Raw genomic sequence first — 144179 nt, 5'->3', positions numbered from 1 at the left:
AACGTGCACACACGGCTACATGTAGCGCTCACTTTGACCTCAAAACAAGTACAACTATGCATGACCACTCATGCTGTAAACATAGTCCAGTTCACAATGAATGGCACAGAGCCATATATGGCAATGGTCTATTTGCATATAGGACTACTGCAGATCTGATTGGTTATACGAGCTGAGTCAGGTGTGTCAAAGCTGTAGAATCCTGAGTTCTTCCTACAACAAAATCTCTTGCATAGTTTGTTTGGTTTCGGTACGTTGCATTAAAAGTGGCTAATATTGCGTTGATTTGATCACAATTGCCACAGTAAAGGAAAACGTTGAATCTTCACTCCGTGGGCAGATACAGTATTTCTATTTCGCGGCAGTCTCAGGAAACATTGGTTATAACCTCAAATACAGTACCGCGACACAATTATAACCTAAAATACAGTACCACACTGCAATGAGATGAAGCATTACATCAAACTCACAGCACCACAATGTACTAACATACACCGAACAAAAATAAAATGCAACAGTTGGTCTCATGTTTCATGAGCTGAAATAAAAGATCCCAGAAAAGTTCCGTATGCACAAAAAATGCTTATTTCTCAAATAATCTGCACAAATGTTTACATCCCTGTTAGTGAGCATTTCTCCTTTGCCAAGATAATCCATCCACCCGACAGGTGTGGCGTATCAAGAAGCTGATTTAAACAGCATGATCATTACACAGGTGCACCTTGTGCTGGAGACGATAAAAGGCCACTCTTAAAATGTGCCGTTTTGTCACACAACACACTGCCACAGATGTCTCAAGTTTTGAGGGAGAGTGCAATTGGCATGCTGACTGCAGGAATGTCCGCCAGATCATTTTGTTAATTTCTCTACCATAAGCCGCCTCCAACGCCGTTTTAGAGAATTTGGCAGCATCTCCAACCGGCCTCACAACCGCAGACTAATTTCTGAACAAACTGTCAGAATCCGTCTCAGGGAAGCTCATCTGTATGCTCGTCGACCTCACCAGGGTCTTGACCTGACTGCAGTTCGGCATCGTAACCCGACTTCAGTGGGCAGATGGCCACTGGCACTTTGGAGAAGTGTATTCTTCACAATGAATCCCGGTTTCAGCTGTACTGGGCAGATGACAGACTGTGTGGGCGAGCGGTTTGCTGATGTCAACGTTGTGAACAGAGTGCCCCATGGTGGTGGTGGGGTTATGGTATGGGCAGGCATAAGCTACAGACAATGAACACAATTGTATTTTATCAATGGCAAATTGAATGCACCGAGATCCTGAGGCCCATTGCAGTACCATTAATTCGCCGTCACCCCTTCATGTTTCAGCATGATAATGCACGGCCCCATGTCGCAAGGAACTGTACACAATTCCTGAAAGTTGAAAATGTCCCAGTTCTTCCATGGCCTACATACTCAACAGACATGTCACCCATTGAGCATGCTTGGGATGCTCTGGACATGTACGACAGTGTGTTCCAGTTCCCTCCAATATCCACCAACTTCTCACAGCCATTGAAGAGGAGTTTGACAACATTCCACACGCCACAATCAACAGCCTGATCAACTCTATGTGAAGGAGATGTGTCACGCTGCATGAGGCAAATGGTGGTCACACCAGATACTGACTGGTTTTCTGATCCACACCCCTACCTGTTTTAAAGGTATCTGTATTCCCAGTCATGTGAAATCCATAGATTAGGCCCTCATGAATTTATTTCAATTGACTGATTTCCTGTAACTCAGTAAAATTCACACACCTGGTACACACACACACACGCGGTTCAGTCATTCACACACCTGGTACAACTTCACACAGAGCCCCCAGAGGGGTGACCTACCTGACCAGCACACTGAGGGCCCCCAGAGGGGTGACCTACCTGACCAGCACACTGAGGAGTGACCTACCTGACCAGCACACTGAGGGGTGACCTACCTGACCAGCACACTGAGGGGTGACCTACCTGACCAGCACACTGAGGGGTGACCTTCCTGACCAGCACACTGAGGGTCCCCAGAGGAGTGACCTACCTGACCAGCACACTGAGGGGTGACCTACCTGACCAGCACACTGAGGGTCCCCAGAGGAGTGACCTACCTGACCAGCACACTGAGGGGTGACCTTCCTGACCAGCACACTGAGGGGTGACCTACCTGACCAGCACACTGAGGGGTGACCTACCTGACCAGCACACTGAGGGCCCCCAGAGGGGTGACCTACCTGACCAGCACACTGAGGGGTGACCTACCTGACCAGCACACTGAGGGGTGACCTACCTGACCAGCACACTGAGGGGTGACCTACCTGACCAGCACACTGAGGGGTGACCTACCTGACCAGCACACTGAGGGGTGACCTACCTGACCAGCACACTGAGGGGTGACCTACCTGACCAGCACACTGAGGGGTGACCTACCTGACCAGCACACTGAGGGGTGACCTACCTGACCAGCACACTGAGGGGTGACCTACCTGACCAGCACACTGAGGGGTGACCTACCTGACCAGCACACTGAGGGTCCCCAGAGGAGTGACCTACCTGACCAGCACACTGAGGGGTGACCTACCTGACCAGCACACTGAGGGGTGACCTACCTGACCAGCACACTGAGGGGTGACCTACCTGACCAGCACACTGAGGGGTGACCTACCTGACCAGCACACTGAGGGGTGACCTACCTGACCAGCACACTGAGGGGTGACCTACCTGACCAACACACTGAGGGGTGACCTACCTGACCAGCACACTGAGGGGTGACCTACCTGACCAGCACACTGAGGGTCCCCAGAGGAGTGACCTACCTGACCAGCACACTGAGGGGTGACCTACCTGACCAGCACACTGAGGGGTGACCTACCTGACCAGCACACTGAGGGGTGACCTACCTGACCAGCACACTGAGGGGTGACCTACCTGACCAGCACACTGAGGGGTGACCTACCTGACCAGCACACTGAGGGGTGACCTACCTGACCAGCACACTGAGGGTCCCCAGAGGAGTGACCTACCTGACCAGCACACTGAGGGGTGACCTACCTGACCAGCACACTGAGGGGTGACCTACCTGACCAGCACACTGAGGGGTGACCTACCTGACCAGCACACTGAGGGGTGACCTACCTGACCAGCACACTGAGGGTCCCCAGAGGAGTGACCTACCTGACCAGCACACTGAGGGGTGACCTACCTGACCAGCACACTGAGGGGTGACCTACCTGACCAGCACACTGAGGGGTGACCTACCTGACCAGCACACTGAGGGGTGACCTACCTGACCAGCACACTGAGGGGTGACCTACCTGACCAGCACACTGAGGGGTGACCTACCTGACCAGCACACTGAGGGGTGACCTACCTGACCAGCACACTGAGGGGTGACCTACCTGACCAGCACACTGAGGGGTGACCTACCTGACCAGCACACTGAGGGTCCCCAGAGGAGTGACCTACCTGACCAGCACACTGAGGGGTGACCTACCTGACCAGCACACTGAGGGGTGACCTACCTGACCAGCACACTGAGGGGTGACCTACCTGACCAGCACACTGAGGGGTGACCTACCTGACCAGCACACTGAGGGGTGACCTACCTGACCAGCACACTGAGGGGTGACCTACCTGACCAGCACACTGAGGGTCCCCAGAGGAGTGACCTACCTGACCAGCACACTGAGGGGTGACCTACCTGACCAGCACACTGAGGGGTGACCTACCTGACCAGCACACTGAGGGGTGACCTACCTGACCAGCACACTGAGGGGTGACCTACCTGACCAGCACACTGAGGGGTGACCTACCTGACCAGCACACTGAGGGGTGACCTACCTGACCAGCACACTGAGGGTCCCCAGAGGAGTGACCTACCTGACCAGCACACTGAGGGGTGACCTACCTGACCAGCACACTGAGGGGTGACCTACCTGACCAGCACACTGAGGAGTGACCTACCTGACCAGCACACTGAGGGCCCCCAGAGGGGTGACGAGAGTAGCAGGAGCGAAGGCATACGCTGCAAAGTTAGCCCCTTCACCAGCCGCCACTGAAAACACACATCACAGGAACACAAGCCCACATATTATTATATTTTACCAGGTAAGTTGACTAGAGAACAGGCCGACCCGAGGAACACGGGGATATAGAAACGGAGGTGAACTGAAGCACATATTAAGGAGGAACATTTTATCCATAGTCCTCACTTACTTGATAATAAGCCAGCCCACCAGAGACATTCTTTAAGATATGCGTGTCCGCCTTGTCCTAGACAAAGACAAAAAAACAAGTTCAGTTAACTAGCAACATTTCAGATCACTAGCTTTAATTAGTTACTCAAACATTCTCATGTGTGTTCAATAAAAAATGTCCTGCAGTCACACCATATAAAACCACGGAGACAGTTCAACTCTAGGGCGCTATGGTAACCACCAGGGTGACACACTGTAGGTTTATCAATAGTACACTTTGACCCAGTATGACACTAGCTGCATGTGTCCTTTCAGCTTGTTCCTGGGCTGTATCCCAAATGACAGTGCACTACCCCTATGGGCCCTGGTCAACAGTAGAGCACTACCTCTACGGGCCCTGGTCAACAGTAGAGCACTACCCCCCCTGGTCAACAGTAGAGCACTACCCCCCCTGGTCAACAGTAGAGCACTACCTCTACGGGCCCTGGTCAACAGTAGAGCACTACCCCTACGGGCCCTGGTCAACAGTAGAGCACTACCCCTACGGGCCCTGGTCAACAGTAGAGCACTACCCCTACGGGCCCTGGTCAACAGTAGAGCACTACCCCTACGGGCCCTGGTCAACAGTAGAGCACTACCCCTACGGGCCCTGGTCAACAGTAGAGCACTACCTCTACGGGCCCTGGTCAACAGTAGAGCACTACCCCTATGGGCCCTGGTCAACAGTAGAGCACTACCTCTATGGGCCCTGGTCAACAGTAGAGCACTACCTCTATGGGCCCTGGTCAACAGTAGAGCACTACCCCTATGGGCCCTGGTCAACAGTAGTGCACTACCCCTACGGGCCCTGGTCAACAATAGAGCACTACCTCTATGGGCCCTGGTCAACAATAGAGCACTACCCCTACGGGCCCTGGTCAACAGCAGAGCACTACCCCTACGGGCCCTGGTCAACAGTAGAGCACTACCCCTACGGGCCCTGGTCAACAGTAGAGCACTACCCCTACGGGCCCTGGTCAACAGTAGAGCACTACCTCTACGGGCCCTGGTCAACAGTAGAGCACTACCCCTATGGGCCCTGGTCAACAGTAGAGCACTACCTCTATGGGCCCTGGTCAACAGTAGAGCACTACCTCTATGGGCCCTGGTCAACAGTAGAGCACTACCCCTATGGGCCCTGGTCAACAGTAGTGCACTACCCCTACGGGCCCTGGTCAACAATAGAGCACTACCTCTATGGGCCCTGGTCCACAGCAGAGCACTACCCCTACGGGCCCTGGTCAACAGTAGAGCACTACCCCTACGGGCCCTGGTCAACAGTAGAGCACTACCCCTACGGGCCCTGGTCAACAGTAGAGCACTACCCCTATGGGTCCTGGTCAACAGTAGAGCACTACCCCTATGGGCCCTGGTCAACAGTAGAGCACTACCCCTATGGGTCCTGGTCAACAGTAGAGCACTACCCCTATGGGCCCTGGTCAACAGTAGAGCACTACCCCTACGGGCCCTGGTCAACAGTAGAGCACTACCCCTACGGGCCCTGGTCAACAGTAGAGCACTACCCCTATGGGTCCTGGTCAACAGAAGAGCACTACCCCTACGGGCCCTGGTCAACAGTAGAGCACTACCCCTATGGGTCCTGGTCAACAGTAGAGCACTACCCCTATGGGTCCTGGTCAACAGTAGAGCACTACCCCTACGGGCCCTGGTCAACAGTAGAGCACTACCTCTATGGGCCCTGGTCAACAGTAGAGCACTACCCCTACGGGCCCTGGTCAACAGTAGAGCACTACCCCTATGGGCCCTGGTCAACAGTAGAGCACTACCTCTACGGGCCCTGGTCAACAGTAGAGCACTACCTCTACGGGCCCTGGTCAACAGTAGAGCACTACCTCTACGGGCCCTGGTCAACAGTAGAGCACTACCTCTACGGGCCCTGGTCAACAGTAGAGCACTACCCCTATGGGCCCTGGTCAACAGTAGAGCACTACCCCTATGGGCCCTGGTCAACAGTAGAGCACTACCTCTACGGGCCCTGGTCAACAGTAGAGCACTACCTCTACGGGCCCTGGTCAACAGTAGAGCACTACCCCTATGGACCCTGGTCAACAGTAGAGCACTACCCCTATGGGCCCTGGTCAACAGTAGAGCACTACCCCTACGGGCCCTGGTCAACAGTAGAGCACTACCCCTATGGGCCCTGGTCAACAGTAGAGCACTACCCCTACGGGCCCTAGTCAACAGTAGAGCACTGCCCCCCCTGGTCAACAGTAGAGCACTACCTACTGGACGCTAGTTAATGATTGGGTGTGTATATAGAAGGCAAGGTGGAGCAGAGAGTCTACTAGTTAATGATTGGGTGTGTATATAGAAGGCAAGGTGGAGCAGAGAGTCTACTAGTTAATGATTGGGTGTGTATATAGAAGGCAAGGTGCAGCAGAGAGCCTACTAGTTAATGATTGGGTGTGTATATAGAAGGCAAGGTGCAGCAGAGAGTCTACTAGTTAATGATTGCTGTGTGTAATAAAAGCCAAAAGGTGACAAACTAATCAAGTGTTCAACTCTGCCACACCCTTCTTAGCACCAGTCAGTTACTACCACATTCTAACCTGAACTCACAAGACAAGTTGTCAACAATTCCATTCACACCCATTTACACAGCCACACCTGGCAGATCGGTAAGATATTCATGTGTAAATTGGAAATTTGTTTTTTCTCTCGCATATCCCAACTCACCACTGAGACACCCTCTGAGAGGGCTCATGGCCAGCCATTATCCCACCCCTCTCTGAGAGGGCTCATGGCCAGCCATTATCCCACCCGTCTCTGAGAGGGCTCATGGCCAGCCATTATCCCACCCCTCTCTGAGAGGGCTCATGGCCAGCCACTATCCCACCCCTCTCTGAGAGGGCTCATGGCCAGCCATTATCCCACCCCTCTCTGAGAGGGCTCATGGCCAGCCATTATCCCACCCCGCTGAGAGGGCTCATGGCCAGCCATTATCCCACCCCTCTCTGAGAGGGCTCATGGCCAGCCATTATCCCACCCCTCTCTGAGAGGGCTCATGGCCAGCCATTATCCCACCCTTCTCTGAGAGGGCTCATGGCCAGCCATTATCCCACCCCTCTCTGAGGGGGCTCATGGCCAGCCATTATCCCACCCCTCTCTGAGGGGGCTCATGGCCAGCCATTATCCCACCCCTCTCTGAGGGGGCTCATGGCCAGCCATTATCCCACCCCTCAGAGGGCTCATGGCCAGTCATTATCCCACCCCGCTGAGGGCTTATGGCCAGCCATTATCCCACCCCTCTGAGAGGGCTCATGGCCAGCCATTATCCCACCCCTCTGAGAGGGCTCATGGCCAGCCATTATCCCACCCCTCTGAGAGGGCTCATGGCCAGCCATTATCCCACCCCTCTGAGAGGGCTCATGGCCAGCCATTATCCCACCCCTCTGAGAGGGCTCATGGCCAGCCATTATCCCACCCCTCTGAGAGGGCTCATGGCCAGCCATTATCCCACCCCTCTGAGAGGGCTCATGGCCAGCCATTATCCCACCCCTCTCTGAGAGGGCTCATGGCCAGCCATTATCCCACCCCTCTCTGAGAGGGCTCATGGCCAGCCATTATCCCACCCCTCTCTGAGAGGGCTCATGGCCAGCCATTATCCCACCCCTCTCTGAGAGGGCTCATGGCCAGCCATTATCCCACCCCTCAGAGGGCTTATGGCCAACCATTATCCCACCCCTCAGAGGGCTTATGGCCAGCCATTATCCCACCCCTCAGAGGGCTTATGGCCAGCCATTATCCCACCCCTCAGAGGGCTTATGGCCAGCCATTATCCCACCCCTCAGAGGGCTTATGGCCAGCCATTATCCCACCCGTCTCTGAGAGGGCTCATGGCCAGCCATTATCCCACCCCTCTCTGAGAGGGCTCATGGCCAGCCATTATCCCACCCCTCTCTGAGAGGGCTCATGGCCAGCCATTATCCCACCCCTCTCTGAGAGGGCTCATGGCCAGCCATTATCCCACCCCGCTGAGAGGGCTCATGGCCAGCCATTATCCCACCCCTCAGAGGGCTCATGGCCAGCCATTATCCCACCCCTCTCTGAGAGGGCTCATGGCCAGCCATTATCCCACCCTTCTCTGAGAGGGCTCATGGCCAGCCATTATCCCACCCCTCTCTGAGAGGGCTCATGGCCAGCCATTATCCCACCCCTCTCTGAGAGGGCTCATGGCCAGCCACTATCCCACCCCTCTCTGAGAGGGCTCATGGCCAGCCATTATCCCACCCCTCTCTGAGAGGGCTCATGGCCAGCCATTATCCCACCCCGCTGAGAGGGCTCATGGCCAGCCATTATCCCACCCCTCTCTGAGAGGGCTCATGGCCAGCCATTATCCCACCCTTCTCTGAGAGGGCTCATGGCCAGCCATTATCCCACCCCTCTCTGAGGGGGCTCATGGCCAGCCATTATCCCACCCCTCTCTGAGGGGGCTCATGGCCAGCCATTATCCCACCCCTCTCTGAGGGGGCTCATGGCCAGCCATTATCCCACCCCTCAGAGGGCTCATGGCCAGCCATTATCCCACCCCTCAGAGGGCTCATGGCCAGCCATTATCCCACCCCGCTGAGGGCTTATGGCCAGCCATTATCCCACCCCTCTGAGAGGGCTCATGGCCAGCCATTATCCCACCCCTCTGAGAGGGCTCATGGCCAGCCATTATCCCACCCCTCTGAGAGGGCTCATGGCCAGCCATTATCCCACCCCTCTGAGAGGGCTCATGGCCAGCCATTATCCCACCCCTCTGAGAGGGCTCATGGCCAGCCATTATCCCACCCCTCTCTGAGAGGGCTCATGGCCAGCCATTATCCCACCCCTCTCTGAGAGGGCTCATGGCCAGCCATTATCCCACCCCTCTCTGAGAGGGCTCATGGCCAGCCATTATCCCACCCCTCTCTGAGAGGGCTCATGGCCAGCCATTATCCCACCCCTCTCTGAGAGGGCTCATGGCCAGCCATTATCCCACCCCTCTCTGAGAGGGCTCATGGCCAGCCATTATCCCACCCCTCTCTGAGAGGGCTCATGGCCAGCCATTATCCCACCCCTCTCTGAGAGGGCTCATGGCCAGCCATTATCCCACCCCTCTCTGAGAGGGCTCATGGCCAGCCATTATCCCACCCCTCTCTGAGAGGGCTCATGGCCAGCCATTATCCCACCCCTCAGAGGGCTTATGGCCAACCATTATCCCACCCCTCAGAGGGCTTATGGCCAGCCATTATCCCACCCCTCAGAGGGCTTATGGCCAGCCATTATCCCACCCCTCAGAGGGCTTATGGCCAGCCATTATCCCACCCCTCAGAGGGCTTATGGCCAGCCATTATCCCACCCCTCAGAGGGCTCATGGCCAGCCATTATCAACGGCGACCCTGGAGCAATTAGGGTTAAGCGCAGATTTTTTTTCATCGGCTCAGGGATTCGAACTAGCAACCTTTCGGTTACTGTCCAAATGCTCTAACAGCTAGGCTACCTGCCACCCATCTATGCGTACAGTACATATAAACAAGAAGACCTGCTCTCTTCATCTCTTTCTCAAATGTACAAATTCAACCAAACGATACTGTGTACTCTACTTTAACATGTTAGTCATTTAGTAGACACTCTTATCCAGAGCAGCAGTTGGTGACTGAACATAAACATGACCTTACCTGCTCTGCACTGTCCCTTCCTGGCCAGGCGGAGTAGTCCTTTCTTCTTGAGGATGAAGCTTCCTCCTATGAAGATGCTGGAGCTGATGGCTAGTCCCAGGCCGATGTAGAAATCATACTTCCCTCTGTCCTGGCCCATAGTGACGCTGGATGAGTTGTTCGTACTGTTTGTTACATTGACAACAACACACAGGAGTTGCTGACCAGCTGAACACTTGTCACCAACCTGTGACACCACTCTACCTTCAGTAAGAAAGCAAAACGACACAAGACAAAACAAAATATTAAACTCATACATCAATGTACCTTGGAAATAATGTCCTTACTACGACTGTGATATGTTGCCTCACCTAGCTTTAAGACGAATGCACTAAGTTGCTCGGGATAAAAGTGTTTGCTAAATTACAAATGTAAATTGAAATCAATTTGCCTAGATGAATGTACCTAAAGTTTACAACTGTTAGTAATTCAAATTGTAGAATCTGATTCCTCCCAGTTAGGCTAACTTACCATTTCGACAAGTTACATCACAGAATGAACAACCTTGAACCAAAATAGTTGGTTCCATTATAGAAATGGCACATTGACAATCCGTATGTTAGGTAGACCAAACCCTGTCTACCACTTCCGCAACCTGTACTCTTGTGAATTCAATGAGTCAAGAATTCAGTTAGTGACTAAGACTGCAGTAATCAAATAGCCAATGTGGCGCTGCAAAACCCCATAAAGCCTCAGGCCAAGACAATGTTGCTGTCACGAAATACCGGTTTCAAACCTACACAATGAAAACAATAACATGATCTGATTTGTGAGGCGCTTCAGAAGATTTGTGTTCATACGATAACTAGCTATTGTAGCTAGCTAACGTTCACTGGCATGGTTATTGCTAACGTAACGTTAGCCAGCTAGCTAATTAGACAACTAGCTAGCTAAATTACTACCTTCAATTTCCTAGCATCGCTATCAGTTTACTAACTAGCATCGCTATCAGTTTTCTAACTAGCATCGCTATCAGTTTACTAACTAGCATCGCTATCAGTTTACTAACTAGCATAGCTATCATTTTAAGATTAAGCTCAAGCCTTCTTGTTGTCCACCTCAGAGTCAGATCAAAACTAGCTAGCTTGTTAGCATAAGGGCTAACGTGCCCTAAATCGGTTGGTAATTGTACCAGTTAGCTAGCTATGTGAAAATCTGCGGCCAAATAACTAACTAGCAAGCTGGCATGATATCGTAAACATGAATATCATATGTATGTTTCCATACGAAATACCTGGTAAAAGATCCCTGGTTTTCCCAGATAAACAGTGGTAGTTAGCTAGCTATGTGATAAATAGCAAGTTCTAGCTATGTAGCTCTATCATTTTGTTACGACCTAATTTGAAGGTAAGGTTGACGCGGTCCGCCCACACATGGTGAAAGGGCGATTCTTCACGCATGCGTACAAAATAGGTCCTGAGTAGTTCCTCGTTCTACCAGAAATTCTCTAGATTCATATTTTAGTGATCACTTTAATAAAAAAGTGCCCTATTTGATTGCCACATTCTAAATGGACTGTTACACCTTGAAATGTTTTGAACCACTTTTAACTAAGCCTTGTCCACATACAGCTTAGTGAAATGTTCTTGTCAGTCTTATTGTATCACACTGTATTGTATCATACTGTATTGTATCATACTGTATTGTATCATACTGTATTGTATCATACTGTATTGTATCATACTGTATCGTATCATACTGTATCATACTGTATCGTATCATACTGTATCATACTGTATTGTATCATACTGTATCATATCATACTGTATCATACTGTATTGTATCATACTGTATCATACTGTATCGTATCATACTGTATTGTATCATACTGTATCATATCATACTGTATTGTATCATACTGTATCATACTGTATCATACTGTATCATACTGTATTGTATCATACTGTATCGTATCATACTGTATCATACTGTATTGTATCATACTGTATCATACTGTATCGTATCATACTGTATTGTATCATACTGTATCGTATCATACTGTATCATACTGTATTGTATCATACTGTATCATACTGTATCATACTGTATCATACTGTATCATACTGTATTGTATCATACTGTATCATATCATACTGTATCATCCTGTATCGTATCATACTGTATCATACTGTATTGTATCATACTGTATCATATCATACTGTATCATATCATATCATACTGTATCATACTGTATTGTATCATACTGTATCATATCATACTGTATCATATCATACTGTATCATCCTGTATCGTATCATACTGTATCATACTGTATTGTATCATACTGTATCATATCATACTGTATCATACTGTATTGTATCATACTGTATCATACCGTATCATATCATACTGTATTGTATCATGCTGTATCATATCATATCATACTGTATCGTATCATACCGTATCATACCGCGGCAGGGTAGCCTAGTGGTTAGAGCGTTGGACTAGTAAATGAAAGGTTGCAAGTTCAAATCCCCGAGCTGACGAGGTACAAATCTGTTGTTCTGCCCCTGAACAAGGCAGTTAACCCACTGTTCCTAGGCCCTCATTGAAAATAAGAATTTGTTCTTAACTAACTTGCCTAGTTAAATAAAGGTTAAAATATCATACTCTTATCGTAACATACTGTATTTATATGTAAAACACCAAATAAAGTTGTTCTGATATTCAACAAACAGTGCTTCTTCAGAGCTGCAATAACACACATCCAAATATAATAAACTACAGTTATTAAATTAGTGAAAATAATATCTAACATTACCTGCAGAGATACAAACCAAAATGTTGTTCCACTTTTCTCGCCAGCCTTTGTGAGTCCTAAGACCCAACGTGACAAAAAAAAAGAGTCCCAGTTCCCCCGCCACACAACATGCACTGTTGTGACAGTCTAGAATGACTCTCTAAATAATTCAATGGCCCACAATGCTTGTGTGAATAGGCAAAGTTCTACGGTTTTTACAAACGAACCGAATGGTCAGTGGACAATGAAGGGACTGAAGACTTTAAAATAATAAAATGTTATTTTGGTACAGTCTCTCACAAAGAGGACGTGTGGGTAGCTGTCACATCAACCTGTTACGTGTGGGTTAGACCACATCATCTGATCCACATATTTAGAAGGTCTGCTGTAGTGAAATGACTAAGTGGTTCAACTCTTCTCCCCCCGTGAAGGGAAAGGGGATACGTAGTCAGTTGCAACACAGAATGCATTTAACCCTCTCTGAATAAGAGATGCACGGGAGATGCCTAATCGACAGCCACGTCATCGGCACAGTTGTTGGAGGTTAACTGCATTTGCAAACATGTCACAAGATAATTTTTTTTTCTTTTGCCTTTTATTGTAGTAAATTACAAAAATCATTGAGTTAATTTCACTTAATTATAAAAGATGACCCCGTACTGACAAGGTTGACCACATGTTGTAAGTTGTAATGAAATTAGACTTTTCAATCGGCACCTGAGTTAGGTTCTTTTAAGTTACAGCCAGTCCACATGGGTTGACACTGACTGACAAGTGTTACAATAGCAAACATCTAGCACATTCAACAGCAACAATGCTACTTTATGTGTTTGAACACAACAGGACATTACTTCATATGCCGATCATTGAGCCCTTGAGAATGGCAAGCAACAAAATATTGCACAACAGATATGTTGCTCGCAAATCTACAGTAAGATTCTTACACTTACATTCAAGTATTTTATTAGATGCAATTCACAATACAATTATATATGTTATTCAAGATTTAAAAAAAATGTGGCCCCAAATTAACCAATAAACACAGCATTAATCTCCCTGAGACTGACAAGCCTCTGATTAATCAATTTTATCTGGTCCTTTAGCAGCTTGCTTCCAGGTGAGTGAGGCCTCTGAGGAGAAGCGAAGCAGCAGGACCCCTACAGCCACCGTGGTCAGCCCACACAACATGCCCAGGCAGTCTACTAAACCCACCGCGGTCCACTCTCTGAACAAGATGGCCGAAGCTGTGAGGACCGTAGATGTGAAAGTCACGTAGTAAATGGCTTCAAACATGTTAGAGCTGTAGTGCTCCAGAGCCTTGTTGATGAAGGTGAACTGGACGAGGATGCTGACGGACAGGGTTCCCAGTAGACCCAGGAAGAGACCTAGGGCTCGGCTGCTGGAAGGCCCCCCGCTGAAGGCATCCTGGGCGGCCAGGCCCAGACCCTTACTGCTGGTGACTGTGAAACTCCCCAGGAGGGAGCAGATGGATACGTACACCATGATGTCGGACGTGCCGTGCGCTGGGGCCACCCACACGATCAGCACAAACAGTAGTAGGACCACCAACAAGGAATAGGTGACGAACACTGCACGGAGAGAAAACATTCAGACACACCTCAGAATTACTCTCAATTGAACTTTGATGTAAAGTCTTTATTTAGAGGACTTTGAGCAGGTCTGGGCCGGTTCCAACTAACATTCCCGTGCACAAAGCACTCTGTGAACGGTGCAACGTCAATTGAGGTCACAGCAATTGACTTTGCACCGTTCACAGAGTGCTTTGTACACGGAAATGTACAAAGTGGTTGGCCCACACAGCAAAAGAGCTGAGTCTCCCGGTTTAGGCGCTGCCTGCGAGGAGCTGAGTCTCCCGGTTTAGGCGCTGCCTGCGAGGAGCTGAGTCTCCCGGTTTAGGCGCTGCCTGCGAGGAGCTGAGTCTCCCGGTTTAGGCGCTGCCTGCGAGGAGCTGAGTCTCCCGGTTTAGGCGCTGCCTGCAAGGAGCTGAGTCTCCCGGTTTAGGCGCTGCCTGCGAGGAGCTGAGTCTCCCGGTTCAGGCTCAGACATGTCCCTTGTCCTGGCCCATCCAAAAAAAGGATTGAATATCCTCTGGCTGTGAACCTCGGAGCCCCATTTGCAATGTGAAAGGGGAGAACATCTCCCAATGATTTCTCTCAGACGGATTCGGAGCTCTCAACAATGAAAAAATATAAAATAATTTTGTAGAATTGGAACAAGACCACTTTGTCTTGGTAACAGAGTGATGCAGAATGGTGTCTGGGTGGTTTCGTTTAAACATTTAAACGTGTTAACCCTCGCAAGGTGTGTATGTGACTAATACAATTTGATTTGATTTGATTTGATGCAGAATGGTGTCTGGGCATCGCAATAGGACACAGGGCAGAACATTCTCTGTCATCGGTGAAACGGTGCCAATTCCGTGCTGTCACTTAAGAATGATCATATTTATTTTACAGTTATAAGAAAGGTGAAATCTTATAGTAAGTCATTTTTAATCGTTATTATACTTACTAAGCATTTTAATAATTTCAAGCCATATTTCCCCCACTCTTGTTGAACATGGGAAAAAATGATGTATGATTTTTAATAATATTTGGTAGTAGTCCTCAAAAAGGGAGTACACCTCAGCAATGTATAACTATTTTTAACAGAAAGGTCCCAGACTTTTCTAGAACAATGCCGCATTATTAGTTATTGTTTACGGCCATCTCATGAAAAATATTTACTTTTGGGTTTGTCTATTTAGGCGGAAATCTACAACTGCCATTGTCATTCAAGCCGATAAAGAGCCCCTCTTCAACAACATTAATAAGGATTTCTTGACGAGGACTGTTAAATGCACTGTAACACAAATACCATGGAAACTATGTGAAATGGACCTATCTGATCATTTAAGAGCAGTGAATGGATGTGTCCCAAAATAGCACCCTATCGGTCCTATGGGCTCTGGTCTAAAGTAGCGCACTATAATAGGGAGTAGGGCTCTGGTCTAAAGTAGTGTACTATATAGGGAATAGGGCTCTGGTCTAAAGTAGTGTACTATATAGGGAATAGGGCTCTGGTCTGAAGTAGTGCACTATATAGGGAATAGGGAGCCATCTGGGATGTAATACCAGGTCCCACCCACCTGGATCAGCAAGCCTGTCTTCCAGCTCCAGACTAGAGGTGACGCTCTCTGATTTAGGGGAGTGAATGATGAGCACGACAGAACCACAGCAACACAACACACAGCCCAGCTTCCCCAGGACATTCAGCTGTTCCTGGAGGATATAGGAGGCCAGAACAGCCCTGGATCACAAAGCAACCATTTTAGTGATCAAAACAGAGAGGCATGCAGTTAGCTAGCTAGGCAAAGATCACATCACTGTAAACACTCCTGTACTGTAACAAACATCACTGTAAACACTCCTGTACTGTAGCAAACATCACTGTAAACACTCCTGTACTGTAACAAACATCACTGTAAACACTCCTGTACTGTAACAAACATCACTGTAAACACTCCTGTACTGTAACAAACATCACTGTAAACACTCCTGTACTGTAACAAACATCACTGTAAACACTCCTGTACTGTAACAAACATCACTGTAAACACTCCTGTACTGTAACAAACATCACTGTAAACACTCCTGTACTGTAACAAACATCACTGTAAACACTCCTGTACTGTAACAAACATCACTGTAAACACTCCTGTACTGTAACAAACATCACTGTAAACACTCCTGTACTGTAACAAACATCACTGTAAACACTCCCACTAGAAAACAAAAGACAATAGTAGTCACACATTGAATGATAACATGCCAAACAATAACTCACCCAAACAGCACCCCCAGGGCACCTAAAGGTGTGACCACCACAGCAGGGGCTGCGTTATAGGCCAGGAAGTTCCCAATCTGTCCCACAATCACTTGTTCGGAAGAGTTCAGAGGTCAATGGAATTCATGAGATATGATCAATCGAAATAAACGCAATCGGTGAGTAGTGATAGTTAATGTAGTAGTAAAATGTCTTTATTATTAGGTTAAATACGGTGTGTGACAGAATTATCCATGAGGATGTACTACAGCTAATAAATGGCAGGTGGCACTGTTAGCTCGGCTACTTACTGGAGAGTGTACCGCTCCACCATACGCCATCTTTTAGATAGGACCCACCTAACAAAATAATGAAATACATGCAGTGTTTGTGTTATTAACAGTACAGTAGTCACCCTCTGATTTCCAATGTCCAATTCTAATTTTGCCACGAAAGCAGCATTCATTTTTTTTTGGGCAGAAAAATCGCGAAACAGTCACAAGGAACCGAATACAGTTGTTTTAAGAGATTATGTATTTACTGTGTCTGAGGATCTTACAACATTGTAGCCAACAAATGACCCTACAAACATGATTATACTTTGGGATTTCCCCCCCCCCCCCAACACTCTACCTCTTTTACGGGATCGTAATATTCCCTTTTTTTGAAGCACAAACGTCGATCCATTGATGAAACTTGATATGACAGCTATCCATACACCAGCAGCAATTGGTGGCGAAGTCTCTCTAATTTCTGAAGTCATCATTGATCACACATTTTCCCATAAGTGACACAAATGGTGGCCTTCAATTTGTGACTAGGCGAGGCAAGTCCAAAGCACACTTTACATATATATATATAGTCAGTGTTGCCAACTCATTTTCAGGATAAATTGTTAGACGCAGATTGATTTGTTGCTAAAAGTTTCTAAATGACGTTGTGATGTCATTGCGTGATAACGTAAAACTGCGTCATTACGTATAATATACAATAACGTTACTCAAATTGACTGGCAAAAAAATATGATTTGACATTTGTTCAGGTACAGACTTTCCCCTCTTTTCTGTACAATTTTAATTGTAGACATGTTGATTGGATGTTGTAAGTTCTGTTCAAGATCAAACATTCGTGACCAACTATATTCATTGGGTTTGTCTCGTCGAACCCGTTCTACTGCTGCTGCAGTCAGCCAACAATGATTTGCAATTTGCTGAAATTGCTGCTGTCACTCACAATGCACCTTTGCAGCCAGGCACGTGTGTTGTGACAGAAAAGTGTTTTTGTGTCATTTAGAGTGAAAATGCGTGCATTTTAGTGTTTGAGTCAATTTTCAAAAGTTGCTAAAAGTTCCAAATACATTTTTAAAAGTAGCTACATTTGTTGCTAGGTGCTGTTTGAAAATAAAAGTCGCCAGGGTAGTCTGAAAAGTTTCTAAATCTAGCAACACAATTGCTACGTTGTTATCACTGCATATAGCGCCCTCCATAGGTTGTCGTCGACAATGCAGGTAAAGAGTTTTATTCTGGATGATTTAAAGAATATCGGTGAAAAGACTAACCGGCAGGTACGTATCAGTCACATAATGGCACGTTGATATCTCATCAAAAGTCTATTCAACATGTAGGCCTACACATCTACAAAGACAGGGAGAGGATAGCAAATCAATATCTGTATCAATTCATTTACAATGATACCATTTCCGATATGGGATGCACCTGTTGGTTGATGGATAGGGGAAAGTTATGTGCTTACACCTATATCAGCTCAATCATTACGCTACCTGAAGGGAGGAATGCAGGAGGCTTTTAATTCGAAAACGCCCCGTGACCAGGCTAATATCTAGCTACGTCATCTGTTTTCATGCCGTGTCTGTTTAGCTGTCAATCATATGGGTCCAACGTGGACGATTTATAAAGGCAACAACGCCGGTGATAGGACTGTAGGGACGCTAATAGAAATAAAGAAAAACTTGCAGGTAAACACAACATTATTTTAGGAGGCTGTTGCTGAGTGAGAGGTGTGTGTTGAGACTGAGTGCTGCAGGAGGTAGCAGAGTGTGAGCAGTGTTGCCAACTCCTCAGTAAGGAAAGTAGCTATTGGCTGTCCTAAAAGTCGCTAAGTTGGCAACACTGAGTGTGAGTGAGAGGAGACGAGGCAGCACGAGTGTGAGTGAGAGGAGACAAGGCAACACTGAGTGTGAGTGAGAGGAGACAAGGCAGCACGAGTATGAGTGAGAGGAGACGAGGCAACACAGTGTGAGTGAGAGGAGACAAGGCAACACTGAGTGTGAGTGAGAGGAGACAAGGCAGCACGAGTATGAGTGAGAGGAGACGAGGCAACACAGTGTGAGTGAGAGGAGACAAGGCAGCACGAGTGTGAGTGAGAGGAGACGAGGCAGCACGAGTGAGAGTGAGAGGAGACGAGGCAGCACGAGTGAGAGGAGACGAGGCAGCACGAGTGTGAGTGAGAGGAGACGAGGCAGCACGAGTGAGAGGAGACGAGGCAGCACGAGTGTGAGTGAGAGGAGACGAGGCAGCACGAGTGTGAGTGAGAGGAGACAAGGCAACACTGAGTGTGAGTGAGAGGAGACAAGGCAACACTGAGTGTGAGTGAGAGGAGACAAGGCAGCACGAGTATGAGTGAGAGGAGACGAGGCAACACAGTGTGAGTGAGAGGAGACAAGGCAGCACGAGTGTGAGTGAGAGGAGACGAGGCAGCACGAGTGAGAGTGAGAGGAGACGAGGCAGCACGAGTGAGAGTGAGAGGAGACGAGGCAGCACGAGTGAGAGGAAACGAGGCAGCACGAGTGTGAGTGAGAGGAGACGAGGCAGCACGAGTGAGAGGAGACGAGGCAGCACGAGTGTGAGTGAGAGGAGACGAGGCAGCACGAGTGTGAGTGAGAGGAGACAAGGCAACACTGAGTGTGAGTGAGAGGAGACAAGGCAACACTGAGTGTGAGTGAGAGGAGACAAGGCAGCACGAGTGTGAGTGAGAGGAGACAAGGCAACACAGTGTGAGTGAGGGGAGACGAGGCAACACGAGTGTGAGTGAGAGGAGACGAGGCAACACTGAGTGTGAGTGAGAGGAGACAAGGCAGCACGAGTATGAGTGAGAGGAGACGAGGCAACACAGTGTGAGTGAGAGGAGACAAGGCAACACTGAGTGTGAGTGAGAGGAGACAAGGCAGCACGAGTATGAGTGAGAGGAGACGAGGCAACACAGTGTGAGTGAGAGGAGACAAGGCAGCACGAGTGTGAGTGAGAGGAGACGAGGCAGCACGAGTGAGAGTGAGAGGAGACGAGGCAGCACGAGTGAGAGGAGACGAGGCAGCACGAGTGTGAGTGAGAGGAGACGAGGCAGCACGAGTGAGAGGAGACGAGGCAGCACGAGTGTGAGTGAGAGGAGACGAGGCAGCACGAGTGTGAGTGAGAGGAGACAAGGCAACACTGAGTGTGAGTGAGAGGAGACAAGGCAACACTGAGTGTGAGTGAGAGGAGACAAGGCAGCACGAGTATGAGTGAGAGGAGACGAGGCAACACAGTGTGAGTGAGAGGAGACAAGGCAGCACGAGTGTGAGTGAGAGGAGACGAGGCAGCACGAGTGAGAGTGAGAGGAGACGAGGCAGCACGAGTGAGAGGAGACGAGGCAGCACGAGTGTGAGTGAGAGGAGACGAGGCAGCACGAGTGAGAGGAGACGAGGCAGCACGAGTGTGAGTGAGAGGAGACGAGGCAGCACGAGTGTGAGTGAGAGGAGACAAGGCAACACTGAGTGTGAGTGAGAGGAGACAAGGCAACACTGAGTGTGAGTGAGAGGAGACAAGGCAGCACGAGTGTGAGTGAGAGGAGACGAGGCAGCACGAGTGTGAGTGAGAGGAGACGAGGCAGCACGAGTGTGAGTGAGAGGAGACAAGGCAACACAGTGTGAGTGAGGGGAGACGAGGCAACACAGTGTGAGTGAGGGGAGACGAGGCAACACGAGTGTGAGTGAGAGGAGACGAGGCAACACTGAGTGTGAGTGAGAGGAGACAAGGCAGCACGAGTATGAGTGAGAGGAGACGAGGCAACACATGTGTGAGTGAGAGGAGACGAGTCAGCAACGAGTGTGAGTGAGAGGAGACGAGGCAGCAACGAGTGTGAGTGAGAGGAGACGAGGCAGCACGAGTGTGAGTGAGAGGAGACGAGGCAGCACGAGTGTGAGTGAGAGGAGACGAGGCAGCACGAGTGAGAGGAGACGAGGCAGCACGAGTGTGAGTGAGAGGAGACAAGGCAACACTGAGTGTGAGTGAGAGGAGACAAGGCAACACTGAGTGTGAGTGAGAGGAGACAAGGCAACACTGAGTGTGAGTGAGAGGAGACAAGGCAACACTGAGTGTGAGTGAGAGGAGACAAGGCAGCACTAGTGCACATCGTGACAACATTTGACCAGTTGTAGGTAGGCTATTTCAGCACCAATAACCCAATACCCAGTACCAATAACCCAGCACCAGTAACCCACTACCCAGCACCAGTAACCCACCACCCAGCACCAGTAACCCACCACCCTGCACCAGTAACCCACTACCAGTAACCCACCACCCAGCACCAGTAACCCACCACTCAGCACCAGTAACCCACCACCCAGCACCAGTAACCCAATAACCCAGCACCCAGCACCAGTAACCCACCACCCAGCACCAGTAACCCAACACCCAGAACACAAGGAAACAGTGTAGCGTTCCAGAACACAAAGAAACAGGGCTACGTTCCAGAACACAAAGAAACAGGGCTACGTTCCAGAACACAAAGAAACAGGGCTACGTTCCAGAACACAAAGAAACAGGGCAACGTTCCAGAACACAAAGAAAACAGGGCTACGTTCCAGAACACAAAGAAAACAGGGCTACGTTCCAGAACACAAAGAAACAGGGCTACGTTCCAGAACACAAAGAAACAGGGCTACGTTCCAGAACACAACGAAACAGGGCTACGTTCCAGAACACAACAAAACAGGGCTACGTTCCAGAACACAAAGAAACAGGGCTACGTTCCAGAACACAAAGAAAACAGGGCTACGTTCCAGAACACAAAGAAAACAGGGCTACGTTCCAGAACACAAAGAAACAGGGCTACGTTCCAGAACACAAAGAAACAGGGCTACGTTCCAGAACACAAAGAAACAGGGCTACGTTCCAGAACACAAAGAAACAGGGCTACGTTCCAGAACACAAAGAAACAGGGCTACGTTCCAGAACACAAAGAAACAGGGCTACGTTCCAGAACACAAAGAAAACAGGGCTACGTTCCAGAACACAAAGAAACAAGGCTAAGTTGCAGAACACAAAGAAACAGGGCAACGTTCCAGAACACAAAGAAACAGGGCTACGTTCCAGAACACAAAGAAACAGGGCTACATTCCAGAACACAAAGAAACAGGGCTACGTTCCAGAACACAACGAAACAGGGCTACGATCCAGAACACAGAGAAACAAGGCTACGTTCCAGAACACAAAGAAAACAGGGCTACGTTCCAGAACACAAAGAAACAGGGCTACGTTCCAGAACACAAAGAAACAGGACAACGTTCCAGAACACAAAGAAACAGGGCTACGTTCCAGAACACAAAGAAAACAAGGCTACGTTCCAGAACACAAAGAAACAGGGCTACGTTCCAGAACACAAAGAAACAGGGCTACGTTCCAGAACACAAAGAAACAGGACAACGTTCCAGAACACAAAAAAACAGGGCTACGTTCCAGAACACAAAGAAAACAGGGCTACGTTCCAGAACACAAAGAAACAGGGCTACGTTCCAGAACACAAAGAAACAGGACAACGTTCCAGAACACAAAGAAACAGGGCTACGTTCCAGAACACAAAGAAAACAAGGCTACGTTCCAGAACACAAAGAAACAGGGCTACGTTCCAGAACACAAAGAAACAGGGCTACGTTCCAGAACACAAAGAAACAGCCCACTAATACCTACACTACAGCTGTAAATTAAATGTTTAGGGTGATCTCTATAGAACCACTGTAAATTACAAGTTTCGGTTGAGCAACTCAAAACCACAGTTTTTTTTATTTGATTTTTTTTAATGTAGATGATAAATCCCTTTTGTTTTATCCAAGATCGTCCTTAATTTCCAAACGAATTATCTGACAAATACTGGTTTCTATTAGCAGAGGGAGTGGTCCTCTATAACATGGTTGACTCTCTCAGAGCTGTGGAATGACTGTGTGTGGTTGTTCCTGGAAACACACCAACATCTCCATCATTTCCAGAGTCTCTCATATAAACACATTAGTCCTCTAATCTAATGGAGTATGTATAGGGAGGGTCTCTACTCTGAGTCACTTCTCTGGCTGTCTGGCCCACACAGCAATGCTCATGCAGTCTGACAATTATCAACTAAACTCATTCAAATGAACACAAATCGACTTCCCTGTGACAATATTGGTGTAGTATATCAACTCTGTGCTAAATGTTCAGGATTTTCAAATCAGCCATTTCATGAAAGTTGAATACCCAGTGAAATGTCAAGTCTCAGTTAGAATCTGATGGATTGTTGTCTCTCTTGTCGTGATGTGTGTTTTGTCCTATATTTTTTATTTAATTTATTTATATTTTTAGTCCCAGGCCCCCGTCCCTGCAGGAGGCCTTTTGCCTTTTGGTAGGCCGTCATTGTAAATAAGAATGTGTTCCTAACTGACTTGCCTCGTTAAATAAAGGTTCAACCAAATAAATAAAATAACAATTATGACATGGTCTGGAGACATAGAAGTTTTATATCCATCACGACCTCATCAACAGTCTATTGATGGTAATTGGTTTGATCACTGAGACCATCACAGAGACCATCACGGAGACCATCACAGAGACCATCACAGAGACCATCACAGAGACCATCACAGAGACCATCACAGAGACCATCACAGAGACCATCACTGATAACATCACAGAGACCATCACAGAGACCATCGCAGAGACCATCACAGAGACCATCGCAGAGACCATCACAGAGACCTCATCTCCACGAGTATCATTATTAGCACAGTAGTATGGAGGACTGGTAATATATTGGACTATACACTGCTACATAGTAGTGTGGAGGACTGGTAACATATTGGACTATACACTGCTACATAGTAGTGTGGAGGACTGGTAACATATTGGACTATACACTGCTACATAGTAGTGTGGAGGACTGGTAATATATTGGACTATACACTGCTACATAGTAGTGTGGAGGACTGGTAACATATTGGACTATACACTGCTACATAGTAGTGTGGAGGACTGGTAATATATTGGACTATACACTGCTACATAGTAGTGTGGAGGACTGGTAACATATTGGACTATACACTGCTACATAGTAGTATGGAGGACTGGTAACATATTGGACTATACACTGCTACATAGTAGTGTGGAGGACTGGTAACATATTGGACTATACACTGCTACATAGTAGTGTGGAGGACTGGTAACATATTGGACTATACACTGCTACATAGTAGTGTGGAGGACTGGTAACATATTGGACTATACACTGCTACATAGTAGTGTGGAGGACTGGTAACATATTGGACTATACACTGCTACATAGTAGTATGGAGGACTGGTAATATATTGGACTATACACTGCTACATAGTAGTGTGGAGGACTGGTGGAGGACTGGTAATATATTGGACTATACACTGCTACATAGTAGTGTGGAGGACTGGTGGAGGACTGGTAACATATTGGACTATACACTGCTACATAGTAGTGTGGAGGACTGGTAACATATTGGACTATACACTGCTACATACTGTGATGTCTGTCTGTCTTACTGTCTCTTTGTAATGTGATGCTGCCAGACCCCCCATTAGTGCTCAGAATCAATACGATGGCTCCCTATCTCTCACAGTGTCCCCTGTCTGCACGTTGACGTCCGGGCTTTGTCCAAAATGGCACCCTATTCAGTGCACTTTTTACCACGGCCCATAGGCCTCTGGTTTAAAGTAGTGCACTATAGGGAATATGGTGCCATTTGGGACACACATTAGGATACTACCTCGTTGAATGATAGGCTACTACCTCGTTGAATGATATACTACTACCTCGTTGAATGATAGGATACTACCTCGTTGAATGATAGGATACTACCTCGTTGAATGATATACTACTACCTCGTTGAATGATAGGATACTACCTTGTTGAATGATATACTACTACCTCGTTGAATGATATACTACTACCTCGTTGAATGATAGGATACTACCTCGTTGAATGATAGGATACTACCTCGTTGAATGATATACTACTACCTCGTTGAATGATAGGATACTACCTCGTTGAATGATATACTACTACCTCGTTGAATGATAGGATACTACCTTGTTGAATGATATACTACTGCCTCGTTGAATGATAGGATACTACCTCGTTGAATGATAGGATACTACCTCATGAATGATATACTACTACCTTGTTGAATGATATACTACTACCTTGTGAATGATAGGATACTACCTCGTTGAATGATATACTACTACCTCATGAATGATATACTACTACCTCGTTGAATGATAGGCTACTACCTCGTTGAATGATAGGATACTACCTCGTTGAATGATATACTACTACCTCGTGAATGATATACTACTACCTCATTGAATGATAGGATACTACCTCGTTGAATGATAGGCTACTACCTCGTTGAATGATAGGCTACTACCTCGTCAATGATATATTACTACCTCGTTGAATGATAGGCTACTACCTCGTCAATGATATACTACTACCTCGTCAATGATATACTACTACCTCGTTGAATGATAGGATACTACCTCGTTGAATGATATACTACTACCTCGTTGAATGATATACTACCACCTCGTTGAATGATAGGATACTACCTCGTTGAATGATATACTACTACCTCATTGAATGATAGGCTACTACCTCGTTGAATGATATACTACTACCTCATTGAATGATAGGATACTACCTCGTTGAATGATATACTACTACCTCATTGAATGATAGGCTACTACCTCGTCAATGATATATTACTACCTCGTTGAATGATAGGCTACTACCTCGTCAATGATATACTACTACCTCATTGAATGATAGGATACTACCTCGTTGAATGATAGGCTACTGCCTTGTGATTGATAGGCTACTACCTCGTCAATGATATACTACTACCTCGTTGAATGATAGGTTACTACCTCGTTGAATGATATACTACTACCTCGTTGAATGATAGGCTACTACCTCGTTGAATGATATACTACTACCTCGTTGAATGATAGGCTACTACCTCGTTGAATGATATACTACTACCTCGTTGAATGATATACTACTACCTCGTGAATGATATACTACTACCTCGTTGAATGATATCTACTACCTCGTTGAATGATAGGATACTACTTCGTTGAATGATATACTACTACCTCGTTGAATGATAGGATACTTCCTGTCACAATGGACTCATCTATTACACACAGAGTCAAGGGCAAGAGAGTGTAACGGATGTGAAATGGCTAGCTAGTTAGCGGTGGTACGCGCTAGTAGCGTTTCAATCAGTTACGTCACTTGCTCTGAAACCTAGATGAGTGTTGCCCCTTGCTCTGCAAGGGCCGCGGCTTTTGTGGAGCGATGGGTAACGACTCTTCGTGGGTGTCAGTTGTTGATGTGTGCAGAGGGTCCCTGGTTCGCGCCCGTGTCGGGGCGATGGGGCAAAGTAAAGTTATACTGTTACAAGAGCAGTTCTTCACTGAGCTGACAGAGCTGATCTAGGTTAACACACACAACAGATCTGATCTAAGGTTAACACACATAACACAGAACTGATCTAGGTTAACACACACAACAGATCTGATCTAAGGTTAACACACATAACACAGAACTGATCTAGGTTAACACACACAACAGATCTGATCTAAGGTTAACACACATAACACAGAACTGATCTAGGTTAACACACACAACAGATCTGATCTAAGGTTAACACACATAACACAGAACTGATCTAGGTTAACACACACAACAGATCTGATCTAGGTTAACACACATAACACAGAACTGATCTATGTTAACACACATAACACAGAACTGATCTATGTTAACACACATAACACAGAACTGAACTATGTTAACACACACAACAGATCTGATCTAAGGTTAACACACAACACAATATAACTTGGTACAGATTTAGAAATACAGTATAATTCATAGGAGAAACGTGAGTAACACTTGCAGTCAACCTGTGTAAAAACTCTGTAAAACGGCAACACGCTGTAATGAACCATACATTTACTCCACAGCTAGCTTGAAATGTTACGGATGGAGCCACCAATTGGTACCTATTGGGTGACTCAACCCGTTGGAATGTTGTCAAGGAGGACGTGTGTTAGCAAACCGGAGGTCCCGAGTTTGAGCCGCGTACTGCGCCGCGTTCACATGCTAGTCGGAACTAGAAAACGCCGAAATTGCACACTTTTTCTATGCTTCCCGTTTTTACGTTTTGTTTGTGTATCCTATGCTTTCGGTGTCCTAATTCTGGTTATGGAAAATATATTTCAACGAAGTTTAGTGCAATGTTTCTCTACACTGTACTTGCTTGTTTTGTCACAAAACTGAAATTTGTCAAACTATTAGAATTTTAACAACCAGGAAATGAAGGAGTGATTTTGAATAGTACATCTTTAACTAGTTTGCTGGAAGACAATCAACCATAGGCTAAATATTGCCAATAAGATGCAAAACCTTACACTTAATAATTATGCAATAAGGCCCGAGGGGGGTGTGGTACATGGCCAATATACCACGGCTAAGGGCCGTTCTTAAGTACGAAGCAACACGGAGTGCCTGGATACAGCCCTTAGCCGTGGTATATTGGTCATACATCACAAACCCCAGAGGTGCCTTATTGCTATTATAAACTGGTTACCAACGTAACTAGAACAGTAAAAAAATAAATATATTGTCATACCTATGGTATATGGTCTGATATACCACGGCTTCAACCAATCAGCATTCAGGGCTTGAGCCACCCAGTTTACAAATAGTAATATACACTATGTAGCAGACAGTTTTATCCAAAGCGTCCTACAGGTGAACCTAGAGGGAATCGAACCCATAACACTTACTGTTTTACGCGCCCTACTCTACCGACTGAGCCGCATAAAATCACCACATTACCTTGTGGAATATTAAGCTAATGATGTCTGGGCATATACATTAAATGTTTTACCCAAGTAGATAATAGATATATTTCCGTTTAGTGAATTGTTGCTGGCTGGCCCCCGAGTCAATATGAATTCTGCTGTTCTACCAATCAGCAACACGCTCCAACGAGCTCGCAAACTGTAGTATCACGTAACCTGGTCCATTTAGCTCCTCTATCATACAGAGAGACAGTTTCTTCAGACTCCGGACAAGGTGGTATGAACCAGTGGTGGCGGTGAGTCTCATCTAAGGGAGAGGAAAACCTGGCGTGAGAATGGCAAACACCTGGTGACAACATGGATAATTTACGCTAGATGAGTTTTACGCACTTGGAATGAATTGGTCTCTAATTCAAAAACCCCAGAAGTGACATCCGGATTTCTACATTGCTGTGGATGTGATGGTCTATAAACCAATGCGTGCCATGGCTTGGATAATGGAGGTTTGGATGAGTTCAGACCACGACGGGTCTCGCCGCCGGTACTGGTAACGGTTTAGGCAAAATGTTTGGTGTTCACCTAATGCGCGGTGCAATAACATCTTCCGATTCCAACAGAAACTGAGAGATTTCCGACTGATGTGAAACATTTGAACTGATCAAAGATCTCGGGAGCTAACCATGTCGGGTTAATATCAGAGAGCTGCTGTTGAAATATACCCATAGATACGTGGTTTTATAACGAATTTATTTATTTTTTACGCTGGAAAAAAAACGTTAAACACCGGTTTAGAGTCTAGACGCGTGATCCCATGTCGGAGAGATCACAAGAAATGTGTGGGTTCCAGAGAAGAGGGGTATTTGACATTCTATCTGTGCCGCTCATAGTGGCGTTGATGAGCTGTGCGCAGAGGTGAGTGTTGGAGAAGAGACTGGTCGTAAAGAAGGGATGGGTCCCGTCGTATTGGAAAAAGTTAGTTTAAATATCTCTTTCTTGTATTTCAGCGCCAACGAACCCGGGAATATGTCTTTCGTAAAGGAGACGGTGGACAGACTGTTAAAGGGCTATGATATCCGCCTTCGACCAGACTTTGGAGGTACATCTAAAAAAAATAATTGCGCGTTGATGATGGTGCAAATTATTGCCCTATAATATTACTATAATGAATGTAATAATATACGTTATTTGTCATGTTAATGGTCATTTGATTATTGGTCCCATTTCTCAGGCGCACCGGTTTCTGTTGGCATGAGTTTAGATGTGGCAAACATCGCCATGGTGTCTGAGGTCAACATGGTAAGTAGTATAAGTCCATATACTTACATTTGACCATTGATTGACTGTGGATGTTGCATAATGTTAACATATTTCAGACATTCGTATGGCTTCCCTTTTCCTCGTTGACAATGTTGTCTTCATGTTGTTTGAATGGGTTGAGCAGTTAGCGCCGTAATGCTTTATGTTGACCGACAGCATTTCAGACATCACTACGTATTACCTTTCCACTGTCTTTACTTGTCAGAAGTGAAAACCTTTGGTTGAGAAGTTCGCAGCAGATTGTTCTATTTTGTGGCTTGGTGAGCAGGATAAGGATGATCCTTATTAATCAGCGTTTCTTCTAGAAATACATGTTTCACATTGCAATACGTGGTCATATAAAGTCATTGCTTTTCACAGTGCAACGCTCACATTACTTTTGATGTGATTCTCTTCTCATTTGTTAAAATACATTTTCCCGTTACGGCTCTTCATTGATAATCATTAAACCATTTGGTAAACATATAGATTTTTTTTTGCTGGCTACTACAGATTTACATAAATGTAAGTTTGTAAAGTATAAACATTTAAAGTATGATACAGTATATACTGTAATGTATTATTATGGTTATGGATTATTATGATTCAAAGTAAGTAAAAAGGAAAATCGGATATTGACAAGATCAGAGATGTACTGAATGTACGTTTATTGGTCACATACACAGATTAGCAGATGTTACAACAGGTGTGACGGAATAGTTGTGTTTCTAGCTCCTACAGTACAGCAGAATGCTTGTGTTTCTAGCTCCTACAGTACAGCAGAATGCTTGTGTTTCTAGCTCCTACAGTACAGCAGAATGCTTGTGTTTCTAGCTCCTACAGTACAGTAGAATGCTTGTGTTTCTAGCTCCTACAGTACAGCAGAATGCTTGTGTTTCTAGCTCCTACAGCAGAATGCTTGTGTTTCTAGCTCCTACAGCAGAATGCTTGTGTTTCTAGCTCCTACAGTACAGTAGAATGCTTGTGTTTCTAGCTCCTACAGTACAGTAGAATGCTTGTGTTTCTAGCTCCTACAGTACAGCAGAATGCTTGTGTTTCTAGCTCCTACAGTACAGCAGAATGCTTGTGTTTCTAGCTCCTACAGCAGAATGCTTGTGTTTCTAGCTCCTACAGTACAGCAGAATGCTTGTGTTTCTAGCTCCTACAGTACAGTAGAATGCTTGTGTTTCTAGCTCCTACAGCAGAATGCTTGTGTTTCTAGCTCCTACAGCAGAATGCTTGTGTTTCTAGCTCCTACAGTACAGTAAAATGCTTGTGTTTCTAGCTCCTACAGTACAGCAGAATGCTTGTGTTTCTAGCTCCTACAGCAGAATGCTTGTGTTTCTAGCTCCTACAGCAGAATGCTTGTGTTTCTAGCTCCTACAGTACAGTAGAATGCTTGTGTTTCTAGCTCCTAGAGTACAGTAGAATGCTTGTGTTTCTAGCTCCTACAGTACAGCAGAATGCTTGTGTTTCTAGCTCCTACAGTACAGCAGAATGCTTGTGTTTCTAGCTCCTACAGCAGAATGCTTGTGTTTCTAGCTCCTACAGTACAGCAGAATGCTTGTGTTTCTAGCTCCTACAGCAGAATGCTTGTGTTTCTAGCTCCTACAGCAGAATGCTTGTGTTTCTAGCTCCTACAGCAGAATGCTTGTGTTTCTAGCTCCTACAGTGCAGTGGAATGCTTGTGTTTCTAGCTCCTACAGTACAGCGGAATGCTTGTGTTTCTAGCTCCTACAGTACAGCGGAATGCTTGTGTTTCTAGCTCCTACAGTACAGCAGAATGCTTGTGTTTCTAGCTCCTACAGCAGAATGCTTGTGTTTCTAGCTCCTACAGCAGAATGCTTGTGTTTCTAGCTCCTACAGCAGAATGCTTGTGTTTCTAGCTCCTACAGTACAGTAGAATGCTTGTGTTTCTAGCTCCTAGAGTACAGTAGAATGCTTGTGTTTCTAGCTCCTACAGTACAGCAGAATGCTTGTGTTTCTAGCTCCTACAGTACAGCAGAATGCTTGTGTTTCTAGCTCCTACAGCAGAATGCTTGTGTTTCTAGCTCCTACAGTACAGCAGAATGCTTGTGTTTCTAGCTCCTACAGCAGAATGCTTGTGTTTCTAGCTCCTACAGCAGAATGCTTGTGTTTCTAGCTCCTACAGCAGAATGCTTGTGTTTCTAGCTCCTACAGTGCAGTGGAATGCTTGTGTTTCTAGCTCCTACAGTACAGCGGAATGCTTGTGTTTCTAGCTCCTACAGTACAGCGGAATGCTTGTGTTTCTAGCTCCTACAGTACAGCAGAATGCTTGTGTTTCTAGCTCCTACAGCAGAATGCTTGTGTTTCTAGCTCCTACAGCAGAATGCTTGTGTTTCTAGCTCCTACAGTACAGTAGAATGCTTGTGTTTCTAGCTCCTACAGTACAGTAGAATGCTTGTGTTTCTAGCTCCTACAGTACAGCAGAATGCTTGTGTTTCTAGCTCCTACAGTACAGCAGAATGCTTGTGTTTCTAGCTCCTACAGCAGAATGCTTGTGTTTCTAGCTCCTACAGTACAGCAGAATGCTTGTGTTTCTAGCTCCTACAGTACAGTAGAATGCTTGTGTTTCTAGCTCCTACAGCAGAATGCTTGTGTTTCTAGCTCCTACAGCAGAATGCTTGTGTTTCTAGCTCCTACAGTACAGTAGAATGCTTGTGTTTCTAGCTCCTACAGTACAGCAGAATGCTTGTGTTTCTAGCTCCTACAGCAGAATGCTTGTGTTTCTAGCTCCTACAGCAGAATGCTTGTGTTTCTAGCTCCTACAGTACAGTAGAATGCTTGTGTTTCTAGCTCCTAGAGTACAGTAGAATGCTTGTGTTTCTAGCTCCTACAGTACAGCAGAATGCTTGTGTTTCTAGCTCCTACAGTACAGCAGAATGCTTGTGTTTCTAGCTCCTACAGCAGAATGCTTGTATTTCTAGCTCCTACAGTACAGTAGAATGCTTGTGTTTCTAGCTCCTACAGCAGAATGCTTGTGTTTCTAGCTCCTACAGCAGAATGCTTGTGTTTCTAGCTCCTACAGCAGAATGCTTGTGTTTCTAGCTCCTACAGTACAGCAGAATGCTTGTGTTTCTAGCTCCTACAGTACAGTAGAATGCTTGTGTTTCTAGCTCCTACAGCAGAATGCTTGTGTTTCTAGCTCCTACAGCAGAATGCTTGTGTTTCTAGCTCCTACAGCAGAATGCTTGTGTTTCTAGCTCCTACAGCGGAATGCTTGTGTTTCTAGCTCCTACAGCGGAATGCTTGTGTTTCTAGCTCCTACAGCGGAATGCTTGTGTTTCTAGCTCCTACAGCAGAATGCTTGTGTTTCTAGCTCCTACAGCAGAATGCTTGTGTTTCTAGCTCCTACAGCAGAATGCTTGTGTTTCTAGCTCCTACAGCAGAATGCTTGTGTTTCTAGCTCCTACAGCAGAATGCTTGTGTTTCTAGCTCCTACAGCAGAATGCTTGTGTTTCTAGCTCCTACAGCAGAATGCTTGTGTTTCTAGCTCCTACAGCAGAATGCTTGTGTTTCTAGCTCCTACAGCAGAATGCTTGTGTTTCTAGCTCCTACAGCAGAATGCTTGTGTTTCTAGCTCCTACAGCAGAATGCTTGTGTTTCTAGCTCCTACAGCAGAATGCTTGTGTTTCTAGCTCCTACAGCAGAATGCTTGTGTTTCTAGCTCCTACAGCAGAATGCTTGTGTTTCTAGCTCCTACAGCAGAATGCTTGTGTTTCTAGCTCCTACAGCAGAATGCTTGTGTTTCTAGCTCCTACAGCAGAATGCTTGTGTTTCTAGCTCCTACAGCAGAATGCTTGTGTTTCTAGCTCCTACACTACAGCAGATTGCTTGTGTTTCTAGCTCCTACACTACAGCAGATTGCTTGTGTTTCTAGCTCCTACACTACAGCAGAATGCTTGTGTTTCTAGCTCCTACACTACAGCAGAATGCTTGTGTTTCTAGCTCCTAGAGTGGAATGCTTGTGTTTCTAGCTCCTACAGCAGAATGCTTGTGTTTCTAGCTCCTACACTACAGCAGAATGCTTGTGTTTCTAGCTCCTACACTACAGCAGAATGCTTGTGTTTCTAGCTCCTACAGCAGAATGCTTGTGTTTCTAGCTCCTACAGTACAGCAGAATGCTTGTGTTTCTAGCTCCTACAGTACAGCAGAATGCTTGTGTTTCTAGCTCCTACAGCAGAATGCTTGTGTTTCTAGCCCCTACAGTACAGCAGAATGCTTGTGTTTCTAGCTCCTACAGTACAGCAGAATGCTTGTGTTTCTAGCTCCTACAGTACAGCAGAATGCTTGTGTTTCTAGCTCCTACAGTACAGTAGAATGCTTGTGTTTCTAGCTCCTACAGTACAGCAGAATGCTTGTGTTTCTAGCTCCTACAGCAGAATGCTTGTGTTTCTAGCTCCTACAGCAGAATGCTTGTGTTTCTAGCTCCTACAGTACAGTAGAATGCTTGTGTTTCTAGCTCCTACAGTACAGTAGAATGCTTGTGTTTCTAGCTCCTACAGTACAGCAGAATGCTTGTGTTTCTAGCTCCTACAGTACAGCAGAATGCTTGTGTTTCTAGCTCCTACAGCAGAATGCTTGTGTTTCTAGCTCCTACAGTACAGCAGAATGCTTGTGTTTCTAGCTCCTACAGTACAGTAGAATGCTTGTGTTTCTAGCTCCTACAGCAGAATGCTTGTGTTTCTAGCTCCTACAGCAGAATGCTTGTGTTTCTAGCTCCTACAGTACAGTAGAATGCTTGTGTTTCTAGCTCCTACAGTACAGCAGAATGCTTGTGTTTCTAGCTCCTACAGCAGAATGCTTGTGTTTCTAGCTCCTACAGCAGAATGCTTGTGTTTCTAGCTCCTACAGTACAGTAGAATGCTTGTGTTTCTAGCTCCTAGAGTACAGTAGAATGCTTGTGTTTCTAGCTCCTACAGTACAGCAGAATGCTTGTGTTTCTAGCTCCTACAGTACAGCAGAATGCTTGTGTTTCTAGCTCCTACAGCAGAATGCTTGTGTTTCTAGCTCCTACAGTACAGCAGAATGCTTGTGTTTCTAGCTCCTACAGCAGAATGCTTGTGTTTCTAGCTCCTACAGTACAGCAGAATGCTTGTGTTTCTAGCTCCTACAGCAGAATGCTTGTGTTTCTAGCTCCTACAGCAGAATGCTTGTGTTTCTAGCTCCTACAGCAGAATGCTTGTGTTTCTAGCTCCTACAGTGCAGTGGAATGCTTGTGTTTCTAGCTCCTACAGTACAGCGGAATGCTTGTGTTTCTAGCTCCTACAGTACAGCGGAATGCTTGTGTTTCTAGCTCCTACAGTACAGCAGAATGCTTGTGTTTCTAGCTCCTACAGCAGAATGCTTGTGTTTCTAGCTCCTACAGCAGAATGCTTGTGTTTCTAGCTCCTACAGTACAGTAGAATGCTTGTGTTTCTAGCTCCTACAGTACAGTAGAATGCTTGTGTTTCTAGCTCCTACAGTACAGCAGAATGCTTGTGTTTCTAGCTCCTACAGTACAGCAGAATGCTTGTGTTTCTAGCTCCTACAGCAGAATGCTTGTGTTTCTAGCTCCTACAGTACAGCAGAATGCTTGTGTTTCTAGCTCCTACAGTACAGTAGAATGCTTGTGTTTCTAGCTCCTACAGCAGAATGCTTGTGTTTCTAGCTCCTACAGCAGAATGCTTGTGTTTCTAGCTCCTACAGTACAGTAGAATGCTTGTGTTTCTAGCTCCTACAGTACAGCAGAATGCTTGTGTTTCTAGCTCCTACAGCAGAATGCTTGTGTTTCTAGCTCCTACAGCAGAATGCTTGTGTTTCTAGCTCCTACAGTACAGTAGAATGCTTGTGTTTCTAGCTCCTAGAGTACAGTAGAATGCTTGTGTTTCTAGCTCCTACAGTACAGCAGAATGCTTGTGTTTCTAGCTCCTACAGTACAGCAGAATGCTTGTGTTTCTAGCTCCTACAGCAGAATGCTTGTATTTCTAGCTCCTACAGTACAGTAGAATGCTTGTGTTTCTAGCTCCTACAGCAGAATGCTTGTGTTTCTAGCTCCTACAGCAGAATGCTTGTGTTTCTAGCTCCTACAGCAGAATGCTTGTGTTTCTAGCTCCTACAGTACAGCAGAATGCTTGTGTTTCTAGCTCCTACAGTACAGTAGAATGCTTGTGTTTCTAGCTCCTACAGCAGAATGCTTGTGTTTCTAGCTCCTACAGCAGAATGCTTGTGTTTCTAGCTCCTACAGCAGAATGCTTGTGTTTCTAGCTCCTACAGCAGAATGCTTGTGTTTCTAGCTCCTACAGCAGAATGCTTGTGTTTCTAGCTCCTACAGTAGAATGCTTGTGTTTCTAGCTCCTACAGTACAGTGGAATGCTTGTGTTTCTAGCTCCTACAGTACAGTAGAATGCTTGTGTTTCTAGCTCCTACAGCAGAATGCTTGTGTTTCTAGCTCCTACAGCAGAATGCTTGTGTTTCTAGCTCCTACAGTAGAATGCTTGTGTTTCTAGCTCCTACAGCAGAATGCTTGTGTTTCTAGCTCCTACAGCAGAATGCTTGTGTTTCTAGCTCCTACAGCAGAATGCTTGTGTTTCTAGCTCCTACAGCAGAATGCTTGTGTTTCTAGCTCCTACAGTACAGTAGAATGCTTGTGTTTCTAGCTCCTACAGCAGAATGCTTGTTTTTCTAGCTCCTACAGCGGAATGCTTGTGTTTCTAGCTCCTACAGCGGAATGCTTGTGTTTCTAGCTCCTACAGCGGAATGCTTGTGTTTCTAGCTCCTACAGCAGAATGCTTGTGTTTCTAGCTCCTACAGCAGAATGCTTGTGTTTCTAGCTCCTACAGCAGAATGCTTGTGTTTCTAGCTCCTACAGCAGAATGCTTGTGTTTCTAGCTCCTACAGCAGAATGCTTGTGTTTCTAGCTCCTACAGCAGAATGCTTGTGTTTCTAGCTCCTACAGCAGAATGCTTGTGTTTCTAGCTCCTACAGCAGAATGCTTGTGTTTCTAGCTCCTACAGCAGAATGCTTGTGTTTCTAGCTCCTACAGCAGAATGCTTGTGTTTCTAGCTCCTACAGCAGAATGCTTGTGTTTCTAGCTCCTACAGCAGAATGCTTGTGTTTCTAGCTCCTACAGCAGAATGCTTGTGTTTCTAGCTCCTACAGCAGAATGCTTGTGTTTCTAGCTCCTACAGCAGAATGCTTGTGTTTCTAGCTCCTACAGCAGAATGCTTGTGTTTCTAGCTCCTACAGCAGAATGCTTGTGTTTCTAGCTCCTACAGCAGAATGCTTGTGTTTCTAGCTCCTACAGCAGAATGCTTGTGTTTCTAGCTCCTACAGCAGAATGCTTGTGTTTCTAGCTCCTACACTACAGCAGATTGCTTGTGTTTCTAGCTCCTACACTACAGCAGATTGCTTGTGTTTCTAGCTCCTACACTACAGCAGAATGCTTGTGTTTCTAGCTCCTACACTACAGCAGAATGCTTGTGTTTCTAGCTCCTAGAGTGGAATGCTTGTGTTTCTAGCTCCTACAGCAGAATGCTTGTGTTTCTAGCTCCTACACTACAGCAGAATGCTTGTGTTTCTAGCTCCTACACTACAGCAGAATGCTTGTGTTTCTAGCTCCTACAGCAGAATGCTTGTGTTTCTAGCTCCTACAGTACAGCAGAATGCTTGTGTTTCTAGCTCCTACAGTACAGCAGAATGCTTGTGTTTCTAGCTCCTACAGCAGAATGCTTGTGTTTCTAGCCCCTACAGTACAGCAGAATGCTTGTGTTTCTAGCTCCTACAGTACAGCAGAATGCTTGTGTTTCTAGCTCCTACAGTACAGCAGAATGCTTGTGTTTCTAGCTCCTACAGCAGAATGCTTGTGTTTCTAGCTTGTACAGTACAGTAGAATGCTTGTGTTTCTAGCTCCTACAGTACAGTGGAATGCTTGTGTTTCTAGCTCCTACAGCAGAATGCTTGTGTTTCTAGCTCCTACAGCAGAATGCTTGTGTTTCTAGCTCCTACAGTACACTGGAATGCTTGTGTTTCTAGCTCCTACAGCAGAATGCTTGTGTTTCTAGCTTGTACAGTACATTTACATTTAAGTCATTTAGCAGACGCTCTTATCCAGAGCGACTTACAAATTGGTGCATTCACCTTATGACATCCAGTGGAACAGCCACTTTACAATAGTGCATCTAGAATGCTTGTGTTTCTAGCTCCTACAGTACACTGGAATGCTTGTGTTTCTAGCTCCTACAGCAGAATGCTTGTGTTTCTAGCTCCTACAGCAGAATGCTTGTGTTTCTAGCTCCTACAGCAGAATGCTTGTTTCTAGCTCCTACAGTACAGCAGAATGCTTGTGTTTCTAGCTCCTACAGTACAGCAGAATGCTTGTGTTTCTAGCTCCTACAGCAGAATGCTTGTGTTTCTAGCTCCTACAGCAGAATGCTTGTGTTTCTAGCTCCTACAGCAGAATGCTTGTGTTTCTAGCTCCTACAGCAGAATGCTTGTGTTTCTAGCTCCTACACTACAGCAGAATGCTTGTGTTTCTAGCTCCTACACTACAGCAGAATGCTTGTGTTTCTAGCTCCTACAGCAGAATGCTTGTGTTTCTAGCTCCTACAGTACAGCAGAATGCTTGTGTTTCTAGCTCCTACAGTACAGCAGAATGCTTGTGTTTCTAGCTCCTACAGCAGAATGCTTGTGTTTCTAGCCCCTACAGTACAGCAGAATGCTTGTGTTTCTAGCTCCTAGAGTACAGTAGAATGCTTGTGTTTCTAGCTCCTACAGTACAGTGGAATGCTTGTGTTTCTAGCTCCTACAGCAGAATGCTTGTGTTTCTAGCTCCTACAGCAGAATGCTTGTGTTTCTAGCTCCTACAGCAGAATGCTTGTGTTTCTAGCTCCTACAGCAGAATGCTTGTGTTTCTAGCTCCTACAGCAGAATGCTTGTGTTTCTAGCTCCTACAGCAGAATGCTTGTGTTTCTAGCTCCTACAGCAGAATGCTTGTGTTTCTAGCTCCTACAGCAGAATGCTTGTGTTTCTAGCTCCTACAGCAGAATGCTTGTGTTTCTAGCTCCTACAGTGCAGTGGAATGCTTGTGTTTCTAGCTCCTACAGTGCAGTGGAATGCTTGTGTTTCTAGCTCCTACAGTACAGCAGAATGCTTGTGTTTCTAGCTCCTACAGTACAGTAGAATGCTTGTGTTTCTAGCTCCTACAGTACAGTGGAATGCTTGTGTTTCCAGCTCCTACAGTACAGCGGAATGCTTGTGTTTCTAGCTCCTACAGTACAGCAGAATGCTTGTGTTTCTAGCTCCTACAGTACAGTGGAATGCTTGTGTTTCTAGCTCCTACAGTACAGCAGAATACTTGTGTTTCTAGCTCCTACAGTACAGCAGAATGCTTGTGTTTCTAGCTCCTACAGTGCAGCGGAATGCTTGTGTTTCTAGCTCCTACAGTACAGCGGAATGCTTGTGTTTCTAGCTCCTACAGTACAGCGGAATGCTTGTGTTTCTAGCTCCTACAGTACAGCAGAATGCTTGTGTTTCTAGCTCCTACAGCAGAATGCTTGTGTTTCTAGCTCCTACAGCAGAATGCTTGTGTTTCTAGCTCCTACAGCAGAATGCTTGTGTTTCTAGCTCCTACAGCAGAATGCTTGTGTTTCTAGCTCCTACAGTACAGTGGAATGCTTGTGTTTCTAGCTCCTACAGTGCAGTGGAATGCTTGTGTTTCTAGCTCCTACAGTACAGCAGAATGCTTGTGTTTCTAGCTCCTACAGTACAGCAGAATGCTTGTGTTTCTAGCTCCTACAGTACAGTGGAATGCTTGTGTTTCTAGCTCCTACAGCAGAATGCTTGTGTTTCTAGCTCCTACAGCAGAATGCTTGTGTTTCTAGCTCCTACAGTAGAATGCTTGTGTTTGTTGCTCCTACAGTAGAATGCTTGTGTTTCTAGCTCCTACAGCATAATGCTTGTGTTTCTAGCTCCTACAGCAGAATGCTTGTGTTTCTAGCTCCTACAGCAGAATGCTTGTGTTTCTAGCTCCTACAGTGCAGTGGAATGCTTGTGTTTCTAGCTCCTACAGTACAGCAGAATGCTTGTGTTTCTAGCTCCTACAGTACAGCAGAATGCTTGTGTTTCTAGCTCCTACAGCAGAATGCTTGTGTTTCTAGCTCCTACAGCAGAATGCTTGTGTTTCTAGCTCCTACAGCAGAATGCTTGTGTTTCTAGCTCCTACAGTACAGCAGAATGCTTGTGTTTCTAGCTCCTACAGTACAGTGGAATGCTTGTGTTTCTAGCTCCTACAGGACAGCAGAATGCTTGTGTTTCTAGCTCCTACAGTACAGTGGAATGCTTGTGTTTCTAGCTCCTACAGCAGAATGCTTGTGTTTCTAGCTCCTACAGCAGAATGCTTGTGTTTCTAGCTCCTACAGTAGAATGCTTGTGTTTGTAGCTCCTACAGTAGAATGCTTGTGTTTCTTGCTCCTAAAGCATAATGCTTGTGTTTCTCGCTCCTACAGCAGAATGCTTGTGTTTCTAGCTCCTACAGTGCAGTGGAATGCTTGTGTTTCTAGCTCCTACAGTACAGTGGAATGCTTGTGTTTCTAGCTCCTACAGTGCAGTGGAATGCTTGTGTTTCTAGCTCGTGCAGTGGAATGCTTGTGTTTCTAGCTCCTACAGTACAGTGGAATGCTTGTGTTTCTAGCTCCTACAGTACAGCAGATACTTGTGTTTCTAGCTCCTACAGCAGAATGCTTGTGTTTCTAGCTCCTACAGTAGAATGCTTGTGTTTCTAGCTCCTACAGTAGAATGCTTGTGTTTCTAGCTCCTACAGCAGAATGCTTGTGTTTCTAGCTCCTACAGCAGAATGCTTGTGTTTCTAGCTCCTACAGCAGAATGCTTGTGTTTCTAGCTCCTACAGTACAGTGGAATGCTTGTGTTTCTAGCTCCTACAGCAGAATGCTTGTGTTTCTAGCTCCTACAGCAGAATGCTTGTGTTTCTAGCTCCTACAGTGCAGTGGAATGCTTGTGTTTCTAGCTCCTACAGTACAGTGGAATGCTTGTGTTTCTAGCCCCTACAGCAGAATGCTTGTGTTTCTAGCTCCTACAGTAGAATGCTTGTGTTTCTAGCTCCTACAGTACAGCAGAATGCTTGTGTTTCTAGCTCCTACAGTAGAATGCTTGTGTTTCTAGCTCCTACAGTAGAATGCTTGTGTTTCTAGCTCCTACAGCAGAATGCTTGTGTTTCTAGCTCCTACAGTACAGTGGAATGCTTGTGTTTCTAGCTCCTACAGCAGAATGCTTGTGTTTCTAGCTCCTACAGTACAGCAGAATGCTTGTGTTTCTAGCTCCTACAGTGCAGCGGAATGCTTGTGTTTCTAGCTCCTACAGTGCAGTGGAATGCTTGTGTTTCTAGCTCCTACAGTGCAGTGGAATGCTTGTGTTTCTAGCTCTTACAGTAGAATGCTTGTGTTTCTAGCTCCTACAGCAGAATGCTTGTGTTTCTAGCTCCTACAGTACAGTGGAATGCTTGTGTTTCTAGCTCCTACAGTAGAATGCTTGTGTTTCTAGCTCTTACAGTGGAATGCTTGTGTTTCTAGCTCCTACAGTGGAATGCTTGTGTTTCTAGCTCCTACAGCAGAATGCTTGTGTTTCTAGCTCCTACAGCAGAATGCTTGTGTTTCTAGCTCCTACAGCAGAATGCTTGTGTTTCTAGCTCCTACAGTACAGTGGAATGCTTGTGTTTCTAGCTCCTACAGCAGAATGCTTGTGTTTCTAGCTCCTACAGCAGAATGCTTGTGTTTCTAGCTCCTACAGCAGAATGCTTGTGTTTCTAGCTCCTACAGTACAGTGGAATGCTTGTGTTTCTAGCTCCTACAGTACAGTGCAATGCTTGTGTTTATATCCTCCTACAGTAGAATACTTGTGTTTCTAGCTCCTACAGCAGAATGCTTGTGTTTCTAGCTCCTACAGCAGAATACTTGTGTTTCTAGCTCCTACAGCAGAATACTTGTGTTTCTAGCTCCTACAGCAGAATGCTTGTGTTTCTAGCTCCTACAGCAGAATGCTTGTGTTTCTAGCTCCTACAGCAGTATGCTTGTGTTTCTAGCTCCTACAGTACAGCAGAATGCTTGTGTTTCTAGCTCCTACAGCAGAATGCTTGTGTTTCTAGCTCCTACAGCAGAATGCTTGTGTTTCTAGCTCCTACAGCAGAATGCTTGTGTTTCTAGCTCCTACAGTACAGTGGAATGCTTGTGTTTCTAGCTCCTACAGTACAGTGCAATGCTTGTGTTTATATCCTCCTACAGTAGAATGCTTGTGTTTCTAGCTCCTACAGTAGAATGCTTGTGTTTCTTGCTCCTACAGCAGAATGCTTGTGTTTCTAGCCCCTACAGTACAGCAGAATGCTTGTGTTTCTAGCTCCTACAGTAGAATGCTTGTGTTTCTAGCTCCTACAGTAGAATGCTTGTGTTTCTAGCTCCTACAGCAGAATGCTTGTGTTTCTAGCTCCTACAGTACAGTGGAATGCTTGTGTTTCTAGCTCCTACAGCAGAATGCTTGTGTTTCTAGCTCCTACAGTACAGCAGAATGCTTGTGTTTCTAGCTCCTACAGTGCAGCGGAATGCTTGTGTTTCTAGCTCCTACAGTGCAGTGGAATGCTTGTGTTTCTAGCTCTTACAGTAGAATGCTTGTGTTTCTAGCTCCTACAGCAGAATGCTTGTGTTTCTAGCTCCTACAGTACAGTGGAATGCTTGTGTTTCTAGCTCCTACAGTAGAATGCTTGTGTTTCTAGCTCTTACAGTGGAATGCTTGTGTTTCTAGCTCCTACAGTGGAATGCTTGTGTTTCTAGCTCCTACAGCGGAATGCTTGTGTTTCTAGCTCCTACAGCAGAATGCTTGTGTTTCTAGCTCCTACAGCAGAATGCTTGTGTTTCTAGCTCCTACAGCAGAATGCTTGTGTTTCTAGCTCCTACAGTACAGTGGAATGCTTGTGTTTCTAGCTCCTACAGCAGAATGCTTGTGTTTCTAGCTCCTACAGCAGAATGCTTGTGTTTCTAGCTCCTACAGCAGAATGCTTGTGTTTCTAGCTCCTACAGTACAGTGGAATGCTTGTGTTTCTAGCTCCTACAGTACAGTGCAATGCTTGTGTTTATATCCTCCTACAGTAGAATACTTGTGTTTCTAGCTCCTACAGCAGAATGCTTGTGTTTCTAGCTCCTACAGCAGAATACTTGTGTTTCTAGCTCCTACAGCAGAATACTTGTGTTTCTAGCTCCTACAGCAGAATGCTTGTGTTTCTAGCTCCTACAGCAGAATGCTTGTGTTTCTAGCTCCTACAGCAGTATGCTTGTGTTGCTAGCTCCTACAGTACAGCAGAATGCTTGTGTTTCTAGCTCCTACAGCAGAATGCTTGTGTTTCTAGCTCCTACAGCAGAATGCTTGTGTTTCTAGCTCCTACAGCAGAATGCTTGTGTTTCTAGCTCCTACAGTACAGTGGAATGCTTGTGTTTCTAGCTCCTACAGTACAGTGCAATGCTTGTGTTTATATCCTCCTACAGTAGAATGCTTGTGTTTCTAGCTCCTACAGTAGAATGCTTGTGTTTCTTGCTCCTACAGCAGAATGCTTGTGTTTCTAGCCCCTACAGTACAGCAGAATGCTTGTGTTTCTAGCCCCTACAGTACAGCAGAATGCTTGTGTTTCTAGCCCCTACAGTACAGCAGAATGCTTGTGTTTCTAGCTCCTACAGCAGAATGCTTGTGTTTCTAGCTCCTACAGCAGAATGCTTGTGTTTCTAGCTCCTACAGTACAGTGGAATGCTTGTGTTTCTAGCTCCTACAGTACAGTGCAATGCTTGTGTTTATATCCTCCTACAGTAGAATGCTTGTGTTTCTAGCTCCTACAGTAGAATGCTTGTGTTTCTAGCTCCTACAGCAGAATGCTTGTGTTTCTAGCTCCTACAGCAGAATGCTTGTGTTTCTAGCTCCTACAGTACAGTGGAATGCTTGTGTTTCTAGCTCCTACAGTACAGTGCAATGCTTGTGTTTATATCCTCCTACAGTAGAACGCTTGTGTTTCTAGCTCCTACAGTAGAATGCTTGTGTTTCTAGCTCCTACAGCAGAATGCTTGTGTTTCTAGCTCCTACAGCAGAATGCTTGTGTTTCTAGCTCCTACAGCAGAATGCTTGTGTTTCTAGCTCCTACAGCAGTATGCTTGTGTTTCTAGCTCCTACAGCAGAATGCTTGTGTTTCTAGCCCCTACAGTACAGCAGAATGCTTGTGTTTCTAGCTCCTACAGTACAGCAGAATGCTTGTGTTTCTAGCTCCTACAGTACAGCGGAATGCTTCTGTTTCTAGCTCCTACAGTGCAGCAGAATGCTTGTGTTTCTAGCTCCTACAGTGCAGCAGAATGCTTGTGTTTCTAGCTCCTACAGTACAGCAGAATGCTTGTGTTTCTAGCTCCTACAGTGCAGCAGAATGCTTGTGTTTCTAGCTCCTACAGTGCAGCAGAATGCTTGTGTTTCTAGCTCCTACAGTGCAGTAGAATGCTTGTGTTTCTAGCTCCTACAGTACAGCAGAATGCTTGTGTTTCTAGCTCCTACAGTGCAGCAGAATGCTTGTGTTTCTAGCTCCTACAGTGCAGTGGAATGCTTGTGTTTCTAGCTCCTACAGTACAGTGGAATGCTTGTGTTTCTAGCTCCTACAGCAGAATGCTTGTGTTTCTAGCTCCTACAGTACAGCAGAATGCTTGTGTTTCTAGCTCCTACAGTACAGTGGAATGCTTGTGTTTCTAGCTCCTACTGCAGAATGCTTGTGTTTCTAGCTCCTACAGTGCAGTGGAATGGTAAGCAATACAATAATATATAGACCAATTGTAAAGGCAGTCAATGTTGTTCTCCCCCTTTAACGAGGAGGAGCATGGATAGGACCAAGATGCGGATTGAGGGAAATAAGCCATCTTTTAATGAACAAACAGCAAACAAGACACTACAAACTACAAAACAACAAACGTGACTAACCTTCAACTGTCCTGTGAGGACACAGGAACAAACACCCACAAAACACCAGTGAAACCCTGGCTGCCTTTGTATGACTCTCAATTAGAGACAAACAATACACACCTGTCTCTAATTGAGAATCATACCAGGCCGAACACAAAACCCCACATAGAAATACAAAACATAGACAAACCCACCCAACTCACGCCCTGACCAACTAAAATGAATACAAAACAAAGGAAAACAGGTCAGGAACGTGACAGAACCCCCCCCTTAAGGTGCGAACTCCGGGCGCACCAGCACAAAGTCTAGGGGAGGGTCTGGGTGGGCGTCTGTCCACGGTGGCGGCTCTGGCGGTGGACGAGATCCCCACCCCACCATAATCAATCCCCGCTTCTTTATCCCCCTCCCAATGACCACCCTCCCACTAACCCCACCTAAATGAAGGGGCAGCACCGGGATAAGGGGCAGCACCGGGACAAGGGGCAGCACCGGGACAAGGGGCAGCACCGGGACAAGGGGCAGCACCGGGACAAGGGGCAGCACCGGGACAAGGGGCAGCACCGGGACAAGGGGCAGCACCGGGACAAGGGGCAGCACCGGGACAAGGGGCAGCACCGGGACAAGGGGCAGCACCGGGACAAGGGGCAGCACCGGGACAAGGGGCAGCACCGGGACAAGGGGCAGCACCGGGACAAGGGGCAACACCGGGATAAGGGGCAACACCGGGATAAGGGGCAGCAGGTCCTGGCTGAGGGACTCCAGCAGGTCCTGGCTGAGGGACTCCGGCAGGTCCGGGCTGAGTGGCAGCTCCGGACTGTAGGGCAGCTCCGGACTGTAGGGCAGCTCCGGACTGTAGGGCAGCTCCGGACTGTACGGCAGCTCCGGACTGTAGGGCAGCTCCGGACTGTACGGCAGCTCCGGACTGTACGGCAGCTCCGGACTGTCGGGCAGCTCCTGACTGGCGGGCGTCTCTGGCAGCTCCTGACTGGCGGGCGTCTCTGGCAGCTCCTGACTGGCGGGCGTCTCTGGCAGCTCCTGACTGGCGGGCGTCTCTGGCAGCTCCTGACTGGCGGGCGTCTCTGGCAGCTCCTGACTGGCGGGCGTCTCTGGCAGCTCCTGACTGGCGGGCGTCTCTGGCAGCTCCTGACTGACGGACGGCTCTAGCGGCTCCTGACTGACGGACGGCTCTACTGGCTCGGGACAGACGGGCGGCTCTAATGGCTCGTGGCAGACGGCTGACTCAGATGGCGCTGGGCAGACAGATGGCTCAGACGGCGCTGGGCAGACAGATGGCTCAGACGGCGCTGGGCAGACAGATGGCTCAGACGGCGCTGGGCAGACAGATGGCTCAGACGGCGCTGGGCAGACAGATGGCTCAGACGGCGCTGGGCAGACAGATGGCTCAGACGGCGCTGGGCAGACAGATGGCTCAGACGGCGCTGGGCAGACAGATGGCTCAGACGGCGCTGGGCAGACAGATGGCTCAGACGGAGCTGGGCAGACGGGCCGTTCAGGCACCGCTGGGCAGACGGCAGACTCTGGCCGGCTGAGACGCACTATAGGCCTGGTGCGTGGTACCGGAACTGGAGGTACCGGGCTGAGGGCACGCACCTCAGGGCGAGTGCGGGGAACAGGAACAGGGCACACTGGACTCTCGTGGCGCACTCTAGGCCTGGTGCGTGGTACCGGAACTGGAGGTACCGGGCTGAGGGCACGCACCTCAGGGCGAGTGCGGGGAGAAGGAACAGTGCGTCCAGGGCTCTGGAGATGCACAGGAGGCTTGGTGCGTGGTGCCGGAACTGGAGGCACCGGGCTGGAGACACGCACCATAGGGAGAGTACGTGGAAGAGGAACAGGGCTCTGGAGATGCACTGGAAGCCTGGTGCGTGGTGTAGGCACTGGTGGTACTGAGCTGGGGTGGGAAGGTGGCGCCGGATATACCGGACCGTGAAGGAGGACACGTGCTCTTGAGCACCGAGCCTCCCCAACCTTACCAGGTTGAATGGACCCCGTAGCCCTGCCAGTGCGGCGAGGTGGAATAGCCCGCACTGAGCTATGCAGGCGAACCGGGGACACCACCTGTAAGGCTGGTGCCATGTACGCCGGCCCGAGGAGACGTACTGGAGGCCAGATACGTTGGGCCGGCTTCATGGCATCCGGCTCGATGCCCAACCTAGCCCTCCCAGTGCGGCAAGGTGGAATAGCCCGCACTGGGCTAAGCACGCGTACTGGGGACACCGTGCGCTTCACCGCATAACACGGTGTCTGACCAGTACGACGCCCTCTTACTCCACGGCAAGCCCGGGGAGTTGGCTCAGGTATCCAACCCGGCTTCGCCACACTCCCCTTTAGCCCCCCCCCAAGAAATTTTTGGGTGAGCCTCTCGGGCTTCCGTGCTAGCCGCGTACCCTCATACCTGCGCTCCTGGGCTGTGGCTGCCTTCCTCTCCTCCCGAGAGCGGCGATTCACACCAACCTTAGCCCAGGGTCCTTCTCCATTGAAAATTTGCTCCCAACTCCATTCCTCTTCTCTCCATTGCTTTAGTTCTTGTTCTCTCTCCTCAATCCGCTTGGTCCTGTTGTGGTGGGTGTTTCTGTAAAGGCAGTCAATGTTGTTCTCCCCCTTTAACGAGGAGGAGCATGGATAGGACCAAGATGCGGATTGAGGGAAATAAGCCATCTTTTAATGAACAAACAGCAAACAAGACACTACAAACTACAAAACAACAAACGTGACTAACCTTCAACTGTCCTGTGAGGACACAGGAACAAACACCCACAAAACACCAGTGAAACCCTGGCTGCCTTTGTATGACTCTCAATTAGAGACAAACAATACACACCTGTCTCTAATTGAGAATCATACCAGGCCGAACACAAAACCCCACATAGAAATACAAAACATAGACAAACCCACCCAACTCACGCCCTGACCAACTAAAATGAATACAAAACAAAGGAAAACAGGTCAGGAACGTGACACCAATACAGTAATATTTTATTAAATTGCACCTTTGTTTCACTAGATAAGACAGTTAAGAAAAAATTCTTATTTTCAATGACGGCCTATGAACAGTGGGTTAACTGCCTGTTCAGGGGCAGAACGACAGATTTGTACCTTGTCAGGTCGGGGATTTGAACTTGCAACCTTTCGATTACTAGTCCAACACTCTAACCACTAGGCTATCCTGCCCAATACAGTACTCTAAAAACATAATTTAAGCCAATACTGTAATACAGCCCAATACAGTACTGTAATACCATAATATAAGCCAGTCACTGGTATAGAGTACTTCAGTGAAAATACTTTAAAGTACTACGTAAGTAGTTTTTTGGGGTATCTGTACTTTACTTTACTATTTATATTTTTGACAACTTTTAATTTTACTCCACTACATTCCTAAAGAAAATATTGTACTTTTTACTCCATACATTTTCCTTGATATGCAAAAATACTCGTTACATTTTGAATGCTTAGCAGGACAGGAAAATGGTCTAATTTGCATACTTATCAAGAGAACCTCCCTGGTCATCCCTACTGCCTCTGATCGGGCAGACTCACTAAACACAGATGCTTCGTTTGTAAGTTATGTCTGAGTGTTGAACTGTGACCTGGCCATCCGTAAAAAAAACAAGAAAACAAGAAAATCGCCTTGTCTGGTTTGCTTAATATAAAACATTTTAAATGATTTCTACTTCTACTTTTGATACTAAGTATATTTAAAACCAATTACTTTTAGTATTTTACTGGGTGACTAACTTTTTTACTTGAGTCATTTTTCTTTTAAGGTATCTTTACTTTCACTCAATTATGAAATGTAGTTATTTTTTCACCACTGAAGCCAGTACTGTAATACTGTAATACTGTCCAATACAATACTGTAGTACTGTAATACTGTCCAATACAATACTGTAATACCGTAATATCGTCCAATACAATACTGTAATACTGTAATATAGGCCAATAAAGTACTGTAATACTGTAATATCGTCCAATACAATACTGTAATACTGTAATATCGTCCAATACAATACTGTAATACTGTAATACTGTAATACTGTCCAATACAATACTGTAGTACTGTAATACTGTCCAATACAATACTGTAATACCGTAATATCGTCCAATACAATACTGTAATACTGTAATATAGGCCAATAAAGTACTGTAATACTGTAATATCGTCCAATACAATACTGTAATACTGTAATATCGTCCAATACAATACTGTAATACTGTAATATCGTCCAATACAATACTGTAATACTGTAATATCGTCCAATACAATACTGTAATACCGTAATATCGTCCAATACAATACTGTAATACTGTAATATCGTCCAATACAATACTGTAATACCGTAATATCGTCCAATACAATACTGTAATACTGTAATATCGTCCAATACAATACTGTAATACCGTAATATCGTCCAATAAAGTACTGTAATACTGTAATATTGTCCAATACAATACTGTAATACCGTAATATAGGCCAATAAAGTACTGTAATACTGTAATACTGTCCAATACAATACTGTAATACCGTAATATCGTCCAATAAAGTACTGTAATACTGTAATATTGTCCAATACAATACTGTAATACCATAAACTGGGCCAATAAAGTACTGTAATATCGTAATATTGTCCAATACAATACTGTAATACTGTAATATCGTCCAATACAATACTGTAATACTGTAATATCGTCCAATACAATACTGTAATACTGTAATATCGTCCAATACAATACTGTAATACTGTAATATCGTCCAATACAATACTGTAATACTGTAATATCGTCCAATACAATACTGTAATACTGTAATATAGGCCAATAAAGTACTGTAATACTGTAATATCGTCCAATACAATACTGTAATACCGTAATATCGTCCAATACAATACTGTAATACTGTAATATCGTCCAATACAATACTGTAATACCGTAATATCGTCCAATACAATACTGTAATACTGTAATATCGTCCAATACAATACTGTAATACCGTAATATCGTCCAATAAAGTACTGTAATACTGTAATATTGTCCAATACAATACTGTAATACCGTAATATAGGCCAATAAAGTACTGTAATACTGTAATACTGTCCAATACAATACTGTAATACTGTAATATTGTCCAATACAATACTGTAATACTGTAATATCGTCCAATAAAGTACTGTAATACTGTAATATTGTCCAATACAATACTGTAATACTGTAATATCGTCCAATACAATACTGTAATACCGTAATATAGGCCAATAAAGTACTGTAATACTGTAATATCGTCCAATACAATACTGTAATACTGTAATATTGTAATACTGTAATATTGTAATATTGTAATATCGTCCAATACAATACTGTAATACTGTAATATTGTAATACTGTAATACTGTAATATTGTAATATCGTCCAATACAATACTGTAATACTGTAATATCGTCCAATACAATACTGTAATACTGTAATATTGTCCAATACAATACTGTAATACCGTAATATAGGCCAATACGGTAATATAGGCCAATACGGTAATATAGGCCAATACAGTACTGTAATATAGGCCAATACGGTAATATAGGCCAATACAGTGCTGTAATATAGGCCAATACAGTGCTGTAATATAGGCCAATACAGTACTGTAATATAGGCCAATACGGTAATATAGGCCAATACAGTGCTGTAATATAGGCCAATACGGTAATATAGGCCAATACGGTAATATAGGCCAATACGGTAATATAGGCCAATACGGTAATATAGGCCAATACAGTACGGTAATATAGGCCAATACAGTAATATAGGCCAATACGGTAATATAGGCCAATACGGTAATATAGGCCAATACAGTACGGTAATATAGGCCAATACGGTAATATAGGCCAATACAGTAATATAGGCCAATACGGTAATATAGGCCAATACGGTAATATAGGCCAATACAGTACTGTAATATAGGCCAATACAGTACTGTAATATAGGCCAATACAGTACTGTAATATAGGCCAATACAGTACTGTAATATAGGCCAATACAGTACTGTAATATAGGCCAATACAGTACTGTAATATAGGCCAATACAGTACTGTAATATAGGCCAATACAGTACTGTAATATAGGCCAATACGGTAATATAAGCCAATACGGTAATATAAGCCAATACGGTAATATAAGCCAATACGGTAATATAGGCCAATACGGTAATATAGGCCAATACATTACTGTAATATAGGCCAATACAGTACGGTAATATAGGCCAATACGGTAATATAGGCCAATACAGTACTGTAATATAGGCCAATACTGTAATATAGGCCAATACGGTAATATAGGCCAATACAGTACGGTAATATAGGCCAATACAGTAATATAGGCCAATACGGTAATATAGGCCAATACAGTACTGTAATATAGGCCAATACAGTACTGTAATATAGGCCAATACAGTACTGTAATATAGGCCAATACAGTACTGTAATATAGGCCAATACAGTACTGTAATATAGGCCAATACAGTACTGTAATATAGGCCAATACAGTACTGTAATATAGGCCAATACAGTACTGTAATATAGGCCAATACGGTAATATAAGCCAATACGGTAATATAAGCCAATACGGTAATATAAGCCAATACGGTAATATAGGCCAATACGGTAATATAGGCCAATACATTACTGTAATATAGGCCAATACAGTACGGTAATATAGGCCAATACGGTAATATAGGCCAATACAGTACTGTAATATAGGCCAATACTGTAATATAGGCCAATACGGTAATATAGGCCAATACAGTACGGTAATATAGGCCAATACAGTACTGTAATATAGGCCAATACAGTACTGTAATATAGGCCAATACAGTATGGTAATATAGGCCAATACAGTATGGTAATATAGGCCAATACAGTATGGTAATATAGGCCAATACAGTATGGTAATATAGGCCAATACAGTACGGTAATATAGGCCAATACAGTATGGTAATATAGGCCAATACAGTATGGTAATATAGGCCAATACAGTATGGTAATATAGGCCAATACAGTACTGTAATATAGGCCAATACAGTATGGTAATATAGGCCAATACAGTATGGTAATATAGGCCAATACAGTATGGTAATATAGGCCAATACAGTACGGTAATATAGGCCAATACAGTACGGTAATATAGGCCAATACAGTATGGTAATATAGGCCAATACAGTACGGTAATATAGGCCAATACAGTATGGTAATATAGGCCAATACAGTATGGTAATATAGGCCAATACAGTACGGTAATATAGGCCAATACAGTACGGTAATATAGGCCAATACGGTACGGTTATATAGGCCAATACAGTATGGTAATATAGGCCAATACAGTACGGTAATATAGGCCAATACGGTACGGTAATATAGGCCAATACGGTACGGTTATATAGGCCAATACAGTACGGTAATATAGGCCAATACGGTAATATAAGCCAATACAGTACGGTAATATAGGCCAATACAGTACGGTAATATAGGCCAATACAGTACGGTAATATAGGCCAATACAGTAATATATATATATATATATACACCATTTACATAGCATAACATGTTATCCGAAGTGACAACAGTCCACCCGTGTTGCTATGTGACCCCAGTGGGAATACAACCCACAACTCCGATGTTGCCAGGGCCATGCTCTAATGAACTGAGCTACGTACAGTAACCAGTACAATACATTCGTACGATACCAAAGTGCTTGGTTATGTTGTTGCCTTAACTTTGTAACCACTATTTTAGGCGTTTCATAATGAGTCAGCAGAGCAGAGCTAAGTGGTCGAGCCCACAGAGGTCCATTTAAAAAGCATTACTCCCCCCCCCCCAACAGTAGAACCAGTCTTAGAGAGACTGTGTCCCAAATGGTACCCCATTTCCTATACAGTTGCACTACTTTTGACCACGGCCCATAGGGCTCTGGTGAAGAGTAGTGCACTATGTAGGGAATAGGTTGCCATTTGGGACACATGTTCAGAATGGTTTCTGAATAATTCACAGCCTGACTCTGTTGCTTGATGTGTGGCAGGTTATTACAACCCTGTCCTAGCCTGCTTGGTGTGTGGCAGGTACCCTGTCCTAGCCTGCTTGGTGTGTGGCAGGTACCCTGTCCTAGCCTGCTTGGTGTGTGGCAGGTTGGTACAACCCTGTCCTAGCCTGCTTGGTGTGTGGCAGGTTGGTACAACCCTGTCCTAGCCTGCTTGGTGTGTGGCAGGTACCCTGTCCTAGCCTGCTTGGTGTGTGGCAGGTACCCTGTCCTAGCCTGCTTGGTGTGTGGCAGGTACCCTGTCCTAGCCTGCTTGGTGTGTGGCAGGTACCCTGTCCTAGCCTGCTTGGTGTGTGGCAGGTACCCTGTCCTAGCCTGCTTGGTGTGTGGCAGGTACCCTGTCCTAGCCTGCTTGGTGTGTGGCAGGTACCCTGTCCTAGCCTGCTTGGTGTGTGGCAGGTACCCTGTCCTAGCCTGCTTGGTGTGTGGCAGGTTGGTACAACCCTGTCCTAGCCTGCTTGGTGTGTGGCAGGTTATTACAACCCTGTCCTAGCCTGCTTGATGTGTGGCAGGTTGGTACAACCCTGTCCTAGCCTGCTTGGTGTGTGGCAGGTTGGTACAACCCTGTCCTAGCCTGCTTGGTGTGTGGCAGGTTGGTACAACCCTGTCCTAGCCTGCTTGGTGTGTGGCAGGTTGGTACAACCCTGTCCTAGCCTGCTTGGTGTGTGGCAGGTTGGTACAACCCTGTCCTAGCCTGCTTGGTGTGTGGCAGGTACCCTGTCCTAGCCTGCTTGGTGTGTGGCAGGTACCCTGTCCTAGCCTGCTTGGTGTGTGGCAGGTACCCTGTCCTAGCCTGCTTGGTGTGTGGCAGGTACCCTGTCCTAGCCTGCTTGGTGTGTGGCAGGTACCCTGTCCTAGCCTGCTTGATGTGTGGCAGGTTGGTACAACCCTGTCCTAGCCTGCTTGGCGTGTGGCAGGTTGGTACAACCCTGTCCTAGCCTGCTTGGCGTGTGGCAGGTTGGTACAACCCTGTCCTAGCCTGCTTGGCGTGTGGCAGGTTGGTACAACCCTGTCCTAGCCTGCTTGGTGTGTGGCAGGTTATTACAACCCTGTCCTAGCCTGCTTGGTGTGTGGCAGGTTGGTACAACCCTGTCCTAGCCTGCTTGGTGTGTGGCAGGTTGGTACAACCCTGTCCTAGCCTGCTTGGTGTGTGGCAGGTTGGTACAACCCTGTCCTAGCCTGCTTGGTGTGTGGCAGGTTGGTACAACCCTGTCCTAGCCTGCTTGGTGTGTGGCAGGTTGGTACAACCCTGTCCTAGCCTGCTTGGTGTGTGGCAGGTTGGTACCACCCTGTCCTAGCCTGCTTGGTGTGTGGCAGGTTGGTACAACCCTGTCCTAGCCTGCTTGGTGTGTGGCAGGTTGGTACCACCCTGTCCTAGCCTGCTTGGTGTGTGGCAGGTTGGTACCACCCTGTCCTAGCCTGCTTGGTGTGTGGCAGGTTGGTACCACCCTGTCCTAGCCTGCTTGGTGTGTGGCAGGTTGGTACCACCCTGTCCTAGCCTGCTTGGTGTGTGGCAGGTACCCTGTCCTAGCCTGCTTGGTGTGTGGCAGGTACCCTGTCCTAGCCTGCTTGGTGTGTGGCAGGTACCCTGTCCTAGCCTGCTTGGTGTGTGGCAGGTACCCTGTCCTAGCCTGCTTGGTGTGTGGCAGGTACCCTGTCCTAGCCTGCTTGGTGTGTGGCAGGTACCCTGTCCTAGCCTGCTTGGTGTGTGGCAGGTACCCTGTCCTAGCCTGCTTGGTGTGTGGCAGGTTGGTACAACCCTGTCCTAGCCTGCTTGGTGTGTGGCAGGTTGGTACAACCCTGTCCTAGCCTGCTTGGTGTGTGGCAGGTTGGTACCACCCTGTCCTAGCCTGCTTGGTGTGTGGCAGGTACGTACCACCCTGTCCTAGCCTGCTTGGTGTGTGGCAGGTACGTACCACCCTGTCCTAGCCTGCTTGGTGTGTGGCAGGTACCCTGTCCTAGCCTGCTTGGTGTGTGGCAGGTACCCTGTCCTAGCCTGCTTGGTGTGTGGCAGGTACCCTGTCCTAGCCTGCTTGGTGTGTGGCAGGTACCCTGTCCTAGCCTGCTTGGTGTGTGGCAGGTTGGTACAAACCTGTCCTAGCCTGCTTGGTGTGTGGCAGGTTGGTACAACAATAATCACCAGGGATTTTATTTCAAAATGTCCTCCTCGAGCACTTCTGTGTTCTGTGATTGGTTCAGGTCCAACTGGGGGCAAGTTTAACACCTCAACCATCCACAGGCTCCCTTCTCCGGTCCAGAAGCTGCTGACCCCTCACATGCCACGATAGTCCAGCCCAGTAGACATCACTCATCATAGCCTTCTTCAAAGTTATTATTTTTTATTTGAAGATTCAGTTTGTAGCAGCGTCTTGGCATGTGGTGAGGTTATCGGCCATCCTTACAAACTGAAACCGACAGTAGTACCGACGTCGTGGCTCAGTTGGTAAAGCATGGCTCTTGCAACGCCAGGGTTGTGGGGTTGATTCCCATGGGGGACCAGTAAAGAATGAAGTCTGCAAGTCGCTCTAGAGTGTCTACTAAAGGACTAAACTGGTCTGAGAGCTATATCCTGTCTGTTCCAAATGGCTTCCTTAATAGTGCCTTATGTTTGACCAGGGGCTCTGGTGAAAGGTAGGGCACTATATATCAGACCATAGGGCTCTGGTGAAAGGTAGGGCACTATATCAGACCATAGGGCTCTGGTGAAAGGTAGGGCACTATATCAGACCATAGGGCTCTGGTGAAAGGTAGGGCACTATATATCAGAGCATAGGGCTCTGGTGAAAGGTAGGGCACTATATATCAGAGCATAGGGCTCTGGTGAAAGGTAGGACACTATATATCAGAGCATAGGGCTCTGGTGAAAGGTAGGGCACTATATCAGACCATAGGGCTCTGGTGAAAGGTAGGGCACTATATATCAGAGCATAGGGCTCTGGTGAAAGGTAGGGCACTATATATCAGACCATAGGGCTCTGGTGAAAGGTAGGGCACTATATATCAGACCATAGGGCTCTGGTGAAAGGTAGGGCACTATATATCAGACCATAGGGCTCTGGTGAAAGGTAGGGCACTATATCAGACCATAGGGCTCTGGTGAAAGGTAGGGCACTATATCAGACCATAGGGCTCTGGTGAAAGGAAGTAGGTATAGCCCCTACCTGGGTCTATACTAGACACCCCCTGCCTGGGTCTGTACTAGACACCGCCTGCCTGGGTCTGTACTAGACACCGCCTGCCTGGGTCTATACTAGACACCGCCTGCCTGGGTCTATACTAGACACCGCCTGCCTGGGTCTATACTAGACACCGCCTGCCTGGGTCTATACTAGACACCCCCTGCCTGGGTCTATACTAGACACCCCCTGCCTGGGACTGTACTAGACACCCCCTGCCTGGGACTGTACTAGACACCCCCTGCCTGGGACTGTACTAGACACCCCCTGCCTGGGTCTATACTAGACACCCCCTGCCTGGGTCTATACTAGACACCCCCTGCCTGGGTCTATACTAGACACCCCCCTGCCTGGGTCTGTACTAGACACCCCCTGCCTGGGTCTGTACTAGACACCCCCTGCCTGGGTCTGTACTAGACACCCCCTGCCTGGGTCTGTACTAGACACCCCCTGCCTGGGTCTGTACTAGACACCCCCTGCCTGGGTCTGTACTAGACACCCCCTGCCTGGGTCTGTACTAGACACCCCCTGCCTGGGTCTGTACTAGACACCCCCTGCCTGGGTCTGTACTAGACACCCCCTGCCTGGGTCTGTACTAGACACCCCCTGCCTGGGTCTGTACTAGACACCGCCTGCCTGCTTTTCTGCTACTCATAATACCTGTGGAGGAGGGGGTCTATACTAGACACCCCCTGCCTGGGTCTGTACTAGACACCGCCTGCCTGCTTTTCTGCTACTCATAATACCTGTGGAGGAGGGGGTCTATACTAGACAGGACTAGACAGGTCCTGAATAATGGCTGTTGACACTTCCATAAATATCAACCTGACTACAGGAAATCTATTTCCAGCGTCAGACTGTGATGTATAGCCCTGGCCATTAGTTGTCTCTTCTCCCTGTGAGGAGAGGAGGAGCTTCCTGAACCTGACGCTAGTGTATACCCCTGGCCATTGGTTGTCTCTTCTCCCTGTGAGGAGAGGAGGAGCTTCCTGAACCTGACGCTAGTGTATAGCCCTGGCCATTGGTTGTCTCTTCTCCCTGTGAGGAGAGGAGGAGCCTCCTGAACCTGACGCTAGTGTATAGCCCTGGTCATTGGTCGTCTCTTCTCCCTGTGAGGAGAGGAGGAGCCTCCTGAACCTGACGCTAGTGAGAGAGTCTAGTTCTCCCAATGAAATTACATATTTGGGCGTTCTTTGAAACAATATAAATTAGTGTTTTATTTGATACACCTGATCGTAACCCTGCTCTATGTCTATATATACAGACACATACAGTACCAGTCAAAGGTTTGGACACACTTACTCATTCCTCAAGGGTTTTTCTTTGTTTTTACTATTTTCTACGTTGTAGAATAATAATGACATCAAAACTATGAAATAACACATATGGAATCATACAGTAACCCAAAAAAGTGTTAAATAAATCAAAATAGATTTTATATTTGAGGTTCTTCAAAGTAGCCACCTTTGGCCTTGATCACAGCTTTGCACAAGCTTGGCATTCTCTCAACCAGCTTCCTGAGGTAGTCACCTGGAATGAATTTCAATTAACACGTGTGCCTAGTTAAAAGTTAATTTGTGGAGTTTCTTTCCTTCTTAATTGAGCCAATCAGTTGTGTCGTGACAAGGTAGGTGGGGTATACAGAAGACAGCCCTATTTGGTAAAAGACCAAGTCCATATTGTGGCAAGAACAACTCAAATAAGCAAAGAGAAATGACAGTCCGTCATTACTTTAAGACATGGAGGTCAGTCAATCCAATTTCAAGAACTTTGAAAGTTTCTTCAATTGCAGTTGCAAAAACCATCAAGCGCTATGATGAAACTGTCTCTCTTGAGGACCGCCACAGGAAAGGAAGACCCAGAGTAATTAGTACATTAGAGTTAACTGCACCGCAGATTTCAGCCCAAATAAATGCTTCACAGAGTTAAAGTAACAGACACATGTCGTGTCTTTGGCTATGCCGGATTAAGTGATATGACATGCTATTCTATAAAATCCTTTCTCTGTAATTAATATTACCTGATTGAGCTCATCATGTAAATGTAATTAACTAGAAAGTCGGGGCACCACGAAAGAGTGTTTATAGAGCTGTTATCTTCCGAATAAACTCTTAAAGACCTGGTCATCTTTTACATCAATAGCAGTCAATATTAATCGTCACCTTATTTCAGTCTCATCTGAAAGTTGTAAATTCTTGGTTATCTTCACGAAACCTGGCTAACAAGTTGAATCAGCAATACAAAATTGGGTTTAATTATTTATTTAGTAAATACCTAACTAATCACACAGAATTACATATACACAGAATGAATCATACCTTGATTACAAATTATGTCATAAAGGAAAACGTCCCTCTACCGCAGGAGCGGTAGAGATACTCTTAATGATCGGCCATGAAAAGCCAACTGACATTTACTCCTGAGGTGCTGACTTGCTGCACCCTCGACAACTACTGTGATTATTATTATTTGACCATGCTGATCATTTATGAACATTTGAACATCTTGGCCATGTTCTGTTATAATCTCCACCCGGCACAGCCAGAAGAGAACTGGCCACCCCTCATAGCCTGGTTCCTCTCTAGGTTTCTTCCTAGGTTTTGGCCTTTCTAGGGAGTTTTTCTAGCCACCGTGCTTCTACACCTGCATTGCTTGCTGTTTGGAGTTTTAGGCTGGGTTTCTGTACAGCACTTTGAGATATCAGCTGACGTAAGAAGGGCTATATAAATACATTTGATTTGATTTGATTTGAAGACTGAAGAACAAAGGGAGAAGCTACTCTATCGTAAATACAGAATCTTATGCATTCTAAATTACCGCCCATTTGGAAAAGGAAAATGCAATAAATATTTACTCTGAGCTGAGATTCAATAGGTTGGTGGTAGATGGAAGGCCGTGTTGCCCAACAGAGTCCTTTGTCCTTTGAAGAGTGTCTCTGGTGGTAAACGGGAAACGTTGTAGTGTCGTCGTTGTGTGGTAGACGGGATACTCTGTCTGTCCTCTCCTAGCCCACGTTTACAGCGGCCGCTACTAACTCAACGGCTAGGAGGTATCACTTCTGTAGCGAATAAGAGTTCAAAGTTCATACCATTCGCAAACCAAAGCTCACGCTGAGGTTGGCTTCGTTCTGTAGTTATTATCTGAATCCTTCTGACATCGGATCGTCATCCTAATGTACCCGGAACAGAAGGTTACATGTTCGTCAAGGGCTTATATAGTGGAGGGAGAAGGGTGTGTTTCATAGTTTATAACCCATGTCTATTCACAGGGGCGGGCCACTGATTGAGCAGAGCCCTAACCTTATGAAAACCCAAATCTCTCATTTGGAATACCCAGGATAGGATAAAGTAATCCTTCTAACCCCCCCCCCTCCCCCTTAAAAGATTTAGATGCACTATTGTAAAGTGGTTGTTCCACTGGATATCATAAGGTGAATGCACCAATTTGTAAGTCGCTCTGGATAAGAGCGTCTGCTAAATGACTTAAATGTAAATGTACATTTGGAAGCTCTCTTGACTCTGTAGAGTCAAGAGAGAGGGCAGGGAGAAAGGAATTTATGGGGGGGGGTCATAAACCTTACCCACAGGCCAACGTCATGACACACATCTCAACCTCAACTGTTCAGAGGAGACTGCGTGAATCAGGCCTTCATGGTCGAATTGCTGCAAAGAAACCACTACTAAAGGACACCAATAAAAAGAAGAGACAATTGACATTAGACCGGTTGAAGTCTGTCCTATGGTCTGATGACTCCAAAGGTTTATTTTTGGTTGCAACCGCTGTGTCTTTGTGAGAAAGAGTAGGTGAATGGATCTCTGCATGTGTGGTTTCCACCGTGAAGCATAGAGGAGGAGGTGTGATGGTGTGGGAGTGCTTTGCTGGTGACACTGTCTGTGATTTATTTAGAATTCAAGGCACACTTAACCAGCATGGGTACAACTGCATTCTGCAGCGATACGCCATCCCATCTGGTTTGCACTTAGTGGGACTATCATTTGTTTTCCAACAGGACAATGACTAAAAACACAGCCTGGAGGTGTGTTTTTAAAGGTATTTTTGACCAAGGAGAGTGATGGAAAGGGGGATACCATGTATGCTGAATGTATTCATCTGAAATTTGTCTTCTGCATTTAACCCAACCCCTCTGAATCAGAGAGGTGTGGGGGGGGGGCTGCCATAATCGACATCCACGTCTTCGACGCCCGCAGAACAGTGGGTTAACTGCCTTGCTCAGGGGGCAGAACGACAGATTTTTACCTTGTCAGCTCGGGAATTTGATCCAGCAACCTTTCGGTTACTGGCCCAACGCTGTGGCTACCTGCCGCCCTGCATCAGATGACTTGGCCTCCACAATCACCCGACCTCAACCCAATGGAGATGGTTTGGGACGAGTTGGACCGCGGAGTGAAGAAAAAGCAGCCAACAAGTGCTCAGCATATGTGGGAACTCCTTCAAGACTATTGGAAAAGCATTCCTCATGAAGCTGGTTGAGAGAATGCCAAGAGTGTGCAAAGCTTTCATCACGGCAAATGGTGGCTACTTTAAAGAATCTCAAATATAAAATATATTTTGATTTGTTTAAAACTTTTTTTGTTTACTACAAGATTCCTTATGTGATATTTCATAGTTTTGATGTTTTCACTATTCTACAATGTGGAAAATAGTTAAAATAAAGAAAAACCTTTGAATGAGTAACTGTATCCAAACTTTTGACTGGTACTGTAGGTGAGAAACCATGTAAATGAAGTGTATGATATGACTGCTTTAACCTTGTTCTATGTGTGTCTTCAGGACTACACGCTGACCATGTACTTCCAGCAGTACTGGAGGGACAAGAGGCTGGCATACGCTGGGATCCCCCTGAACCTGACGCTGGATAACCGGGTCGCCGACCAGCTCTGGGTCCCCGACACCTACTTCCTCAACGATAAGAAGTCCTTTGTGCATGGGGTCACCGTGAAGAACCGTATGATCCGACTGCATCCGGACGGCACCGTGCTCTACGGACTGAGGTTAGTACTGTCTCTCCATATATATATATATATATATAATGTCTCATCTGAGGTTAGTACTGTCTCTCCATATATATATATATATATATATATAATGTCTCATCTGAGGTTAGTACTGTCTCTCCATATATATATATATATATATAATGTCTCATCTGAGGTTAGTACTGTCACTCCATATATATATATAATGTCTCATCTGAGGTTAGTACTGTCTCTCCATATATATATATAATGTCTCATCTGAGGTTAGTACTGTCTCTCCATATATATATATATAATGTCTCATCTGAGGTTAGTACTGTCTCTCCATATATATATATATATATATAATGTCTCATCAGAGGTTAGTACTGTCTCTCCATATATATATATAATGTCTCATCTGAGGTTAGTACTGTCTCTCCATATATATATATATAATGTCTCATCTGAGGTTAGTACTGTCTCTCCATATATATATATATATAATGTCTCATCAGAGGTTAGTACTGTCTCTCCATATATATATATAATGTCTCATCTGAGGTTAGTACTGTCTCTCCATATATATATATATAATGTCTCATCTGAGGTTAGTACTGTCTCTCCATATATATATATATATAATGTCTCATCTGAGGTTAGTACTGTCTCTCCATATATATATATAATGTCTCATCTGAGGTTAGTACTGTCTCTCCATATATATATATAATGTCTCATCTGAGGTTAGTACTGTCTCTCCATATATATATATAATGTCTCATCTGAGGTTAGTACTGTCACTCCATATATATATATATATATAATGTCTCATCTGAGGTTAGTACTGTCTCTCCATATATATATATAATGTCTCATCTGAGGTTAGTACTGTCTCTCCATATATATATATAATGTCTCATCTGAGGTTAGTACTGTCACTCCATATATATATATATATATATATAATGTCTCATCTGAGGTTAGTACTGTCTCTCCATATATATATATATAATGTCTCATCTGAGGTTAGTACTGTCTCTCCATATATATATATATAATGTCTCATCTGAGGTTAGTACTGTCTCTCCATATATATATATAATGTCTCATCTGAGGTTAGTACTGTCTCTCCATATATATATATATAATGTCTCATCTGAGGTTAGTACTGTCTCTCCATATATATATATATAATGTCTCATCTGAGGTTAGTACTGTCTCTCCATATATATATATATATATAATGTCTCATCTGAGGTTAGTACTGTCTCTCCATATATATATATATATAATGTCTCATCTGAGGTTAGTACTGTCACTCCATATATATATATAATGTCTCATCTGAGGTTAGTACTGTCTCTCCATATATATATATATATATATAATGTCTCATCAGAGGTTAGTACTGTCTCTCTTTATGAAGGGACTGGATCCCATCACCGTCCTGTTCAGCTGCTTGCTAGGTTTTACTACAGGAGATAACTAGAAACAACAATCTTTTAGTCAATACACTGATGTGCTGTAGAGGCCAAATACTGGATGTATGACAGTGCATTTTGGGCAATAGCAGTATATTGTATATGTTCCATGTTATATCTAGCAGTATATTATATATGTTATATGTAGCAGTATATTATATATGTTATATGTAGCAGTATATTATATATGTTATATGTAGCAGTATATTATATATGTTATATGTAGCAGTATATTATATATGTTCCATGTTGTATGTAGCAGTATATTATATATGTTCCATGTTATATCTAGCAGTATATTGTAAGGGCTGTCTCTCTCCTCATCCTCGGACGAGGCGAGGAGAGAAGGATCATCAGACCAAAATGCAGCAGTAGGGAAATAAGCCATCTATTTATTTGAAAAACGATGATGGCAACACGAAAAAACAAAACACTTTCAAAAATACAAAACAAGAAAACGAAGTAGACGAAACCTGAACATAAACTTACATAACTAAACGTAACACTTACGGACAGGAACAGACTACATCGAAATGACACGAACAACCGAACAGTCCCGTATGGTGCAAGACATAACACAGATACGGAAGACAATCACCCACCAACAAACAGTGAGAACACCCTACCTAAATATGACTCTTAATTAGAGGAGAACGCAAACCACCTGCCTCTAATTAAGAGCCATACCAGGCAACCAAAACCAACATAGAAACAGATAACATAGACTGCCCACCCAAAACACACGCCCTGACCTAAACACATACAAAAAACAACATAACACAGGTCAGGACCGTTACATATATTATATATGCTATATCTAGCAGTATATTGTATATGTTATATGTAGCAGTATATTATATATGTTATGTGTAACAGTATATTATATATGTTATATGTAGCAGTATATTATACATGTTATATGTAGCAGTATATTATATATGTTATATGTAGCAGTATATTGTATATGTTATGTGTAACAGTATATTATATATGTTATATGTAGCAGTATATTATACATGTTATATGTTATATGTAGCAGTATATTATATATGTTATATGTAGCAGTATATTATATATGTTATGTGTAACAGTATATTATATATGTTATATCTAGCAGTATATTATACATGTTGCGTGTAACAGTATATTATATGTTATATGTTATATGTAGCAGTATGTTATATATGTTATATGTAGCAGTATATTATATGTTCCATGTTGTATGTAGCAGTATATTATATATGTTATGTGTAGCAGTATATTATATATGTTATATGTAGCAGTATATTGTATTTGTTCCATGTTATATGTAGCAGTATATTATATATGTTATATGTAGCAGTATATTATATATGTTGTATGTAGCAGTATGTTATACATGTTATATGTAGCAGTATATTATATATCTTATATGTAGCAGTATATTATATATGTTCCATGTTATATGTAGCAGTATATTGTATATGTTGTATGTAGCAGTATATTATATATGTTCCATGCTATATGTAGCAGTATATTATATATGTTCCATGCTATATGTAGCAGTATATTATATATGTTATGTGTAGCAGTATATTATATATGTTATATGTAGCAGTATATTGTATTTGTTCCATGTTATATGTAGCAGTATATTATATATGTTATATCTAGCAGTATATTATACATGTTGTATGTAGCAGTATATTATACATGTTATATGTAGCAGTATATTATATATGTTATATGTAGCAGTATATTGTATTTGTTCCATGTTATATGTAGCAGTATATTATATATGTTATATGTAGCAGTATATTATATATGTTGTATGTAGCAGTATGTTATACATGTTATATGTAGCAGTATATTATATATGTTATATGTAGCAGTATATTATATATGTTCCATGTTATATGTAGCAGTATATTGTATATGTTGTATGTAGCAGTATATTATATATGTTCCATGCTATATGTAGCAGTATATTATATATGTTCCATGTTATATGTAGCAGTATATTATATATGTTCCATGCTATATGTAGCAGTATATTATATATGTTCCATGTTATATGTAGCAGTATATTGTATATGTTCCATGCTATATGTAGCAGTATATTATATATGTTCCATGCTATATGTAGCAGTATATTATATATGTTCCATGTTATATGTAGCAGTATATTGTATATGTTATATGTAGCAGTATATTATATATGTTCCATGTTATATGTAGCAGTATATTATACATGTTATATGTAGCAGTATATTGTATATGTTATATGTAGCAGTATATTATATATGTTCCATGTTATATGTAGCAGTATATTATATATGTTGTATGTAGCAGTATATCACAGTGAATATAGTGCAATATCATAAATAGTGTACTCATGTTGTCCCTTAGTTAAAGAGGCACAGACCAGTTAACCTATTTTTACTTTAAAACGTGTATTACCGACAGAGAGGCAAAGTGCAATACTGTATCACTTGGTCTGTATAGTAGCAGACAAGAATTACATTGTCTAGGTAAAGTGCTTAACACTGTTCCCCAGGCGCCCGAAGACGTGGATGTCGATTAAGGCAGCCCCCCCTCACCTCTCTGATTCAGAGGGGGTTGGGTTAAATGAGGAAGACACATTTCAGTTGAAGGCATTCAGTTGTACAACTGACTAGGTATCCCCCCCCTTTCCCTATCAGAAGCGTGTATTAGCACTAGGTCATCGGGTGCATCATGGCATCCCAACAGAGCACTGACAACTCAGGAAGAGATCAAGCTGTCCAGGAAGGAAGAGAAGGATCTGATTAATGGATAGCGGAAGAGAAGATTTGCTGCTCTGTCAGGAGGCCGTTAATGGAGAAATGCTCACGTGTTTTCGTGGTAAAGTGGTCGCATTGCTACAGTCAGAGACTCACCCACGTCTCTCCATCCTGGACATCTAACTGATGAAGTGATGCAGGAAGCCATTTTGGGACGCCTCTCAGTCCCTCAGTCAGGGGGCGTTTCCTAAACTCTATTTCCTGTATAGTACATTACTTTTGACCAAAGCCTTAAGTAGTGTACTACTTAGGAAATAGGGAGTCTCTCATACCGAGGCTAAACCACCACAGTCGGGGAGTCTCTCATACCGAGGCTAAACCACCACAGTCGGGGAGTCTCTCATACCGAGGCTAAACCACCACAGTCGGGGAGTCTCTCACACCGAGGCTAAACCACCACAGTCGGGGAGTCTCTCATACCGAGGCTAAACCACCACAGTCGGGGAGTCTCTCATACCGAGGCTAAACCACCACAGTCGGGGAGTCTCTCGTACCGAGGCTAAACCACTATAGTCGGGGAGTCTCTCATACCGAGGCTAAACCACCACAGTCGGGGAGTCTCTCATACCGAGGCTAAACCACCACAGTCGGGGAGTCTCTCATACCGAGGCTAAACCACCACAGTCGGGGAGTCTCTCATACCGAGGCTAAACCACCACAGTCGGGGAGTCTCTCATACCGAGGCTAAACCACCACAGTCGGGGAGTCTCTCATACCGAGGCTAAACCACCACAGTCGGAGTCTCTCATACCGAGGCTAAACCACCACAGTCGGGGAGTCTCTCATACCGAGGCTAAACCACCACAGTCGGGGAGTCTCTCATACCGAGGCTAAACCACCACAGTCGGAGTCTCTCATACCGAGGCTAAACCACCACAGTCGGGGAGTCTCTCGTACCGAGGCTAAACCACCACAGTCGGGGAGTCTCTCACACCGAGGCTAAACCACCACAGTCGGGGAGTCTCTCATACCGAGGCTAAACCACCACAGTCGGGGAGTCTCTCATACCGAGGCTAAACCACCACAGTCGGGGAGTCTCTCATATCGAGGCTAAACCACCACAGTCGGGGAGTCTCTCATACCGAGGCTAAACCACCACAGTCGGGGAGTCTCTCATACCGAGGCTAAACCACCACAGTCGGGGAGTCTCTCGTACCGAGGCTAAACCACCACAGTCGGGGAGTCTCTCGTACCGAGGCTAAACCACCACAGTCGGGGAGTCTCTCATACCGAGGCTAAACCACCACAGTCGGGGAGTCTCTCATACCGAGGCTAAACCACCACAGTCAGGGAGTCTCTCATACCGAGGCTAAACCACCACCGATATGTCATCTCAGAATATACAGTGTTTTAGCGGTAGGTCATCTGATAAAGCCTTGCATTCAGGATCAGTTTAGAATATCTGGGTTACTAGAATCTGCCCCGCTTAGTGAACCTAGAATCTGCCCCGTTTAGTGAACCTATACTCTGCCCCGTTTAGTGAACCTATACTCTGCCCCGTTTAGTGAACCTATACTCTGCCCCGTTTAGTGAACCTATACTCTGCCCCGTTTAGTGAACCGAGACTCTGCCCCGTTTAGTGAACCTAGAATCTGCCCCGTTTAGTGAACCTAGACTCTGCCCCGTTTAGTGAACCTAGAATCTGCCCCGTTTAGTGAACCTAGACTCTGCCCCGTTTAGTGAACCTAGACTCTGCCCCGTTTAGTGAACCTAGAATCTGCCCCGCTTAGTGAACCTAGAATCTGCCCCGTTTAGTGAACCTAGAATCTGCCCCGTTTAGTGAACCTAGAATCTGCCCCGTTTAGTGAACCTAGAATCTGCCCCGTTTAGTAAACCTAGAATCTGCCCCGCTTAGTGAACCTAGAATCTGCCCCGTTTAGTGAACCTAGAATCTGCCCCGTTTAGTGAACCTAGAATCTGCCCCGTTTAGTGAACCTAGAATCTGCCCCGCTTAGTGAACCTAGAATCTGCCCCGTTTAGTGAACCTAGACTCTGCCCCGTTTAGTGAACCTAGAATCTGCCCCGTTTAGTGAACCTAGACTCTGCCCCGTTTAGTGAACCTAGACTCTTCTCCGTTTAGTGAACCTAGACTCTTCTCCGTTTAGTGAACCTAGACTCTGCCCCGTTTAGTGAACCTAGACTCTGCCCCGTTTAGTGAACCTAGAATCTGCCCCGTTTAGTGAACCTAGAATCTGCCCCGTTTAGTGAACTTAGAATCTGCCCCGTTTAGTGAACCTAGAATATGCCCCGCTTAGTGAACCTAGAATCTGCCCCGTTTAGTGAACCTAGACTCTACCCCGTTTAGTGAACCTAGACTCTACCCCGTTTAGTGAACCTAGACTCTGCCCCGCTTAGTGAACCTAGACTCTGCCCCGTTTAGTGAACCTAGAATCTGCCCCGTTTAGTGAACCTAGACTCTTCTCCGCTTAGTGAACCTAGAATCTGCCCCGTTTAGTGAACCTAGACTCTGCCCCGTTTAGTGAACCTAGAATCTGCCCCGTTTAGTGAACCTAGACTCTGCCCCGTTTAGTGAACCTAGACTCTGCCCCGCTTAGTGAACCTAGAATCTGCCCCGCTTAGTGAACCTAGACTCTGCCCCGCTTAGTGAACCTAGAATCTGCCCCGTTTAGTGAACCTAGACTCTTCCCCGTTTAGTGAACTTATACTCTGCCCCGCTTAGTTAACCTATACTCTGCCCCGCTTAGTGAACCTATACTCTGCCCCGTTTAGTGAACCTATACTCTGCCCCGTTTAGTGAACCTATACTCTGCCCCTTTTAGTGAACCTAGAATCTGCCCCGTTTAGTGAACCTAGAATCGGCCCCGTTTAGTGAACCTAGAATCTGCCCCGCTTAGTGAACCTAGATTCTGCCCCGCTTAGTGAACCTAGAATCTACCCCGCTTAGTGAACCTAGAATCTACCCCGCTTAGTGAACCTAGACTCTTCCCCGTTTAGTGAACCTATACTCTGCCCCGTTTAGTGAACCTAGAATCTGCCCCGTTTAGTGAACCTAGAATCTGCCCCGTTTAGTGAACCTAGAATCGGCCCCGTTTAGTGAACCTAGACTCTGCCCCGTTTAGTGAACCTAGAATCTGCCCCGTTTAGTGAACCTAGAATCGGCCCCGTTTAGTGAACCTAGAATCTGCCCCGTTTAGTGAACCTAGACTCTTCCCCGTTTAGTGAACCTATACTCTGCCCCGTTTAGTGAACCTAGAATCTGCCCCGTTTAGTGAACCTAGAATCGGCCCCGTTTAGTGAACCTAGACTCTGCCCCGTTTAGTGAACCTAGACTCTGCCCCGCTTAGTGAACCTAGAATCTGCCCCGTTTAGTGAACCTATACTCTTCTCCGTTTAGTGAACCTAGACTCTTCTCCGTTTAGTGAACCTAGACTCTGCCCCGTTTAGTGAACCTAGACTCTGCCCCGTTTAGTGAACCTAGACTCTGCCCCGTTTAGTGAACCTAGAATCTGCCCCGTTTAGTGAACCTAGAATCTGCCCCGTTTAGTGAACCTAGAATCTGCCCCGCTTAGTGAACCTAGAATCCGCCCCGTTTAGTGAACCTAGAATCCGCCCCGCTTAGTGAACCTAGAATCCGCCCCGTTTAGTGAACCTAGAATATGCCCCGCTTAGTGAACCTAGAATCTGCCCCGTTTAGTGAACCTAGACTCTACCCCGTTTAGTGAACCTAGACTCTACCCCGTTTAGTGAACCTAGACTCTACCCCGTTTAGTGAACCTAGACTCTGCCCCGCTTAGTGAACCTAGACTCTGCCCCGTTTAGTGAACCTAGAATCTGCCCCGTTTAGTGAACCTAGACTCTTCTCCGCTTAGTGAACCTAGAATCTGCCCCGTTTAGTGAACCTAGACTCTGCCCCGTTTAGTGAACCTAGAATCTGCCCCGTTTAGTGAACCTAGACTCTGCCCCGTTTAGTGAACCTAGACTCTGCCCCGCTTAGTGAACCTAGAATCTGCCCCGCTTAGTGAACCTAGACTCTGCCCCGCTTAGTGAACCTAGAATCTGCCCCGTTTAGTGAACCTAGACTCTTCCCCGTTTAGTGAACTTATACTCTGCCCCGCTTAGTGAACCTATACTCTGCCCCGCTTAGTGAACCTATACTCTGCCCCGTTTAGTGAACCTATACTCTGCCCCGTTTAGTGAACCTATACTCTGCCCCTTTTAGTGAACCTAGAATCTGCCCCGTTTAGTGAACCTAGAATCGGCCCCGTTTAGTGAACCTAGAATCTGCCCCGCTTAGTGAACCTAGATTCTGCCCCGCTTAGTGAACCTAGAATCTACCCCGCTTAGTGAACCTAGAATCTACCCCGCTTAGTGAACCTAGAATCTACCCCGCTTAGTGAACCTAGACTCTTCCCCGTTTAGTGAACCTATACTCTGCCCCGTTTAGTGAACCTAGAATCTGCCCCGTTTAGTGAACCTAGAATCGGCCCCGTTTAGTGAACCTAGACTCTGCCCCGTTTAGTGAACCTAGAATCTGCCCCGTTTAGTGAACCTAGAATCGGCCCCGTTTAGTGAACCTAGAATCGGCCCCGTTTAGTGAACCTAGACTCTGCCCCGTTTAGTGAAACTAGAATCTGCCCCGTTTAGTGAACCTAGACTCTTCCCCGTTTAGTGAACCTATACTCTGCCCCGTTTAGTGAACCTAGAATCTGCCCCGCTTAGTGAACCTAGAATCGGCCCCGTTTAGTGAACCTAGACTCTGCCCCGTTTAGTGAACCTAGACTCTGCCCCGTTTAGTGAACCTAGAATCTGCCCCGTTTAGTGAACCTAGACTCTGCCCCGTTTAGTGAACCTAGAATCTGCCCCGCTTAGTGAACCTAGACTCTGCCCCGCTTAGTGAACCTAGACTCTGCCCCGTTTAGTGAACTTAGACTCTGCCCCGTTTAGTGAACCTAGAATCTGCCCCGTTTAGTGAACCTAGACTCTGCCCCGTTTAGTGAACCTAGACTCTGCCCCGTTTAGTGAACCTAGACTCTGCCCCGTTTAGTGAACCTAGACTCTGCCCCGTTTAGTGAACCTAGACTCTGCCCCGTTTAGTGAACCTAGACTCTGCCCCGTTTAGTGAACCTAGACTCTGCCCCGTTTAGTGAACCTAGAATATGCCCCGCTTAGTGAACCTAGACTCTGCCCCGTTTAGTGAACCTAGACTCTGCCCCGTTTAGTGAACCTAGACTCTGCCCCGTTTAGTGAACCTAGAATATGCCCCGCTTAGTGAACTTTGACTCTGCCCCGTTTAGTGAACCTAGACTCTGCCCCGTTTAGTGAACCTAGAATCTGCCCCGTTTAGTGAACCTAGAATCTGCCCCGCTTAGTGAACTTAGAATCTGCCCCGTTTAGTGAACCTAGACTCTGCCCCGTTTAGTGAACCTAGACTCTGCCCCGTTTAGTGAACCTAGACTCTGCCCCGTTTAGTGAACCTAGACTCTGCCCCGTTTAGTGAACCTAGAATCTGCCCCGTTTAGTGAACCGAGGTCAAATTTGGCTCAGACAAGGCTTACTTATGCGTCCAATACAAGGCTCTTTATGTTTCCAACATTCCCTGTAGTAATGAGCGTGTTGGCTCATTTAAACAGTCCACATCGTACCAGACAGGCAGTGTGTTGGGTCATTTAAACAGTCCACATCGGACCAGACAGGCAATGTGTTGGTTCATTTAAACAGTCCACATCGTACCAGACAGGCAGTGTGTTGGGTCATTTTAAACAGTCCACATCGTACCAGACAGGCAGTGTGTTGGGTCATTTAAACAGTCCACATCGTACCAGACAGGCAGTGTGTTGGGTCATTTAAACAGTCCACATCGGACCAGACAGGCAGTGTGTTGGGTCATTGAGACCAGGCCAATGGCTCTTTTATTAGCGTGTGTGTTGTCTTAGTGAGTCAGACCAGTGACAGGGCACACCTCCAGAAGAGACTGCTGCAGTGGGTTCATGTTACAACCAGAGGTTTCTACGGGACCTCCAGAGGAGACTGCTGCAGTGGGGGTCATGTTACAACCAGAGGTTTCTACAGGACCTCCAGAAGAGACTGCTGCAGTGGGTTCATGTTACAACCAGAGGTTTCTACAGGACCTCCAGAGGAGACTGCTGCAGTGGAATCATGTTACAACCAGAGGTTTCTACAGGACCTCCAGAGGAGACTGCTGCAGTGGGTTCATGTTACAACCAGAGGTTTCTACGGGACCTCCAGAGGAGACTGCTGCAGTGGGGGTCATGTTACAACCAGAGGTTTCTACAGGACCTCCAGAAGAGACTGCTGCAGTGGGGTTCATGTTACAACCAGAGGTTTCTACAGGACCTCCAGAGGAGACTGCTGCAGTGGGTTCATGTTACAACCAGAGGTTTCTACAGGACCTCCAGAGGAGACTGCTGCAGTGGGTTCATGTTACAACCAGAGGTTTCTACAGGACCTCCAGAGGAGACTGCTGCAGTGGGTTCATGTTACAACCAGAGGTTTCTACAGGACCTCCAGAGGAGACTGCTGCAGTGGGGTTCATGTTACAACCAGAGGTTTCTACAGGACCTCCAGAGGAGACTGCTGCAGTGGGGTTCATGTTACAACCAGAGGTTTATACAGGACCTCCAGAGGAGACTGCTGCAGTGGGTTCATGTTACAACCAGAGGTTTCTACAGGACCTCCAGAGGAGACTGCTGCAGTGGGTTCATGTTACAACCAGGGGTTTCTACAGGACCTCCAGAGGAGACTGCTGCAGTGGGGTCATGTTACAACCAGGGGTTTCTACAGGACCTCCAGAGGAGACTGCTGCAGTGGGTTCATGTTACAACCAGAGGTTTCTACAGGACCTCCAGAGGAGACTGCTGCAGTGGGTTCATGTTACAACCAGAGGTTTCTACAGGACCTCCAGAGGAGACTGCTGCAGTGGGGTTCATGTTACATGTTTCTACAGGACCTCCAGAGGAGACTGCTGCAGTGGGTTCATGTTACAACCAGAGGTTTCTACAGGACCTCCAGAAGAGACTGCTGCAGTGGGTTCATATTACAACCAGAGGTTTCTACAGGACCTCCAGAGGAGACTGCTGCAGTGGGTTCATGTTACAACCAGGGGTTTCTACAGGACCTCCAGAGGAGACTGCTGCAGTGGGTTCATGTTACAACCAGGGGTTTCTACAGGACCTCCAGAGGAGACTGCTGCAGTGGAATCATGTTACAACCAGAGGTTTCTACAGGACCTCCAGAGGAGACTGCTGCAGTGGAATCATGTTACAACCAGAGGTTTCTACAGGACCTCCAGAGGAGACTGCTGCAGTGGGTTCATGTTACAACCAGAGGTTTCTACAGGACCTCCAGAGGAGACTGCTGCAGTGGGTTCATGTTACAACCAGAGGTTTCTACAGGACCTCCAGAAGAGACTGCTGCAGTGGGTTCATGTTACAACCAGAGGTTTCTACAGGACCTCCAGAGGAGACTGCTGCAGTGGGGTCATGTTACAACCAGAGGTTTCTACAGGACCTCCAGAGGAGACTGCTGCAGTGGGTTCATGTTACAACCAGGGGTTTCTACAGGACCTCCAGAGGAGACTGCTGCAGTGGGGTCATGTTACAACCAGAGGTTTCTACAGGACCTCCAGAGGAGACTGCTGCAGTGGGTTCATGTTACAACCAGAGGTTTCTACAGGACCTCCAGAGGAGACTGCTGCAGTGGGTTCATGTTACAACCAGAGGTTTCTACAGGACCTCCAGAGGAGACTGCTGCAGTGGGGGTCATGTTACAACCAGAGGTTTCTACAGGACCTCCAGAAGAGACTGCTGCAGTGGGTTCATGTTACATGTTTCTACAGGACCTCCAGAGGAGACTGCTGCAGTGGGGTCATGTTACAACCAGAGGTTTGTACAGGACCTCCAGGGCACACCTCCAGAAGAGACTGCTGCAGTGGGGTCATGTTACAACCAGAGGTTTCTACAGGACCTCCAGAGGAGACTGCTGCAGTGGGATCATGTTACAACCAGAGGTTTCTACAGGACCTCCAGAGGAGACTGCTGCAGTGGGTTCATGTTACAACCAGAGGTTTCTACAGGACCTCCAGAGGAGACTGCTGCAGTGGGTTCATGTTACAACCAGAGGTTTCTACAGGACCTCCAGAAGAGACTGCTGCAGTGGGTTCATGTTACAACCAGAGGTTTCTACAGGACCTCCAGAGGAGACTGCTGCAGTGGGTTCATGTTACAACCAGAGGTTTCTACAGGACCTCCAGAGGAGACTGCTGCAGTGGAATCATGTTACAACCAGAGGTTTATACAGGACCTCCAGAGGAGACTGCTGCAGTGGGTTCATGTTACAACCAGAGGTTTCTACAGGACCTCCAGAGGAGACTGCTGCAGTGGGTTCATGTTACAACCAGAGGTTTCTACAGGACCTCCAGAAGAGACTGCTGCAGTGGGTTCATGTTACAACCAGAGGTTTGTACAGGACCTCCAGGGGAGACTGCTGCAGTGGGTTCATGTTACAACCAGAGGTTTCTACAGGACCTCCAGAAGAGACTGCTGCAGTGGGTTCATGTTATAACCAGAGGTTTCTACAGGACCTCCAGAGGAGACTGCTGCAGTGGAATCATGTTACAACCAGAGGTTTCTACAGGACCTCCAGAGGAGACTGCTGCAGTGGAATCATGTTACAACCAGAGGTTTCTACAGGACCTCCAGAGGAGACTGCTGCAGTGGGTTCATGTTACAACCAGAGGTTTCTACAGGACCTCAAGAGGAGACTGCTCCAGTGGGTTCATGTTACAACCAGAGGTTTCTACAGGACCTCCAGAGGAGACTGCTGCAGTGGGTTCATGTTACAACCAGAGGTTTCTACAGGACCTCAAGAGGAGACTGCTGCAGTGGGTTCATGTTACAACCAGAGGTTTCTACAGGACCTCCAGAGGAGACTGCTGCAGTGGGGTCATGTTACAACCAGAGGTTTCTACAGGACCTCCAGAAGAGACTGCTGCAGTGGGTTCATGTTACAACCAGAGGTTTCTACAGGACCTCCAGAGGAGACTGCTGCAGTGGGGTCATGTTACAACCAGAGGTTTCTACAGGACCTCCGGAGGAGACTGCTGCAGTGGGGTTCATGTTACAACCAGAGGTTTCTACAGGACCTCCAGAGGAGACTGCTGCAGTGGGGTTCATGTTACAACCAGAGGTTTCTACAGGACCAGAGGAGACTGCTGCAGTGGGTTCATGTTACAACCAGAGGTTTCTACAGGACCTCCAGAGGAGACTGCTGCAGTGGGGGTCATGTTACAACCAGAGGTTTCTACAGGACCTCCAGAGGAGACTGCTGCAGTGGGTTCATGTTACAACCAGAGGTTTCTACAGGACCTCCAGAGGAGACTGCTGCAGTGGGTTCATGTTACATGTTTCTACAGGACCTCCAGAGGAGACTGCTGCAGTGGGGTTCATGTTACAACCAGAGGTTTCTACAGGACCTCCAGAGGAGACTGCTGCAGTGGGGTTCATGTTAAAACCAGAGGTTTCTACAGGACCTCCAGAGGAGACTGCTGCAGTGGGTTCATGTTACAACCAGAGGTTTCTTCAGGACCTCCAGAGGAGACTGCTGCAGTGGGTTCATGTTACAACCAGAGGTTTATACAGGACCTCCAGAGGAGACTGCTGCAGTGGGTTCATGTTACAACCAGAGGTTTCTACAGGACCTCCAGAAGAGACTGCTGCAGTGGGGTCATGTTACAACCAGAGGTTTATACAGGACCTCCAGAGGAGACTGCTGCAGTGGGTTCATGTTACAACCAGAGGTTTCTACAGGACCTCCAGAGGAGACTGCTGCAGTGGAATCATGTTACAACCAGAGGTTTCTACAGGACCTCCAGAGGAGACTGCTGCAGTGGGTTCATGTTACAACCAGAGGTTTCTACAGGACCTCCAGAGGAGACTGCTGCAGTGGGGTTCATGTTACAACCAGAGGTTTCTACAGGACCTCCAGAGGAGACTGCTGCAGTGGGGTTCATGTTACAACCAGAGGTTTCTACAGGACCTCCAGAGGAGACTGCTGCAGTGGGTTCATGTTACAACCAGAGGTTTCTACAGGACCTCCAGAAGAGACTGCTGCAGTGGGTTCATGTTACAACCAGAGGTTTCTACAGGACCTCCAGGGGAGACTGCTGCAGTGGGTTCATGTTACAACCAGAGGTTTCTACAGGACCTCCAGAGGAGACTGCTGCAGTGGGTTCATGTTACAACCAGAGGTTTCTACAGGACCTCCAGAGGAGACTGCTGCAGTGGGGTCATGTTACAACCAGAGGTTTCTAAAGGACCTCCAGGGGAGACTGCTGCAGTGGATTCATGTTACAACCAGAGGTTTCTACAGGACCTCCAGGGGAGACTGCTGCAGTGGGTTCATGTTACAACCAGAGGTTTCTACAGGACCTCCAGAGGAGACTGCTGCAGTGGGGTCATGTTACAACCAGAGGTTTCTACAGGAACTCCAGAGGAGACTGCTGCAGTGGGTTCATGTTACAACCAGAGGTTTCTACAGGACCTCCAGAGGAGACTGCTGCAGTGGGGTCATGTTACAACCAGAGGTTTCTACAGGACCTCCAGAGGAGACTGCTGCAGTGGGGTTCATGTTACAACCAGAGGTTTCTACAGGACCTCCAGAGGAGACTGCTGCAGTGGGTTCATGTTACAACCAGGGGTTTCTACAGGACCTCCAGGGGAGACTGCTGCAGTGGGTTCATGTTACAACCAGAGGTTTCTACAGGACCTCCAGAGGAGACTGCTGCAGTGGGTTCATGTTACAACCAGAGGTTTCTACAGGACCTCCAGAGGAGACTGCTGCAGTGGGGTTCATGTTACATGTTTCTACAGGACCTCCAGAGGAGACTGCTGCAGTGGGATCATGTTACAACCAGAGGTTTCTACAGGACCTCCAGAGGAGACTGCTGCAGTGGGGTCATGTTACATGTTTCTACAGGACCTCCAGAAGAGACTGCTGCAGTGGGGTCATGTTACAACCAGAGGTTTCTACAGGACCTCCAGAGGAGACTGCTGCAGTGGGTTCATGTTACAACCAGAGGTTTCTACAGGACCTCCAGAAGAGACTGCTGCAGTGGGGTTCATGTTACAACCAGAGGTTTCTACAGGACCTCCAGAGGAGACTGCTGCAGTGGGGTTCATGTTACATGTTTCTACAGGACCTGTGTGTTCAGGGCTTCACGTTGTTGGTTCAACACAGACAAATAGAACCCACACAGCTCTTTCTAGCTCTGGAGGTGGCAGCAGGCACCTGACATTCTCATTGCTGTGTGTGTGTGTGTGTGTGTGTGTGTGTGTGTGTGTGTGTGTGTGTGTGTGTGTGTGTGTGTGTGTGTGTGTGTGTGTGTGTGTGTGCGCGCTAAGGTGCGGAGAATCCGAGCATGTCAGTCCTGTTCTGCTGGTCAGTCCTGTTCTGGTGGTCAGTCCAGAATTTTTACTCTGTCTATCAGGGCTCCCGGGTGGCGCAGCAGTCTACGATACTGCATCTCAGTGCTTAAGGCGTCACCACAGAAACCCTGGTTTGTATCCAGGCTGTATCACAACCGGCCGTGATTTGGAGTCCCATAGGGCGGCCCATGATTGGCCCAACGTCGTCCGGGTTTGGGTTTGGCCTGTGTAGGCCGTCATTGTGAATAAGAATTTGTTCTTAATTAACTGACTTGCCTCGTTAAATAAAGGTTAAATAAATAAATACCAGCATGTCTGTACCTTTCTGTAGGATGTGTTTGCCTAACTTTTATTCAGTCCCAAATGGTACCCTATTCTCTATGGGCCCTGGTCAGAAGTAGTGCACTATAAAGGAAATAGGTTGCCATTTGGAACTCACCCCAATGCCTGTTTCTTAATCTGTGTCATAATGTTGTTCTGTTTGATGTAGGATCACAACGACGGCTGCCTGTATGATGGACCTGAGGAGATACCCACTGGACGAACAGAACTGCACCCTGGAGATAGAGAGCTGTGAGTAAACTGGAAACCAGATGGTATTGGTCACATGGTTAGCAGATGGTATTGGTCACATGGTTAGCAGATGGTATTGGTCACATGGTTAGCAGATGTTATTGGTCACATGGTTAGCAGATGTTATTGGTCACATGGTTAGCAGATGTTATTGGTCACATGGTTAGCAGATGTTATTGGTCACATGGTTAGCAGATGTTATTGGTCACATGGTTAGCAGATGTTATTGGTCACATGGTTAGCAGATGTTATTGGTCACATGGTTAGCAGATGTTATTGCGAGTGTAGAGAAATGCTGTAGTGTTCCTTGCTCCAACAGTGCAGTAGTATCTAACAATACACAACGATACACACATCTAAAAGTAAAATAATGGAATTAAGAAATATATAAGTATTAGGACGACCAATGGGACATTAAAAACTGTAATGTCCTATGTTTCACTGAGATGTGACTGAACGACGACACGGATAATATAGAGCTGGCTGGCTTATCGGTGCATCGGCAGGACAGAGCAGCTACGTCTGGTAAGAAGATGTGTCTATTTGTTAATAACAGCTGGTGCGCGATGTCTAATATTAAAGAAGTCTCGAGGTATTGCTCACCTGAGGTAGACTACCATATGATAAGCTGTAGACCACATTATCTACCAAGAGAGTTCTCATCTATATTATTATTTATATTATTCGTAGGTGTCTATTTCCCACCACAAACCGATACTGGCACTAAGACCGCACTCAACCAGCTGTATAAGGCCATAAGCAAACAATAAACTACTTATCCAGATGTGGCACTCCTAGTGGCCGGGGACTTTAATGCAGGGAAACTTAAATCCGTTGTACCTCATTTCTATCAGCATGTTAAATGTACAACCAGAGGGGAAAAAAACTCTAGACCACCTTTACTCCACACACAGAGACTCATACAAAGTTCTCCCTCGCCCTCCATTTGGCAAATCTGACCATAATTCTAGCCTCCTGATTCCTGCTTACAAGCAAAAACTAAAGCAGGAAGTACAAGTGACTCACTCAATACGGAAGTGGTCAGATGACGCAGATGCTACGCTACAGGACTCTTTTGCTAGCACAGACTAGAATATGTTCCCGGATCCATCCAGTGGCATGCCAGTCACCGGCTTCATCAATAAGTGCATCGACGACGTCGTCCCCACAGTGACCGTACGTACATTTCCCAACCAGAAGCCATGGATTACAGGCAACATCCGCACCAAGCTAAAGGCTAAAGCGGCAGGTAGCCTAGTGGTTAGAGCGTTGGGCCAGTAAATCATCAAACAGGCAAAACGCCAATACAGGATTATTAGAGGCTATAAAGGGAAACCCAGCCGCGAGCTGCCCAGTGATGCGAGCCTACCAGACTAGCTAAATGTCTTTTATGCTCGCTTCAAGGCAAGCAGCGCTGAAGCATGTATGAGAGCACCAGCTGTTCCGGATGACTGTGTGATCACACTCTCCGTAGCTGATGTGAGCAAGACCTTTAAACAGGTCAACATTCACAAAGCTGCGGGGCCAGACGGATTACCAGGAAATGTACTCAAAGCGTGCATGGACCAACTGGCAAGTGTCTTCACTGACATTTTCAAACTCTCCCTGTCTGAGTCTGTAATACCAACATATTTCAAACATACCACCATAGTCCCTGTGCCCAAGAAAGCGAAGGTAACCTCCCGAAATGATTACCGCCCCGTAGCACTCACATCAGTAGCCATGAGGTGCTTTGAAAGGCTGGTCATTGCTCACATCAACACCATCTTGCCGGAAACCCTAGACCCACTCCAATTTGCATACCGCCCCAACAGATCCACAGATGACACAATCTCAATTGCACTCCACACTGCCCTTTCCCACCTGGACAAAAGGAACACCTATGTGAGAATGCTGTTCATTGACTACAGCTCAGCGTTCATCACCATAGTGCCCACAGAACGTATCACTAAGCTTAGGACCCTGTTACTAAACACCTCCCTCTGCAACTGGAACCTGGACTTCCTGATCGGCTGCCCCCAGGTGGTAAGGGTACAACACATCTGCCACGCTGATCCTCAACATTGGGGCCCCTCAAGGGTGCGCGCTCAGTCCCCTCCTGTACTCCCTGTTCATCCACGACTGCATGGCCAAGCATGACTCCAACACCATCATTAAGTTTGCTGATGACACAACAGTGTCAACAGGCCTGATCACCGACAACGATGAGACAGCCTTTAGGGAGGCGGTCAGAGACCTGGCAGTGTGGTGTCAGGACAACAACCTCTCCCTCAATGTGATCAAGACAAAAGAGCTGATCGTGGACTACAGGAAAAGGAGGGCTGAACAGGCCCCCATTAACATCGACGGGGCTGAAGTGGAGCGGGTCGAGAGTTTCAAGTTCCTTGGTGTCCACATCACCAACAAACTATCATGGTCCATACACACCAAGACAGTTGTGAAGAGGGCACGACAACACAACACCTTTCCCCCCTCAGGAGACTGGAAAGATTTGGCATGGGTCCTCAGATCCTCAAAAAGTTATACAGCTTCACCATCGAGAGCATCCTGACCGGTTGCATCACCGCCTGGTATGGTCACTGCTCTGCATCTGACTGCATGGCTCTACAGAGGGTAATGCGTATGGCCCAGTACATCACTGGGTCCAACTTCCTGCCATCCAGGACCTCTATACCAGGCGGTGTCTGAGGAATGCCCTAAAAACTGTCAGACTCCAGCTACCCTAGTCATAGACTGTTCTCTCTGCTACCGCACGGCAAGCGGTACCGGAGCACCAAGTCTAGGACCAAAAGGCTCCTAAACAGCTTCTATCCCCAAGCCATAAGACTGCTGAACAATTAATCAAATGGCCACCCGGACTGTTTACATATTATATATATATGATCCATGATGTCTCCTAACTCCACTCTGATCCATGATGTCTCCTAACTCCACTCTGATCCATGATGTCTCCTAGCTCCTCTCTGTTCTCTGATCCATGATGTCTCCTAGCTCCACTCTGATCCATGATGTCTCCTAGCTCCACTCTGATCCATGATGTCTCCTAACTCCACTCTGATCCATGATGTCTCCTAACTCCACTCTGATCCATGATGTCTCCTAACTCCACTCTGATCCATGATGTCTCCTAACTCCACTCTGATCCATGATGTCTCCTAGCTCCACTCTGTACTCTGATCCATGATGTCTCCTAGCTCCACTCTGATCCATGATGTCTCCTAGCTCCACTCTGTACTCTGATCCATGATGTCTCCTAACTCCACTCTGTACTCTGATCCATGATGTCTCCTAGCTCCACTCTGATCCATGATGTCTCCGAACTCCACTCTGTACTCTGATCCATGATGTCTCCTAACTCCACTCTGATCCATGATGTCTCCTAACTCCACTCTGATCCATGATGTCTCCTAGCTCCACTCTGATCCATGATGTCTCCTAACTCCACTCTGATCCATGATGTCTCCTAGCTCCACTCTGATCCATGATGTCTCCTAACTCCACTCTGATCCATGATGTCTCCTAACTCAACTCTGATCCATGATGTCTCCTAGCTCCACTCTGATCCATGATGTCTCCTAGCTCCACTCTGTACTCTGATCCATGATGTCTCCTAACTCCACTCTGTACTCTGATCCATGATGTCTCCTAACTCCACTCTGATCCATGATGTCTCCTAACTCCACTCTGATCCATGATGTCTCCTAGCTCCACTCTGATCCATGATGTCTCCTAACTCCACTCTGATCCATGATGTCTCCTAACTCCACTCTGATCCATGATGTCTCCTAACTCCACTCTGATCCATGATGTCTCCTAGCTCCACTCTGATCCATGATGTCTCCTAGCTCCACTCTGATCCATGATGTCTCCTAACTCCACTCTGATCCATGATGTCTCCTAGCTCCACTCTGATCCATGATGTCTCCTAGCTCCACTCTGATCCATGATGTCTCCTAACTCCACTCTGTACTCTGATCCATGATGTCTCCTAACTCATCAGTACATGTCTCCCCATAAAACTGCTGAAGGTCACAGCCATAAACAGCGTATCTGTTGGTCTGCCTACCAATGAGACTGGAAACACTGTCAGGCTATGTCCAAAATGGCACCCTATTCCCTATATAGCGCACTACTTTAGACCAGAGCCCTATTCCCTATATAGTGCACTACTTTAGACCAGAGCCCTATTCCCTATTCAATGCACTACTATAGACCAGGGCCCTATTCCCTATATAGTGCACTACTTTAGACCAGAGCCCTATTCCCTATATAGTACACTACTGTAGACCAGAGCCCTATTCCCCTATATAGTGCACTACTTTAGACCAGGGCCCTATTCCCTATATAGTGCACTACTATAGACCAGAGCCCTATTCCCTATATAGTGCACTACTTTAGACCAGAGCCCTATTCCCTATATAGTGCACTACTTTAGACCAGAGCCCTATTCCCTATATAGTGCACTACTTTAGACCAGAGCCCTATTCCCTATATAGTGCACTACTTTAGACCAGGGCCCTATTCCCTATATAGTGCACTACTTTAGACCAGAGCCCTATTCCCTATATAGTGCACTACTTTAGACCAGAGCCCTATTCCCTATATAGTGCACTACTTTAGACCAGAGCCCTATTCCCTATATAGTGCACTACTTTAGACCAGAGCCCTATTCCCTACATAGAACACTACTTTAGACCAGAGCCCTATGGCACCCTATTCCCTATATAGTACACTACTTTAGACCAGAGCCCTATGGCACCCTATTCCCTATATAGTACACTACTTTAGACCAGAGCCCTATTCCCTACATAGTACACTACTTTAGACCAGAGCCCTATGGCACCCTATTCCCTATATAGTGCACTACTTTAGACCAGAGACCTATGGCACCCTATTCCCTATATAGTGCACTACTTTAGACCAGAGCCCTATGGCACCCTATTCCCTATATAGTACACTACTTTAGACCAGAGCCCTATTCCCTAATAGTGCACTACTTTAGACCTGGAATAGGGCGCCATTGGGGACAGAAACACGTTGTCAGCTAGACATCCGGCTAATGGTAGATTTACATCAGCCTCATGTAACTATCTATTACCCACGAGCCTCTGCTCTCTCGCTGTGATTCACAGGACTTCATCATACTCTGTCATCACGAGCCACAAATGTCACTTAGCCTGAATGCTAATGAAGATTAGTCATCTTAAATGTGCCTACTAAATGATTGACAAGGCTAGTGTAAGTTAGTGCTTTAGTATGTTGGCTTGGGTTACGTAACCTTTATTTGACTTTATTTAGTAGTTCACTGCATTTAAAAGCGGGGATAAAACTACAATACATTATTTCTCGTCAGACTCACATAGTTAACTAGATTCAACCATGATTTCTATTCTGTTGAATAATGAACTGCGCATGCCTGTGTTTCTGTGTTACAGATGGCTACACCACAGATGACATCGAGTTCTACTGGAAAGGGGGGGAGAATGCTGTGACAGGAGTGACCCGTATCCAGCTGCCTCAGTTCTCCATCGTGGACTACAAACTGGTTTCCAGAAATGTGGTCTTTTCCACAGGTACAAGTAACAGCCATGGCGTGCCATGATTAGGGTGGTTTTTCCAGAAATGTAGGTTTGACGATTCAGGAGGGAATCTAGAATCCTCCAACTAGGATTTCTGGGAAACCTGGGAGCTTTGTGGAAGTTACTGCAACACTTATCATGATCATATTATGCAGTCCCCGTGTTTGGTATCTTTATCAAAAGAATTGGCGCACTCTTTTGTGATTCGTTTTTTGTTTGTTAGACAAACCAGACCAACAGCCTCTGATAAAGTTTCCATTGTTTGTTAGAAACCAAACCAACAGCCTCTGATAAAGTTTCCATTGTTTGTTAGAGAAACCAAACCAACAGCCTCTGATAAAGTTTCCATTGTTTGTTAGAGAAACCAAACCAACAGCCTCTGATAAAGTTTCCATTGTTTGTTAGATAAACCAGACCAACAGCCTCTGATAAAGTTGCCATTGTTTGTTAGAGAAACCAGACCAACAGCCTCTGATAAAGTTTCCATTGTTTGTTAGAGAAACCAGACCAACAGCCTCTGATAAAGTTTCCATTGTTTGTTAGAGAAACCAGACCAACAGCCTCTGATAAAGTTGCCATTGTTTGTTAGAGAAACCAGACCAACAGCCTCTGATGAAGTTTCCATTGTTTGTTAGAGAAACCAAACCAACAGCCTCTGATAAAGTTTCCATTGTTTGTTAGAGAAACCAGACCAACAGCCTCTGATAAAGTTTCCATTGTTTGTTAGAGAAACCAGACCAACAGCCTCTGATAAAGTTTCCATTGTTTGTTAGAGAAACCAGACCAACAGCCTCTGATGAAGTTTCCATTGTTTGTTAGAGAAACCAGACCAACAGCCTCTGATAAAGTTTCCATTGTTTGTTAGAGAAACCAGACCAACAGCCTCTGATAAAGTTTCCATTGTTTGTTAGAGAAACCAGAACAACAGCCTCTGATAAAGTTTCCATTGTTTGTTAGAGAAACCAGACCAACAGCCTCTGATAAAGTTTCCATTGTTTGTTAGACAAACCAGACCAACAGCCTCTGATAAAGTTTCCATTGTTTGTTAGAGAAACCAGACCAACAGCCTCTGATCCTTATAACAGGCTACGTATCATACCGGCTGGGCCCTCTCACCAAAACACAAGGAATGCTTCTTGGAGCCCTGCACGGGCATGAATTTTAAGCCTGAGTTCTACGCATGCCAGCGACGTTCAGGCTATAACCTACCCAGGTCCGATTTCTTCTGCCAGATTGAAGGTCCGGCCCGGCTCTTTCCAAAGCCTGAAATCAGCAATAACTTGCAAGGGGGCTAGAAGGAGTGAGGGGTTGTGCAAGGGGGCTAGAAGGAGTGAGGGTTGTGCAAGGGGGCTAGAAGGAGTGAGGGGTTGTGCAAGGGGGCTAGAAGGAGTGAGGGGTTGTGCAAGGGGGCTAGAAGGAGTGAGGGGTTGTGCAAGGGGGCTAGAAGGAGTGAGGGGTTGTGCAAGGGGGCTAGAAGGAGTGAGGGGTTGTGCAAGGGGGCTAGAAGGAGTGAGGGGTTGTGCAAGGGGGCTAGAAGGAGTGAGGGGTTGAGCAAGGGGGCTAGAAGGAGTGAGGGGTTGTGGAAGGGGGCTAGAAGGAGTGAGGGGTTGAGCAAGGGGGCTAGAAGGAGTGAGGGGTTGAGCAAGGGGGCTAGAAGGAGTGAGGGGTTGTGCAAGGGGGCTAGAAGGAGTGAGGGGTTGTGCAAGGGGGCTAGAAGGGGTTGTGCAAGGGGGCTAGAAGGGGTTGTGCAAGGGGGCTAGAAGGAGTGAGGGGTTGTGCAAGGGGGCTAGAAGGAGTGAGGGGTTGTGCAAGGGGGCTAGAAGGAGTGAGGGGTTGTGCAAGGGGGCTAGAAGGAGTGAGGGGTTGTGCAAGGGGGCTAGAAGGAGTGAGGGGTTGTGCAAGGGGACTAGAAGGAGTGAGGGGTTGTGGAAGGGGGCTAGAAGAAGTGAGGGTTGTGCAAGGGGGCTAGAAGGAGTGAGGGGTTGTGCAAGGGGACTAGAAGGAGTGAGGGGTTGTGCAAGGGGGCTAGAAGGAGTGAGGGGTTGTGCAAGGGGGCTAGAAGAAGTGAGGGTTGTGCAAGGGGGCTAGAAGGAGTGAGGGGTTGTGCAAGGGGGCTAGAAGGAGTGAGGGTTGTTTGCTCATTGCAACCAAGGAGGAATGAGCTAACTGGAATCTATTAATTTCTAACAATGAAATTCTAACAACGTTTCAATCTCTCTAAATGTCTACGTGACAACGGGACAGAGAATAAGGAAGTGGATAGAATCTTGTTTCTGATGATTATCAGTAAAACGATCACATTGATAAAATGTTGATTTACTATGTATAGCTTTTTAAGACTTTAAATGACCAACCACTCAGCCTTAGAGTACAAGGTTTATTCCCCTGCTTCTGAGAGGAACTGGCTACTGTACCGGGAGACTTCCAGCAATTGCGCTAAGCTAACAGTATGCTAACTTCAATCATCTCCAAACTGCCCGTAGAGACATAAAAATGGAATCCATGAGTTCGTCTGACTCTTGTTAAGTAGAAAAACAACCTAAATCTCGCACTATTCCTTTAAATGAACATGTGTGAACATGCTGGTGTCTAGTGGAGACCATGATGAGGCTTTAACACGTCTAGTGGAGACCATGAGGCTTTAACACGTCTAGTGGAGACCATGATGAGGCTTTAACACGTCTAGTGGAGACCATGATGAGGCTTTAACACGTCTAGTGGAGACCATGATGAGGCTTTAACACGTCTAGTGGAGACCATGATGAGGCTTTAACACGTCTAGTGGAGACCATGAGGCTTTAACACGTCTAGTGGAGACCATGATGAGGCTTTAACACGTCTAGTGGAGACCATGAGGCTTTAACACGTCTAGTGGAGACCATGATGAGGCTTTAACACGTCTAGTGGAGACCATGATGAGGCTTTAACACGTCTAGTGGAGACCATGATGAGGCTTTAACACGTCTAGTGGAGACCATGAGGCTTTAACACGTCTAGTGGAGACCATGATGAGGCTTTAACACGTCTAGTGGAGACCATGATGAGGCTTTAACACGTCTAGTGGAGACCATGATGAGGCTTTAACACGTCTAGTGGAGACCATGATGAGGCTTTAACACGTCTAGTGGAGACCATGATGAGGCTTTAACACGTCTAGTGGAGACCATGATGAGGCTTTAACACGTCTAGTGGAGACCATGATGAGGCTTTAACACGTCTAGTGGAGACCATGATGAGGCTTTAACACGTCTAGTGGAGACCATGAGGCTTTAACACGTCTAGTGGAGACCATGAGGCTTTAACACGTCTAGTGGAGACCATGATGAGGCTTTAACACGTCTAGTGGAGACCATGATGAGGCTTTAACACGTCTGGTGGAGACCATGATGAGGCTTTAACACGTCTGGTGGAGACCATGATGAGGCTTTAACACGTCTGGTGGAGACCATGATGAGGCTTTAACACGTCTGGTGGAGACCATGAGGAGGCTTTAACACGTCTAGTGGAGACCATGATGAGGCTTTAACACGTCTAGTGGAGACCATGATGAGGCTTTAACACGTCTAGTGGAGACCATGATGAGGCTTTAACACGTCTAGTGGAGACCATGATGAGGCTTTAACACGTCTAGTGGAGACCATGATGAGGCTTTAACACGTCTAGTGGAGACCATGAGGCTTTAACACGTCTAGTGGAGACCATGAGGCTTTAACACGTCTAGTGGAGACCATGATGAGGCTTTAACACGTCTAGTGGAGACCATGATGAGGCTTTAACACGTCTAGTGGAGACCATGATGAGGCTTTAACACGTCTATTGGAGACCATGATGAGGCTTTAACACGTCTAGTGGAGACCATGATGAGGCTTTAACACGTCTAGTGGAGACCATGAGGCTTTAACACGTCTAGTGGAGACCATGAGGCTTTAACACGTCTAGTGGAGACCATGAGGCTTTAACACGTCTAGTGGAGACCATGAGGCTTTAACACGTCTAGTGGAGACCATGATGAGGCTTTAACACGTCTAGTGGAGACCATGATGAGGCTTTAACACGTCTAGTGGAGACCATGATGAGGCTTTAACACGTCTAGTGGAGACCATGATGAGGCTTTAACACGTCTAGTGGAGACCATGATGAGGCTTTAACACGTCTAGTGGAGACCATGATGAGGCTTTAACACGTCTAGTGGAGACCATGATGAGGCTTTAACACGTCTAGTGGAGACCATGATGAGGCTTTAACACGTCTAGTGGAGACCATGATGAGGCTTTAACACGTCTAGTGGAGACCATGATGAGGCTTTAACACGTCTAGTGGAGACCATGATGAGGCTTTAACACGTCTAGTGGAGACCATGAGGCTTTAACACGTCTAGTGGAGACCATGATGAGGCTTTAACACGTCTAGTGGAGACCATGATGAGGCTTTAACACGTCTAGTGGAGACCATGATGAGGCTTTAACACGTCTAGTGGAGACCATGATGAGGCTTTAACACGTCTAGTGGAGACCATGATGAGGCTTTAACACGTCTAGTGGAGACCATGATGAGGCTTTAACACGTCTAGTGGAGACCATGATGAGGCTTTAACACGTCTAGTGGAGACCATGATGAGGCTTTAACACGTCTAGTGGAGACCATGATGAGGCTTTAACACGTCTAGTGGAGACCATGATGAGGCTTTAACACGTCTAGTGGAGACCATGATGAGGCTTTAACACGTCTAGTGGAGACCATGATGAGGCTTTAACACGTCTAGTGGAGACCATGATGAGGCTTTAACACGTCTAGTGGAGACCATGATGAGGCTTTAACACGTCTAGTGGAGACCATGATGAGGCTTTAACACGTCTAGTGGAGACCATGATGAGGCTTTAACACGTCTAGTGGAGACCATGATGAGGCTTTAACACGTCTAGTGGAGACCATGATGAGGCTTTAACACGTCTAGTGGAGACCATGATGAGGCTTTAACACGTCTAGTGGAGACCATGATGAGGCTTTAACACGTCTAGTGGAGACCATGATGAGGCTTTAACACGTCTAGTGGAGACCATGATGAGGCTTTAACACGTCTAGTGGAGACCATGATGAGGCTTTAACACGTCTAGTGGAGACCATGATGAGGCTTTAACACGTCTAGTGGAGACCATGATGAGGCTTTAACACGTCTAGTGGAGACCATGATGAGGCTTTAACACGTCTAGTGGAGACCATGATGAGGCTTTAACACGTCTAGTGGAGACCATGATGAGGCTTTAACACGTCTAGTGGAGACCATGAGGCTTTAACACGTCTAGTGGAGACCATGATGAGGCTTTAACACGTCTAGTGGAGACCATGATGAGGCTTTAACACGTCTAGTGGAGACCATGATGAGGCTTTAACACGTCTAGTGGAGACCATGATGAGGCTTTAACACGTCTAGTGGAGACCATGATGAGGCTTTAACACGTCTAGTGGAGACCATGATGAGGCTTTAACACGTCTAGTGGAGACCATGATGAGGCTTTAACACGTCTAGTGGAGACCATGATGAGGCTTTAACACGTCTAGTGGAGACCATGATGAGGCTTTAACACGTCTAGTGGAGACCATGATGAGGCTTTAACACGTCTAGTGGAGACCATGATGAGGCTTTAACACGTCTAGTGGAGACCATGATGAGGCTTTAACACGTCTAGTGGAGACCATGATGAGGCTTTAACACGTCTAGTGGAGACCATGATGAGGCTTTAACACGTCTAGTGGAGACCATGATGAGGCTTTAACACGTCTAGTGGAGACCATGATGAGGCTTTAACACGTCTAGTGGAGACCATGATGAGGCTTTAACACGTCTAGTGGAGACCATGAGGCTTTAACACGTCTAGTGGAGACCATGAGGCTTTAACACGTCTAGTGGAGACCATGATGAGGCTTTAACACGTCTAGTGGAGACCATGAGGCTTTAACACGTCTGGTGGAGACCATGATAAGGCTTTAACACGTCTGGTGGAGACCATGATGAGGCTTTAACACGTCTGGTGGAGACCATGAGGCTTTAACACGTCTGGTGGAGACCATGATGAGGCTTTAACACGTCTGGTGGAGACCATGATGAGGCTTTAACACGTCTGGTGGAGACCATGAGGAGGCTTTAACACGTCTGGTGGAGACCATGAGGAGGCTTTAACACGTCTAGTGGAGACCATGATGAGGCTTTAACACGTCTAGTGGAGACCATGATGAGGCTTTAACACGTCTAGTGGAGACCATGATGAGGCTTTAACACGTCTAGTGGAGACCATGAGGCTTTAACACGTCTAGTGGAGACCATGAGGCTTTAACACGTCTAGTGGAGACCATGATGAGGCTTTAACACGTCTAGTGGAGACCATGATGAGGCTTTAACACGTCTAGTGGAGACCATGATGAGGCTTTAACACGTCTAGTGGAGACCATGATGAGGCTTTAACACGTCTAGTGGAGACCATGATGAGGCTTTAACACGTCTAGTGGAGACCATGATGAGGCTTTAACACGTCTAGTGGAGACCATGATGAGGCTTTAACACGTCTAGTGGAGACCATGATGAGGCTTTAACACGTCTAGTGGAGACCATGATGAGGCTTTAACACGTCTAGTGGAGACCATGATGAGGCTTTAACACGTCTAGTGGAGACCATGATGAGGCTTTAACACGTCTAGTGGAGACCATGATGAGGCTTTAACACGTCTAGTGGAGACCATGAGGAGGCTTTAACACGTCTAGTGGAGACCATGAGGAGGCTTTAACACGTCTAGTGGAGACCATGATGAGGCTTTAACACGTCTAGTGGAGACCATGATGAGGCTTTAACACGTCTAGTGGAGACCATGATGAGGCTTTAACACGTCTAGTGGAGACCATGAGGCTTTAACACGTCTAGTGGAGACCATGAGGCTTTAACACGTCTAGTGGAGACCATGATGAGGCTTTAACACGTCTAGTGGAGACCATGATGAGGCTTTAACACGTCTAGTGGAGACCATGATGAGGCTTTAACACGTCTAGTGGAGACCATGATGAGGCTTTAACACGTCTAGTGGAGACCATGATGAAGCTTTAACACGTCTAGTGGAGACGATGATGAGGCTTTAACACGTCTAGTGGAGACCATGAGGCTTTAACACGTCTAGTGGAGACCATGATGAGGCTTTAACACGTCTAGTGGAGACCATGAGGCTTTAACACGTCTAGTGGAGACCATGAGGCTTTAACACGTCTAGTGGAGACCATGAGGCTTTAACACGTCTAGTGGAGACCATGAGGCTTTAACACGTCTAGTGGAGACCATGAGGTCTCCATGAGGCTTTAACACGTCTAGTGGAGACCATGAGGCTTTAACACGTCTAGTGGAGACCATGAGGCTTTAACACGTCTAGTGGAGACCATGATGAGGCTTTAACACGTCTAGTGGAGACCATGATGAGGCTTTAACACGTCTAGTGGAGACCATGATGAAGCTTTAACACGTCTAGTGGAGACCATGATGAAGCTTTAACACGTCTAGTGGAGACCATGATGAGGCTTTAACACGTCTGGTGGAGACCATGAGGCTTTAACACGTCTAGTGGAGACCATGAGGCTTTAACACGTCTATTGGAGACCATGATGAGGCTTTAACACGTCTAGTGGAGACCATGATGAGGCTTTAACATGTCTAGTGGAGACCATGATGAGGCTTTAACACGTCTAGTGGAGACCATGAGGTCTCCATGAGGCTTTAACACGTCTAGTGGAGACCATGAGGCTTTAACACGGCTAGTGGAGACCATGATGAGACTTTAACACGTCTAGTGGAGACCATGAGGCTTTAACACGTCTAGTGGAGACCATGAGGCTTTAATACGTCTAGTGGAGACCATGAGGCTTTAACACGGCTAGTGGAGACCATGATGAGGCTTTAACACGTCTAGTGGAGACCATGAGGCTTTAACACGTCTAGTGGAGACCATGATGAGGCTTTAACACGTCTAGTGGAGACCATGATGAGGCTTTAACACGTCTAGTGGAGACCATGATGAGGCTTTAACACGTCTAGTGGAGACCATGATGAGGCTTTAACACGTCTAGTGGAGACCATGATGAGGCTTTAACACGTCTAGTGGAGACCATGAGGAGGCTTTAACACGTCTAGTGGAGACCATGATGAGGCTTTAACACGTCTAGTGGAGACCATGATGAGGCTTTAACACGTCTAGTGGAGACCATGAGGAGGCTTTAACACGTCTAGTGGAGACCATGATGAGGCTTTAACACGTCTAGTGGAGACCATGATGAGGCTTTAACACGTCTAGTGGAGACCATGAGGAGGCTTTAACACGTCTAGTGGAGACCATGAGGAGGCTTTAACACGTCTAGTGGAGACCATGATGAGGCTTTAACACGTCTAGTGGAGACCATGAGGAGGCTTTAACACGTCTAGTGGAGACCATGAGGAGGCTTTAACACGTCTAGTGGAGACCATGAGGAGGCTTTAACACGTCTAGTGGAGACCATGAGGAGGCTTTAACACGTCTAGTGGAGACCATGAGGCTTTAACACGTCTAGTGGAGACCATGAGGCTTTAACACGTCTATTGGAGACCATGATGAGGCTTTAACACGTCTAGTGGAGACCATGATGAGGCTTTAACACGTCTAGTGGAGACCATGAGGAGGCTTTAACACGTCTAGTGGAGACCATGAGGCTTTAACACGTCTAGTGGAGACCATGATGAGGCTTTAACACGTCTAGTGGAGACCATGATGAGGCTTTAACACGTCTAGTGGAGACCATGATGAGGCTTTAACACGTCTAGTGGAGACCATGATGAGGCTTTAACACGTCTAGTGGAGACCATGAGGCTTTAACACGTCTAGTGGAGACCATGATGAGGCTTTAACACGTCTAGTGGAGACCATGAGGAGGCTTTAACACGTCTAGTGGAGACCATGATGAGGCTTTAACACGTCTAGTGGAGACCATGATGAGGCTTTAACACGTCTAGTGGATTCCATGATGAGGCTTTAACACGTCTAGTGGAGACCATGAGGCTTTAACACGTCTAGTGGAGACCATGATGAGGCTTTAACACGTCTAGTGGAGACCATGATGAGGCTTTAACACGTCTAGTGGAGACCATGAGGAGGCTTTAACACGTCTAGTGGAGACCATGATGAGGCTTTAACACGTCTAGTGGAGACCATGATGATGCTTTAACACGTCTAGTGGAGACCATGATGAGGCTTTAACACGTCTAGTGGAGACCATGATGAGGCTTTAACACGTCTAGTGGAGACCATGATGAGGCTTTAACACGTCTAGTGGAGACCATGAGGCTTTAACACGTCTAGTGGAGACCATGATGAGGCTTTAACACGTCTAGTGGAGACCATGATGAGGCTTTAACACGTCTAGTGGAGACCATGAGGCTTTAACACGTCTAGTGGAGACCATGAGGCTTTAACACGTCTAGTGGAGACCATGAGGAAGCTTTAACATAAATAAGTGATGTTTCAACTACTAGTATTACTGAAGCTATAGCCTACTGCCTATTCTATTACTAAAGCTGAAGCCTACTGTCTTCTGAGTATTTGATGAATGTATTTGCTACTTTGACGGTATAATATAGTTTTGATGAACTTATTTGTTTTGATAAGGCAACTACATTTTGAAAATGCATTGACTGTTTAGCAAAAGGACAGCGAGTTCTTTGTCTCTGTTTTGAAAATCGATTGTTCCAGAAAATGATTGTACGCGATTGAGAAAAACTGTAATGTCATCAAAGCGTTTAAACGTTAATACGTTAACGTTAATAAACGTTTATTATTCTACTGATTAATTAAATTTACATTTCCATTGTGGTCTCAATGCTAAGATGCGAACAAATCATTGGAAGTTTGGTCCAGGCTTGCTTGTTACCATGGTGACAAACTCACCCATGCTGCCGTTGCTATGGGAACGTGAAACAAGCCACGACATAAGATAGGCCTATCACTGTGTTTGTGCCGCTTGAGTTAAGCAGTAGTACTGTCACTTTTTCCATCTTCTCCCACCTTTACTATGTTGTGTTCCTATAGACAGGTGCCGTCCCAAGACGGTCTCTAGTTAGTACAGTCTAGTCCAGGCCATTCTGTATGTCTGTCTTGAAATAAGAAGCAATATTGTTTTCCCTACAGGTGCCTACCCACGTCTGTCTCTGAGCTTCAAGCTAAAGAGGAACATCGGCTACTTCATCCTGCAGACGTACATGCCCTCCATCCTGATCACCATCCTGTCCTGGGTCTCCTTCTGGATCAACTACGATGCCTCTGCTGCCAGAGTGGCTTTGGGTACTGCCTTTAAAACTGACCTCTGATCTGTAGAGAGAGAGAGAGACGGGGTTAGTGTGACTGTCCCCTCCGCTGCCTGAGTGGCTTTGGGTACTGCCTTTAAAACTGACCTCTGATCTGTAGAGAGAGACGGGGATAGTGTGACTGTCCCCTCCGCTGCCAGAGTGGCTTTGGGTACTGCCTTTAAAACTGACCTCTGATCTGTAGAGAGAGAGAGAGACGGGGATAGTGTGACTGTCCCCTCTGAGCCAGTGCATTGGGACACAAAGTGCGAGGGGGGGTGCTGTGTGGTTATTTAAGATACTCTTGGAAGAGGTAGGGTTTCAGATGTTTTGGGAACATGGGTAGGGACTCTGCTGTCCTAGGTTCAGGGGGAAACCTGGTTCCACCAGAACGGAGAGCTCGGGATGGGGTGTAGGGTTTGAGGAGAGCCTGAGGGTAGGGAGGGCCAGGTCCTCTTGCTGTTCCGTAGGTAAGCACCATGGTGTTGTAGTGGATGTGAGTTTCAACTGGAAGCCAGTGGAGTGTGTGGAGGAGTGGGGTAACATGGGAGAACTTAGGAAGGTTGAAAACCAAGTGGGTTGCAGAGTTTTGGATAAATTGCAGGGGTTTTAATGGCACAAGCTGAGAGCCCAGACAACACAGAGTAGACTCCTGCAGGAGTGAGTCACTGCTTTGATGTTTGCAGAGAATGACAGAGTGTTATCCAGGGTCATGCCAGGTTCTTTGCACTCTGGGAGGACAACACTGTGGAGTTGTCAACTGTGATGGCAAGGTCTTTGAACGGGCAGGCATTCCCCGGGAGGAAGAGCAGCTCTGTCTTGTCGATATTGACCTTGACGTGGTGGACCGACATCCAAGTTGAAATATCTGCCAGGCACGCAGAGATGCGCGTCGCCACCTGGGGGTCAGAGGGGAGGAAGGAGAAAAGTAGTTGAGTGTCATCTGTATAGCAAATATAGGAGAGACCATGTGAGGATATGACGGAGCCTAGTGACTTGGTGTATAGAGAGAAGAGGAGAGGTCCATCCTCATAGCAGTGATAGGAGAGACCATGTGAGGATATGACGGAGCCGAGTGACTTGGTGTATAGAGAGAAGAGGAGAGGTCCATCCTCATAGCAGTGATAGGAGAGACCAGGTGAGGATATGACAGAGCTGAGTGACTTGGTGTACAGAGAGGAGAGGTCCATCCTCATAGCAGTGATAGGAGAGACCATGTGAGGATATGACAGAGCTGAGTGACTTGGTGTACAGAGAGGAGAGGTCCATCCTCATTAGCAGTGATAGGAGAGACCATGTGAGGATATGACAGAGCTGAGTGACTTGGTGTATAGAGAGAAGAGGAGAAGTCCATCCTCATAGCAGTGATAGGAGAGACCATGTGAGGATATAACGGAGCTGAGTGACTTGGTGTATAGAGAGAAGAGGAGAGGTCCATCCTCATAGCAGTGATAGGAGAGACCATGTGAGGATATGACAGAGCTGAGTGACTTGGTGTACAGAGAGGAGAGGTCCATCCTCATAGCAGTGATAGGAGAGACCATGTGAGGATATAACGGAGCTGAGTGACTTGGTGTATAGAGAGAAGAGGAGAGGTCCATCCTCATAGCAGTGATAGGAGAGACCAGGTGAGGATATGACAGAGCTGAGTGACTTGGTGTATAGAGAGAAGAGGAGAGGTCCATCCTCATAGCAGTGATAGGAGAGACCATGTGAGGATATGACGGAGCTGAGTGACTTGGTCTATAGAGAGGAGAGGAGAGGTCCATCCTCATAGCAGTGATAGGAGAGACCAGGTGAGGATATGACCAGTGACTTGGTATATAGAGTGTTACGTGGAGTGGAACAGAGGAACCCAAGAGCAGACTCAGACAAGGAGACTGGGATGAAGTAACCAAGGTATTTATTAAAACACAGCGGGAAGATGGAGTGCAGGCCAGGGGAAGCTCGGGCGGGTTGCAGGAAAGCAGGTGCTGAGGCTGGAGCTAGAAGGGGTTGGGACAGGGTAAGCAGGTCCGAAGGGAAATCCAAGGGAGCAGTAGAGTGGGGAATCCAGGGCAGAGTAGCAGGATGAGGAGATGTGGGACTGGAGACAGGGACCAGTGTCAGAGTGGGCAGAACTGTAGCGGAGAGGAAAACCGTATCAGGCAAGGAAAACAGGCACAACAGGATGACAGGATCTAAATAGTAATAAACATCTAGAAACGTAGACGATCTGGCAGCGTGGACGTGGCAGGACTGAGTATTTGTAGAGGTCTTGATTATGGAACAGGTTGCAGCTGGTGGGGATCTGCTCTGACTCCAGCACACCTGTCTCCATCCACACAATCACACACACAGAGAGGGAGAGGGAGAGTACTGGGGGAGAGGCGGCAGGTCAAGGAGACACAGAATGAGCAGTAGAGGGCGTGGCAGGAGCAGATGTAACATAGAGAGAAGAGGAGAGGGCCTAGAGCCGAGCCCTGGGGGACACCAGTAGTGAGACTACGTGGTGCAGACACAGATCCTCTCCATGTCACCTGGTAGGAGCGGTCTGCCAAGTAGGATGCAATCCAATAGTGTGTAGAGTCTGAGACGCCCAGCCCTGAGAGGGTGGAGAGGAGGATCTGATAGAGCCTGAGACACCCAGCCCTGAGAGGGTGGAGAGGAGGATCTCATAGAGCCTGAGACGCCCAGCCCTGAGAGGGTGGAGAGGAGGATCTCATAGAGCCTGAGACACCCAGCCCTGAGAGGGTGGAGAGGAGGATCTGATGGTTCACGGGGTCGAAGGCAGCGGCTGGATCTAGGAGGATGAGAACAGAGGAGAGAGAGTCAGCTTTGGCAGTCTCCATGACACAGAGAAGAGCAGTCTCAGTTGAGTAACCCATCTTGAGGAAGAGGTCAGAGACCTGGCCTTGTGGTGCCAGGACAACAACCTCTCCCTCAACGTGGTCAAGACTAAGGAGAAGATTGTGGACTACAGGAAAAGGAGGAACGAGCACGCCCCCATTCTCATCGACGGGGCTGTAATGGAGCAGGTTGAGAGTTTCAAGTTCCTTGGTGTCCACATCACCAACAAACTATCATGGTCCAAGCACACCAAGACAGTTGTGAAGAGGGCACGACAAAACCTATTCCCCCTCAGGAGACTGAAAAGATTTGGCATGGGTCCTCAGATCCTCAAAAGGTTCTACAGCTGCACCATTGAGAGCATCCTGACCGGTTGCATCACCGCCTGGTATGGTCACTGCTCTGCATCTGACCGTAAGGCTCTACAGAGTGCCATCACTGGGTCCAAGCTTCCTGCCATACAGGACCTCTATACCAGGCGGTGTCAGAGGAAGGCCCTAAAAATTGTCAAAGACTCCAGCTACCCTAGTCATAGACTGTTCTCTCTGCTACCGCACAGCAAGCGGTACCGGAGCGCCAAGTCTAGGTCCACGAGGCTTCTAAACAGCTTCTACCCCCAAGTTATAAGACTCCTGAACATCTAATCAGACATTTTGAATTGCCCCCCCCCCCCCCTCCTCTTTTACGCTGCTGCTACTATCTGTTATCATCTATGCATAGTCACTTTAATAATTCTACCCACATGTAAATATTACATCAATTACGTCAACTAACCGGTGCCCCCGCACATTGACTCTGTACTGGTGCCCCCTGTATATAGTCTCGCTATTGTTATTTTACTGCTGCTCTTTAATTATTTGTTACTTTATTTTTCTTAAAACTGCATTGTTGATTAATGGCTTGTAAGTACGCATTTCACTGTAAGGTCTACACCTGTTGTATATCATTCCTTCCACTCTCTCCTCTCTACCTCTATCTGCTGCTTAAGCCTCTGTATCTGCCTTAAGCAGCAGATACAGAGATAGAGAAGAGGGAGTGGAAGGAATGATAGGTCCTCTGAAAGTTTAGTTTTCCTAGAGTTTCACTCAGCTGCCCACTGCCCTGTTCTGTAAAGCTCACAATGAGTCACTCGGAGCAAGAGGGGAGGGGCTGACCTGGCCGGGAGGGAAGGGGACCGTGTGAGTCATAGGAGGCGAAAAGGGAGGAGAGTAGGGTCGAAGAGGCAGAATCAGGAGACAAGAGGGAGAAGGATTTATCAGAAGGGAGAGATGATAGGATAGGAGAGGAGAGAGTAGTGGGAGAGAGAGACCATCTGGGTAGGGGCTGAGTGGTTAGAGATGATAGAAGAGGAGAGAGTAGTGGGAGAGAGAGAGAGACCATCTGGGTAGGGGCTGAGTGGTTAGAGATGATAGGATAGAAGAGGAGAGAGAGACCATCTGGGTAGGGGCTGAGTGGTTAGAGATGATAGGATAGAAGATGAGAGAGTAGTGGGAGAGAGAGAGACCATCTGGGTAGGGGCTGAGTGGTTAGAGATGATAGAAGAGGAGAGAGTAGTGGGAGAGAGAGAGAGACCATCTGGGTAGGGGCTGAGTGGTTAGAGATGATAGAAGAGGAGAGAGTAGTGGGAGAGAGAGACCATCTGGGTAGGGGCTGAGTGGTTAGAGATGATAGAAGAGGAGAGAGTAGTGGGAGAGAGAGAGAGACCATCTGGGTAGGGGCTGAGTGGTTAGAGATGATAGAAGAGGAGAGAGTAGTGGGAGAGAGAGACCATCTGGGTAGGGGCTGAGTGGTGAGAGATGATAGAAGAGGAGAGAGTAGTGGGAGAGAGAGAGACCATCTGGGTAGGGGCTGAGTGGTTAGAGATGATAGAAGAGGAGAGAGTAGTGGGAGAGAGAGAGACCATCTGGGTAGGGGCTGAGTGGTTAGAGATGATAGAAGAGGAGAGAGTAGTGGGAGAGAGAGAGAGACCATCTGGGTAGGGGCTGAGTGGTTAGAGATGATAGAAGAGGAGAGAGTAGTGAGAGAGAGAGAGAGACCATCTGGGTAGGGGCTGAGGAAAGGGAGACGGAAAAGGGAACAAAGCAGTCATCAAAGACCTGGAGGGAGGTTGCAGTAAGATTAGTAGGAGAACAGCCTCTAGTAGGAGAACAGCCTCTAGTAGGAGAACAGCCTCTAGTAGGAGAACAGCCTCTAGTAGGAGAACAGCCTCTAGTAGGAGAACAGCCTCTAGTAGGAGAACAGCCTCTAGTGGGAGAACAGCCTCTAGTGGGAGAACAGCCTCTAGTAGGAGAACAGCCTCTAGTAGGAGAACAGCCTCTAGTAGGAGAACAGCCTCTAGTAGGAGAACAGCCTCTAGTAGGAGAACAGCCTCTAGTAGGAGAACAGCCTCTAGTAGGAGAACAGCCTCTAGTAGGAGAACAGCCTCTAGTAGGAGAACAGCCTCTAGTAGGAGAACAGCCTCTAGGAAAGATGTCAAGAGTATTGCCTGCCTTGTGAGTTGGAGGGGACTGGGAAAGGGTGAGGGCAAGGAGTGAAAAAAGAGAGTTGGAAAGAAATGAATTGATTAAATGGACGGATGGCGCAGTTGATGTAATTGGTCGACACGTTCCTGAAAGGGGAATGATCTTGGTGGACACGTTCCTGAAAGGGGAATGATCTTGGTGGACACGTTCCTGAAAGGGGAATGATCTTGGTCGACACGTTCCTGAAAGGGGAATGATCTTGGTGGACACGTTCCTGAAAGGGGAATGATCTTGGTGGACACGTTCCTGAAAGGGGAATGATCTTGGTGGACACGTTCCTGAAAGGGGAATGATCTTGGTGGACACGTTCCTGAAAGGGGAAGGATCTTGGTGGACACGTTCCTGAAAGGGGAATGATCTTGGTGGACACGTTCCTGAAAGGGGAAGGATCTTGGTGGACACGTTCCTGAAAGGGGAAGGATCTTGCAACTATGAATTTTGATAGAAAAGTTAGCTAATTAGATAGGATCTTTAAACCATGGACACACTTCAAAAGGCACTCGCACATCTGAGCTATCTTAGTTGCAGGTGCATGGTAACAATTTAATAAGATAAGAAAAAAATATGAAACTCCCAAGCTGCTCTGGATAGTACCACTGCTCTGATAGTATCACTACTCTGGATAGTATCACTGCTCTGGATAGTACCACTGGATAGTATCACTGCTCTTTATAGTACCACTGCTCTGGATAGTATCACTACTCTGGATAGTATCACTGCTCTGATAGTATCACTACTCTGGATAGTATCACTGCTCTGGATAGTATCACTGCTCTGGATAGTACCACTGGATAGTATCACTGCTCTTTATAGTACCACTGCTCTGGATAGTATCACTACTCTGGATAGTATCACTGCTCTGATAGTATCACCACTCTGGATAGTATCACTGCTCTGGATAGTATCACTACTCTGGATAGTATCACTGCTCTGATAGTATCACTACTCTGGATAGTATCACTGGATAGTATCACTGCTCTGGATAGTATCACTGCTCTGGATAGTATCACTGCTCTGGATAGTATCACTGCTCTGGATAGTATCACTGCTCTGGATAGTGTCACTACTCTGGATAGTATCACTACTCTGTATAGTATCACTGCTCTGGTTCGTATCACTGCTCTGGTTAGTATCACTGCTCTGGTTCGTATCACTGCTCTGGTTAGTATCACTGCTCTGGATAGTATCACTGCTCTGGATAGTATCACTGCTCTGATAGTATCACTACTCTGGATAGTATCACTACTCTGGATAGTATCACTACTCTGGATAGTATCACTGCTCTGGATAGTATCACTACTCTGGATAGTATCACTGCTCTGATAGTATCACTACTCTGGATAGTATCACTACTCTGGATAGTATCACTACTCTGGATAGTATCACTGGATAGTATCACTGCTCTGGATAGTATCAATACTCTGGATAGTATCACTGCTCTGGATAGTATCACTGCTCTGGATAGTATCACTGCTCTGGATAGTATCACTACTCTGGATAGTATCACTGCTCTCATAGTATCACTGGATAGTATCACTACTCTGGATAGTATCACTGCTCTCATAGTATCACTGGATAGTATCACTGCTCTGGATAGTATCACTACTCTGGATAGTATCACTACTCTGGATAGTATCACTGCTCTGGATAGTATCACTGCTCTCATAGTATCACTGGATAGTATCACTGCTCTGGATAGTATCACTACTCTGGATAGTATCTGTACTCTGGATAGTATCACTGCTCTGGGTAGTATCACTGCTCTGGATAGTATCACTACTCTGGATAGTATCACTACTCTGTATAGTATCACTACTCTGGATAGTATCACTACTCTGGATAGTATCACTGCTCTGGATAGTATCACTGCTCTGGATAGTATCACTGCTCTGATAGTAGCACTACTCTGGATAGTATCACTACTAGTATCACTACTCTGGATAGTATCACTGCTCTGGATAGTATCACTACTCTGGATAGTATCACTGCTCTGGATAGTGTCACTACTCTGATAGTAGCACTACTCTGGATAGTATCACTACTAGTATCACTACTCTGGATAGTATCACTGCTCTGGATAGTATCACTGCTCTGGATAGTATCACTGCTCTGGATAGTGTCACTACTCTGGATAGTGTCACTACTCTGGATAGTATCACTGCTATGGATAGTATCACTGCTCTGGATAGTATCACTGCTCTGGATAGTATCACTGGATAGTATCTCTGGATAGTATCACTACTCTGTGTAGTATCACTGCTCTGGATAGTATCACTACTCTGACTAGTATCTCTACTCTGGATAGTATCACTGCTCTGGATAGTATCACTGCTCTGGATAGTATCACTGCTCTGGATATTATCACTGGATAGTATCTCTACTCTGGATAGTATCACTACTCTGGATAGTATCACTGCTCTGGATAGTATCACTACTCTGGAAAGTATCACTACTCTGGATAGTATCACTGCTCTGGATAGTATCACTGGATAGTATCTCTGTATAGTATCACTGCTCTGGATAGTATCACTGCTCTGGATAGTATCACTGCTCTGGATAGTATCACTGGATAGTATCTCTGGATAGTATCACTACTCTGGATAGTATCACTACTCTGGATAGTATCACTACTCTGACTAGTATCACTGCTCTGGATAGTATCACTACTCTGGATAGTATCACTGCTCTGGATAGTATCACTACTCTGGATAGTATCACTGGATAGTATCTCTGGATAGTATCACTACTCTGTGTAGTATCACTACTCTGGATAGTATCACTGCTCTGGATAGTATCACTGCTCTGGATAGTATCACTACTCTGGATAGTATCACTGCTCTGGATAGTATCACTGCTCTGGATAGTATCTCTGGATAGTATCACTGCTCTGGATAGTATCACTGCTCTGGATAGTATCACTACTCTGGATAGTATCACTGGATAGTATCTCTGGATAGTATCACTACTCTGTGTAGTATCACTACTCTGGATAGTATCACTGCTCTGGATAGTATCACTGCTCTGGATGGTATCACTACTCTGGATAGTATCACTGCTCTGGATAGAATCACTGCTCTGGATAGTATCACTACTCTGGATAGTATCACTGCTCTGTATAGTATCACTACTCTGGATAGTATCACTGGATAGTATCTCTGGATAGTATCACTGCTCTGGATAGTATCACTACTCTGGATAGTATCTCTGGATAGTATCACTGCTCTGGATAGTATCACTGGATAGTATCTCTGGATAGTATCACTACTCTGGATAGTATCACTGGATAGTATCTCTGGATAGTATCACTGCTCTGGATAGTATCACTGCTCTGGATGGTATCACTACTCTGGATAGTATCACTGCTCTGGATAGAATCACTGCTCTGGATAGTATCACTACTCTGGATAGTATCACTACTCTGTATAGTATCACTACTCTGGATAGTATCACTGGATAGTATCACTGGATAGTATCACTGCTCTGGATAGTATCACTGCTCTGGATAGTATCACTACTCTGGATAGTATCACTGCTCTGGATAGTATCACTGCTCTGGATAGTATCACTACTCTGGATAGTATCACTGCTCTGGATAGTATCATTACTCTGGATAGTATCACTGCTCTGGATAGAATCACTACTCTGGATAGTATCACTGCTCTGGATAGTATCACTACTCTGGATAGTATCACTACTCTGGATAGTATCACTGCTCTGGATAGTATCACTGCTCTGGATAGTATCACTGCTCTGGATAGTATCACTGCTCTGGATAGTATCACTGCTCTGGATAGTGTCACTACTCTGGATAGTATCACTACTCTGTATAGTATCACTGCTCTGGATAGTATCACTGCTCTGGATAGTATCACTGCTCTGGATTGTATTACTGCTATGGATAGTATCACTGCTCTGGATAGTATCACTACTCTGGATAGTATCACTGGATAGTATCTCTGTGTAGTATCACTACTCTGTGTAGTATCACTACTCTGGATAGTATCACTGCTCTGGATAGTATCACTGCTCTGGATAGTATCACTGCTCTGGATAGTGTCACTACTCTGGATAGTATCGCTGCTCTGGATAGTATCACTGCTCTGGATAGTATCACTACTCTGGATAGTATCACTGGATAGTATCTCTGGATAGTATCACTACTCTGTGTAGTATCACTACTCTGGATAGTATCACTGCTCTGGATAGTATCACCGGATAGTATCTCTGGATAGTATCACTACTCTGTGTAGTATCACTGCTCTGGATAGTATCACTACTCTGGATAGTATCACTACTCTGACTAGTATCTCTACTCTGACTAGTATCTCTACTCTGGATAGTATCACTGCTCTGGATAGTATCACTGCTCTGGATAGTATCACTACTCTGGATAGTATCACTGCTCTGGATAGTATCACTGCTTTGGATAGTATCACTACTCTGGATAGTATCTCTACTCTGGATAGTATCACTACTCTGGATAGTATCACTACTCTGGATAGTATCACTGCTCTGGATAGTATCACTGCTCTGGATAGTATCACTACTCTGGATAGTATCACTGCTCTGGATAGTATCACTACTCTGGATAGTATCACTGCTTTGGATAGTATCACTACTCTGGAAAGTATCACTACTCTGGATAGTATCACTGCTCTGGATAGTATCACTGGATAGTATCTCTGTGTAGTATCACTACTCTGGATAGTATCACTGCTCTGGATAGTATCACTGCTCTGGATAGTATCACTGCTCTGGATAGTATCACTGCTCTGGATAGTATCACTACTCTGGATAGTGTCATTGCTCTGGATAGTATCACTGCTCTGGATAGTAGCACTGCTCTGGATAGTATCACTACTCTGGATAGTATCACTGGATAGTATCTCTGGATAGTATCACTACTCTGTGTAGTATCACTACTCTGGATAGTATCACTGCTCTGGATAGTATCACTGCTCTGGATAGTATCACTGCTCTGGATAGTATCTCTGGATAGTACCACTACTCTGGATAGTATCTCTGGATAGTATCACTGCTCTGGATAGTATCACTGCTCTGGATAGTATCACTACTCTGGATAGTATCACTGCTCTGGATAGTATCACTGCTCTGGATGGTATCACTACTCTGGATAGTATCACTGCTCTGGATAGAATCACTGCTCTGGATAGTATCACTACTCTGGATAGTATCACTACTCTGTATAGTATCACTGCTCTGGATAGTATCACTGGATAGTATCTCTGGATAGTATCACTGCTCTGGATAGTATCACTGCTCTGGATAGTATCACTACTCTGGATAGTATCACTGCTCTGGATAGTATCACTGCTCTGGATAGTATCACTGCTCTGGATAGTATCACTGCTCTGGATAGTATCACTGCTCTGGATAGTATCACTACTCTGGATAGTATCACTACTCTGGATAGTATCACTACTCTGGATAGTATCACTACTCTGGATAGTATCACTGCTCTGGATAGTATCACTGCTCTGGATAGTATCTCTGGATAGTATCACTGCTCTGGATAGTATCACTGCTCTGGATAGTATCACTGCTCTGGATAGTATCACTGCTCTGGATAGTACCACTGGATAGTATCACTGCTCTGGATAGTATCACTGCTCTGGATAGTATCACTGCTCTGGATAGTATCTCTGGATAGTATCACTGCTCTGGATAGTATCACTGCTCTGGATAGTATCACTGCTCTGGATAGTATCACTGCTCTGGATAGTATCACTGCTCTGGATAGTATCACTGCTCTGGATAGTATCACTGCTCTGGATAGTATCACTGCTCTGGATAGTGTCACTACTCTGTATAGTATCACTGCTATGGGTAGTATCACTGCTCTGGATAGTATCACTGCTCTGGATAGTATCACTACTCTGGATAGTATCACTGCTCTGGATAGTATCACTGGATAGTATCTCTGGATAGTATCACTGCTCTGGATAGTATCACTACTCTGGATAGTATCACTACTCTGTGTAGTATCACTACTCTGGATAGTATCACTACTCTGGATAGTATCACTACTCTGGATAGTATCACTGCTCTGGATAGTATCACTGCTCTGGATAGTATCACTACTCTGGATAGTATCACTGCTCTGGATAGTATCTCTAGATAGTATCACTACTCTGGATAGTATCACTGCTCTGGATAGTATCACTACTCTGGATAGTATCACTACTCTGGATAGTATCACTACTCTGGATAGTATCACTACTCTGACTAGTATCTCTACTCTGGATAGTATCACTGCTCTGGATAGTATCACTGCTCTGGATACTATCACTGGATAGCATCTCTACTCTGGATAGTATCACTACTCTGGATAGTATCACTACTCTGGATAGTATCACTACTCTGGATAGTATCACTACTCTGACTAGTATCTCTACTCTGGATAGTATCACTGCTCTGGATAGTACCACTGCTCTGGATAGTATCACTGCTCTGGATACTATCACTGGATAGTATCTCTACTCTGGATAGTATCACTACTCTGGATAGTATCACTGCTCTGGATAGTATCACTGCTTTGGATAGTATCTCTACTCTGGATAGTTTCACTACTCTGGATAGTATCACTACTCTGGATAGTATCACTACTCTGTGTAGTATCACTACTCTGGATAGTATCACTGCTCTGGATAGTATCTCTGGATAGTATCACTGGATAGTATCACTGCTCTGGATAGTGTCATTGCTCTGGATAGTATCACTGCTCTGGATAGTATCACTGCTCTGGATAGTATCACTACTCTGGATAGTATCACTGGATAGTATCTCTGGATAGTATCACTACTCTGGATAGTATCACTGCTCTGGATAGTATCACTACTCTGGATAGTATCACTACTCTGGATAGTATCACTACTCTGGATAGTATCACTACTCTGGATAGTATCACTGCTCTGGATAGTATCACTGCTCTGGATAGTATCTCTGGATAGTATCACTGCTCTGGATAGTATCACTGCTCTGGATAGTATCACTGCTCTGGATAGGATCACTGCTCTGGATAGTGTCACTACTCTGGATAGTATCACTGGCTCTGTATAGTATCACTGCTCTGGATAGTATCACTACTCTGGATAGTATCACTGGATATTATCACTGGATAGTATCACTACTCTGTGTAGTATCACTACTCTGGAAAGTATCACTGGATATTATCACTGGATAGTATCACTACTCTGGATAGTATCACTGCTCTGGATAGTATCACTACTCTGGTTAGTATCACTGCTCTGGTTAGTATCACTGCTCTGGATAGTATCACTACTCTGGATTGGTCCCGTGTGGCTCAGTTGGTAGAGCATGGCGCTTGCAACGCCAGGGTTGTGGGTTCAATTCCCACGGGGGGACCAGGGTTCAATTCCCATGGGGGGACCAGGATGAATATGTATGAACTTTCCAATTTGTAAGTCGCTCTGGATAAGAGCGTCTGCTAAATGACTTAAATGTAAATGTAAATGTAATAGTATCTCTTGATAGTATCACTGCTCTGGATAGTATCACTGCTCTGGATAGTCTCACTGCTCTGGATAGTATCACTGCTCTGGATAGTATCACTGCTCTGGATAGTATCACTGCTCTGGATAGTATCACTACTCTGGATAGTATCTCTGGATAGTATCTCTGGATAGTATCACTACTCTGGATAGTATCACTGCTCTGGATAGTATCACTACTCTGGATAGTATCACTGCTCTGGATAGTATCACTGCTCTGGATAGTATCACTGCTCTGGATAGTATCACTGCTCTGGATAGTATCACTACTCTGGATAGTATCACTGGATAGTATCTCTGGATAGTATCACTACTCTGTGTAGTATCACTACTCTGGATAGTATCACTGCTCTGGATAGTATCACTGCTCTGGCTAGTACCACTGCTCTGGATAGTATCACTGCTCTGGATAGTATCACTGCTCTGGATAGTATCACTACACTGGATAGTATCTCTGGATAGTATCACTACTCTGGATAGTATCACTGCTCTGGATAGTATCACTGGATAGTATCACTGCTCTGCATAGTATCTCTGCTCTGCATAGTATCTCTACTCTGGATAGTTTCACTACTCTGGATAGTTTCACTACTCTGGATAGTATCACTGCTCTGGATAGTATCACTACTCTGGATAGTATCACTGCTCTGGATAGTATCACTGCTCTGGATGGTATCACTGCTCTGGATGGTATCACTGCTCTGGATGGTATCACTGCTCTGGATGGTATCACTGCTCTGGATAGTATCACTACTCTGGATAGTATCACTGATCATTGCTCTGGATAGTATCTCTACTCTGGATAGTATCATTGCTCTGGATAGTACCACTACTCTGGATAGTATCACTGGATAGTATCACTACTCTGGATAGTATCACTACTCTGGATAGTATCACTGGATAGTATCACTACTCTGGATAGTATCACTACTCTGGATATTATCTCTGCTCTGACTAGTATCTCTACTCTGGATAGTATCTCTTCTCTGACTAGTATCTCTACTCTGGATAGTATCACTACTCTGGATAGTATCACTGCTCTGGATAGTATCACTGCACTGGTTTGCTCTGTAACGGTACCTCCTGTATATAGTCTCCACATTGACTCTGTACTGGTACCCCTTGTATATAGTCTCCACATTGACTCTGTACCAGTACCCCCTGTATAGAGCCTCCACATTGACTCTGTACCGTAACACCCTGTATATAGCCTCCACATTGACTCTGTACCGTAATACCCTGTATATAGTCTCCACGTTGACTCTGTACCGTAATACCCTGTATATAGCCTCCACGTTGACTCTGTACCGTAATACCCTGTATATAGTCTCCACATTGACTCTGTACCGTAACACCCTGTATATAGCCTCCACATTGACTCTGTACCGTAACACCCTGTATATAGCCTCCACATTGACTCTGTACCGTAATACCCTGTATATAGTCTCCACATTGACTCTGTACTGTAACACCCTGTATATTATAGTGTCCTGTCCAGGGGTAAGGCCCTGTGATAGACTAGTGTCCTGTCCAGGTGTAAGGCCCTGTGAGACTATATGACCTCAGTGGTATTTATTATAATCCTCAACGTCTCATCTGTCAGAACACAACTTCTTGTTGCGTATTGTGCTCAAATCTATAATGGTTATCAGTCAAGACAAAATATGTCATTTCAAATGCATATTGAGGTGGAAAAGGCTACCTAAACAGTTTGAGTTTATTCTATGGGATGCTAGGCTGTGATTGGATAGGGCTACACCCCCCTGTATGGGATGCTAGGCTGTGATTGGATAGGGCTACACCCCCCTGTATGGGATGCTATGCTGTGATTGGATAGGGCTACACCCCCTGTATGGGATGCTGGGCTGTGATTGGATAGGGCTACACCCCCCTGTATGGGATGCTGGGCTGTGATTGGATAGGGCTATACCCCCTGTTTATGGGATGCTAGGCTGTGATTGGATAGGCTTACACCCCCTGTATGGGATCTTGGGCTGTGATTGGATAGGCTTACACCCCCTGTATGGGATCTTGGGTTGTGATTGGATAGGGCTACACCTCCTGTATGGGATGCTGGGCTGTGATTGGAAAGGGCTACACCCCCTGTATGGGATGCTTGGCTGTGATTGGATAGGGCAACACCCCCTGTATGGGATGCTGGGCTGTGATTGGATAGGGCTACAACCCCTGTATGGGATGCTGGGCTGTGATTGGATAGGGCTACACCCCCTGTATGGGATGCTGGGCTGTGATTGGATAGGGCTACACCCCCCTGTATGGGATGCTGGGCTGTGATTGGATAGGGCTACATCCCTCTGTAAATGGGATGCTGGGCTGTGATTGGGTAGGGCTACACCCCCTGTATGGGATGCTGGGCTGTGATTGGATAGGGCTACACCCCCTGTCTGGGATGCTGGGCTGTGATTGGACAGGGCTACACCCCCTGTATGGGATGCTGGGCTGTGATTGGATAGGGCTACACCCCCTGTATGGGATGCTGGGCTGTGATTGGATAGGGCTACACCCCGTGTATGGGATGCTGGGCTGTGATTGGACAGGGCTACACCCCCTGTAAACCCTAGGAAAAAGGGTATCATTTGGGACGCAGAGTATGTGACTGGTACAGTATATATGTGGCTGGTACAGTATATATGTGACTGGTACAGTATATATGTGACTGGTACAGTATATATGAGGATGTACAGTATATATGAGGATGTACAGTATATATGAGGATGTACAGTATATATGAGGATGTACAGTATATATGAGGATGTACAGTATATATGAGGATGTACAGTATTTGACTGGTACAGTATATATGAGGATGTACAGTATATATGAGGATGTACAGTATATATGAGGATGTACAGTATATATGAGGATGTACAGTATGTGACTGGTACAGTATGTATGAGGATGTACAGTATATATGAGGATGTACAGCATATATGAGGATGTACAGTATATATGAGGATGTACAGTATATATGAGGATGTACAGTATGTGTCTGGTACGGTATATATGAGGATGTACAGTATATATGAGGATGTACAGTATGGGACTGGTACAGTATATATGAGGATGTACAGTATATATTTTTTATTTATTTTATTTATTTATTTCACCTTTATTTAACCAGGTAGGCTAGTTGAGAACAAGTTCTCATTTGCAACTGCGACCTGGCCAAGATAAAGCATAGCAGTGTGAACAGACAACAACACAGAGTTACACATGGAGTAAACAATAAACAAGTCAATAACATGGTAGAAAAAAAAGAGAATCTATATACAATGTGTGCAAAAGGCATGAGGAGGTAGGCAATAAATCGAGTAATTACAATTTAGCAGATTAACACTGGAGTGATAAATCATCAGATGATCATGTGCAAGAAGAGATACTGGTGTGCAAAAGAGCAGAAAAGTAAATAAATAAAAGCAGTATGGGGGTGAGGTAGGTAAATTGGGTGGGTAGTTTACAGATGCACTATGTACAGCTGCAGCGATCGGTTAGCTGCTCGGATAGCAGATTTTTAAAGTTGTTGAGGGAGATAAAAGTCTCCAACTTCAGAGATTTTTGCAATTCGTTCCAGTCGCAGGCAGCAGAGAACTGGAAGGAAAGGCGTCCAAATGAGGTTTTGGCTTTAGGGATGATCAGTGAGATACACCTGCTGGAGCGCGTGCTACGGGTGGGTGTAGCCATCGTGACCAGTGAACTGAGATAAGGCGGCACTTTACCTAGCATAGCCTTGTAGATGACCTGGAGCCAGTGGGTCTGACGACGAACATGTAGCGAGGGCCAGCCGACTAGGGCATACAGGTCGCAGTGGTGGGTCGTATAAGGTGCTTTAGTAACAAAACGGATGGCACTGTGATAAACTGCATCCAGTTTGCTGAGTAGAGTATTGGAAGCTATTTTGTAGATGACATCGCCGAAGTCGAGGATCGGTAGGATAGTCAGTTTTACTATGGTAAGTTTGGCGGCGTGAGTGAAGGAGGCTTTGTTGCGGAATAGAAAGCCGACTCTAGATTTGATTTTGGATTGGAGATGTTTGATATGAGTCTGGAAGGAGAGTTTGCAGTCTAGCCAGACACCTAGGTACTTATAGATGTCCACATATTCTAGGTCGGAACCGTCCAGGGTGGTGATGCTAGTCGGGCGTGCGGGTGCAGGCAGCGAACGGTTGAAAAGCATGCATTTGGTTTTACTAGCGTTTAAGAGCAGTTGGAGGCCACGGAAGGAGTGTTGTATGGCATTGAAGCTCGTTTGGAGGTTAGATAGCACAGTGTCCAAGGAAGGGCCGGAAGTATACAGAATGGTGTCGTCTGCGTAGAGGTGGATCAGGGAATCGCCCGCAGCAAGAGCAACATCATTGATGTATACAGAGAAAAGAGTCGGCCCGAGAATTGAACCCTGTGGTACCCCCAGAGAGACTGCCAGAGGACCGGACAACATGCCCTCCGATTTGACACACTGAACTCTGTCTGCAAAGTAGTTGGTGAACCAGGCAAGGCAGTCATTAGAAAAACCGAGGCTACTGAGTCTGCCGATAAGAATATGATGATTGACAGAGTCGAAAGCCTTGGCCAGGTCGATGAAGACGGCTGCACAGTAATGTCTTTTATCGATGGCGGTTATGACATCGTTTAGTACCTTGAGCGTGGCTGAGGTGCACCCGTGACCGGCTCGGAAACCGGATTGCACAGCGGAGAAGGTACGGTGGGATTCGAGATGGTCAGTGATCTGTTTGTTGACTTGGCTTTCGAAGACCTTAGATAGGCAGGGCAGGATGGATATAGGTCTGTAACAGTTTGGGTCCAGCGTGTCTCCCCCTTTGAAGAGGGGGATGACCGCGGCAGCTTTCCAATCCTTGGGGATCTCAGATGATACGAAGGAGAGGTTGAACAGGCTGGTAATAGGGGGTGCGACAATGGCGGCGGACAGTTTCAGAAATAGGGGGTCCAGATTGTCAAGCCCAGCTGATTTGTATGGGTCCAGGTTTTCCAGCTCTTTCAGAACATCTGCTATCTGGATATGGGTAAAGGAGAAGCTGGGGAGGCTTGGGCGAGTAGCAGCGGGGGGGCGGGGCTGTTTGCCAAGGTTGGAGTCGCCAGGAGGAAGGCATGGCCAGCCATTGAGAAATGTTTATTGAAGTTTTCGATTATCACGGACTTATCAGTGGTGACCGTGTTACCTAGCCTCAGTGAAGTGGGCAGCTGGGAGGAGGTGCTCTTGTTTTCCATGGACTTTACAGTATCCCAGAACTTTTTGGAGTTAGAGCTACAGGATGCAAATTTCTGCTTGAAAAAGCTGGCCTTTGCTTTCCTGACTGACTGCGTGTATTGGTTCCTGACTTCCCTGAACAGTTGCATATCGCGGGGGCTCTTCGATGCTATTGCAGTTCGCCACAGGATGTTTTTGTGCTGGTCGAGGGCAGTCAGGTCTGGAGTGAACCAAGGGCTATATCTGTTCTTGGTTCTGCATTTTTTGAACGGAGCATGCTTGTCTAATATGGTGAGGAATTAACTTTTAAAGAATGACCAGGCATCCTCAACTGACGGGATGAGGTCAATATCCTTCCAGGGTACCCGGGCCAGGTCGATTAGAAAGGCCTGCTCGCAGAAGTGTTTTAGGGAGCGTTTGACAGTGATGAGGGGTGGTCGTTTGGCCGCGGACCCGTGGCGGATACAGGCAATGAGGCAGTGATCGCTGAGATCTTGATTGAAGACAGCAGAGGTGTATTTGGAGGGCAAGTTGGTCAGGATAATGTCTATTAGGGTGCCCATGTTTACAGATTTAGGGTTGTACCTGGTGGGTTCCTTGATGATTTGAGTGAGATTGAGGGCATCAAGCTTAGATTGTAGGACTGCCGGGGTGTTAAGCATATCCCAGTTTAGGTCACCTAACAGAACAAACTCTGAAGCTAGATGGGGAGCGATCAGTTCACAGATGGTGTCCAGGGCACAGCTGGGAGCTGAGGGGGGTCGGTAGCAGGCGGCAACAGTGAGAGACTTATTTCTGGAGAGATTAATTTTTAAAATCAGAAGTTCGAACTGTTTGGGCATAGACCTGGAAAGTATGACAGAACTTTGTAGGCTATCTCTGCAGTAGATTGCAACTCCTCCCCCTTTGGCAGTTCTATCTTGACGGAAAGTGTTATAGTTGGGTATGGAAATCTCAGAATTTTTGGTGGCCTTCCTAAGCCAGGATTCGGAAACGGCAAGGACATCAGGGTTGGCAGAGTGTGCTAAAGCGGTGAGTAAGGCAAACTTAGGGAGGAGGCTTCTGATGTTGACATGCATAAGGCCAAGGCTTTTTCGATCGCAGAAGTCAATAAATGAGGGTGACTGGGGACATGCAGGGCCTGGGTTTACCTCCACATCACCCGAGGAACAGAGGAGTAGTAGGATGAGGGTGCGGCTAAAGGCTATCAAAACTGGTCGCCTAGAGCGTTGGGGACAAGGAATAAAAGTAGCAGATTTATGGGCGTGGTAGAATAGATTCTGGGCATAATGTGCAGACCAGGGTATGGTGGGGCACGGGTACAGCGGAGGCAAGCCCAGGCACTGGGTGATGATAAGAGAGGTTGTATCTCTGGACATGCTGGTCTCAATGGGTGAGGTCACCGCATGTGTGGGGGGTGGGACAAAGGAGGTATCAGAGGTACGGAGAGTGGAACTACGGGGTCCATTGCAAACCAAAACAATGATAACTAGCCTGAACAACAGTATGCAAGGCATATTGATATTTGAGAGAGACATACAATAAGGCATAAAGTGATTGCAGGTCTTGATTGGGAGAGCTAGCTAAAACAACAGGTGAGATAACAGCAGCTAGTCAGCTAACACTAGCAACAGCAGGTAAAAATGGCGACGACCAGGCAGAGAGGGTCGGATTAACTACACACAGATCCTGAGTTAAAGCACAGAGCCGACAGATAAAACACAAATAAACGGAATGGAGTACCGTGAATTAATGGACAGTCAAGCAGGCATCAGCTATGTAGCCGAGTGATCATAGTGTCCAGGGGGCAGCCGTAGATGGAGCAGTGAGGCCTCCACTAAGCTAGCCCGCGGCGTTTAAAGTTAGTAGCCCAGGGGGGTGGTCTGCTCAGACGGAGGGGGTCTGCTCAGACGGAGGCCGGTTGAGGGCACAGCGGATGGGGTGTTCGTCTGCAGACCAGACGTGGTCGTGTCGACAGAGAATCCAAGCCGGATGGCGGTGGCGAAAGAGAGGTTGTGAATTGTAGAATTGTGTATGCTAACTGGTGCTAGCTTCGTGATTCAGACAGCTAGTCATGGGTAGCAAGCTAGCAGAAGATGGAAGTCTGTTTTTAGCCACGCCGTGCAATTCCGTCGGTAGATTAGTGGGGTTCCGTGTGGTAGAGGGGACCAATCCAATTGTCAAAATAGTTATAGTGGCCTAAGAAGATTGTTCGATAGACCTGTTCAGATAGCAGCCGATATGCTCAAGACAGCTAACGATTAGCGGGCCGCAGTTAGCATATGGACGTTCAGGTTACGTCGCGATGGAGGGGCCAGTTGAAATACTCCCTCGGGCAGATAACGTCGGTATCCCAGTCATGAAGGCCCGGTGGGGCTCCGCATCGGCAGTAAAACGGGTCCGGATAGGTGATTGTAGCCCAGGAGTGGCTGATGGAACTCTTCAGCTGGCTAGCTCCGGGATAATTGGTGTTTGCTCCAGAATTGATGTTAGCCAATAGTCACTTGGATAGCAGCTAAAGGATAGCTGATAAGCGCTAGCTGTGGTTAGCTGAACTACTAACGTTAGCTTGTGAGCTGGCTAACTTCTGGCTAGCTTCTGTTGTAGATTTCGGATACGAGGTGAATAATACCTTTGAGGGGGAAAAAAACAGATCCGCACCACATTTGGTGAGGTGGGTTGCAGGAGAGTGTTTTGAAGTTGAGTTTTTAAGAAGAAAAGAATATATATATAAAAAGATATGCGAAGAAAAATATATAAAATATATATACACGGGGCAAGACGAGGACAAAGGACATCTGACTGCTACGCCATCTTGGATCTAGGATGTATGAGGATGTACAGTATATATGAGGATGTACAGTATATATGAGGATGTACAGTATATATGAGGATGTACAGTATATATGAGGATGTACAGTATATATGAGGATGTACAGTATATATGAGGATGTACAGTATATATGAGGATGTACAGTATATATGAGGATGTATAGTATATATGAGGATGTACAGTATGTGTCTGGTACGGTATATATGAGGATGTACAGTATATATGAGGATGTACAGTATGTGACTGGTACAGTATATATGAGGATGTACAGTATATATGAGGATGTACAGTATATATGAGGATGTACAGTATATATGAGGATGTACAGTATGGGACTGGTACGGTATATATGAGGATGTACAGTATATATGAGGATGTACAGTATGTGACTGGTACAGTATATATGAGGATGGGAGGTGAGAGGCATTCTAGGCTTCTGCATGACTTTCAATATTATTGATTTTATTTTGACTAACAATAAGCCTCAAAGGGTCAGAAATCGCTGTTCATGGATGCTGTCTTTCTCAAAGTTACTGTTAGTTTAGTTTGTGTTATATCCTCTATGTTGACTTTGTGTGAATCGATCATTTTAATTCTAAAGCTGAAGTTTGTCTACCTTATTAGATTACTATAATGACTGGTCAACCAAATAATACACGTTGCTTCACTACCTGGAATGTAAAAGGGCTCAATCACCCTGTTAAGAGAAACATCATCTTTGCCTACCTTATTTGAACGGCTCTACTTAGAACCCACTTGTGTAAATAGAATTATTTCCAGATAAATAGGATCTGGGTATTGACCATCTATACTGACCAAGTTTATTAGATTTAGTTTTTGTCAATAAACCCCAATATCCCAGAGGGGAAGTAAATCAGCTTAAACCACAGATATTTTCTTGTGCCATTATGCCTATGTTTCAAACCAAGGAACTTTCCGCTCCAGGTATCACCACGGTGCTCACCATGACCACCATCAACACCCATCTGAGAGAGACGCTCCCTAAGATCCCCTACGTCAAGGCCATAGACATGTACCTGATGACCTGCTTTGTGTTCGTCTTCCTGGCCCTGCTGGAGTACGCCTTCGTCAACTATATCTTCTTCGGACGGGGCTATCAGATGCAGAAGAAGTTGGCAGAGAAAGCAGAGAAGGTCAACAATGACAGGGCGGCCAAGTTCGACGGCAACAGGGTAACGTTTACCCCCTCGGAAATGGTCAGTAGGCTACTTCTTCTTCTTCTTCTTCTTCTTGGATTGTTAACTGTGGGTCCCTGTTTTATCTACAGGACCTTTTCAGTCACGTATCATAACAACAGACATAGATTGTGACTAATTGTACTCAACGATGTCTTGATTGTTCAAATCAAATGTTATTTGTCACCATGCGCCGGATACAACAGGTGTAGACTTGACCGTGATATCTTGCTTACGAACCCATTCCCAACAATGCACAGTTAAAAAATATATATATATTTTCTAAATCAAAACCATTGTTATCTGGGGGACTCTTCCCATTGAGCTCACAGACCTGTAAACACTAGTACATTTAACATTTACATTTAAGTCATTTAGCAGATGCTCTTATCCAGAGCGACTTACAAATTGGAAAGTTCATACATATTTATCCTGGTCCCCCCGTGGGAATTGAACCCTGGTCCCCCCGTGGGAATTGAACCCACAACCCTGGCGTTGCAAGCGCCATGCTCTACCAACTGAGCCACACTATACACAGCAATAGGAGGAGCCCGAGGTGAAAGGAGGATGTTGCCACGAAGGTAAACTGACATATAGCATCATAGAGAATGAAAGGAACATTAATCATTACAGACGTGATTCTTCACAGTAACAGTGTTAGAGTCCGTTCAGTATTACGTTCCCATATTCAGTTATTCTTCTCTAGGAGAGGAGAGTGCTGTCAAATGGATGGACATCCAATCAGATTCACATACAGGGGTAGATTCAATTACAGCATCTAGGTATGAATTCCAAATGGAACCCTATTCCCTATATAGTGCACAAGCTGACAAGGTTAAAATCTGTTGTTTTTTCCCCTGAGCAAGAAAGTTAACCCACTGTTCGCCTGGGGACGAAGACGTGGAGGTCGATTAAGGTAGCCCCACCCCCGGCACCTCTCTGATTCAGAGGGGGGTGGGTTAAATGAGGAAGACTCACCTCTCTGATTCAGAGGGGGGTGGGTTAAATGAGGAAGACTCACCTCTCTGATTCAGAGGGGGGTGGGTTAAATGAGGAAGACTCACCTCTCTGATTCAGAGGGGGGTGGGTTAAATGAGGAAGACTCACCTCTCTGATTCAGAGGGGGGTGGGTTAAATGAGGAAGACTCACCTCTCTGATTCAGAGGGGGGTGGGTTAAATGAGGAAGACTCACCTCTCTGATTCAGAGGGGGGTGGGTTAAATGAGGAAGACTCACCTCTCTGATTCTGAGGGGGGTGAGTTAAATGAGGAAGACTCACCTCTCTGATTCAGAGGGGGGTGGGTTAAATGAGGAAGACTCACCTCTCTGATTCAGAGGGGGGTGGGTTAAATGAGGAAGACTCACCTCTCTGATTCAGAGGGGGGTGGGTTAAATGAGGAAGACTCACCTCTCTGATTCAGAGGGGGGTGGGTTAAATGAGGAAGACTCACCTCTCTGATTCAAAGGGGGGTTGGGTTAAATGAGGAAGACACATTTCAGTTGAAGGCATTCAGTTGTACAACTGTAGGTTACAGCGAGCTGGTAGTCCTATCCACAAACCTACAGGGTGTAAAACAGGGAAGAGACTCAGGGGGTTTGGTATAGAGCAGACCTAGCCCACTCTATTAAAGTAATCATAACAGGAACATTTTAAGTCTAGCTAGAAATAAATCAATCAATAATCGCAACTAGAATCCCCATACTTTAACGATAACAGCTTCTCCATCCTTGAGGGGAGATCAACCATTTCCAGTCCCAGGGACATGTACTAGTCTGTGGCGACCTAAATGCCAGAACTGGACAAGAACCTGACACCCTCAGCACACAGGGGGACAAACACCTACCTGGAGGTGACAGCATTCCCTCCCCCATAAGCCCCCACTAGGCACAACTACAGTACGACAACATAACCAACAAAAACAGGTCACAACTCCTGCAGCTCTGTCGGACACTGGGTCTGTACATAGCGAATGGTAGGCTTCGAGGGGACAAAGTTGTTTACCTTCCCCTCTTTGTAACAATCAGCAAATAGTGTCTCTGGAACTTATTTTTGTACTTATTCCTTCCTTTTTTTATATCCAAGGGGAAGTGTAATGATCTCTACACAGGGGAGAAGTGTAATGATCTCTACACAGGGAGAAGGGTAATGATCTCTACACAGGGAGAGGGGTAATGATCTCTACACGGGGAGAGGGGTAATGATCTCTACACAGGGAGAAGGGTAATGATCTCTACACAGGGAGAAGTGTAATGATCTCTACACAGGGAGAAGGGTAATGATCTCTACACAGGGAGAGGGGTAATGATCTCTACACGGGGGGAAGGGTAATGATCTCTACACAGGGAGAAGGGTAATGATCTCTACACGGGGGGAAGTGTAATGATCTCTACACGGGGGGACGTGTAATGATCTCTACACAGGGGGACGTGTAATGATCTCTACACAGGGGGACGTGTAATGATCTCTACACAGGGGGACGTGTAATGATCTCTACACAGGGGGACGTGTAATGATCTCTACACGGGGGGAAGTGTAATGATCTCTACACAGGGGGAAGCTGTGACGCTCTGCTGCCATTTGTTGAGTTCAAGGGGCTTTTATATCTCTCACTTCACATCCCTGTCCTAGCAAGCTTGGTAGCTTTGTAGCCTTACTTTAGCATGAAGTCTGTATATAACAAAATATCTACAGATTATAGTTTTTTACTTTTTGGATTCAGGAGTAGGTTCAGACTTTTCCGAGCCACCGTGCTTCTACAGAAGAGGACTGGCCACCCCTCATAGCCTGGTTCCTCTCTAGGTTTCTTCCTAGGTTTTGGCCTTTCTAGGGAGTTTTTCCTAGCCACCGTGCTTCTACAGAAGAGTACTGGCCACCCCTCATAGCCTGGTTCCTCTCTAGGTTTCTTCCTAGGTTTTGGCCTTTCTAGGGAGTTTTTCCTAGCCACCGTGCTTCTACAGAAGAGTACTGGCCACCCCTCATAGCCTGGTTCCTCTCTAGGTTTCTTCCTAGGTTTTGGCCTTTCTAGGGAGTTTTTCCTAGCCACCGTGCTTCTACAGAAGAGGACTGGCCACCCCTCATAGCCTGGTTCCTCTCTAGGTTTCTTCCTAGGTTTTGGCCTTTCTAGGGAGTTTTTCCTAGCCACCGTGCTTCTACACCTGCATTGCTTGCTGTTTGGGGTTTTAGGCTGGGTTTCTGTACAGCACTTTGAGATATCAGCTGATGTAAGAAGGGCTTTATAAATACATTTGATTTGATTCAGACTGAACATTACTCACTCAGTTTTGTGTTGGATGGTATTTCCAGGTTTCTGCTGTTTCTTTTGCATGTTTTGGTTTGTTAGAAGTGTATTCTGGAAAAGTACTTCCAGGTAATCTGTTTCAAAATAATGTTTTAGGTTTGAAATTTAGATTTGGAGTGAAGGTTTTGATGTAGAGGTTTGTATCCTATATATGTCCTTGCTAAAAAAAATTAAAGTTTATCTAAGTTCAGCAGCTCATAACCTCTCTTCTCTCACTGTCCTCTCCTCTGATAGGTTGACTCTCAGGGCAACATCCTCCTGACAACCCTGGAGATCCACAACGAAGTTGACGCCGGCAACGAGATCACAACCAGCATCACCGAGACAACCACACGGAACTCCTCCTCCATGATATTCAACCAACCAGGCCTCCAGTACCGAAAACCGAGCGCTCTGAATGGCCGGGAGAGAAACGCCCACGTGAAGAAGACACGGCTACGCAGGCGGTCCTCTCAACTCAGAATCAAAATCCCCAACCTGACGGACGTGAACTCCATCGACAGATGGTCACGGATTGTCTTCCCCTTCACCTTTACCCTCTTCAACTTCATCTACTGGCTTTACTACGTCAACTAGTGGTTCTCAAGCCCCTCTTCAGGGATCCCCGGCCGTTCATCTACTGGCTTTACTACGTCAACTAGTGGTTCTCAAGCCTCTCTTCCGGGACCCCCCGGCCGTTTATCTACTGGCTTTATTACGTGAACTAGTGGTTCTCAAGCCCCTCTTCCGGGACCCCTCGGCCGTTCATCTACTGGCTTTATTACGTGAACTAGTGGTTCTCAAGCCTCTCTTCCGGGATCCCCAGCCGTTCAATTTGAGAACCACTGAACTAAGTAACAGATGGGAAGGGATTTTCACTCCTTAAACTTTTCTTGTTTTTGTTTCTCTAAAGAAACTCATCTGTATTCAGAGGACACATAACTACGCAGTCCATACTGAGTGCAGAGAGACACTAGAAATTAGTTGTGGGGTCTCTTGAACTGTACGTTTAGACAAGCGGAGACAAAGACCCTTTGTGGAAATACTATCCTTCTGATCTCTTCCTGTGTTACACTGAACACTCCACTGTACAAACAAGAGGGTGATACAGGACATGGTATGTGGTTTTCAAAAGCATTATTTACAATGATTTATGCCAATTATTGTAACTCTACCCCTTATTTTAGTGTGAGATATTAATTTAGAGTGCTAAAACTCATTGTAAACTGAATGGGAATTGAATTCAGTGTGCTATTTATCATAGTAGCCCATTATAAACTGAATGAGAAATGAATTCAGTGTGCTATTTATCATAGTAGCCCATTATAAACTGAATGAGAAATGAATTCAGTGTGCTATTTATCATAGTATCCCATTATAAACTGAATGAGAAAGTAATTCAGTGTGCTATTTATCATAGTATCCCATTATAAACTGAATGAGAAATGAATTCAGTGTTCTATTTATCATAGTAACTCATTATAAACTGAATGAGAAATGAATTCAGTGTTCTATTTATCATAGTATCCCATTATAAACTGAATGAGAAATGCAATGCACAGCTTGTGAGTTACGATATGTCTGGTTTATCTGTTGGGATAGTATCATTCCAGTCATGTCTATGTTCTGTGGACTGTCAAAACATGATGATATGAGCTGTATAGGGTTGCCATGAATAGTCATAAATAGTCATTAACAGTCATGAATAAGCATGAATAGTCGTGAATAGTCATGTATATTCATGTACTGAATCACTTTTGGATACTAATTCCATTGGCTTGGGTCTGACTATTCTGCAAATGATTCACCTATTTTATTTTTTTTATAAGTGCTGAAGTCTAATCTAAATGTAATCTTGATCTATATGTCATTGGAGGCAACGTGAATGATGTCAACTCTGCTCTCACCAACCCACACCTCGGTATCGCTGTAGTTCACAGGTCACGCCTAACATCCACACTGCCAAGATAAGCATGTCATGGAACCCGAATCAGACATTTTTAATTCATTAAAATGAGACTCACCTTCATTCATTTTTACATAATCAATCTTATTCATTTACCTTCCCTGAGTGAAATTATGTTTTCTGATCATAAGGAAACGTATGTCCCGAACTGCTGCCATGCAATGCTCAATCAAGGCTTTGATGTGGGCCTGACATGTGTTGGCAATACGTTGACCTCTGACCTTCGTCTGACCTAAACTGCTCCCATATCTTTATGAATAGCCTAATGATTTTGAATTATGTTATTTTTTACAATGTACATACATACCGTAGCCATAGTAAACCCAACTCAGGTTCTGAATGGTTGGTTATCACAATACACATGGTCTATTGTCTGATTGTATTATGGCACAGTACTCCTATACATTTCCCTATCATTGGTTTGTAATGTAGCCCTACTATATACTACACATTACTACGTCTTTATGTATGTTCCTCAGTGAAGTTTCCTCTCCTTTAAGACCTCCTCAGAGAACTGAGACTAGGGGTTTATACTGCTCATTAACACTCTCCTCTCCTTTAAGACTTCCTCATAGAACTGAGACTAGGGGTTTATACTGCTGATAAACACTCTCCTCTCCTTTAAGACCTCCTCAGAGAACTGAGACTAGGGGTTTATACTGCTCATTAACACTCTCCTCTCCTTTAAGACCTCCTCAGAGAACTGAGACTAGGGGTTTATACTGCTGATAAACACTCTCCTCTCCTTTAAGACTTCCTCAGAGAACTGAGACTATGGGTTTATACTGCTGATAAACACTCTCCTCTCCTTTAAGACTTCCTCAGAGAACTGAGACTAGGGGTTTATACTGCTGATAAACACTCTCCTCTCCTTTAAGACTTCCTCAGAGAACTGAGACTAGGGGTTTATACTGCTCATAAACACTCTCCTCTCCTTTAAGACCTCAGAGAACTGAGACTAGGGGTTTATACTGCTGATAAACACTCTCCTCTCCTTTAAGACCTCAGAGAACTGAGACTAGGGGTTTATACTGCTCATAAACACTCTCCTCTCCTTTAAGACTTCCTCAGAGAACTGAGACTAGGGGTTTATACTGCTGATAAACACTCTCCTCTCCTTTAAGACTTCCTCAGAGAACTGAGACTAGGGGTTTATACTGCTGATAAACACTCTCCTCTCCTTTAAGACTTCCTCAGAGAACTGAGACTAGGGGTTTATACTGCTCATAAACACTCTCCTCTCCTTTAAGACCTCAGAGAACTGAGACTAGGGGTTTATACTGCTGATAAACACTCTCCTCTCCTTTAAGACCTCAGAGAACTGAGACTAGGGGTTTATACTGCTCATAAACACTCTCCTCTCCTTTAAGACTTCCTCAGAGAACTGAGACTAGGGGTTTATACTGCTCATTAACACTTTCCTCTCCTTTAAGTTCTCAGAGAACTGAGACTAGGGGTTTATACTGCTCATAAACACTCTCCTCTCCTTTAAGACTTCCTCAGAGAACTGAGACTAGGGGTTTATATTGCTCATTAACACTCTCCTCTCCTTTAAGACTTCCTCAGAGAACTGAGACTAGGGGTTTATACTGCTGATAAACACTCTCCTTTAAGACCTCCTCAGAGAACTGAGACTAGGGGTTTATACTGCTCATTAACACTCTCCTCTCCTTTAAGACCTCAGAGAACGGAGACTAGGGGTTTATACTGCTCATAAACACTCTCCTCTCCTTTAAGACCTCCTCAGAGAACTGAGACTAGGGGTTTATATTGCTCATTAACACTCTCCTCTCCTTTAAGACCTCCTCAGAGAACTGAGACTAGGGGTTTATACTGCTCATTAACACTCTCCTCTCCTTTAAGACCTCAGAGAACTGAGACTAGGGGTTTATACTGCTCATAAACACTCTCCTCTCCTTTAAGACCTCCTCAGAGAACTGAGACTAGGGGTTTATATTGCTCATTAACACTCTCCTCTCCTTTAAGACCTCCTCAGAGAACTGAGACTAGGGGTTCTGCTGATAAACACTCTCCTCTCCTTTAAGACCTCAGAGAACTGAGACTAGGGGTTTATACTGCTCATAAACACTCTCCTCTCCTTTAAGACTTCCTCAGAGAACTGAGACTAGGGGTTTATACTGCTCATTAACACTCTCCTCTCCTTTAAGACCTCCTCAGAGAACTGAGACTAGGGGTTTATACTGCTGATAAACACTCTCCTCTCCTTTAAGACCTCCTCAGAGAACTGAGACTATGGGTTTATACTGCTGATAAACACTCTCCTCTCCTTTAAGACTTCCTCAGAGAACTGAGACTAGGGGTTTATACTGCTGATAAACACTCTCCTCTCCTTTAAGACTTCCTCATAGAACTGAGACTAGGGGTTTATACTGCTCATAAACACTCTCTCCTTTAAGACCTCAGAGAACTGAGACTAGGGGTTTATACTGCTGATAAACACTCTCCTCTCCTTTAAGACCTCAGAGAACTGAGACTAGGGGTTTATACTGCTCATAAACACTCTCCTCTCCTTTAAGACTTCCTCAGAGAACTGAGACTAGGGGTTTATACTGCTCATTAACACTCTCCTCTCCTTTAAGACTTCCTCAGAGAACTGAGACTAGGGGTTTATACTGCTGATAAACACTCTCCTTTAAGACCTCCTCAGAGAACTGAGACTAGGGGTTTATATTGCTCATTAACACTCTCCTCTCCTTTAAGACCTCCTCAGAGAACTGAGACTAGGGGTTTATACTGCTCATTAACACTCTCCTCTCCTTTAAGACTTCCTCAGAGAACTGAGACTAGGGGTTTATACTGCTCATTAACACTCTCCTCTCCTTTAAGACTTCCTCAGACCACTGAGACTAGGGGTTTATACTGCTGATAAACACTCTCCTCTCCTTTAAGACCTCCTCAGAGAACTGAGACTAGGGGTTCTGCTCATAAACACTCTCCTCTCCTTTAAGACTTCCTCAGAGAACTGAGACTAGGGGTTTATACTGCTGATAAACACTCTCCTCTCCTTTAAGACCTCCTCAGAGAACTGAGACTAGGGGTTTATACTGCTCATTAACACTCTCCTCTCCTTTAAGACCTCAGAGAACTGAGACTAGGGGTTTATACTGCTCATAAACACTCTCCTCTCCTTTAAGACCTCAGAGAACTGAGACTAGGGGTTTATACTGCTGATAAACACTCTCCTCTCCTTTAAGACCTCCTCAGAGAACTGAGACTAGGGGTTTATACTGCTCATTAACACTCTCCTCTCCTTTAAGACCTCCTCAGAGAACTGAGACTATGGGTTTATACTGCTCATTAACACTCTCCTCTCCTTTAAGACCTCAGAGAACTGAGACTAGGGGTTTATACTGCTCATAAACACTCTCCTCTCCTTTAAGACCTCAGAGAACTGAGACTAGGGGTTTATACTGCTGATAAACACTCTCCTCTCCTTTAAGACCTCAGAGAACTGAGACTAGGGGTTTATACTGCTCATTAACACTCTCCTCTCCTTTAAGACCTCCTCATAGAACTGAGACTAGGGGTTTATACTGCTCATAAACACTCTCCTCTCCTTTAAGACCTCCTCATAGAACTGAGACTAGGGGTTCTGCTCATAAACACTCTCCTCTCCTTTAAGACCTCAGAGAACTGAGACTAGGGGTTTATACTGCTCATAAACACTCTCCTCTCCTTTAAGACTTCCTCAGAGAACTGAGACTAGGGGTTTATACTGCTCATTAACACTCTCCTCTCCTTTAAGACTTCCTCAGAGAACTGAGACTAGGGGTTTATACTGCTCATTAACACTCTCCTCTCCTTTAAGACCTCCTCATAGAACTGAGACTAGGGGTTTATACTGCTCATAAACACTCTCCTCTCCTTTAAGACCTCCTCATAGAACTGAGACTAGGGGTTCTGCTGATAAACACTCTCCTCTCCTTTAAGACCTCAGAGAACTGAGACTAGGGGTTTATACTGCTGATAAACACTCTCCTCTCCTTTAAGACCTCAGAGAACTGAGACTAGGGGTTTATACTGCTCATTAACACTCTCCTCTCCTTTAAGACTTCCTCAGAGAACTGAGACTAGGGGTTTATACTGCTCATAAACACTACAACAACATCCCCCTGGTCCAAGACAGACATTACACAGAGAGGAAGTCCCTATTCCCTTTAGAGGCTCTGTATAGGGAATAGGGTGCTGTTTGAGACGCAACCAGACTTTACACTAGACCACCCTACAGAGTCTAGACCCCCCTACAGAGAGTTTAGACCCCCCTACAGATAGTCTAGACCACCCTACAGAGAGTCTAGACCCCCCTACAGAGTCTAGACCCCCCTACAGAGAGTTTAGACCCCCCCCCTACAGAGAGTTTAGACCACCCCCTACAGAGAGTTTAGACCCCCCCTACAGAGAGTTTAGACCCCCTACAGAGTCTAGACCCCCCTACAGAGAGTTTAGACCCCCCTACAGAGAGTCTAGACCCCCCTACAGAGAGTCTAGACCCCCCTACAGAGTCTAGACCCCCCTACAGAGAGTTTAGACCCCCCTACAGAGAGTTTAGACCCCCCTACAGAGAGTCTAGACCCCCCTACAGAGAGTCTAGACCCCCCTAAAGAGTTTAGACCCCCCTACAGAGTCTAGACCCCCCTACAGAGAGTTTAGACCCCCCTACAGAGATTCTAGACCACATTACAGAGAGTAGACCCCCTACAGAGAGTCTAGACCCCCCTACAGAGAGTTTAGACCCCCCTACAGAGAGTCTAGACCCCCCTACAGAGTCTAGACCCCCCTACAGAGAGTTTAGACCCCCCTACAGAGATTCTAGACCACATTACAGAGAGTAGACCCCCTACAGAGAGTCTAGACCCCCCTACAGAGAGTTTAGACCCCCCTACAGATAGTCTAGACCACCCTACAGAGAGTCTAGACCCCCCTACAGAGTCTAGACCCCCCTACAGAGAGTTTAGACCCCCCCCCCCTACAGAGAGTTTAGACCACCCCCTACAGAGAGTTTAGACCCCCCCTACAGAGAGTTTAGACCCCCTACAGAGTCTAGACCCCCCTACAGAGAGTTTAGACCCCCCTACAGAGAGTCTAGACCCCCCTACAGAGAGTCTAGACCCCCCTACAGAGAGTCTAGACCCCCCTACAGAGTCTAGACCCCCCTACAGAGAGTTTAGACCCCCCTACAGAGAGTCTAGACCCCCTAAAGAGTTTAGACCCCCCTACAGAGAGTCTAGACCCCCCTACAGAGAGTTTAGACCCCCCCTACAGAGATTCTAGACCACATTACAGAGAGTAGACCCCCTACAGAGAGTCTAGACCCCCCTACAGAGAGTCTAGACCCCCCTAAAGAGTTTAGACCCCCCTACAGAGAGTCTAGACCCCCCTACAGAGTCTAGACCCCCCTACAGATAGTCTAGACCACCCTACAGAGTCTAGACCCCCCTACAGAGTCTAGACCTCCCTACAGAGAGTTTAGACCCCCCCCCTACAGAGAGTTTAGACCACCCCCTACAGAGAGTTTAGACCCCCCCTACAGAGAGTTTAGACCCCCCTACAGAGAGTTTAGACCATACAGAAAGGGCTGTTACTGACCCACAGACAGTAGGAAGGGCTGTTACTGACCCACAGACAGTAGGAAGGGCTGTTACTGACCCACATACAGTAGGAAGGGTTGTTACTGACCCACATACAGTAGGAAGGGCTGTTACTGACCCACATACAGAAAGGGCTGTTACTGACCCACATACAGTAGGAAGGGCTGTTACTGACCCACATACAGTAGGAAGGGCTGTTACTGACCCACATACAGTAGGAAGGGCTGTTACTGGCCCACATACAGTAGGAAGGGCTGTTACTGACCCACAGACAGTAGCAAGGGCTGTTACTGACCCACATACAGTAGGAAGGGCTGTTACTGACCCACACACAGTAGGAAGGGCTGTTACTGACCCACATACAGTAGGAAGGGCTGTTACTGACCCACAGACAGAAAGGGCTGTTACTGACCCACATACAGAAAGGGCTGTTACTGACCCACATACAGTAGGAAGGGTTGTTACTGACCCACAGACAGTAGGAAGGGCTGTTACTGACCCACACACAGTAGGAAGGGCTGTTACTGACCCACATACAGTAGGAAGGGCTGTTACTGACCCACATACAGTAGGAAGGGCTGTTACTGACCCACATACAGTAGGAAGGGCTGTTACTGACCCACATACAGTAGGAAGGGCTGTTACTGACCCACACACAGTAGGAAGGGCTGTTACTGACCCACACACAGTAGGAAGGGCTGTTACTGACCCACATACAGTAGGAAGGGCTGTTACTGACCCACATACAGTAGGAAGGGTTGTTACTGACCCACATACATTAGAAAGGGCTGTTACTGACCCACATACAGTAGGAAGGGCTGTTACTGACCCACAGACAGTAGGAAGGGCTGTTACTGACCCACACACAGTAGGAAGGGCTGTTACTGACCCACATACAGTAGGAAGGGCTGTTACTGACCCACATACAGTAGGAAGGGTTGTTACTGACCCACATACATTAGAAAGGGCTGTTACTGACCCACATACAGTAGGAAGGGCTGTTACTGACCCACATACAGTAGGAAGGGCTGTTACTGACCCACGGACAGTAGGAAGGGCTGTTACTGACCCACATACAGTAGGAAGGGCTGTTACTGACCCACATACAGTAGGAAGGGCTGTTACTGACCCACATACAGTAGGAAGGGTTGTTACTGACCCACATACAGTAGGAAGGGCTGTTACTGACCCACAGACAGTAGGAAGGGCTGTTACTGACCCACATACAGTAGAAAGGGCTGTTACTGACCCACATACAGTAGGAAGGGCTGTTACCGACCCACATACAGTAGGAAGGGCTGTTACTGACCCACATACAGTAGGAAGGGCTGTTACTGACCCACATACAGTAGGAAGGGTTGTTACTGACCCACATACAGTAGGAAGGGCTGTTACTGACCCACAGACAGTAGGAAGGGCTGTTACTGACCCACAGACAGTAGGAAGGGCTGTTACTGACCCACAGACAGTAGGAAGGGCTGTTACTGACCCACATACAGTAGGAAGGGCTGTTACTGACCCACAGACAGAAAGGGCTGTTACTGACCCACATACAGTAGAAAGGGCTGTTACTGACCCACATACAGTAGGAAGGGCTGTTACTGACCCACATACAGTAGGAAGGGCTGTTACTGACCCACAGACAGAAAGGGCTGTTACTGACCCACATACAGTAGGAAGGGCTGTTACTGACCCACATACAGTAGGAAGGGCTGTTACTGACCCACAGACAGTAGGAAGGGTTGTTACTGACCCACATACAGTAGGAAGGGCTGTTACTGACCCACATACAGTAGAAAGGGCTGTTACTGACCCACAGACAGTAGGAAGGGCTGTTACTGACCCACATACAGTAGGAAGGGCTGTTACTGACCCACATACAGTAGGAAGGGCTGTTACTGACCCACAGACAGTAGGAAGGGCTGTTACTGACCCACAGACAGTAGGAAGAGCTGTTACTGACCCACATACAGTAGGAAGGGCTGTTACTGACCCACATACAGTAGGAAGGGCTGTTACTGACCCACATACAGTAGGTAGGGTTGTTACTGACCCACATACAGTAGGAAGGGCTGTTACTGACCCACATACAGTAGGAAGGGCTGTTACTGACCCACATACAGTAGGAAGGGCTGTTACTGACCCACATACAGTAGGAAGGGCTGTTACTGACCCACATACAGTAGGAAGGGCTGTTACTGACCCACATACAGTAGGAAGGGCTGTTACTGACCCACATACAGTAGGAAGGGCTGTTACTGACCCACATACAGGAAGGGCTGTTACTGACCCACATACAGTAGGAAGGGCTGTTACTGACCCACATACAGAAAGGGCTGTTACTGACCCACATACAGAAAGGGCTTTTACTGACCCACATACAGTAGGAAGGGCTGTTACTGACCCACAGACAGAAAGGGCTGTTACTGACCCACATACAGTAGAAAGGGCTGTTACTGACCCACATAGAGTAGGAAGGGCTGTTACTGACCCACATACAGTAGGAAGGGTTGTTACTGACCCACATACAGTAGGAAGGGCTGTTACTGACCCACATACAGTAGGAAGGGCTGTTACTGACCCACATACAGTAGGTAGGGCTGTTACTGACCCACATACAGTAGGAAGGGCTGTTACTGACGCCCAGACAGTAGGAAGGGCTGTTACTGACCCACATACAGAAAGGGCTGTTACTGACCCACAGACAGTAGGAAGGGCTGTTACTGACCCACATACAGAAAGGGCTGTTACTGACCCACATACAGAAAGGGCTGTTACTGACCCACAGACAGTAGGAAGGGCTGTTACTGACCCACATACAGAAAGGGCTGTTACTGACCCACAGACAGTAGGAAGGGCTGTTACTGACCCACAGACAGTAGGAAGGGCTGTTACTGACCCACAGACAGTAGGAAGGGTTGTTACTGACCCACATACAGTAGGAAGGGCTGTTACTGACCCACAGACAGTAGGAAGGGCTGTTACTGACCCACATACAGTAGGAAGGGCTGTTACTGACCCACATACAGTAGGAAGGGCTGTTACTGACCCACAGACAGTAGGAAGGGCTGTTACTGACCCACAGACAGTAGGAAGGGTTGTTACTGACCCACATACAGTAGGAAGGGCTGTTACTGACCCACAGACAGTAGGAAGGGCTGTTACTGACCCACATACAGTAGGAAGGGCTGTTACTGACCCACATACAGTAGGTAGGGCTGTTACTGGCCCACATACAGTAGGAAGGGCTGTTACTGACCCACATACAGTAGGTAGGGCTGTTACTGGCCCACATACAGTAGGAAGGGCTGTTACTGACCCACATACAGTAGGAAGGGCTGTTACTGACCCACATACAGAAAGGGCTGTTACTGACCCACATACAGAAAGGGCTGTTACTGACCCACAGACAGTAGGAAGGGCTGTTACTGACCCACAGACAGTAGGAAGGGCTGTTACTGACCCACATACAGTAGGAAGGGTTGTTACTGACCCACATACAGTAGGAAGGGCTGTTACTGACCCACATACAGAAAGGGCTGTTACTGACCCACATACAGTAGGAAGGGCTGTTACTGACCCACATACAGTAGGAAGGGCTGTTACTGACCCACATACAGTAGGAAGGGCTGTTACTGGCCCACATACAGTAGGAAGGGCTGTTACTGACCCACAGACAGTAGCAAGGGCTGTTACTGACCCACATACAGTAGCAAGGGCTGTTACTGACCCACATACAGTAGGAAGGGCTGTTACTGACCCACACACAGTAGGAAGGTCTGTTACTGACCCACATACAGTAGGAAGGGTTGTTACTGACCCACAGACAGTAGGAAGGGCTGTTACTGACCCACACACAGTAGGAAGGGCTGTTACTGACCCACATACAGTAGGAAGGGCTGTCACTGACCCACATACAGTAGGAAGGGCTGTTACTGACCCACATACAGTAGGAAGGGCTGTTACTGACCCACATACAGTAGGAAGGGCTGTTACTGACCCACATACAGTAGGAAGGGCTGTTACTGACCCACACACAGTAGGAAGGGCTGTTACTGACCCACACACAGTAGGAAGGGCTGTTACTGACCCACATACAGTAGGAAGGGCTGTTACTGACCCACATACAGTAGGAAGGGTTGTTACTGACCCACATACATTAGAAAGGGCTGTTACTGACCCACATACAGTAGGAAGGGCTGTTACTGACCCACAGACAGTAGGAAGGGCTGTTACTGACCCACAGACAGTAGGAAGGGCTGTTACTGACCCACAGACAGTAGGAAGGGCTGTTACTGACCCACACACAGTAGGAAGGGCTGTTACTGACCCACATACAGTAGGAAGGGCTGTTACTGACCCACATACAGTAGGAAGGGTTGTTACTGACCCACATACATTAGAAAGGGCTGTTACTGACCCACATACAGTAGGAAGGGCTGTTACTGACCCACATACAGTAGGAAGGGCTGTTACTGACCCACAGACAGTAGGAAGGGCTGTTACTGACCCACATACAGTAGGAAGGGCTGTTACTGACCCACATACAGTAGGAAGGGCTGTTACTGACCCACATACAGTAGGAAGGGTTGTTACTGACCCACATACAGTAGGAAGGGCTGTTACTGACCCACAGACAGTAGGAAGGGCTGTTACTGACCCACATACAGTAGAAAGGGCTGTTACTGACCCACATACAGTAGGAAGGGCTGTTACCGACCCACATACAGTAGGAAGGGCTGTTACTGACCCACATACAGTAGGAAGGGCTGTTACTGACCCACATACAGTAGGAAGGGTTGTTACTGACCCACATACAGTAGGAAGGGCTGTTACTGACCCACAGACAGTAGGAAGGGCTGTTACTGACCCACATACAGTAGGAAGGGCTGTTACTGACCCACAGACAGTAGGAAGGGCTGTTACTGACCCACATACAGTAGGAAGGGCTGTTACTGACCCACAGACAGAAAGGGCTGTTACTGACCCACATACAGTAGAAAGGGCTGTTACTGACCCACATACAGTAGGAAGGGCTGTTACTGACCCACATACAGTAGGAAGGGCTGTTACTGACCCACAGACAGAAAGGGCTGTTACTGACCCACATACAGTAGGAAGGGCTGTTACTGACCCACATACAGTAGGAAGGGCTGTTACTGACCCACAGACAGTAGGAAGGGTTGTTACTGACCCACATACAGTAGGAAGGGCTGTTACTGACCCACATACAGTAGAAAGGGCTGTTACTGACCCACATACAGTAGGAAGGGCTGTTACTGACCCACATACAGTAGGAAGGGCTGTTACTGACCCACATACAGTAGGAAGGGCTGTTACTGACCCACATACAGTAGGAAGGGTTGTTACTGACCCACATACAGTAGGAAGGGCTGTTACTGACCCACATACAGTAGGAAGGGCTGTTACTGACCCACATACAGTAGGAAGGGCTGTTACTGACCCACATACAGTAGTAAGGGCTGTTACTGACCAACATACAGTAGGAAGGGCTGTTACTGACCCACATACAGTAGGAAGGGCTGTTACTGACCCACATACAGTAGGAAGGGCTGTTACTGACCCACAGACAGTAGGAAGGGCTGTTACTGACCCACAGACAGTAGGAAGGGCTGTTACTGACCCACATACAGTAGGAAGGGCTGTTACTGACCAACATACAGTAGGAAGGGCTGTTACTGACCCACATACAGTAGGAAGGGCTGTTACTGACCCACAGACAGTAGGAAGGGCTGTTACTGACCCACAGACAGTAGGAAGGGCTGTTACTGACCCACAGACAGTAGGAAGGGCTGTTACTGACCCACATACAGTAGGAAGGGCTGTTACTGACCCACATACAGTAGGTAGGGTTGTTACTGACCCACATACAGTAGGAAGGGCTGTTACTGACCCACATACAGTAGGAAGGGCTGTTACTGACCCACATACAGTAGGAAGGGCTGTTACTGACCCACATACAGTAGGAAGGGCTGTTACTGACCCACATACAGTAGGAAGGGCTGTTACTGACCCACATACAGTAGGAAGGGCTGTTACTGACCCACATACAGGAAGGGCTGTTACTGACCCACATACAGTAGGAAGGGCTGTTACTGACCCACATACAGAAAGGGCTGTTACTGACCCACATACAGAAAGGGCTTTTACTGACCCACATACAGTAGGAAGGGCTGTTACTGACCCACAGACAGAAAGGGCTGTTACTGACCCACATACAGTAGAAAGGGCTGTTACTGACCCACATAGAGTAGGAAGGGCTGTTACTGACCCACATACAGTAGGAAGGGTTGTTACTGACCCACATACAGTAGGAAGGGCTGTTACTGACCCACATACAGTAGGAAGGGCTGTTACTGACCCACATACAGTAGGTAGGGCTGTTACTGACCCACATACAGTAGGAAGGGCTGTTACTGACCCACATACAGTAGGAAGGGCTGCTACTGACCCACATACAGTAGGAAGGGCTGTTACTGACCCACATACAGTAGGAAGGGCTGTTACTGACCCACATTCAGTAGGTAGGGCTGTTACTGGCCCACATACAGTAGGAAGGGCTGTTACTGACCCACATACAGTAGGTAGGGATGTTACTGGCCCACATACAGTAGGAAGGGCTGTTACTGACCCACATACAGTAGGTAGGGCTGTTACTGACCCACATACAGTAGGAAGGGCTGTTACTGACCCACATACAGTAGGAAGGGCTGTTACTGACCCACATACAGTAGGAAGGGCTGTTACTGACCCACATACAGTAGGAAGGGCTGTTACTGACCCACAGACAGTAGGAAGGGCTGTTACTGACCCACAGACAGTAGGAAGGGCTGTTACTGACCCACATACAGTAGGAAGGGCTGTTACTGACCCACAGACAGTAGGAAGGGCTGTTACTGACCCACACACAGTAGGAAGTACTATTCATAGGTTTCACTTCCGTCACGAAGGTCGCGTCATACCATTGTTATCAACGTTATCAAAGCCGCCCTCTGCTGGCGGCGCCAGAAAGTTGTTATACGCCCAGTCATTCTGGACAAAGGCTAACGTCTGTTTTGACTCAATTACACGATAGTGTCCTGGAAATACGATGACGTTGCTAAAGTAGGAAGATAGAAAGTAGGAAACAACTAAAGTAGGAAACAACTTTGCCATCATGATCGTGTGGTCAAATTGACTTTAGACCGATTGCAATGTTTTCATTAGCTAGCAAGGGTTAGGGGGTAGGGTGAGGGGGTAGGGTTAGTGGTAGGGTAGCTCAGGGATTAGGGGTAGGGTAGCTCAGGGGGTAGGGTTAGGGGTAGGGTAGCTCAGGGGGTAGGGTTAGGGTAGGGTAGGGTAGCTCAGGGGGTAGGGGTAGGGTAGCTCAGGGAGTAGGGGTAGGGTAGGGTGGCTCAGGGGGTAGGGTTAGGGTTAGGGGTAGGGTAGCTCTGGGGGTAGGGGTAGGGTAGCTCTGGGGGTAGGGGTAGGGTAGCTCAGGGAGTAGGGGTAGGGTAGCTCAGGGGGTAGGGTTAGGGGTAGGTTGGCTCAGGGGGTAGGGTAGTTCAGGGGGTAGGGTAGTTCAGGGGGTAGGGTTAGGGGTAGGGTGGCTCAGGGGGTAGGGTTAGGGTAGGGTAGCTCAGGGGGTAGGGTTAGGGTAACTCAGGGATTGGGGGTAGGGTAGCTCAGGGGGTAGGGTTAGGGGTAGGGTAGCTCAGGGGGTAGGGTTAGGGTAACTCAGGGATTAGGGGTAGGGTAGCTCAGGGGGTAGGGTTAGGGGTAGGGTTGTTCAGGGGGTAGGGTTAGGGGTAGGGTTGCTCAGGGGGTAGGGTTAGGGTAGCTCAGGGGGTAGGGTTAGGGGTAGGGTAGCTCAGGGGGTAGGGTTAGGGTAACTCAGGGGGTAGGGTTAATGGTAGGGTAGCTCATGGGGTAGGGTTAGGGTAGCTCAGGGGGTAGGGTTAGGGGTAGGGTAGCTCAGGGGGTAGGGTAGGGTAGCTCAGACGGTAGTGTTAGGGGTAGGGTAGCTCAGGGGGTAGGGTTAGGGTAGGGTAGGGTAGCTCAGGGGGTAGGGTTAGGGGTAGGGTAGCTCAGGGGGTAGGGTTAGGGGTAGGGTAGCTCAGGGGGTAGGGTTAGGGTAGGGTAGCTCAGGGGGTAGGGTTAGGGGTAGGGTTGTTCAGGGGGTAGGGTTAGGGTAGCTCAGGGCGTAGGGTTAGGGTAGCTCAGGGCGTAGGGTTAGGGTAGCTCAGGGCGTAGGGTTAGGGTAGGGTAGGGTAGCTCAGGGGGTAGGGTTAGGGTAGCTCAGGGGGTAGGGGTAGGGTAGGGTAGCTCAGGGGGTAGGGTTAGGGTAGGGTAGGGTAGGGTAGCTCAGGGGGTAGGGTTAGGGTAGGGTAGGGTAGCTCAGGGGATAGGGTTAGGGGTAGGGTAGTTCAGGGGACTTCAGTTTTCCATAGAATCCAATGAAAACGTATCAGTTAGTGGAGTTTGATTGGTTAGCCACGAGGACAGGCATTCTGCCTCTGGAAACATATTAATCCTCATGTGGTTTCAGCAATCAGACACAGGGGTGTTCATGTGTTGTAGAATAGAGGGTGGTTCATGTTCCTGAGCTATTTTATTTATTTATTTTACCGTTATTTTACCAGATAAGTTGACTGAGAACACGTTCTCATTTGCAGCAACGACCTGGGGAATAGTTACAGGGGAGAGGAGGGGGATGAATGAGCCAATTGTAAACTGGGGATTATTAGGTGACCATGATGGTTTGAGGGCCAGATTGGGAATTTAGCCAGGACACCGGGGTTAACACCCCTACTCTTACGATAAGTATACAGGACAGTGTCCCCAATCACTGCCCTGGGGCATTGGGATATCTTTTAGACCAGAGGAAAGAGTGCCTCCTACTGGCCCTCCAACACCACTTCCAGCAGCATCTGGTCTACCATCCAGGGACTGACCAGGACCAACCCTGCTTAGCTTCAGAAGCAAACCAGCAGTGGTATGCAGGGTGGTATGCTGCTATATCAGAAACATAGGACTGGGGACACGGTGTGTATCCAAAATAGCCAATAGAACATGGCCGGTCTAAAATGTACCTGTGGAAAGATAAGGAAGGAGAGCAGTAATGTGTTTTCAGCATCTCAAGAAGACAGCCTTGTAAATGTTTTGTGTTTCCACATTCACAGAGTGGTTGATGTAGACAAGCCAAATAAAAAACAGAAGAGGGGTGACGTGGTAATAGCATGATGCAAGGGTAGCAATGTATCACTCAGGGGTGTCTGTAATGCAGACACCTGCTGGTTCACCGTGAGGAGACCACAAAACGGAGTCACATTGACTTCAACAACAATACAATGTGTCTAGTGTTTGTGTGTGTTTATTTATACTGTTTTTATTTTATTTAACCTTTATTTTACCAGGTAGGCTAGTTGAGAACAAGTTCTCATTTACAACTGCGACCTGGCCAAGATAAAGCAAAGCAGTTTGACACATACAACAACACAGAGTTACACATAAACGAACGTACAGTCAATAACACAATAGAAAAATCTATGTACAGTGAGTGCAAATGAGGTAGGATAAGAGAGGTAAGGCAATAAATAGGCCATGATGGCGAAGTAATTACAATTTAGAAATTAAACACTGGAATGGTAGGATGTGCAGAAGATGAATGTGCAAGTAGAGATACTGGGGTGCAAAGGAGCAAAATAAATAAATAAATACAGTATGGGGATGAGGTAGTTGGATGGGCTATTTACAGATGGGCTATGTACAGCTGCAGTGATCTGTGAGCTGCTCTGACAGCTGGTGCTTAAAGCTAGTGAGGGAGATAAGAGTCTCCAGCTTCAGTGATTTTTGCAGTTCGTTCCAGTCATTGGCAGCAGAGAACTGGAAGGAAAGGAGGCCAAAGGAGGACTTGGCTTTGGGGGTGACAAGTGAGATATACCTGCTGGAGCGCATGCTACGGGTGGGTGCTGCTATGGTGACCAGTGAGCTGCGATAAGGCGGGGCTTTACCTAGCAAAGACTTGTAGATGACCCGAAGCCAGTGGGTTTGGCGACGAGTATGAAGCGAGGCTATTTTGTAAATGACATCGCGGAAGTCGAGGATCGGTAGGATGGTCAGTTTGTGTGTGTATGTTTGTGTGTATGTCTGCCCTGAGTCCAGCCCTTAATCTGCATTTAGTCCATCCCCCAATCAACAGTGAGTTCAGACCATAATCTGCCCTGAGTCCAGCCGTTAATCTGCATTTAGTCCATCCCCCAATCAACAGTGAGTTCAGACCATAATCTGCCCTGAGTCCAGCCGTTAATCTGCCCTGAATCCAGCCCTTAATCTGCCTTGAATCCAGTTTTTAATCTTCACGGACTCTGTCTTGAATCCAGCACTTAATCTGCCCTGAATCCAGGCCTTAATCTTCCCTGAATCATCCCTTAATCTGACCTTAATCCATTTTTTATTCTGCCCTGACTCTGCAATAAATCCAGCCCTTAATCTTCCCTGAATCATCCCTTAATCTGCCCTGAATCCAGGCCTTAATCTTCCCTGAATCATCCCTTAATCTGACCTTAATCCATTTTTTATTCTGCCCTGACTCTGCAATAAATCCAGCCCTTAATCTTCCCTGAATCATCCCTTATTCTGCCCTGAATCCAGTTTTTAATCTTCCCTGGCTCTGCAATAAATCAGCCCTTAATCTGCTCTGACTCCAGCCCTTAATCTGCCCTGAGTCCAGTCCCGAATCTGCAATGAGTCCAGCTCTTAATCTACCCTAAATCCAATTTAAACTGCCCTGAATCCATTTTTTTAAATATGCCCTGACTCTGCCCTGAATCCAGCCTTTAATCTGCCCTGAATCCAAACGTTAATAGGTCCTGAATCCAGTCCTCAGTCTGCCTTGAATCCAGCCCTTAATCTGCCTTGAATCCAGCCCTTAATCTGCCCTGAAGCCAGCTCTTAATCTAAACTGAATCCAGCCCTTAATCTGCCCTGAATCCAGCTCTTAATCAAACCTTTATCCAGCACTTAATCTGCCCTGACTCTGCCTTGAATCCAGCCCTTAATCTGCCTTGAATCCAGCCCTTAATCTGCCCTGAGTCCAGCTCTTAATCTAAACTGAATCCAGCACTTAATCTAAACTGAATCCAGCACTTAATCTGCCCTGAAATCAACGCTTAATCTACCCTGAATTCAGTTTTAAATCTGCCCTGACTCTGCCCTGAATCCAGCACTTAAGACCTCCTCAGAGAACTGAGACTAGGGGTTCTGCTGATAAACACTCTCCTCTCCTTTAAGACCTCCTCAGAGAACTGAGACTAGGGGTTCTGCTCATAAACACTCTCCTCTCCTTTAAGACCTCCTCAGAGAACTGAGACTAGGGGTTCTGCTGATAAACACTCTCCTCTCCTTTAACCCTACAGGGAGTCTAGACCCCCCTACAGAGAGTTTAGACCCCCCTACAGAGATTCTAGACCACATTACAGAGAGTAGACCCCCTACAGAGAGTCTGGACCACCCTACAGAGAGTCTAGATCCCCCTACAGAGAGTTTAGACCCCCCTATAGACCCCCCTGCTGATAAACACTCTCCTCTCCTTTAACCCTACAGGGAGTCTAGACCACCCTACAGGGAGTAGGGTCCTCAGTCTGCCTTGAATCCAGCCCTTAATCTGCCTTGAATCCAGCCCTTAATCTGCCCTGAGTCCAGCACTTAATCTAAACTGAATCCAGCACTTAATCTGCCCTGAAATCAACACTTAATCTACCCTGAATTCAGTTTTAAATCTGCCCTGACTCTGCCCTGAATCCAGCCCTTAATCTGCCCTGAATCCAGCACTTAATCTGCTCTGACTCTGCCCTGAATCCAGCCAGTAATCTGCCCTGAATCCAGCCATTAATCTGCCTTGAATCCAACACTTAATCTGCCCTGACTCTGCCCTGAATCCAGCCATTAATCTGCCTTGAGTCAGCCCTTAATCTGCCCTGAGTCCAGCTCTTAATCTAAACTGAATCCAGCACTTAATCTGCTCTGAAATCAACACTTAATCTACCCTGAATCAATTTTTTTAAATCTGCCCTGAATCCAGCCCTTAATCTGCCCTGAATCCAGCCATTAATCTGCCCTGAATCCAGCACTACAGGGTACAAATGAGACAAGCTTTTTGTTTCTCAGAGTTAATGTCTTTCTCCATCCATGTTTATGAATCACTAACCCATTTAAATATGACTGTGTGTGATAGAGGGTTCTTCTCTTCTTTAGTACTCATTCTTAACCCCTTTGATGAATTATTGTAGTTTGTGTCCCGATTAAAGGACACCCTGTTCCCTATGGGTCCTAGTCAAAAGTAGTACACTACATACGGAATATCTTGTCATTTGGTACACAGACCCACTGCAAATCCAGATTACCTGGTTCAGATTACCTGGATCAGATTACCTGGATCAGATTACCTGCATAAGATTACCTGAATCAGATTACCTGGTTCAGATTACCTGGATCAGATTACCTGGATCAGATTACCTGGATCAGATTACCTGCATAAGATTACCTGAATCAGATTACCTGGATCAGATTACCTGGATCAGATGACCTGGTTCAGATGACCTGCATAAGATTACCTGAATCAGATTACCTGGATCAGATGACCTGGTTCAGATGACCTGGTTCAGATTACCCGGTTCAGATGACCTGGTTCAGATTACCTGCATAAGATTACCTGAATCAGATTACCTGGATCAGATGACCTGGTTCAGATGACCTGGTTCAGATTACCTGGATCAGATTACCTGGATCAGATTACCTGCATAAGATTACCTGAATCAGATTACCTGGATCAGATGACCTGGTTCAGATGACCTGGTTCAGATTACCCGGTTCAGATGACCTGGTTCAGATTACCTGGATCAGATTACCTGAATCAGATGACCTGGTTCAGATTACCTGGATCAGATTACCTGAATCAGATTACCTGGATCAGATTTCCTGACAGTGTGTGTGTGTTCCTGTCAGTGTGTGTGTGTTCCTGACAGTGTGTGTGTGTTCCTGTCAGTGTGTGAGTGTTCCTGTCAGTGTGTGTGTGTTCCTGTCAGTGTCTGTGTGTTCCTGTCAGTGTGTGTGTCTGTGTGTGTTCCTGTCAGTGTGTGTGTGTGTTCCTGTCAGTGTGTGTACAGTACATGTGTATGTGTAAGGAAATGTACATGTTATGGCTGTCCATCTGTACCTATAGCCCCATCTGGCAGTCCATCTGTACCTATATCCCCATCTGGCTGTCCATCTGTACCTATATTCCATCTGGCTGTACATCTGTACCTATAGCCCCATCTGGCTGTCCATCTGTACCTATATTCCATCTGGCTGTCCATCTGTACCTATATTCCATCTGGCTGTCCATCTGTAGCTATATTCCATCTGGCTGTCCATCTGTACCTATAGACCCATCTGGCTGTACATCTGTACCTATATTCCATCTGGCTGTCCATCTGTACCTATATTCCATCTGGCTGTACATCTGTACCTATATTCCATCTGGCTGTCCATCTGTACCTATATTCCATCTGGCTGTCCATCTGTACCTATATTCCATCTGGCTGTCCATCTGTACCTATAGCCCCATCTGGCTGTCCATCTGTACCTATATTCCATCTGGCTGTCCATCTGTACCTATATTCCATCTGGCTGTCCATCTGTACCTATATTCCACCTGGCTGTCCATCTGTACCTATATTCCATCTGGCTGTCCATCTGTACCTATAGCCCCATCTGGCTGTCCATCTGTACCTATAGCCCCATCTGGCTGTCCATCTGTACCTATAGCCCCATCTGGCTGTCCATCTGTACCTATATTCCATCTGGCTGTCCATCTGTACCTATAGCCCCATCTGGCTGTCCATCTGTACCTATAGCCCCATCTGGCTGTCCATCTGTACCTATATTCCATCTGGCTGTCCATCTGTACCTATATTCCATCTGGCTGTCCATCTGTACCTATAGACCCATCTGGCTGTCCATCTGTACCAATATTCCATCTGGCTGTCCATCTGTACCTATATCCCCATCTGGCTGTCCATCTGTACCTATATTCCATCTGGCTGTCCATCTATACCTATATTCCATCTGGCTGTCCATCTGTACCTATATTCCATCTGGCTGTCCATCTGTACCTATATTCCATCTGGCTGTCCATCTGTACCTATAGACCCATCTGGCTGTCCATCTGTACCTATATTCCATCTGGCTGTCCAACTGTACCTATAGCCCCATCTGGCTGTCCATCTGTGCCTATATTCCACCTGGCTGTCCATCTGTACCTATATTCCATCTGGCTGTCCATCTGTACCTATAGCCCCATCTGGCTGTCCATCTGTACCTATAGCCCCATCTGGCTGTCCATCTGTACCTATAGCCCCATCTGGCTGTCCATCTGTACCTATAGCCCCATCTGGCTGTCCATCTGTACCTATATTCCATCTGGCTGTCCATCTGTACCTATAGGTCCATCTGGCTGTCCATCTGTACCTATATTCCATCTGGCTGTCCATCTGTACCTATATTCCATCTGGCTGTCCATCTGTACCTATATTCCATCTGGCTGTCCATCTGTACCTATAGACCCATCTGGCTGTCCATCTGTACCTATATTCCATCTGGCTGTCCAACTGTACCTATAGCCCCATCTGGCTGTCCATCTGTACCTATATTCCACCTGGCTGTCCATCTGTACCTATATTCCATCTGGCTGTCCATCTGTACCTATAGCCCCATCTGGCTGTCCATCTGTACCTATATTCCATCTGGCTGTCCATCTGTACCTATAGCCCCATCTGGCTGTCCATCTGTACCTATAGCCCCATCTGGCTGTCCATCTGTACCTATAGCCCCATCTGGCTGTCCATCTGTACCTATATTCCATCTGGCTGTCCATCTGTACCTATAGGCCCATCTGGCTGTCCATCTGTACCTATAGACCCATCTGGCTGTCCATCTGTACCTATAGACCCATCTGGCTGTCCATCTGTACCTATTTTCCTATCTGGCTGTCCATTTGTACCTATAGGCCCATCTGGCTGTCCATCTGTACCTATAGACCCATCTGGCTGTCCATCTGTACCTATTTTCCTATCTGGCTGTCCATTTGTACCTATAGCCCCATCTGGCTGTCCATCTGTACCTATATTCCATCTGGCGGTCCATCTGTACCTATATTCCATCTGGCTGTCCATCTGTACCTATAGCCCCATCTGGCTGTCCATCTGTACCTATAGCCCCATCTGGCTGTCCATCTGTACCTATAGCCCCATCTGGCTGTCCATCTGTACCTATAGACCCATCTGGCTGTCCATCTGTACCTATATTCCATCTGGCTGTCCATCTGTACCTATATTCCATCTGGCTGTCCATCTGTACCTATATTCCATCTGGCTGTCCATCTGTACCTATAGCCCCATCTGGCTGTCCATATGTAGCTATATTCCATCTGGCTGTCCATCTGTACCTATAGACCCATCTGGCTGTCCATCTGTACCTATAGCCCCATCTGGCTGTCCGTCTGTACCTATATCCCCATCTGGCTGTCCATCTCCACACTAGTTGTTAAAATACATTACCAGTCAAAAGTTTGGACACACCTAAAACACACCAAGGGTTTTTGTTTATTTTTACTATTTTCTACATTGTAGAATAATAGTGAAGACATCAACACTATGAAATAACACATATGGAATCATGTAGTAACCAAAAAAGTGTTAAATAAATCAAAATATATTTCATATTTGAGATTCTTCAAAGTAGCCACCATTTTTCTTGATGACAGCTTTGCACACTCTTGGCATTCTCTCAACCAGCTTCAAATCAAATCAAATGTATTTATATAGCCCTTCTTACATCAGCTGATATCTTAAAGTGCTGTACAGAAACCCAGCCTAAAACCCCAAACAGCAAGTGTAACAGTATAACTTTAAACCGTCCCCTCGCCCCGACACGGGCGCGAACCAGGGACCCTCTGCACACATCAACAACGGTCTCCCACGAAGCATCGTTACCCATCGCTCCACAAAGGACACGGCCCTTGCAGAGCAAGGGGCAACATTACTTCTAGGTTTCAGAGCAAGTGACGTAACCGATTGAAACGCTAGTAGCGCGTACACGCTAACTAGCTAGCCATTTCACATCCGTTACACTCACCCCCCTTTCAACCTCCTCCTTTTCCGCAGCAACCAGTGATCCGGGTCAACAGCATCAATGTAACAGTATAACTTTAAACCGTCCCCTCGCCCCGACACGGGCGCGAACCAGGGACCCTCTGCACACATCAACAACGGTCGCCCACGAAGCATCGTTACCCATCGCTCCACAAAGGCCACGGCCCTTGCAGAGCAAGGGGCAACATTACTTCTAGGTTTCAGAGCAAGTGACGTAACTGATTGAAACGCTAGTAGCGCGTACCCGCTAACTAGCTAGCCATTTCACATCCGTTACACAAGCAATGCAGGTGTAGAAGCACGGTGGCTAGGGAAAACTCCCTAGAAAGGCCAAAACCTAGGAAGAAACCTAGAGAGGAACCAGGCTATGAGGGGTGGTCAGTCCTCTTCTGGCTGTGCCGGGTGGAGATTATAACAGAACATGGCCAAGATGTTCAAACGTTCATAGATGACCAGCAGGGTCAAATAATAATAATCACAGTAGTTGTCGAAGGTGCAACAAGTCAGCACCTCAGGAGTAAATGTCAGTTGGCTTTTCATAGCCGATCATTCAGAGTATCTCTACCGCTCTTGCTTTCTCTAGAGAGTTGAAAACAGCAGGTCTGGGACAGGTAGCACGTCCGGTGAACAGGTCAGGGTTCCATAGCCGCAGGCAGAACAGTTGAAACTGGAGCAGCAGCACGGCCAGGTGGACTGGGGACAGCAAGGAGTCATCATGTCAGGTAGCCCTGAGGCATGGTCCTAGGGCTCAGGTCCTCTGAGAGAGAGAGAAAGAAAGAGAGAAAGAGAGAATTAGAGAGAGCACACTTAAATTCACACAGGACACCGGATAAGACTGGAAGGATGCAGAGGGTACCTATACAGGTCCAGCTTAAACTATTCCTAATGTTCAAACTCCTCCCCTTCCTTTGTGTTTTTCCACCTGGATCGTGATGTTGTGAAAAACCTGCTTATATTTATATTACTGTACCCTGAGAGAGGAAGTGAATCGATGTGGAACCATGTATAATGCAGCAGAGGTGGAGATTGTAAGCACTTAGTCAGTTCCACTCTGTTTTCAAGTTGACATCAACTTCTACATCAGGAGTTGAGAAACGCTCAGTAAGCAGTTTTTTTTTTTTAAACACACACTTCAAAAAGCACTCCTTAAGGCTGAAGCCAATGACTTGTGTTTTAAGCAACTTTGAAGGAGGCTACTTTGTTGGTGAAGTCCAGATTTTCAAAACTAAGATTGATCATCATTTATAGGTGCCTCCACGCTGCTTCACAATGCAGACAGATCACTAAGATATGAATCTGGGTGTCCTCTCCGAGGTGGTCTCCCTTTGTCCTCTCCGAGGTGGTCTCCCTTTGTCCTCTCCGAGGTGGTCTCCCTTTGTCCTCTCCGAGGTGGTCTCCCTTTGTCCTCTCCGAGGTGGTCTCCCTTAGTCCTCTCCGAGGTGGTCTCCCTTAGTCCTCTCCGAGGTGGTCTCCCTTTGTCCTCTCCGAGGTGGTCTCCCTTTGTCCTCTCCGAGGTGGTTTCCCTTTGTCCTCTCCGAGGTGGTCTCCCTTTGTCCTCTCCGAGGTGGTCTCCCTTTGTGCTCTCCGAGGTGGTCTCCCTTTGTCCTCTCCGAGGTGGTCTCCCTTTGTCCTCTCCGAGGTGGTCTCCCTTTGTCCTCTCCGAGGTGGTCTCCCTTTGTCCTCTCCGAGGTGGTCTCCCTTTGTCCTCTCTGAGGTGGTCTCCCTTTGTCCTCTCCGAGGTGGTCTCCCGTTGTCCTTGTTGTGGACACATTTCAAAAACTACTCCGTTACACTGAAGCCGATGACTTTTTAATGACTTGTGTTTTAATGACTTGTGTTTTAATAACTTGTGTTTTAATAACTTGTGTTTTAATAACTTGTGTTTTAATAACTCGTGTTTTAATAACTCGTGTTTTAATGACTTGTGAGACATCCCTATTATAAGTCTCCATGCTGTTTCACCGTACAGAATCCTCACGGAAAGTTCCCCTGTTCTTCTTCTGTTCTTCTTGTGGGAAGTAGTAAGCACCTTTGTCTTCATGTTGTCAGGTCCAACGTCTAAAGCACTCGGCCATTGCAGCTGTTGGAATGCAAGTAAAGGGACTGGGATTTGGAAACAGACATCATTGGTGTGTAACGGTCCTGACCAGTTTTATGTTGTTTTTGTATGTGTAATTGGTCAGGGCGTTAGTTTTGGGTGGGCAGTCTATGTTATCTGTTTCTATGTTGGTTTTGGTTGCCTGGTATGGCTCTTAATTAGAGGCAGGTGTTTTGCGTTCTCCTCTAATTAAGAGTCATATTTAGGTAGGGTGTTCTCACTGTTTGTTTGTGGGTGATTGTCTCCTGTTTCTGTGTCAATGTTACACCATACGGGATTGTTTCGGTTTGTTCGTGCGTTTATGTAGTCTGTTCCTGTGTCGGCGTGCTTCATGTATTTGTAAGTTCGTTTGTTCAGGTCTGTCTACATCGTTTTGTTATTTTGTTAGTTATATCAAGTATAGTTCGTTTTCGTCTTAGTTTGGTCTGTTTTGTTTATTTAATAAATAATCATGTATTCACAACCCGCTGCGCTTTGGCTTAATCACTACACCTCCTCTTCTTATGAAGAGAGAGAGGAACGCCGTAACATGGTGTAAAATGGTCAACTTGAT

General features: G+C 46.3%; 3 protein-coding genes across 3 annotated transcripts in view; 1 reads left to right on the top strand and 2 right to left on the bottom strand.

Moving 5' to 3' along the window:
* The window catches only part of nipa2 (NIPA magnesium transporter 2), a 14822-nt gene extending 3491 nt beyond the window's left edge, over nt 1–11331 (bottom strand). Inside the window, exons 1-4 of the mRNA XM_055941115.1 lie at nt 11159–11331; nt 9886–10128; nt 4200–4256; nt 3948–4038 (exon numbers count right to left, since the gene is read on the bottom strand). Of these exons, the coding sequence (XP_055797090.1) occupies nt 3948–4038; nt 4200–4256; nt 9886–10024 (287 nt within the window). The 5' untranslated portion in view covers nt 10025–10128; nt 11159–11331. The remainder of the gene's footprint in view (nt 1–3947; nt 4039–4199; nt 4257–9885; nt 10129–11158) is intronic.
* A 2343-nt stretch (nt 11332–13674) lies between these two features.
* On the bottom strand, nt 13675–17437 carry nipa1 (NIPA magnesium transporter 1). The gene is made up of 5 exons (XM_055941109.1): nt 17122–17437; nt 16800–16847; nt 16510–16600; nt 15812–15972; nt 13675–14252 (listed from the first exon to the last, which is right to left on the bottom strand). The coding sequence occupies exons 1-5, from the start codon at nt 17252–17254 to the stop codon at nt 13741–13743; spliced, it is 945 nt and encodes a 314-aa protein (XP_055797084.1). The 5' UTR covers nt 17255–17437; the 3' UTR covers nt 13675–13740.
* Nucleotides 17438–27908: 10471 nt separating this feature from the next.
* LOC129867602 (gamma-aminobutyric acid receptor subunit beta-3-like) lies at nt 27909–120162 on the top strand. Its single transcript, XM_055941108.1, has 9 exons — nt 27909–28544; nt 28637–28728; nt 28861–28928; nt 59981–60201; nt 76343–76425; nt 81861–81998; nt 92193–92345; nt 114232–114503; nt 118016–120162. Exons 1-9 carry the CDS (start codon nt 28444–28446, stop codon nt 118355–118357), a joined length of 1470 nt encoding a protein of 489 aa, XP_055797083.1. The 5' UTR covers nt 27909–28443; the 3' UTR covers nt 118358–120162.
* The last annotated feature ends 24017 nt before the right edge of the window (nt 120163–144179 follow it).

Source organism: Salvelinus fontinalis, chromosome 12 (assembly GCF_029448725.1).
Source record: "Salvelinus fontinalis isolate EN_2023a chromosome 12, ASM2944872v1, whole genome shotgun sequence".
Taxonomy (NCBI): Eukaryota; Metazoa; Chordata; class Actinopteri; order Salmoniformes; family Salmonidae; genus Salvelinus; species Salvelinus fontinalis.
The sequence above is the reverse complement of the archived record's forward strand: the minus strand, read 5'-3'. Positions and strand labels throughout refer to the sequence as shown.

Bases quoted from the DNA above. Each gene is read 5' to 3' on its own strand.
- nipa1 (XM_055941109.1), bottom strand. From the start codon at position 17,254: ATGATGACTTCAGAAATTAGAGAGACTTCGCCACCAATTGCTGCTGGT. The intron at 16,848-17,121 runs GTAGAGTGTTGG...TTATTTTGTTAG, and splicing joins ATTACGATCCCGTAAAAGAG to GTGGGTCCTATCTAAAAGAT. The intron at 15,973-16,509 runs GTGAGTTATTGT...TTTGTGATCCAG, and splicing joins GCCCTGGGGGTGCTGTTTGG to GGCTGTTCTGGCCTCCTATA.
- LOC129867602 (XM_055941108.1), top strand. From the start codon at position 28,444: ATGTCGGAGAGATCACAAGAAATGTGTGGGTTCCAGAGAAGAGGGGTA. The intron at 60,202-76,342 runs GTTAGTACTGTC...TGTTTGATGTAG, and splicing joins ACCGTGCTCTACGGACTGAG to GATCACAACGACGGCTGCCT. The intron at 114,504-118,015 runs GTCAGTAGGCTA...CTCCTCTGATAG, and splicing joins CGTTTACCCCCTCGGAAATG to GTTGACTCTCAGGGCAACAT.